This window comes from Durio zibethinus, chromosome 26 (assembly GCF_047325235.1).
Source record: "Durio zibethinus cultivar Kanyao isolate XHJ-2024 chromosome 26, ASM4732523v1, whole genome shotgun sequence".
In the NCBI taxonomy this organism is placed as follows: Eukaryota; Viridiplantae; Streptophyta; class Magnoliopsida; order Malvales; family Malvaceae; genus Durio; species Durio zibethinus.
The window spans coordinates 1,889,782-2,033,185 of NC_143187.1; the positions used below are offsets into that span (position 1 = coordinate 1,889,782).

General features: G+C 30.7%; 11 protein-coding genes, 1 long non-coding RNA gene and 4 pseudogenes across 24 annotated transcripts in view; 7 read left to right on the top strand and 9 right to left on the bottom strand.

Annotated features, from left to right (window-relative positions):
- LOC111274435 (topless-related protein 4-like) overlaps positions 1 to 8,755 on the top strand; it is an 11,189-nt gene extending 2,434 nt beyond the window's left edge. Inside the window, exons 5-25 of one of the 2 annotated variants that reach the window (XM_022859083.2) lie at positions 16 to 193; positions 303 to 453; positions 1,405 to 1,526; positions 1,826 to 1,988; positions 2,124 to 2,233; positions 2,331 to 2,400; positions 2,692 to 2,765; positions 3,586 to 3,681; positions 3,763 to 3,858; positions 4,239 to 4,366; positions 4,509 to 4,743; positions 4,821 to 4,997; positions 5,076 to 5,174; positions 5,362 to 5,505; positions 6,338 to 6,448; positions 6,535 to 6,714; positions 6,832 to 6,960; positions 7,042 to 7,137; positions 7,326 to 7,514; positions 7,925 to 8,091; positions 8,176 to 8,755. In XM_022859083.2, the coding sequence (XP_022714818.2) occupies positions 16 to 193; positions 303 to 453; positions 1,405 to 1,526; positions 1,826 to 1,988; positions 2,124 to 2,233; positions 2,331 to 2,400; positions 2,692 to 2,765; positions 3,586 to 3,681; positions 3,763 to 3,858; positions 4,239 to 4,366; positions 4,509 to 4,743; positions 4,821 to 4,997; positions 5,076 to 5,174; positions 5,362 to 5,505; positions 6,338 to 6,448; positions 6,535 to 6,714; positions 6,832 to 6,960; positions 7,042 to 7,137; positions 7,326 to 7,514; positions 7,925 to 8,091; positions 8,176 to 8,368 (2,908 nt within the window). In that variant the 3' untranslated portion in view covers positions 8,369 to 8,755. The remainder of the gene's footprint in view (positions 1 to 15; positions 194 to 302; positions 454 to 1,404; positions 1,527 to 1,825; positions 1,989 to 2,123; positions 2,234 to 2,330; positions 2,401 to 2,691; positions 2,766 to 3,585; positions 3,682 to 3,762; positions 3,859 to 4,238; positions 4,367 to 4,508; positions 4,744 to 4,820; positions 4,998 to 5,075; positions 5,175 to 5,361; positions 5,506 to 6,337; positions 6,449 to 6,534; positions 6,715 to 6,831; positions 6,961 to 7,041; positions 7,138 to 7,325; positions 7,515 to 7,924; positions 8,092 to 8,175) is intronic. The other variant, XM_022859084.2, reaches the window with a different exon arrangement.
- Positions 8,756 to 10,565: 1,810 nt separating this feature from the next.
- LOC111318527 (phosphatidylcholine:diacylglycerol cholinephosphotransferase 1-like) lies at positions 10,566 to 12,185 on the top strand. The gene is made up of 3 exons (XM_022921390.2): positions 10,566 to 11,341; positions 11,467 to 11,604; positions 11,736 to 12,185. The coding sequence occupies exons 1-3, from the start codon at positions 10,934 to 10,936 to the stop codon at positions 12,051 to 12,053; spliced, it is 864 nt and encodes a 287-aa protein (XP_022777125.2). The 5' UTR covers positions 10,566 to 10,933; the 3' UTR covers positions 12,054 to 12,185.
- Positions 12,186 to 13,476: 1,291 nt separating this feature from the next.
- LOC111318528 (uncharacterized) lies at positions 13,477 to 15,554 on the bottom strand. Of its 3 annotated transcripts, none has more exons than XR_016334408.1 (4): positions 15,022 to 15,554; positions 14,796 to 14,901; positions 14,101 to 14,449; positions 13,477 to 13,694 (listed from the first exon to the last, which is right to left on the bottom strand). It is a non-coding gene; the product is annotated as an uncharacterized LOC111318528 (long non-coding RNA). The 3 variants fall into 3 exon arrangements; XR_016334409.1 differs by lacking the exon at positions 15,022 to 15,554 and having other exon boundaries at positions 14,101 to 14,293; positions 14,375 to 14,449; positions 14,796 to 14,998; XR_002693658.2 differs by lacking the exon at positions 15,022 to 15,554 and having other exon boundaries at positions 14,796 to 15,005.
- LOC111275442 (palmitoyl-monogalactosyldiacylglycerol delta-7 desaturase, chloroplastic-like) lies at positions 15,212 to 17,568 on the top strand (annotated as a pseudogene). Its single transcript, XR_016334407.1, has 5 exons — positions 15,212 to 15,771; positions 15,849 to 15,990; positions 16,087 to 16,226; positions 16,994 to 17,136; positions 17,171 to 17,568. The product of XR_016334407.1 is annotated as a palmitoyl-monogalactosyldiacylglycerol delta-7 desaturase, chloroplastic-like (transcript).
- Positions 17,569 to 22,432: 4,864 nt separating this feature from the next.
- On the top strand, positions 22,433 to 24,436 carry LOC111318529 (pseudo histidine-containing phosphotransfer protein 6-like). Its single transcript, XM_022921391.2, has 5 exons — positions 22,433 to 22,619; positions 22,890 to 23,020; positions 23,260 to 23,403; positions 23,669 to 23,741; positions 23,876 to 24,436. Exons 1-5 carry the CDS (start codon positions 22,551 to 22,553, stop codon positions 23,927 to 23,929), a joined length of 471 nt encoding a protein of 156 aa, XP_022777126.1. The 5' UTR covers positions 22,433 to 22,550; the 3' UTR covers positions 23,930 to 24,436.
- A 32,771-nt stretch (positions 24,437 to 57,207) lies between these two features.
- Positions 57,208 to 61,612, top strand: LOC111318530 (putative disease resistance protein At1g12290 pseudogene; annotated as a pseudogene). The gene is made up of 3 exons (XR_016334247.1): positions 57,208 to 60,231; positions 60,447 to 60,510; positions 61,120 to 61,612. The product of XR_016334247.1 is annotated as a putative disease resistance protein At1g12290 pseudogene (transcript).
- Positions 61,613 to 67,646: 6,034 nt separating this feature from the next.
- LOC111318531 (protein LURP-one-related 12-like) lies at positions 67,647 to 69,145 on the top strand. The gene is made up of 2 exons (XM_022921393.2): positions 67,647 to 68,074; positions 68,630 to 69,145. The coding sequence occupies exons 1-2, from the start codon at positions 67,850 to 67,852 to the stop codon at positions 69,023 to 69,025; spliced, it is 621 nt and encodes a 206-aa protein (XP_022777128.2). The 5' UTR covers positions 67,647 to 67,849; the 3' UTR covers positions 69,026 to 69,145.
- A 3,594-nt stretch (positions 69,146 to 72,739) lies between these two features.
- LOC111274436 (uncharacterized) lies at positions 72,740 to 76,352 on the bottom strand. Its single transcript, XM_022859086.2, has 2 exons — positions 76,012 to 76,352; positions 72,740 to 73,916 (listed from the first exon to the last, which is right to left on the bottom strand). Exons 1-2 carry the CDS (start codon positions 76,072 to 76,074, stop codon positions 73,023 to 73,025), a joined length of 957 nt encoding a protein of 318 aa, XP_022714821.2. The 5' UTR covers positions 76,075 to 76,352; the 3' UTR covers positions 72,740 to 73,022.
- A 3,304-nt stretch (positions 76,353 to 79,656) lies between these two features.
- On the top strand, positions 79,657 to 83,440 carry LOC111318533 (G-type lectin S-receptor-like serine/threonine-protein kinase SD2-5 pseudogene; annotated as a pseudogene). Its single transcript, XR_016334344.1, has 2 exons — positions 79,657 to 79,917; positions 80,879 to 83,440. The product of XR_016334344.1 is annotated as a G-type lectin S-receptor-like serine/threonine-protein kinase SD2-5 pseudogene (transcript).
- A 2,802-nt stretch (positions 83,441 to 86,242) lies between these two features.
- LOC149511105 (uncharacterized) lies at positions 86,243 to 91,216 on the bottom strand. Of its 3 annotated transcripts, none has more exons than XM_022859087.2 (4): positions 91,078 to 91,216; positions 87,561 to 88,225; positions 86,905 to 87,077; positions 86,243 to 86,562 (listed from the first exon to the last, which is right to left on the bottom strand). In XM_022859087.2, the coding sequence occupies exons 2-4, from the start codon at positions 88,164 to 88,166 to the stop codon at positions 86,382 to 86,384; spliced, it is 960 nt and encodes a 319-aa protein (XP_022714822.2). In that variant the 5' UTR covers positions 88,167 to 88,225; positions 91,078 to 91,216; the 3' UTR covers positions 86,243 to 86,381. The 3 variants fall into 3 exon arrangements, with proteins under 3 accessions (XP_022714822.2, XP_089611726.1, XP_089611725.1); XM_089755600.1 differs by lacking the exon at positions 91,078 to 91,216 and adding an exon at positions 88,463 to 88,708; XM_089755599.1 differs by lacking the exon at positions 91,078 to 91,216 and having other exon boundaries at positions 87,561 to 88,354.
- On the bottom strand, positions 90,722 to 91,773 carry LOC111274437 (uncharacterized). The gene is made up of 2 exons (XM_089755601.1): positions 91,517 to 91,773; positions 90,722 to 91,227 (listed from the first exon to the last, which is right to left on the bottom strand). Exons 1-2 carry the CDS (start codon positions 91,770 to 91,772, stop codon positions 91,082 to 91,084), a joined length of 402 nt encoding a protein of 133 aa, XP_089611727.1. The 5' UTR covers position 91,773; the 3' UTR covers positions 90,722 to 91,081.
- A 3,585-nt stretch (positions 91,774 to 95,358) lies between these two features.
- LOC111275443 (EPIDERMAL PATTERNING FACTOR-like protein 8) lies at positions 95,359 to 96,045 on the bottom strand. The gene is made up of 2 exons (XM_089755810.1): positions 95,722 to 96,045; positions 95,359 to 95,621 (listed from the first exon to the last, which is right to left on the bottom strand). Exons 1-2 carry the CDS (start codon positions 95,796 to 95,798, stop codon positions 95,360 to 95,362), a joined length of 339 nt encoding a protein of 112 aa, XP_089611936.1. The 5' UTR covers positions 95,799 to 96,045; the 3' UTR covers position 95,359.
- Positions 96,046 to 98,021: 1,976 nt separating this feature from the next.
- LOC111318534 (26.5 kDa heat shock protein, mitochondrial-like) lies at positions 98,022 to 100,033 on the bottom strand (annotated as a pseudogene). The gene is made up of 2 exons (XR_016334197.1): positions 99,221 to 100,033; positions 98,022 to 99,128 (listed from the first exon to the last, which is right to left on the bottom strand). The product of XR_016334197.1 is annotated as a 26.5 kDa heat shock protein, mitochondrial-like (transcript).
- An 802-nt stretch (positions 100,034 to 100,835) lies between these two features.
- On the bottom strand, positions 100,836 to 105,802 carry LOC111274438 (uncharacterized). 3 transcript variants are annotated; one of them, XM_022859089.2, is made up of 6 exons: positions 105,471 to 105,802; positions 105,268 to 105,335; positions 102,939 to 103,195; positions 102,681 to 102,771; positions 101,382 to 101,490; positions 100,836 to 101,303 (listed from the first exon to the last, which is right to left on the bottom strand). In XM_022859089.2, exons 2-6 carry the CDS (start codon positions 105,270 to 105,272, stop codon positions 101,250 to 101,252), a joined length of 516 nt encoding a protein of 171 aa, XP_022714824.1. In that variant the 5' UTR covers positions 105,273 to 105,335; positions 105,471 to 105,802; the 3' UTR covers positions 100,836 to 101,249. The 3 variants fall into 3 exon arrangements, with proteins under 3 accessions (XP_022714824.1, XP_022714825.1, XP_089611605.1); XM_022859090.2 differs by having other exon boundaries at positions 100,957 to 101,303; positions 101,382 to 101,448; positions 105,471 to 105,798; XM_089755479.1 differs by having other exon boundaries at positions 100,957 to 101,303; positions 101,382 to 101,448; positions 102,939 to 103,200; positions 105,471 to 105,797.
- A 3,406-nt stretch (positions 105,803 to 109,208) lies between these two features.
- Positions 109,209 to 110,171, bottom strand: LOC111318535 (cytochrome P450 family protein). Its single transcript, XM_022921395.2, has 2 exons — positions 109,739 to 110,171; positions 109,209 to 109,659 (listed from the first exon to the last, which is right to left on the bottom strand). The coding sequence occupies exons 1-2, from the start codon at positions 109,875 to 109,877 to the stop codon at positions 109,418 to 109,420; spliced, it is 381 nt and encodes a 126-aa protein (XP_022777130.2). The 5' UTR covers positions 109,878 to 110,171; the 3' UTR covers positions 109,209 to 109,417.
- A 5,527-nt stretch (positions 110,172 to 115,698) lies between these two features.
- Positions 115,699 to 120,769, bottom strand: PLDALPHA2 (phospholipase D alpha 2). 2 transcript variants are annotated; one of them, XM_022859093.2, is made up of 4 exons: positions 120,539 to 120,769; positions 120,233 to 120,332; positions 116,817 to 118,716; positions 115,699 to 116,403 (listed from the first exon to the last, which is right to left on the bottom strand). In XM_022859093.2, the coding sequence occupies exons 2-4, from the start codon at positions 120,323 to 120,325 to the stop codon at positions 115,970 to 115,972; spliced, it is 2,427 nt and encodes an 808-aa protein (XP_022714828.2). In that variant the 5' UTR covers positions 120,326 to 120,332; positions 120,539 to 120,769; the 3' UTR covers positions 115,699 to 115,969. The 2 variants fall into 2 exon arrangements, with proteins under 2 accessions (XP_022714828.2, XP_022714829.2); XM_022859094.2 differs by having other exon boundaries at positions 120,535 to 120,769.
- Positions 120,770 to 143,404: the final 22,635 nt, after the last annotated feature.

The window sequence follows — 143,404 nt, forward strand, 5'->3', positions numbered from 1 at the left end:
TTTGTTAATTTGCAGTTTAAATTGGCAGCACCAACTTTGCAAGAATCCAAGGCCTAACCCTGACATAAAAACCCTTTTTGTAGACCATACTTGTGGTCCACCAAATGGAGCTTGTGCTCCTTCACCTGTAACCAATCCTTTAATGGGGTCCATCCCTAAAGTGAGCGGTTTTCCTCCAATAGGTGCTCATGGTGTAAGTCTATAAGTGACCAGAGTACTCTTTGTTGTTGGGTTTAAGGATGTTCTGTTTTCTGTCTATTGTCTTTTGTGGTTATTTATGCATCTGTTTACTTTTTATTCAGCCTTTTCAACCTGCACCAGCTCCAGCCCCAGCACCACTTACGGCAGCACCACTTACGGCATCTCTTGCAGGATGGATGGCTAATCCGTCTCCTGTGGCACATCAAGCAGTTTCAGCTGGCCCTATTGGTCTATCTGCATCTAGTAATGCAGGTAGTTATTATTAGCTGTTAATCAATTCTGATGGGTTATTAGTCCTATACCATGGCGATTTTATAAGTTTTAGACACATTTGTGTCTCTTTAAACTTGATAATCTTGTCACAATGATTACATTTCAAGAAAGAGAATGCATATAATATATGGAATTTCTTATTTTTACAAAAAAACTATTAATTAACCGACAATGAAGTTTGCAAGATGGTGATGCTTTATTAATAGTGGTGATACATACTTCTTTAAAAGTGTAAGGAGCATATATTGTTGGGATATCCAAAGCTAAATGCATTTGATGAAAGTAGATCTCCTGACTTGTGATGGAGAGACTATTTTCAAATTTTTCATCCTTTTGAGAATGTAATCCTTGATTTTGACTCTCATCCTCTTTCAAGATTGTCTATCCTACTAGATAACTGGTATTATCATTTAGAGAGCTTGACTCAAGTATTATTAAAATAAATTTAATAATAATTTTTAGAATTGCTAGCGTGCTCTTGACAGTTTTATATTGTGCTAGAGGGGTAGATTGGATGTAAAAACTAAAATTGTGCTAAAATTATTTCATAAGATGCTGGAGAAAATTTTTCTTTGTTTTGGGTGATTGATTCTTTATTAACTAGTTATTTGCTTTATTTTTTATTTTTATGTTGACTTTTACATGTAAAATTATGTTTTAAGACCATTTCATATGCATTTCTTTGTATATTTTCTATCTTTTGGTTTTAAGATTCTTTTAAATATTTTTTATGGTCATGTACATTTAACTTGGTTGTGCTTATTATTACAACTGTTTGATTAGAATTTTTCTTTTGCTCACCGGAATCTGCTTGATTCAGCTATTGGATTATTCCTTATCTTTTTTTTTTCTGCATTCTACTTTGTTATTTTCAAGTAGGTCTTATCATCTTTTCTTTTCCTTTCTGTTTGTATATATTGTATTTGGTAGCATCTACGGCAAAGCGCCCTAGGACTCCTCCAACTAACAACCTGGCAATGGACTATCAAACTGCAGATTCTGAGAATGTAGTAAAGAGACCAAGACCCTTTGGAATATCTGAAGAGGTACAGGTACTATATCTTCTCCCTTTCCTTCTCTCAAGTCTTATTAGGTTAAAAGTCTGAACGATGCATTTACTTGCTATCTTGAAATTATTTAATCCTTTTTATAGTAATTTTTATATTTTGCTCCCTACTTTTTTGCAATTTTGTCCTCTTATTGACCAAAAGATGCTTATGTTAAAACTTGATGTTGGATATTATTTAGAAATCCCTTATGTCTTTCATGTTTACTTTTGCTTTTCTCTTTCTTTCATCCTTTTATTTGGATTTAACTCATTTAGTTTTACCTGGCTTATTTTGCTTTGCAGATGAATAATCTAGCAGTGAATATTTTACCAGTCACATACCCTGCCCAGAGCTATGCCCACTCATTATCCGAAGATTTGCCAAAGAATGTCTTCTCAGATTTAAGTCAGGGTTCAACTGTTAAGAGTATGGATTTCCATCCAGTGCAGCAAACTTTGCTTCTCGGTTAGTACTTTCTTTTTTTTTTTTTTTCAAAAATTGGCTTTTTTGATTTTGGTTGCTCGTCATTTTCTGGTTGACTAAGGTTTTTTCAAAGAAATTTGACTTGTCTATTTTTATGTTTTTTCTCGTCGAATTTAGTTGGTACAAACATTGGTGATATTACAATCTGGGAGGTTGGGAGCCGAGAGAGGCTTGTTTCTAAAAAATTCAAGGTTTCGGATCTTGGTGCATGCTCAAGGATCTTGCAGGTAAGCTTCTTCTGTCAGAAAATTCTAGTTGTACTATATCCGCTAGGTTCTTAGGATTGATTTTGATACTGAGCTCTGTCCAATGTCTGCTTTCTAGGCATCCTTGGCTAGTGAATATACTGCTGCAGTGAATCGTGTTATCTGGAGTCCAGATGGTGCCCTTTTGGGTATGTTCCAGCGGATTTGGATGTTGACATCTACTATAATGGTTATTGTGTGCTATTCATACAATATATTGCTAAGTGCTTAAAGCAAGTATCTATTTAAGCTTCAAAATTACCTTTTAAAAAGTAGAGTACTTGCCGGGCTCCTCCTTGCCTCTCTGTTCTCTACCTCCCGCTGTGGTGGATGAAAAATTATTGAAGCTCTGTACACCAATTCCAATGGCTAATTTGGCTCTTAAATCAACAGTTTGGCATCTTCCAGTGATGGTAACTCATATTTTATTTTTGGTACAGGTGTTGCATATTCCAAGCATATTGTGCATATATATTCATATCATGGCAGTGATGATTTAAGGGATCATCTGGAGGTACGTGTAACATTCTTTGTGGATCAATCATATTTTTGGCACTTTTATGAATCATCCAATCTTTAAAATCTAAACCATCTTTGAAGGTCAATTATATCTTTCACATAAGTATAAATTATATATGTATGTTTCACATATATGCTATAGACATCCATCTATCAATAGGAGAAATAAGTTATCCATAAATTAATTATATGTGCCTTTTAATAAACAGCCACCAAGTAAATTAATGATAATTTTCCATAATTTGGCTGATCTTCAGTAAAATAAGTTCTACCCATGCAAAGTGCTATTTAAGCCTTCTAGCTTGGCCAACAGAAGCGGAGATAGTAGCAGCAGTGGGTTGATGTTGGGATTTATCTCTCTACTCTTAAGGAAAAAAAAAAAGGAAAAAGAAAAGTCATCCACACAATAACCATGTGCATCATTTCAGCCTCTGAATACCAAATGCATTAGTGATAATTTGGGCCAGGTACCCTTGTTAGACTAAAATTGCCTTGCTGTTCTAATCTTCTGTTAAAAGATGGATGGCCGGGTGTTACAACCATAACAATTGGATGGCACTACGGCAGTTCTGGGGGATAAACAGGTTGAGGTTAATTAAACATGGTGCTGTGAGATTGTTGCTGCAGAATTGCATTTATACCCAATAATAATTTTTGCAATGTCATTACAGGAAGCTATTATCGGGGGTTTAGATTCTTTTCTTTTTCCTTTCTAGGACTGCTCCCCCTGTTTCAAGAAGGTTAACTAGTGATTAAGTTTTTTTTCTTTTATTTTGTTGACAGCTGATTGCGTTTCTATTTATTTAATTCTCCAGATTGAGGCTCATATTGGTAATGTTAGTGATCTTGCTTTCTCTCAACCAAATAAACAGTTGTGTGTCATAACTTGTGGAGAGGACAAGACGATTAAGGTTTGCTTTGTTCAGAAATTTTCCATTCATTAGAAACAGTATGCCTCTTGATTACTATTTGAAGGCTCCAACATTGTGCAGGTATGGGATGCTGTTAATGGTAATAAGCAGTACACTTTTGAGGGTCATGAAGCCCCTGTTTATTCAGTGTGCCCACATCATAAGGAAGGCATTCAGGTATCAGTTTTTGTTCTTTTTCCTTGTTCAGCTTTTTTTATTTATTTATTTTTTGGGGGAGGGGTGTGATGAAGCTGGTTGTAGATATCAAAATCTCCTTAGTTTTACCAAAATGAAATGCATTCATTCTGTAGGCCTCCGCCTTAAGTGTTGATGATAACAAAATTATACCAAAAAAGATGGAATTAAAATCTTATTCTCACAGGTTCTGCAACTTTTACCCTTTCAAATTAAAACTTCAGAAATTCTCATATTTTTAATTTTTTTATGCAAATGAGAATACTTATGCCTACTGGGTCATTAGAATGTGTCTCTACTTATTTGCTTTTCTATTTTAGATATGCTTACTGATGACTGATGATTTCTTTTCCATCCACTAGTTCATATTTTCCACAGCTATTGACGGAAAAATAAAAGCTTGGTTGTATGATAACATGGGTTCAAGAGTTGATTACAATGCACCTGGTCATTCGTGCACAACAATGGCCTACAGTGCTGATGGGACCAGGTATGGTTTTCTTTTTTCTTTCTTTTCAGTGGCCTGAATATGGTTCCATTTGTTTTCTTACTATTCTGTAATTTGATTCTGTACATTTTCATCTTATATTATCTTATTCTATTTTGGTCTTATAGTTATATATTCATTGCAGGCTATTCTCATGTGGGACTAATAAAGAGGGTGAGTCACACATTGTTGAATGGATTGAAAGTGAGGGTGCTGTCAAACGGACATATCATGGTCTTGGAAAGCGGTCTGTGGGGGTTGTGCAGTTTGATACAACAAGAAATCGATTCTTGGCTGCAGGTGATGAGTTCCAAGTCAAATTTTGGGACATGGAACATGTTAACCTCTTGACAGCCACTAATGCTGACGGTGGATTGCCGGTAATGGGTCTCTTGTTAATGTAGTTATTTTCCTAAAGCATCTCCTTTAAGTTCGCAAGTATGACACATTTTTTCAGGCTTCTCCTTGCCTACGCTTTAATAAAGATGGAATTCTGCTTGCTGTCTCGACAAATGAAAATGGAATCAAAATACTTGCAAATGCTGATGGTGCTAGGCTTTTGCGCTCCATTGAAGCTCGTGCACTTGATCGTGTTCTTGATGCCTCTAGAGCTGCTTCTACGGCTGTGGCAAAGGTAAAATAACCTTTCTGACACTTTTCAGAGGCCCCATATCTGAGTAGAACATAATTGTGAATGCACCATTTCTTTCAGGGACCCATAATTGGCACATTCGGTGCTTCAAGCTCAACTACTGGAACAAGCATTGCTGTTGCAGATAGAAGTGCACCAATGACAGCAATTGTTGGATTGGTAAGCATTGATGCCTGTCATGGGAATACCATGATTCTTCTATGAAGAGATGTGCTTGGTTTTCATGTTAAGCTGTTCATATAGCAGAACAACTTTCACTGGGCAAATCTGGAACCTGTTGAATATATTTGAGTTCCTTGGTTGACTAAATCGCAATTCTTTCAATCTGTACTTGCTTTTCTTGCAGAATGGGGACAGCCGTACTTTGCCAGACGTGAAACCAAGAGTCACTGATGAGTTGGAGAAATCTAAGATGTGGAAGCTGACTGAAATAAATGAACCATCTCAGCTTCGTTCCTTGCGTCTTCCAGAGAGCTTGATGCCAATTAGGGTATGCATTGCTCTCTGACCAAGTCTCCTGTTATGTGATGTTAATGCACGCATCATTTCCACATTATTTTATGCATTGCTGCTTGAGGACATTTTGAAGTCCCATCTGGAATTAAATTTGGGATGGTTCTTCAATAATTTCTGTTTTATCATTTTCATTTTTATTTCTTTTTCTTTTTAGTTAATGACCTAAAGAGAAACCACTTGATTTGAGTCCTGAGGAAAAGCTTAATAACTGCATCTAGAATTTTTTTGGGGTGATTTAACTTTAGCTTTGTTAATGTCAACACAAAATTTATGGTTTTCTTTTTATTGGTAAAATTTGAAAAAACTTATGATCTGGTTTGCTCTTCAAATGAGGATATAAAGGTTTAAAATGTATAGTTTTTGTTATGCAGGCTTGTGGACATGCTGAATCATTGTTTTGTTTTTATTCAATGAGTCATGATTGACCATATGCTTGTTTAAGTATTTTGATCAAAATAATGCTATCAATATCCCAAAATATTAAATTTTCAAGTAAAGGAGTAGGATTTGTTTTTTAGGGGTGTGTGTATTTATTGATTTTTTTTTTTGGGGGGGGGGGGGGGGATGGGTTTAAAATCTTTTAAGATTGGGCTAAAGAATTGGCTTCTTTCATTGAGCTTCTATTTTCTTTTCTTCATCTTTATTCCGAAAGCTTTAGCCTTAGTGTTTCCCTACAAAGTTTAAAAACTTCTGCAACTAAATATGCTGATTTTTTTAAGAGAAAGGCTGGATATGAAGCATATGCTTAAGCTGTGAGTTGTTTCTTTTACCTCCTGCCCCTAACTATTTTTTCAATTTCAAAACAGGTTGTTAGAATGATATATACAAACTCAGGAGGTGCCATACTAGTATTGACAGACAACGCCGTACACAAATTGTGGAAATGGCAGAAGAATGAGCATAACCTTTCTGGAAAGGTATTTATACCTTGACCTTAAACACTGCGTTGTCTATCATCTAGTTACTTGTGGGCCACCTATTTACAATGCTTTGTTTCGTCTAGGCAACTAGTGCTTCACCACCACAGTTATGGCAACCTTCTAGTGGAATATTGATGACCAATGATATATGTGAGACAAACCAAGAAGATGCTGTTCCATGCTTTGCTCTCTCTAAGAATGATTCTTATGTCATGTCCGCATCAGGAGGGAAAATTTCCTTGTTTAACATGATGACATTCAAGGTAATTTAATTTCTTGGAGTCATTTATATATATATATATATATATTGCATTTGCTTGACATGTAGATGTAATTCATGCTGGTCACATTTTCCTTATATGAGCTTATTTCTTTGGCAGACAATGACAACATTCATGGCTCCACCACCTGCTGCAACTTTTCTTGCCTTCCATCCCCAGGACAACAACATTATTGCCATAGGCATGGATGACTCTTCAATTCAAATCTACAATGTCCGGGTTGATCAGGTACTTGTTTTATAAGTGTAGAATTTAATATTTTGAGTAAATAATAAAAGCACATTTGTAGACTTAAATTGCTTTGTGCAGGTCAAAAGCAAGTTGAGAGGTCATCAGAAGAGAGTTACTGGTCTTGCATTTTCAAATGTTTTAAACATTTTGGTGTCATCAGGAGCTGATGCACAGGTTTGTTATATTTGACTAGTAGAATTATTGAAATGTTAACAGATCTTTTACTATTTTCAGTATTGAGATGTGTTTGGAGGCAGAAATAGGCTATTCACAAATTGCTAATCTTTTCTTTTGTCATCTTTTTTTACTACTTATGAGAACTTGTAGAATTCTGGAATTTTAAGATCCTCTATTTTTTCCAGCTGTTTGTATGGAGCATGGATGGATGGGAAAAGCAGGCTAGCAAATTCTTGCAGATTCCTAGTAGTCATGTGCCAAACCCTCTTGGACAGACCCGAGTTCAGTTTCACCAAGACCAGACACATCTACTTGCTGTCCATGCAACACAGATAGCCATATATGAAGCTCCAAAACTAGAGTGCCTTAAACAGGTAGATACATCATGCTCTGATTTTTTAGGCTTGATGTTTGTAATACTTGCATTTTTTTTTTCTCTTATTAAAGGTGAATAAGGTCATTTTGAAGATCCTTTAGAGTGATATATAGTTTGACTAGCTAAGTTGGTTTTGCATACTCACAACAACTAAGTATATATATCTTTTAAATGTTAAAATGAAATGAAGTGTTATACAATTTGGTACCTGACCATCCCATGCTCCCTTTGATACCTCTCTCTTGTTAAATCACTTTTATCTCCTATTCTTGTCCTAATTATATCATGTCTGCCATTTGTTTGTCTCCTGAAACTACTAATTGCTCATGCTTCAGAAATAGCTAGTTTTAAGTTTTGTAATGACAAATTGTTATGTATTTATTTTGTGTATTTTGATTCTTGTGACAGTGGATTCCCCGAGAATCAAGTGGCTCGATCACAGATGCTGTGTATTCATGTGATAGCCAGTCAATCTATGTAAGCTTAGAAGATGGAAGCGTATGTATTCTCACTTCCACAACCCTCCAACTCAGGTGTCGGATTAATCCTGGTTCATATCTACCTTCAAATCCTAGGTATGCCTTGCCCTCACTAACGTCAGACATAACATTCTTTTTGTATATCTTTTTGCCTTTGTTGCTGACATTATTGTTTGGCAGTGGTAGGGTATATCCGGTAGTGGTCGCAGCACATCCATCTGAACCTAATCAGTTTGCACTTGGACTAAGTGATGGTGGAGTTCTTGTTATGGAGCCACCAGAAGACGGAAAGTGGGGTTCCTCGCCGACACTTGAAAATGGTGCTGCACCTACTATCTCGTCTACAGCTGGATCTGATCAACAGCCAAGGTAGCAACAGTTTTTCATGGTTATAACTGAAGACAGTGTGTCCCAATTTTATTTTAAGGGGGAGCAGTGGGTTTTAGGTTTCTAGCTTTAGAATACACAGGTATGTATGTCTTAGAGTGATAGGTCCATCATTAATTTTAGTGGGTTTTAGACTTGGGGTATTCCCTCCGTAAATGGCAACAAATAGGTACAGAAACGTTGAATATAATTAAAAAAAAAAGGTAAGGGAGGAAATTAGTGATTAGCACTGAGTTTTTGCCTCTAATATTTCCCAGAACAATTACTATAAGTATTCAGGGTTTCTACGTATTCTGGTATCATGTAACAGGGAATTATCTGATCTTTGTTTTTATTGTTATTAGAAACAAGTAAGTCAGGTTACAATCTGTCATCTATAATTTTTTCTTAAAAAATTTGTACGTGTTTAGAGATGATAGTCTAACTTGCTTTTGGTGAGTTTTGATTCAATTTTTTAGGGTTAAAATTTTTTTTAAGAAATTAAGTTTTGAGTCGGATTAAATAATTAAAAAAAAAAATCAGATCGAGTAAATTCAATTTGATTTGGTATATATGAAAGTTATTTTTAATTATTTATTTAATTTTATATTTATATATATAATTTTATATTTATATTAAAAATAATATTTTATTAATTTCAAATTAATTTGAATACGATTTATATAATATAATAAGATACAAGTATAAAAAACATCATCAAGTCGGATTCAGACTTAATCCACTGTCATCCTTGAGTTTGGCTCGAAGACGGACATGGTTATATTTTGTTAAGTTAGAATCACTGGGAAGGGGATTAGGTCGGGATTATGTCTTGATCGATGAATATCAGACTTATGGCCTGCAAGTTTTAAACATGGCCTACCTTGAACAACATGTAGAGCTAATGGTTAGAACTTTTTCTATTTTTTGGGCAAAACTTTGACTTTATTTAAAAGATTTTGTAGGCATTTTAGCCATTATCCCATCTCGAGTCCTACCACGTTATTTCTCTGCCAGCCAAAGCCACATGGCATCTCTAACTGGATTCTCTTTGCAGCGGACAATGACGAGTTATTATTAAAAAAAACCAAATTGATTACATATCATACCTAATAATCATTATTTACAATGATTCAAAAAAATAATTTTTTTACAAAAAAAAAGGAAAATATAATAGAAATGGAGAGTATGTGGAATTAGAATAATTAAGGGAACTTAATTAATATTTTAGTTTTTGATTTATTTTCTAAAAAATTAATAAGTTGAAGGAAAAGGGGTTAAAAATCCTAATATATAGCATTTTTTCTAGGATAATGATTAGATTTTTTTGTTTATCAATAATTTGTGTGCATTTATATTTTTTTAATAAAATTTTGTGGAACTATATTCAGAAGATTTAAGAATAAGCATGCTAAAGTTTTTTGGGTTGATTATTAATTTTGAAAACCAAAAAGTTTAAAGCAAAACAGTTTTTTTGGTTGGAATAAAATGTTTATTATTATTATTATTGTTGTTGTTGTTGTTATTTAAATTTCATAAAATTATATTATATTAATTAAAAGATAAATCACAAAAATTCGCTCATTTGTACATATAAAATATAATTAAATTGTGAATTCAAATTTTTACAAGATAAAATAAAAAAAATGAGTAAGAAAAACAAGCTTCCAACTAAGGAAAACAACCCTATGTCAGCTTAATTAATTGGCCACATCGTACATAATCTAGTGGAAGGTTGAGTATTATTTGGTGTAAACCAAAAAATCAAACCAAATTAACCTTTTGGTTTGAATTGGTTTGGTTTCAATACCAAACAAAACTAATATTTTGATTTTATTTTGGTTTCTTTAAATTTTGATACCAATCCAAATCAAAACAGAATTACCAGAAAATAATATAATGGTATTTATATTTATATAAATAATTTTATTATATTATTTTTATAAATTTTAATATATTAATATCTTTATCTAAAAACTAAACAAGTTTCTTTTAGTCTTTAAAATCTCATTCGGAAATAAAATATCTAAATATTTTATTCTTTTAATTGAAAATTATTTAAATTCTGAAGAAACTTTGAAGGAATGAAATAGTTATTAAATATATATTTTATAAAATTTAATTAATTAAAATATTTAAAATAATAGTAGTTAAAGTTAAAAAAATTGATAAAAGAATCAATTAATTATAACAGAAAGGGTAAATAAATAAAGCAGCAAAAGCAGTGCAAAAGTTTCAAGTTTCCATGTATTTCAACCGACCGTTAGATCCCTGTAAAACGCCTTTCATGTTTTTATGTGATTTGTTGGTTCTTCGTCGAAATCTGAGGCAAATACAATGAGAGAGGTAAAACAAAAATAAATTAATTAATGAAGAAACCCCACAGAAGCAATTAAATGAAACTTTTTTAGAATAAAAACAAAATTTAAATTTAATTTTCTGGTATCAATTTCTCACCAACAATTCTTTGGAAACCCCGCCATTGTTTTTTTCTGTCTTCTATGTATAATCATTGACAATCACATTCACGTTCTTCCCTTCATGTCTCCTTCTTTCATCACCATTAACAACCATGAACGCGGCCGCCGCCACCAGCGCCACGACGACGCTTCTTAGCTCTCCTTATAAACGTTCTAACAAGGCTAACGTCGGAAGCAACGACTTTAACGTCATGGTTGATAAGAATATAGGCGTTCATGGCAATGGTGGTTATTATAATGTTTTTAACGGTGGCGTTTATCATGGGAAAGCCTCGTTCTTGAAGTGGACTCTAGATGACGTTGTGTACGTGGCGAGATATCACCGGCTACCGTGTGTTTTCGCGGCCGGGTTGTTGTTTTTCATGTACGTGGAGTACTCGCTTCAGATGGTGCCGGATTCGTCGCCGCCATTTGATTTGGGGTTCGTCGTTACCCGCTCCTTCCATCGCGCTTTGGTTTCGTGGCCGGAACTTAATACGTTATTAGCTGCTCTTAATACGGTATTTGAATGCTTTTAAATTGTTCTCTAACAAGTTCAATTATAATGAATTTAAGACTTGATATTCTTTTTTGGGTTTTGTTATGTTTAATTTCTTTGGTTACATTATTACATGTTTGGGGTTAGGTGTTTGTTGGGATGCAGACGGTTTATATACTGTGGACGTGGCTAATGGAGGGTCGGCCAAGGGCCACAATTTCTGCTTTGTTCATGTTTACATGTCGTGGGATTCTTGGTTACTCCACGCAGCTCCCATTACCTGAGGTATAAATCTTTTTCTATAGTTTTCAGGAACAGGACAGTCTAAATCTTGTTGGGAAGTTTTGTTGGAAAGAAAAATGGGAAAGTTTCTCTTTTCCAAGGTTGATTTAATGTAATTTGTTCATCAATGGCAGGAATTTGTAGGATCAGGAGTGGATTTTCCGGTAGGGAATGTATCATTTTTCCTCTTCTTCTCAGGCCATGTTGCTGGATCAGTGATTGCATCGTTAGACATGAGGCGGATGCAGAGATGGGAATTGGCATGGTTATTTGACACTCTCAATGTGCTCCAAGCTGCGAGGTTGCTAGGTACAAGGGGTCACTACACCATTGATTTGGCTGTTGGTGTTGGTGCTGGAATTTTATTTGATTCCCTCGCTGGCAAGTATGAAGAGAGCAAGACAAAATCTGCACTTGTTTCTGGTACCATCAAAGAGCCTTTCTTAAGCTAAAAGAAGAAAATGGCATGCCAAAAATGCAGTTGTAAGTTTGAACATGGGTAGTCAATAGTCATTACTAGTCAATGAACTTTTTTAAAATGTTCAAATTTGAAGAACGCAATGAAAGTTTTTATATTTTGATCATTTAAATTGAATCATGTGCTAATTCAAATGGTGTCATTTTCCAAGAATCAGAAACTCTTCAACGAGATTTTCATGCCATAGCCTCTTCGCTTTCAGCTCAAGTTAGGCAGGGCTTCACCTAAGGTAAAAGTGGACTGAGTTCATGCGAAAAAGAATTCTTATCGTACCATCATATCCTTTCATCTCTAAATTATGCCATATAATGGTGCAGTCCAAATCCTTTTCACTGCCATTTAAACGAAGCATGATTGAAAAAGCATGATAACGAAACCAATGCATCCGCTCTGCTGCTAAGCAGTGTTGTTTGATGAACGTAAAAGCGGATGTCTTTCAGCACGTTTTAGATGATGATTTTTTTTTTTTCATCATAGATATGCAAACCTTTGTCTTTGTCGTTTTTTATTGGGTTAAATTTAGACAAAACTTGAAAGAGATATGATGAACTGACTTTTGAACATAAACTCTTCATTGAAAAGATAATAACCAAATTAACCTTGGAAAGAATTACGCAACTAGGCATGGAGGTTTGGCTTCTTTCTTTTATTTAAGAAAGTAGGCATTCGAACTTGCTTGGAAATTGAAGGAATCGTGCACTAAGCAACTGAATCAAATATCGGAGTTGTCGCCAAAGCGTTGCTTTTATATAAAGACAAAGGACACCGACTATGCCTTATTTGTAAGGGTTTATTGATTTGAGTATATCTGGTCTAGGACATCATTATTCCTTTTTTTTTTTTTTTTTTTTTTTTTTCTGCATTAATGAAGCTTATTGTCAAGCAAATTTAGATAGATTGTGCAGAGTTTCCAATCTACATTCTGATATTATGATACTGTAAACATAATATTTCAGAAACTGAAGGATTCTCATGGTTATGGTAGTTACATTAAACCTTCCCAACTCCAACCCCTACTTGAGCATCAAAAAGAAAGATCTAAGGATCCTTCCCACCAAGCACATCAAACTCATTTGAATCATGCATTATGATCGTACTGTACCTCATGCATATGAATATATGCAGCCTTGTATTTAAATTTCTTGAAAAGTCACAGGCAGGGCGAACTCCATATAGGACTGCATTTTGATACCAAGTAGTGATCCTGCAAATATTCTGCCATGGTGAATGCATTAGATGATATGAGATGCGTGCATGAGATGTGGCTGGTTGACACTAGTCCTCAAAATTGGAGTCAATTGGGCATGACCAGTCATCTATGTTAGCGAGAGGGTTATATAAGTGTGAGTTAGGATCCATGCATCCAAGAACTAGATCAAGACTGCAATAATCGCCCTGCACAAGTGTCGTATTTATAGAGTTCACACAAAATTAATGCTAGAACTTAGACACATATAAGATAATGAAATTTAGATATAGAATAAAGAACAAAACAGATAAAAAGTCTACTTGCTCCTTTGGACAAGTTACCGATCATAGCACATCACAACAATATTTGTGTCTGGAAAGATTGCTCTGTCACATGCAACTTCTTTACTCAACTCTTCAGCTAACCCTGCTACAGAAATACAAGATTAAGCATATTTACAGATCAGAGGTAATGACATTCTCTCCACAAATCTAATCTGAATCAATTCAACATTCCAAATAGTATTAACTTGGTTATAAAGGAAACACAGAAACGTTCACGTATTTTATGGTTTCGCAATGAGTTCACTAGTTTATGTCAAAATGAAAAATGAATGCTTCAACTTCCCTTTCAGGCACCCTCCCTACCCCATGCCGGCAGCATAGAAGAAAATTTTCTTGCATTAGATAGCTTGCCAAATTTTGTGTTACTTCCAAAATAATTACAGGTATGACAATCATGCTAGTGATACATAACAATGTGCTCACAGCACAAGAAAATTATCTTCAACCTACAGCTGGAAGACTCACAAAGCCAAAATTAGCATTTTTACCTGGTTAAATAATTCAATTAGTCTGTTTTGCCAAGCCAATTGGAACTTGAAAACTGTAGCCCGTAAGGACCATTCCAATCAACTCCATTAGTGAATGAAAAGATCAAGTTCACAGCAGCCAAAGGAAATTTTCAGTTCAGTAGCAGTAGCAGCAGACCACATACTCTTTAATATCTTCCATAGGGGTGTATACCTGTTGGATAGAATGAAGCTAAAGCACATATTCTTTAATTTCTTCCATAGGAGTTTTTGTAACGGTAGCAGCAGCACTCACTTTCCCACTAATCTTGACTAATCTTTTCTTCTTCGGAAAATTCCTTGGCAATGAGGCACCCATAAAAGCTACTAGCTGCATTGAAAAATACAAAATTGTTAGGCATAAAGTGTAGCTATTTTTACTCGACATTTTGAGAGAACTAAATTGGTTTGGTCTAGCACATAGATTTTACTGCAGATACAAATAGAATGGAGCAACTGCCAACTCAATTTTAACATCCCATTTTCTCCAAATCTATTAAAACGTGAAACACGATTTAAGCATTCAAAGATCCAATTTAAAAATAAAATAAAATAAAATCCCAGAAGCAGTGTACAAATTAAACAAAAAAAAAAAGCAAATAAAAACAATACGTCTCCAAAGGGACTTCCCACTTGCGTTTGAAACAGATGGGTTTGCAGTTTGAAGTTGTACGTACCTCTCACCGACCGCGCGGCCGAAATGGGTTGAGTTGGAGACGTAAAGATTGACGCAGTTGCCGCCGATGCCATTTCTCTCTCACTTTTGCTGCTGCTTTTAACCCCCTACAGAGAGAGAGAAAAAGAAAATATCTATCCATGTCAAGTTGATTATTTACAAAACTCGAGGGCTAAAACAAAAGCCTACGCCGACCCATTACACAGGTGGCAAGTTGATTATTTCACCTTATCTCTTCTGATCTACACAAGATCGCCTTGTTGGCTGATCTCTCTTGTCCTTTTCTTATGCCACTTTCTTTTTCTGTAATCCGTACTTACAATGAGTCAAAATCTTCAGACTTTGGTTTTAAGTGCAAACCGACCACAGATTTAATAAAACCTGAACCCCCCCCCCCAAACAGCCAATTTAAACCCAATGGTTTTAATCACGTTGCCATTGTCAATGCCAAGTCCTTATTTTTCAGCTCTTCGAAGTGCAACAACAATAAAAACCAGACCTTGCTCTTGCGAAGTCCTAAACTTTGGCCATCGAAACTCAGGATTAAATCAAATAAACAGAATGCGAAGTTCTTTGCATTCAAGTTTTATAAACTGAACTGAATAGGAGTTGCAGCAGTAGGGAAGTGTTGGCTTTGGCTAGTGGGGTGTCAATTGTAGCGAAAGAACCAGACCCGGAAGGGGAAACCTGGGGTATAATTTTGTTTTCTGATGTGGTGGTGCAGAGGAGGAGGAAGGTGTTTTGGGATAGGAAATGTAACACTTGGATATAGTCTCTGCCGGTGTTGTTTTAGCCATGCATTTGCTCAGCCTTTTTGCACCATTTTATTTCAATTGGCCTGCCTTTTGGATTGCTGTGGGACTCTATGTGATGACAGGACTTATGGGGATCACATTGTCTTTTCACAGGATAGAAGCTTCAAGGTTCCAAAGTGGCTTGAGTACTTCTTTGCTTATTGTGGAGTCCAGGCACTTCAGGTTGCTAATTTTCAAATTTTGAGGAATAATTTCATTGACATGGGAGTATCATTTGATTGTTGGTTTGGTGCTTGCAGGGGAATCCGATTGATTGGGTAAGCACACACAGGTACCACCACCAATTTTGTGATTCTGACAGAGACCCCCCATAGCCCCATTGAAGGGTTTTGGTTTAGCCACATGAGCTGGCTCTTTGATACCAACACTGTTATTGATAAGGTATATCGATCTCTCTTTCTCAAACATGCAATCACTCACATATATACAGAGTGATTTGATGTTTTTAGTGTTTTTGTATCAATGGGATATTTGCAGCACGGAGAACCAACCAATGATAGGGATTTAGAGAAGCAGCCCTTCTATAAGTTTCTTCAAAGCACCTATATTCTTCATCCAATTGCACTTGGAGTTTTGCTATATGCTCTGGGGGATTTCCCTTCCTTGTTTGGGGAATGGTAGGCGAGTTCTTCAATTTTCTATGTTTTGAGATTAGCCTATTTGCCTTGAATATTCCTTCTTAGGGTATAGTGTGTGAAGCTATTGCTATTCATGGAACTCTTAACAACGTAGTTTCTTGCATGAGTTTGTCACTTCATGCTGTACAATAGAATGGAAGTATGGAATTCGATTTTCTGTAATTTTTTGTTAAAGAGAGAGAGAGAGAGAGAGAGGAAAAAGCCTTTTAAGACTTTCACTTCCAATTCACTTCACAGCACTGAGCTAGAGAGCCCACTTTCATATGACAAGTGCTTTTTGTCATTAAGTAGACAAAAACAGAAGAAAGCCATGGAAGTTGTACTCTGCCCCAAAATGAAAAGGAAAAGTGAGAAAGCATGTTACATCTAGTTTGCGGACTAAATCACATAGCAAGTTGAGAGTCTTATCCACTTGCATCTTTAAGCAGGGCCAAGCCTATCTGTGCTAACTATGATAAACAAATTTGACAGTTTCTTAGCAAAAAAAGAACAGTAATCTAATTCTTTGACAAAAAAGAGGCTGAGATTGTCATTTCTGTTTCTCCAGGTAGGCAAATTTTGCAGTTGGGAACCCACTTCTGTTACATTTCATTAATTAGAATGAATGTCAAGCATCGTTGGGCTGGAGTAATTTCTATAGAATCTTATTTTCAAGTGAAAGTGTGAAACATGTATTGAATGAGCGAAATAAGCTCATCTAGTATAAGGAGTTTGCAAAGCTTAGGCATTAACGTGCTACGTTTCAGGGTCTGAGGACTGTATGGGTATACCATATCACTTGGTTGGTAAATTCAGCTTCCCATATCTGGGGGAAGCAAGCATGGAATACTGGTGATCTGTCCAGGAACAATTGGTACTATTAACTTGCCCTCACTAATATATACATATAGTTCTTGTCAATTGATATGTGATCAGGTGGGTAGCATTGAATACTCAGCTCGACATGGTCTGGAATGGTGGCAGGTGGATATGACTTGGTATGTGATCAAATTTCAAGTTATTGGACTGGCAACTGAGGTTAAGCTACATACTGAAGTTCATAAGCAAAGGATGGCTTTGAACAACTGAGGGTCTATATTGGAAAGTAGTCTGATCCACCTTAATTTAAAAGCGTTTGATGATGAGATACTCATTTAGGTGAATGGACGACTTTCTGTGTTGAAACCATCAGGTTTCAGAACTCTAGATGTAGCCGTACTTATGATGTAATTACGGTATAATTAAACTACGCAAAAATCAATCATCTTGATCTTTCTTATTGTTCAAACTGTGGTTTTCTTTGTAAAAAAAAAAATAAATAAATAAAATCATTTTTACCTGAGTTAAGGTTTAATGATCAACGGATTTTTAAGATCTTATACCTTGGCACTGCAACTTTTCGCTATGGTATGTATTGTTGATACCTGTGTAAGGCGTTGTTAATCAAATATCGATTATAGGATACTTACGATTAATTCTCAACCTTAAGAGTTCATAACAGAACAAAAAAATTTTAAACCAATCAACTCTTTTTTTTTCCTCTTTCATTAAAGCAATAAATATAGCAATTTCCAATGCACAAAAAATTAATATGGCTAAAATAATTTAAAAAATCCCTTAGTTTTGTCATTTTACTTAAGATAAATTTTTATATTTTTATTACATCTAAATAAACTTTTAATCTTCAAGTTTAATCCTTTACTTTTAATTTTTAATTTTTAATTTTTACTTAAATAAATTCTTAACATAAAATAAATCTTTTGTTTGAAATAAGAATTTTTTTAGTCATAAATCAAAAAATAAAGTTTTATTTAAATACAATAAACTATACGAGCCTATTTTATTTAAATAAAGTGGAATAGTTAAGATTTTTTAATATTTTAACTAATCAATTTAAAGCATGCGGGAAAGTTTGAGCCCAGTGAGCCCAGCAATGATTGGATTTTGGGTGTCAACTGTGTAATAAGAAATTTGAGCAGGCTGGCTTCGGCTTGGGCAGCTTCCCTAAAGCCATTTATGACTTAAAGTGTTGGGCTTAAAATTGAACTCTAATCCAAACCAAGTTACCCAATTTTGGGTCATGAGGCCCATACTTGCACCTTTGAAGAAGCAACTTGAGCCACCAAAGAGTGATGATTCAAACAAAATATTATTATTTGTATCAATAACATCCAGTTATATAGTATTTATTGAACACACATTTTCCCATCTACCAAGGCAAATCTCCAAATTTCTTGCATCTTGTGTACAAGACCAAAGAGCATGTAATGAAATGTTCAAAAAATATATATTTGAAAAAAAATTTTAAACTCTGCTCTTAAAAAAAAAAAATCATACATCAATCCTTAAATAAAATACGCGATGCAAATGTTTTTTAATGTTAATCTTGAATTTGATTTAACACAAAATTAAATACTTAAAAATTTAAAATTTAATTCAATTAATTTATATAATTATTCTTAAAAAATAACATATAACAAATTTAAATTTTAAATTTTAATACTTATAATTTTTTCTTTGAATCGTATGCCAACCTCTTATAGTTTTAAAAAATTTATGGCTTTGAGACAGTCTGAGATTCAGTAGAGTTGGACAAAGGAAAGAATTATATTTATCTCGAGCAATGAGATGAGGCTCAAATGACCTCATGGCTTTTCAAGAAGATTGAAAACTAAACCAATGGAATAATAAGAGACATGATTTTCAACTTTAGGGGTCTAAACTAAGGAGGACACCCTCCCCAACATTTGGAATTTCTAAGCAAATGAAGACAAAAACAATAATGATAATATGGTTTCTTGTCAATGCGTAAAGGGTAATGGCTATAGTAAATAAGCACGGGAGCTGAAACCATGATTATATTAATATGAAGCCTATGTTAAATTTTAAGTACTCTTTATCTTAAACATTGGTATAATCGCCTTCAAAAGTGCTCCTTTTAACAAAGGTTTTAGGGTTCATTATTCAATAATCTTGTTGTATCAATCCAAAGCATACTTTTTCTCTAGCTTTCCTCTCATTCAAAAAATACCTAAATATGCACATAAGCTTTAGTTAAATTAGTTTATATAATCATTTTAAAAAATAATTTCTAATAAATTTAAAATTTAAATTTCGAACACTTATAATTTTTTTTTCTTTATAAAAATGTGACATTCTTTGAAAAAATACCTAATTATGAATTTTACTTTTATTATTATTGTTATTTTTTATTTTTTATTAGAAAGGTCACAATTACTTTTAACAGGGAAACATAAAAGTTAAAAAATCATTAATCAATAAAAATACATGTGATATATATAGTAATAATTAATCTGACCAGACAGAAGCATAATAAGAGATGAAGGTTTTGCTTACGTCAACAGGAAGCATGTGGGGTATGTCGAGGTTTCTGTAAACAAATTACCATGCTTCTCCAATTAAAACTAAAATAATGCTTAAACCCATCCATCTACCTGATCCCCCTGAGTATTTTGTGCAGGCCACCCCGGTCCCTGCTGCTGCTGCTGCTTCATTCCTGATTTAGAATTTAAGAATTTCATAGAGCTGCTATAATTTACTCCATTCATCATCTCCAATGTTTATGTGTTTGCTTTTGTCCCAGAACTTCTCTAATTTACTTGACAAATTGACCCATTTTAATCCTTAAATTAGGCACTGGGGCACAAAAAAAATTATATGCCAATGTTACCAAATTTATTAAATGAATAAAAAAAATAAAGGATCAAAATCTATTTGGATGAATTATGAAATTGATTTTGATAAAATTAGGTATTGTAAAGATAAAATTAAAATCAATTATCAAAATATATGTTTAGATGTAAATATTGTGTGAGGGATAAAATTAAGTATGATAGTTAATTATTATAAATAAAAATTATTTTTTATTTTAATTTTATACTAAAATAATCGATCGCCTTATCTTTCCCTTATTGCCTCCAATTAAGAGGTAAAGGACTCAACTGTAAGATGCTAATCAAATGCAACGTAGGAAGCCTGTTATCTTTAATTAATCAAGCAACTCCTTTTGAAATGTAGGAATTGAAGTGCAAAACTTTAATAGCAAAAGCAAATTAATATAGAGCAATTGGTGAGCTATACTATACAAAGGTAACCCAAGTTTCTAATCTGACAAGATTATAGGATTATGTATAGTTGATGTTGGAAGGAAAGCAAATGTAATTATATGTTCTGATACACAAAACTAATCTATGGTTCAAGATTCAGAACTTGGCAAGAAAGAAGGGAATACAAGAACCAGGCTTTTTAACTAGAGAAAGTGTTAAAGCACCAAAAATCATACAGTGAAAGAAACTGAGATTGATGGTCCCATAATTGCCAAGTGAGTGAAGTGAAAGAATCACACGGTCACACCTATATTTTTGTGCTTTCATTAATGAGTCATACTCCAAGCATTTACTATTACCATACTCTTTGAAAAGCCTTATCATCATAACACTTCTTTACTTTTCAGCTCCATTTCATCATACATCAAAATTCAAAAACCAAAGCATTGCCCAGTTTGACACGTGTCCAATACATCACCAAGCTTCTTGTCACAGTTTAGCCTTGTTTACCGGGCGCTTCTTTTCTGTCTCCTCCCTCGCCATACTTCAATGCATGCTCACAGCTCAGCCGACTTTAAACCTCAACAATTTTCTCGAGAAAGAAAGCAGAAAAGAAAAGAAAGTCAGTGAAAAAAGCGAAGTAGAAAAAAAAAAAAAGAAAAAAGGGTCACCATGGGTCAGGGTGTGTGTTTGTTTTGGAAGCATCTGTGAAAAAGATAAGAGTAAATAAATTTATTTTATCGGTGAAAAGTTAGTGTTCATTTTTGTTTAGTTTTTGGCTATGACAGACAAGTTACCGGCTGCAGACAGTTGTCGGGTGGGAGTGAGGGAAGAAACGCCGCACTAGACTGGCAAAACAGACAGCACGCGAGGTGACTGGATACGGGGGAAAGCAGGTTAATTACCCACCTCTAAAAACCTTCCAGTTCAGTCCAGGGTGGTCTTCAAGTCTCAACTCACTTTCTTTACTGTCGAGTAATGGCCTGTAACATTAGTGTGCTGGTCCCGTTAATACCCCACACTCACCTCGATTTTGACCCATTTTGCACGCCATCTTCCCCCCCCCCCCCTACCTTTACTCACACTCTCTTCCTACATGTCAGCTTCACTCTCTTCCACTGCGCATTGCAATTGCAAATCCCTCACCAAAATCTAGTTTAATATCTTGAATAACTGATAATTAATTGTGATTGAAAATAATTTTTGTTGTAATTAAATTTTTTAATTATGAATTTTATCTTGTTTGTCTATGTCATTGTATTTGTAGTCAAATTCAATGATTGCAATCCAATATATACAATCAATTATATAGAAAAATGAATTCTTATACTCATTTTTTTTTTTCAAAAACAGCAAATCATATTCTCATATATTAGAAAACAATAATAAAGTATACTCGGACATTTTAAGGCTTAAGATGGTTTAATAGATGCCATTTATTTACAAGTTCTTGTCTTTTTTTTTTTTTAATTCTTTAAGATTGTTAAATTATAAGATGATGTCTTTTTAAAGTCAATTATTTCATTTAATAATGTTGGAAAATTATGTAGATATGAATTAGGGGAGTTAAAGATAAATTAGAAATTAAAAAAAAAGCTAATATTACTATTATGAATAGTATCTCCAATAAAAATGTTCTTGTTAGGCTCATTGACAAAACTTTATTTACAATTTTTTTTGTTATGTACATTGCATGTGAATTTTTTTAAATATAAGTACAGATATTAAGTATAAAACTGAAATTTACATATTAACAAAAATATACGTGCAATCAATTATAATTAATTGAATAAACTTGAGAAATGTGAACTACATTTTAAAAATTAAAAAAAAAAATCAAAAACTAGATTTAAATTTCATGTAAAACATAAACAAACCCAAAGAGCTATTTGATTCTTTTTTAACCTTATAAACTCTAATAATATTTCAAGATATAACCCATATAAATAAATAATAAAAACACACTAATTATTTAATATCAAATTCTTTTGTTTTACTAATATTTTACTGTTTTTGGGAGTCAGCTCTTACACTTTAAATACATGTGGAACCTGAGGCTTTTTAAGTGTGAATTCCCCGCTTGAAAGAGAAAGAACACAAAACCGTAAGCCCTGGAAAGAGTGAAACCCAACAAAAAAACAAAGTCATTAACTCATATAATAAGTCGTATAAAACCCCATTTTTTTGGGTCAAATTTTTGTCATTGTCTTCGTGCGGATTCAACAATCCACTAGCCAAGACGGGTCTACCTTTGTGGATGTTGGGGTTGGGTGCGGATCGGTTGCGAGCCGACATGAACCGTTTACTCGCATTTCTCTTCCACCAGGTAATTGTCATCACTCTTCTGACGCACACTTTAATTTCTCATTTGTTTTACTTTGTTTATTTTTTTCTTTTTTTCATAAATTTGAAAAGGGAAAGAGTGATAACAATTAACAGCAGGCTGTGTCCTGAACGGCAGCTCCATTTCTTCTTTGTTTGACAACATTTTGCCACCCCTAAATTTCCAGGCTATTTTCTTGTTGGTAGTTATTTGGATAGTTTGCCGTTTCTAGTATTAAAAAAACTGATGTATTTGGTTTGATTGATTGTTCAGGGGATATTAGACGAACAATTCTTGCAACTTCAACAGCTTCAAGATGAGAGCTCTCCAAACTTTGTATCAGAAGTTGTCAACATCTACTTCCATGAGTCGGAGAAGCTTTTGAGGAACCTGAGATCATTACTGTAATTTATTAAAATCTCCTTCAAATATATTTTATCTTTTGGTTTTAAGTAATTTGATTGATTCTCTAAATTAATGGGAATTATTTCCTTTTCCTTTCTCTTCCTTGGGAGAGTGCAATAATGCGGCTGATGTGTCTGTCCCAGACTCGGACTCTTTTTCTCTCTCTCATTTGAACTTTTGAAGTTATTTAATATATGGTTATTAGTATATAGTTAATGAATGGGAGGTGATGGGACAGGATGGATAGAGAGTTCTCGGACTACAAGAAAATGAGAATCCATTTGAATCAGTTGATGGGAAGCAGCTCTAGCATAGGTGCCAAAAGGGTCAGAAACGTGTGCGTTGCCTTTCGGGCCGCTTCTGAGCAGAACAACCGTGCTGGGTATGCATGCCCCTTTCTACCTCTACTTCTGTGCTTCCACGCCCCTCACCTCACTCTGGTTTTTTCAATGTAGTAGTACTATATATATATTTTTATACTACTAATTCTTTAAGATGATAATTCACACAAAAGTTTGAAGTTTACCTTTTTGCTTCACTGTTTCATTTTTAATCAGAAAAACAAGCCCATTACCCACATTAAGATATGCCTATATCTGCATATAGATAAGGGTTGCTAACCAGATGTTTTGGCATTTCAAATGCAGGTGCCTGAGAGCCTTGGAGGTCTTAGAACATGAGTACTGTTTCCTCAAGAACAAATTGCATGAACTTTTCCAGGTATATTTTCATTTGATTTTTCTGCATTTTTTGCTCTATAATGCCTTGTCCTTCATCATAAAAGAAAAAGCAGTGTATCAGTACTAAGTACTACTAACATTTGTCACCATCATTTTCTACGATAATGATTTCAGATAGAGCAGCAGAGAGTACTAGCAGCCGGAGTTAGATACCCAATGCAGAACTAAGGCCAAAAGACTTTTAATGCCATAACATGGGGTGGTGTTCTTGGGCAACTTTCTTGCTTCAGTATTTTGCTAAAAACCAAGCAAAGCCCTAAGCAGGACTTTGTACTATTTGTAGAGGAAAAATGGAAAAAAAGGGTTGTTGCCACTGCAACCTTCTCTAACGTGGAGTCACTCATTCTTTCTTTCTTTTTTTTTTTTTTTTTTTGTGTGTGTGCTGCTGATTGTAACTTTTGAATCCAAATGAATTGTAGTAGAAAGTTGGCAGCTGATATTCTGATTTCTGGTCTGAAAAATCTCTCAGCTTTAATGGCCAAATCAGTGCTTTTCTGTCGCTATTATACCGCTATGAATTGTTAAATGACGACATTATAACCAGCCCCAGCCGCAAGCATCATCAAAATCAGCTCTGAAGTCTGAACTTTCAATGTCTGACTGCCAACGCTCAATCAATCAAGGACATGATCGGTTTATTGAATATAAGGATACGTCATCCAAATTCAAATATTCCAAATTGAAAACAAGAAAAAGGAAAGTGAACTCAAGTGCTTATGTTGGATCAAAACTATTAGACTATTCTATCACTATGATTATAGGAAACAAGTGGTAGTCGATTACTCAATCTTTAATCCGATTGCCATCTCTAAATTTTAAGTTCGAGAGCTTAATTTATTCATTTAAATTACAAAAATTATTAAAATATTAAAACTATTTTATATTTATTTTTATATTTTGAATATATTTTAAAACTAATATCAAATAAAAACAATTCTTTATTAATAAAATAATATGACAAACCGAACCTCCTAAAAGCATCTGTTCAAGGCCCAGATTAAGGCAAAACCCACAAGCCTAACAGGTAACCAGGCCCCTTGATAGATTTAGATGGTAATGTAAATTTCTACCTCAATAATTGTTTCAAGTGTAGCTCTGTGACTACTGTTAGTGTTAACCCCTCTAACGTACCAAAAAGATGAAGTGAAATTTACAATACTTCTAGGCATGAGTTCTGGGAAGATTTGTTTTCGTTCATGCTCTGTTCTTAATTTCCTTTCAAATACTAAATCTTGAAGATTCATAGTTATATAATTATAATCTGCATGTCTTCTTATTCGTTGGGCAGAATCTGGTGTTTGCACAAGTTGGTAAGTTTGAATTTGATGATGGCTACGTGCATCTAAGCATCTTAGATGAACATTGAAGGATGTTAAGAGTGCTGCTGGAATGAGAGGATTAAGCCACTCAGAACACTTTCTAATTACTCAATGGTCCGTAATTTTCTGGTGTTATACGATCTTGAGGAGCAGAAAATGAAGAAGGAAAATGTATCAGATGACTGCTTGCTGCATTTGAGTGCTTGTCATGAGCGTTTATCATGTTTTTTCATGTTGCTTTAGAAATTGAACTGGACCATCTGATGATACATTTCATTAGATAATTCATACATCTTGAGGATGCCACCTGTAGAAAATAATCTCATGATCTACTGTACTAGTTAACAACAATGCCATTGTCACAACTTTTTCGCGCTCAAACTTTTCTTTCTTTCGTTTCAATGTGATGTTAACGTTGTCTGACAAATTGATTTATATTGCAATATCAGAATTTAATTGCTATTACAGCAATGACCACACAAATAAACTTTATGAAAGTGGCTTTTGTTGTGAATTCTTTGGATTTTTTTTCTCATTGAATGGGTTGACAACGACCTTTTCCCTTTTTCAAATGTTGAAAGGTTATTACTAACAGAAAAAAAAAAAAAAAAACTATATATCGTTTCATTTTTCATGTCACTTGGTCACTATTTCAGGTCCCAGCCCACTGCTATCTTTTTCCTTACGGCATTTGTTTGCTTTGAATGTGTCTTGTTTTGTTTCAACATTGGAATTTCTAATTATATTATATAGGCCCAGATAATTAAATTCTTGAAGGCGACTTTGACCACCTAGAGAGTCATGTGGAAATTTCTCCTTTAGATAGCATACTTTGCCACTTTGCCCATTATTTTATCAAATTTCCTTGGATTTTTTATATAATTATTTTTTTATAAAATTTATTTTTTAAGTACAAAAGAAACTATAATTTGAGAATTGAAAAGGAAGTCACAAGTGATAAAATTTGAATTCTAAACTTATAAATTATCATCAGATAATTATATAAATTAATCGAGTTAAATTTTATAATTTTTTTAACAAAATATTTGACTACAAGATTAGAAGTTTAGTTCTTTTTTATTAGTAAAACTTATGTCATTTATCTCAATATTTGAAATTACAACTTTTGATTGAAATCTTAAGATCATCTAACAACGGGATACTGTATAGTTATATATATTTTTAGTTGGGAAATGGCGAATTTGAGTTTTTTAAAATAGAGATCATGCATTAATCAATAAATTAAATTTTCAATAGTTATAATTATATTGTCTAGAATGCCTTTGCTTTCATGCATTTGCAACCTTACAACTAACTTTGAACTAGAATATAGTTAGGTGGCTCTGAGCCTTTGACTCCTCTTCAAAAATTCTTTTTTTTTTTTTTTTTTTTGTGAACAGCTCTTCAATAAATTCTTAATTTACTATTTTCGGTACATTCTTACAAATAAAAACAGTAATGATGGCATTGGGAGATAACAAACAAAAAAAAAAAAATGGAGGGCATTTTCACAATTAATTTTTACATCATTGGGAGTTCTTTTTCTTTTTTTCTTTAAATTTTGAAATGTATAAATTGTTGAGAAATTTTATGAATTTTTTTCAATTGATTTGGAATTATAAACTATTTTGTAACAATTTAGGCAAAAAGAAAGGAAATATAAAAAGCACAAAAAAGGGAAAATGAGAAAAAGAAATCCTATTTTTCCCTTTAATTTCTTTTTCAAGTAAACCCCTCTACCTATTTATATTTTTGTAACATTTTTTATTTATTTTAAACTACAAAACATTCTTAAAATATTTAGATGTAAAAAAAGAAAAGTAAATTAAAGGATGAAATAATAATATACTAAGTAATAATTACATATTTGTTGAGTTTAGGGTTTAATTCATAATATCAAAAAGTAAATAGCTTAAGAAGGAAATGAATTTTTAAAAGAGAGTTTAGAAATTTGATAAAATAGAAAAAGTATATTACAAAGATAAAAAAAATACATATATTTATCATATATTTATTATATTAATATGATATCAAGTCCCATTAGGAAAAATAGCATAATTTGTAAATGAATTTTGTTAACGATTATTTTAAGAATTTTTTTTTAAGATTACTATATATTAGATAATATATATTTTTAAAACAATTGAATTCATCAAATCAACTACAAATCTAACATTAAAGAATGTTCTTAAGATAATTGTTTGCAAAATTCTTTATAAATACATCTGATGTATAAAATACTTCATTTGTCTCATTTTCTTTATCCATATTTTCCCTTTGGGATATCCCAAAATTTATCCTATTTTATTTTTTATAATTTAAAATTATATTTTATGATTTTTTATTGTTTGACATTAAAAATCATAAAATTTTAATTTTTTAAAAAAATTTTAAAATTTAATATTAAATACATTAAAATAAATTTTTTTCTTAAACTTGGTGAAAATCAATACATGACAAACACTTTAAAACGAAGGAACTAATTAATTGTGTTTACTCTACACAATATCTAAAAATAAATATTATTAATTACAACATTTAAAATTGATAAAGAAGAAAATGATAAAAACTTTTATTATAATAACTTGTGTTTTACAATGAAACTCAAGACCTATTTTTACAAAAGTACAATGTTACAAAATAAGAAATACAATAAATAAAAATAATAATTAAATTAATTCCTACAATTAGTTAAATCAATATATACTATTATCTAAATCAATATCAAATTAATTTAGATTATTACTGGAATATTACTATAATAATATCATTGAAATCAATCTAAAATGTTATCAAAATATTACTAAAACACCATTGACACCTCTTTGCAAACTCAAAATGGTAATGTAGAGGCCAACTTGAGCTTGGAAAATTGGACAAAAAATTGACTAGGCAAATGTGTTTGTGAAGATATCTTCTTTGTTATTAGTACTGATAATAGGAACAAGTCGAAGAGTTTGAGCGAGCAAATGGTAAAGAATAAAGTGGCGGTCAATTTTAATATGTTTAGTACACTTATGAAAAATATCATTGTAAACTATTTGAATGATACTTTGATTATCACAAAATATAAAAGCACTATAGTGATGAGAAACATCTATATCCTGAAATAGCTATCATAACAATAGAAGTTCTGATATAGTATATATAAAAGCTCGATACTCACATTCAGTGCTAAAGTGGGACACCACAGTTTGTTTCTTATTTCGTCAAGAAATAAAAGAAGAACCAAGTGTTATAACATATAAATCTGGAGATCTATCGCTAGACATTGACTTTAAAAGTCGTCACCAATCTTTTTGTTTGGGTACGATTGGCCATATAAGGAATCTATCCTTTTAAGAAGCTCCTAAACTTGATTAAGGGTCCCTAAAAGAATATGTTCAGGTTTGCAAATCAGAACAGGGTTCGGGAGTTCAGTTACATGTGGGGAAGGTTATAGCACCCCCACAACGCCTAACGAAAGATGGTACCAGCTTAATTTCGTGTTATTCAATAAGCCTTAAAAATTTTATTAAGTAATTAATTATTAAAAATTATTCTTAATTAACTCCAATACTTTTAGCAAAAAATTAAGAAAATTTTTTCATCTCAAGAGTATACAAGAAAACTATTGTTTCTCTTATAAAGGCTCCGTCGTCAGATTATTTAACATTATTATTTTTTTAAAAGTAAAGCATAATGATTAATATATATTTTTTTCAAAAAAAACTCATGCTTTTATACAAGGAAAATTGATACTTTCAACTTTTCCTTAAAGATGTTTTTCTTGATAATTTTTATTTTTAAGGGAAATTGGTACTTCCAACTTTTCCTCAAAAATATTTTTTTTTGAAATTTTAATTTTAAGAAAAATTGATATTTTCAACTTTTCTTCAAAATGCTTTTGAAAATTTTTATTTTAGAAATTTTATTTTTAAGAAAAATTGATACTTTCAACTCTTCCTTTAAAATTTTTTTTTAAGTTTTATTTTCAAGAAAAATTGGTACTTCCAACTTTTCCTTAAAAAATGTTTTTTTTTTTTGAAAATTTTATTTTTAAGAAAAATTGATACTTTCAACTTTTCCTTAAAAATATATTTTTTTTGAAATGTTTTTCTTTATTCATTTATCCATTTTTACTCATTCAAAAAAAATTGACAAATAATGGGTAGAATGACAAATTGTTTCCTTTTTACTATTTTTGACTCGTTTCAAGGATCCGCGTGTCATACATTTGGCGAACTGACTTGGTCACTCAACCTGATCTTCTGTTCTAGTCTAGCTTCTCGTCATTTGAGCTCCCAGTTGAGCCATTTTCTTATGTAAAGCTGAGCTGTAGTGATTTTTTGAAGCCAAGCCACAAATTGTTTTAGGTATTTTTTTCCATTTTTTATCTCTTTTAGTTTTCTGACTTTGCTTCATTTCTTCTTTGAATTAGCATTGACAGTGTTGGGTACGACTGAATGGGTCTGGGTTGTAAAATGTCTTGTGTTAGGTTTGTTGTTGATAATTGAAGCCTATTGGGAATTGTGTTTTGCTTTTTGGAAATTGATTTAATTTGGGACTCTAATTGCTGAATGGTTGGTTAGGGAAATTAAAAATGGTTGAACAGTGATGGTGGAATTATTTTCTATATATGGCTTTGGGGTCTGATTGTTGGCAGTTGGGTGGTGTAGGTTTCGATCAAGATCGATTGCGGGGTTTTTTAGATTGTTTTAGTGCAAGTGGGAATGTGAGTGACTTTGGTTCTAGCAAGTTTGGCTGAAGGATTTTGAGGTGAAAACTAGGCTAGGGAAAAAGGGATGATTGTAAGTTTTATGGTTTTAGCAATGTATCTGTGAATGGTGATATTTTGTCTCCCACTTTGTTTCTGCCTATATGATCTTCCCTTCTTGTGTTTCCCTTTTTTCTGTGCTATTCTAGCATTTATTTATAGGGATTGATCAGATGAGTTTCTAATCAATCTCAATTTCTTATTATGATTGAGATTCAATCTTTGAATCCAATCCAAACTCTATTAGTCCAGTTTTATGCAAACTTAAACACCTTTTTCCATTTTTTTTATTTTTTTATTTTTTAATTATCAGAGTTGATCTTGTAGACCCTCAGACAAATTGGAGTATCTATAGTTGTCCCTTTTTATACACTTTTTATGAAACAAAAATTGTACAAAGACGTAGACAACCCAATCAATTTGACACTTTTATTTTTTGAAAAAAAATAACAAAGCTCCTCTAAACAGAGGCACAACAACTTTGAAAAATAAAATGCTCCTATAAACAGAAGCTCCACAACTTTGAAAAAAATAAATGCTCCTTTAAACAGAGGCTCCACAACTTTAAAAAATAAATTGCTCATCGACAATCATGTCCACAGGAGTCATAGATCATACTTGATAAAATTTGTAATGAAAACTCAAAGATTCACAATTTGAGTCCGAACAGATTTGCAAAAACCTTTTAGCTTCATAAGAACTCACTAAAATTTGATTATCAAAACTTCAGTTTCGCAAGAATTCAAACTTGCAAGATTTTAGGTAAGCAAGAATTCAAATTTGTAAGATTCGCATTTGCAAATTGCAAGACTCGTATATAACATTTCTCATTCAAATTTTGGAGATTCACATCCCAAACGTTTAAAGTTTTTCATTTGAATTTTGAAGGTTCACATTCAAAAAATCTTAGAGTTTCACATCTAAGTTTAAAGGTTCTTACTAAAAAATTTAGAGATTCGCATCCAAAAGTTGAGTTCAAAGTTTTCGTTTGAATTTTAGAAGTTCACATCTAAGAAATCTTAGAGTTTTGCATCTAAGTTCAAATGTTCTCACTCAAAAATTTAGAGATTCACCTCCAAAAGTTAAGTTCAAAGCTTTTCGTTTGAATTTTGAAGGTTCACATTCAAGAAATCTTAGAGTTTCACATCTAAGTTCAATGGTTCTCACTAAAAAATTTAGAGATTCACCTTCAAAAGTTGAGTTCAAAGCTTTTCGTTTGAATTTTGGAGATTCACATCTAAGAAATCTTAGAGTTTCACATCTAAGTTTAAATGTTCTCACTAAAAAATTTAGAGATTCGCATCCAAAATTTGAGTTCAAAGCTTTTCGTTTGAATTTTGGAGATTCACATCCAAGAAATCTTAGAGTTTCACATTCAAAGATTCTCATTTGAAATTTAAAGATTCTCATTTGAAATTCAAATATTATCATTTGAATTCGAAGATTCACATTCGATAAATTTTGGGTTTCACACCTCAAAGATTCTTATTTGACACTTAAAGATTCTCATTTAAGACTCAGAGATTCTTATTTAAAGATCTCTTACAGATTTTAATTTAAGACTAAAAGATTATCATTTGAAAATGTCTTAAAGATTTTCATTTAAAACTCAAAGATTATCATTTGAAAATGTCTTAAAGATTTTCATTTAAAACTCAAAGATTCTCATTTGAAAATTTAAGACTTCATCAAAATATTCAAAGTTTCTTTTCTAAATAGGCTTCAAACTTTTACCAAAGTTAAAATTTTGTATGTACTGAATGACATGATCAATGATGCAAATGCAACAATCTAGATTCTCACAATGCATGTCCAAACAAAGTTTTAATCCATCAAATTATGTACATGTACTGTTCAAACAACAATGCTAACATAATGCATGGAATACGGATGTTAATAATGTCATGAAATCTTAAATAATTGTGGTGATATGGTTCTCAAAACTCCACTATTTTATATTTTTTCATTGAGCTTCTCAGCACTTTAAAACGAGTTTCATCAACTGATTCTCATCATTTTCATCACTTGATCATCATTCACAGGTTTATTAGCATTAGCAATTTCAAAACAAGTTTTTATCTTTCATCGTTGGGTCACCACTCATAAGCTTCTTAGCATTAGCCATTTCATCAACTGATCCACATTCTTTTCCATCACTTAACTCATATGCTCATCAGCATTAGCCATTCCAGAATGAATTTCGTCCACTGATCGTCATCATTTGATTATATTATGTCGACCAATATATCACCATATTCATCTCTTGATCATATCATCTTTTTAGATCTTATTTAGCAATCTATCACCATGTTAACATTTAGCCATCCCATGTGTCATTTTTCAAGTTTCTGCCACCTCTTCATCATTTTTGCCTCCGATCATTCTGGATTTCTTTTCAAAAGAATGCAATAACCTTTTAAGCACATATTCATTCATTCATTATCATTTCAATTCTTGACAAACACAATGCAATCATACATTTCCTCAATTTATTCTAGGGATGTGAGACTAAAAGAGCACAAGGTGCACTAAGAGAAAAGCAATCAATGAAGAGTGAGTTTTGGTACAAAGGCAAATGGGGAAAAAAATAAGTTGGATGTATGTCATTGGGACAAATGAATATTCAGACAATTTTGAACATTAATTCAAGATTCATTTTTAAAAACTCATTCCATTGATTGTCGAAATCATTTTAAGCTCATCCAACTTTGCCCCAGCTTTGGAGGATTTTTAGATGCCTTGATCTTTCATATATTTGAATTGTTCATCCAATTTTTAACTCAGAGTTTATCTACCCAAATTACCCTTTAGAATTTTTAATTTGAATATTTTTTTTATCTTTTTTTTCATTTTCTCTTTTTTTTTCTTTTATTTTTTCATCCATTTTCCCTTTTTTTTTCTCTTACCTTTTTTCATCTTTTTTTATCCATTATTGATATCTTTCATATATTAATCTCTAGAGCAATATATCGTGACTCCATTATTCTATCATGAGCATACCTTCGCCCAACATATGATCATTCAATTCGAGTATTTACATTTAATCCAAATGCACTTTTAAAGGTTGTAATGTAGGCTATGGTGAGGGGTCATGAAAGAAATAGATAAAATATGCTCAAAACATGTGTTTAAAGGGTTTAAAACCAAATGATCATCACTTGATGCAGCTTGGCATTTTACCCTACTTTATATCATTTAACTACTTTTCCTTTTTTCATCTTATTCCTAATAAAAGAATTCTCATTGCTTTACCCTACTTTTTTGTGGCATTCATTTTTTCTCTTTTTTTTTTCTTTTTAATTTTTTTAGGACTTTTTGTGGTTTTTGGGCTCTTTTTTTTTCAAAAATTATCTCCTAGTGTGGAGGGTGATCATTGGGCAGGGTTCTTTTAGGAAAAAGAAATCATAATAGGCTCAAAGGGATAACGATAAATGTTTTTTTTGAATGGTAAAAGAAAGATGGTAATTTTTTATCTCAAATGTGAATACTTTCTTTGAACATCATCTATTGAACAAAAATAAGCTCATGAATCTTTATAAGATACTATATCTTTTCAAGTCATATTAATTTCATATCTGCTAGTAACTGGTTTTTTTTACTCAAATAATCTCTCTAAATCAATGTAAATGAGTTCTCAAAATTAAATCCTAAAATTATTGCTATCATTGTCTAAACATTCATCGTTTGGAATTCAAGAATAAGAACATAAAGTTATGAAAGGTGATAAAGCATGGAACAATAGTTGAATGAAAAAGAAAATATAATAAAATGCATTAACTTGCCTTTTATTGAAATGATAGCAAGTGAAATCATATTGCAAAAAAGAATTCCTAACATTAATATGAAAGAAATCTTAAAATGACAAGTAGCTTTCAACCAGTCTTGACATCTTTTTCTAAAATCATGCCCTTGTGCAATCAAGTGAAAGATTCTTATTGACATTTTACCTCCTGACTCGTCGAAGCTCATTAAACCTTTTTGGATCAAACTTTACACTTTATGTTTGAAAGTATGGCAGGTTCAATAGAATGACCTACGTTCCCATTGTGATAATCATACGTTGCACTAGCATCATACCACTTTGGATAGGGTGGCTTCAATGGTTCTAGAATAACTAGAGAAACCAAGTTGTTCTTAACAAGTTTTGAGAACAACTCAGTATAGGTCATAGGGATAGGGTCAATTTGTGCTCTTTCTTGGTTATCTCGAGATCTTCTTAAACTACTTGCTTTGTTGTTAGGTTTTAAAGCTAATGTAATGATATGACTAGAATCATATACAAGTACTTGAAAGGCTGATTGGTAAGTTGGTAAGTAAGCTGGTTCTGAATATGATTGGTAAGGATAAAGTGAGATATTGTTCATAGCAGGATAGTATGGGGCGTAACCTTGTAGTGGATAAGGTTGATATCCCCTGAACTATCTATCAAGGCTCACGGCTTGAGCTTCAATGTTTTTTTCTTTGGTACCTTTTTGGTTTCCCTTCATTTTAACTTACCATTTTTAATGGCATTCTCAATGATTTCACCTGAGATTACCATTTCGACAAAATTCTTCGTGGCATTTCCTATCATCTTTTTATAATAAAGAAATTTTAAAGTACTGACGAACAATACCATAGTTTTTTTTTTAGTTAACAGAGGTTGCATTTGAGAGGCTATGTCCCTTCATCTTTGGGCATATTCTTTGAATGATTCAATTACTTTCTTTTTCGTATTCTATAAAGAAAGATGATCATGGGCTAAGTCTATAATATATCGGTACTAATTAATAAAGGCATGGGTCATATAGCTCCAAGAATGAATGCGAGTCTTGTTTAATTGGACATACCACCTAGCAGCAGAGCCCGTGAGGTTGTCTTGAAACACATGCATTAATAACTTCTCATTATTTGACAGTATATGATAATGTGGGTCTTCGAACATTTTGTACCATCGTATTTTTCAAACTCTAACATTTTGAACTTAAGAGGAATAACAATAACCAGGACTAAACAGAGCTCAGCTGCATCCACTGAACCATAAAAACTAACTCCTTCCACTGCTCGAAGCCTTTCCTCTAACAGGTTCATTTTTTGTTCAATTTTTGAAGCTTTTAAAGTCTCATTCTCCTTAGGTCTCAATTTTTATTTATCTTTTAGATCATTCAAATTAGAGACTGGTATTGGTTCTACTATATTTTCAATAAGTATAGGATTTATGTAGCTTTGGTACTATGGTGGATTTGAAACTGATGGCATTCCAGGGTATGTGTACCCTATAGGATATATAAACTACTATGGTGGTGGACCTTATGTGGGTTAAGCTTGATGTGGCCCAAAACTAGAAGGGTACAATGGGTCATCCTCCTTTTGTGAGGGATGCTCTTATTGGCTGATAATTTTTTTACACTCTTTCCCTTATTTAACTTGTTCAAAACTTTCAAAATCTTATTCAACTCTCATTCTAGCTTCTCTTTAGCTTTCTCTATCCTCTCGAGACGATTGAAATTTTTTTGTTCATTTGTTTGGCTCAAGCTCTTGTATTGTATTGATGGGTGAGGTTGCTTGATGAAGCTATCTTTGAACTTTTAGTATCACAATTATAATTAGAAATGTCATGCTGTGTTTTATGTATGACATGTTGATGCACAAATGAAATGTACATTTTCATGGATGAAATCTAATATAAAAATGATACAGATGCACAATGTTACATATGACAATAAAAATGATGCATGATATGATAATGCAAATGCATAAAGTCAAACAATCAAAATGGTTAGATCAACACAACTTATTTTTTATTGTGTCCTAGTTTCAAGGTATATCTATCATTGGGTAGAAAGGACTCTATCTTAGGGTTAGACACTTCTAAGGTTCACTATATGTAGTTCAAGGCTAAAGTCTAAAGGTTCTCAAATTGTTCTTTAAATCATTATTCGTCACAAACTAATAAGGCACCCCAATCTTCACCCATTATAGGTTGCAAGCGAAAAATGTTCAATTTAAGTGAAAGTATTTCGCTAGCTACTACGGAGGCATTAAAACCTCACGAAGCATAGGTACTTTACTCCCTCATAAAGGGATGGAGTTCGGATATAGAACTCATGTCATGCACATGCATATGAATGACATAATTATCAAACAAATAAACAAAATGAATGCATAAAAATCTTTACAAAAAAAATTAATTTTATTAGGCTTTTGGATAACACAAATTTATTTGTAGGCTTGACTCTCGGCTTGTCCCTAGCGAAATTGTCAAACTGTCATAACATATAGATCTGGCGATCTATCACTAGACATTGACTTTAAAAGTCGCCACCAATATTTTTTATTTAAGTGCAATTGACCACCTAAAGAATTTATCCTTTTAAGGAGGTCCTAAGCTTGACTAAAGGTCCTTAAAAGAATAGGTTCGGGTTTGCAAACCAAAATAGGGTTCTAGAGTTCGGTTACATGTGGGAAAGGTTATAGCACCCCTACAACACCCATTAAAGATGGTACCAACTTAATTTCGTGTTATCCAATAAGCCTTAAAAATTTTATCAAGTAATTAATTATTAAAAATTATTCTTAATTAACTCCAATACTTTTAGCAAAAAATTAAGAAAATTTTCTCACCTCAAGAGTATACAAGAAAACTATTGTTTCTCTTGTAGAGGCTCCGTCATCGGATTATTTAACGTTATTTAAAAAAAAAGAGTAAAGCATAATGATTAATATAGATATTTAAAAAAAAAAAAACTCATGCTTTTATACAAAAAAAATTGATACTTTCAACTTTTCCTTAAAGATGTTTTTCTTGATAATTTTTATTTTTAAAGGAAATTAGTACTTCCAATTTTTCCTCAAAATGCTTTTGAAAATTTTGATTTTAAAAATTTTATTTTTAAGAAAAATTGGTACTTCCAACTTATCCTTAAGAAATTTCTTTTTTTAAAATTTTATTTTTAAAAAAAATTGATACTTTTAACTTTTCCTTAAAAATATATTTTTTTGAAATGTTTTTCTTTATTCATTTATCATTTTTTACTCATTTAAAAAAAATTGACAAATAATGGGCAAAATGACAAAAATGGACAAAGAATTCCCAAAACAATTCACCGTTTGGCTCCAAAAAATCATCGCGGCTCAACTTTACACAAGAAAATGACTCAATTTGGAGCTCAAATGGCATGAAGCTGGACTAGAATAGAAGATTGAGCTGAGTGACTAGGTCGGATCGCCCAATGTATGACATGCGAATCCTTGAAACAGGTTAAAAGGAACCCAATTTCCTTGGCTAAAATGACACTGTTTTATTGATCCTATAAAAGCCTACTCTTAAGCTTTTCTATTCATTTTACCGTTTCTTTCTCTCTCTCTACACTCAGTTTTCTCTCTTTCTCTTTCTAAGGATAGAAGAACCTAGGTCAAAAACTTCAAAGGTTTTCAGGTTTCGTCACCGACATCGTTGTGATCCATCATCGGTGTCGTCGTGATCAGTTATCGACGCTACCATACTCCGCCACCGTCCGACAATCGGTCAAGCCAAAATTCCCCTTATCGTTGCTTTTTACTTTCATTGTCATGAATATAGGCTTGTTTTTTCATAAATCGCTCCCTAAAGGCGTAGATCTGACGTCTAAGTTATGGTCTTTTCTTTCTTCTGTTTTGACCTCTCCCACCATCAGATTTTCACCAACTTTCAGTATGTGATTTCTTTTGTCAAGCTCTATGTCTTCACTGTTCATATCTTTAAGAGATCACACCGACCGTCGCCTGTTACCACCACCACCACCACTAAGGAGGTTTTGGGTTTTCCCTTTTTTCTCATCTTTTCTATTCTATTTTTTATCTCATTTAGTTTTCTGACTTTGCTTCATTTTTTCTTTGAATTAGCATTGACAGTGTTGGGTACGACTGAATGGGTCTAGGTTGTGGATCGTTTTGTTGGAAATTGTAAAATGTCTTGTGTTGGGTTTGTTGTTGATAATTGAGGCCTACTAGGAATTGTGTTTCACTTTCTGAAAATTAATTTAATTTGAGACTTTGATTGCTGAATGGTTGGTTAGGGAAATTAAAGGTGGTTAAACAATGATGGTGGAATTATTTTCTATATATGGCTTTGGGGTCGGATTGCTGGCAGTTGGGTGCTGTAGGTTTCAATCAAGATCGATTGTGGGGGTTTTTTGAGATTGTTTTAGTGTAGGTGAGAATGTGAGTGACTTTGGTTCTGGCAAGTTTGGTTGACGGATTTTGAGACGAAAACTAGGCTGGGGAAGAGGGATGATTGTATGCTTTATGGTTCTGGCAATGTATTTGTGAATGGTGGTATTTTGTCTCCCACTATGTTTCTACCTATCTGATCTTCCTTCCCTGTGTTCCCCTCCTTCTGTGATGTTCCTACGTTTATTTATAAGGATTGATCAGAGGAGTTTCTAATCAATCTCAATTCTTTTTTGTGATTGTGATTCAATTTTTGAATCCAATCCAAACTCTACTAGCCCAGTTTTATGCAAACTCAAACATCTTTTTTTATTTTTTTATTTTTTAATTATCAGAGTTGATCTTGTAGGCCCCCAGACAGATTGGGTGTCTATACCAAGAAATTAGCATCACAATAACAATGCAAATCCAAAATAAAATTAGAAAAAAAAAAATAAACCGTGGAACATAGTACCTTTACCATATCATAGGATTTGAATAACAATGGCAAAATGAGTAGAACACCAAGCAGACAAAAATTGATTAACCAAATGAATAGCATAGGCATTATCTGGACGAATAATTGTCCAAACTCAAAAAAAAAATTTTCAAAGAAAGAGGTTTTTTATTTATAAATCGAGAGATTTTTTCTTCTTTCAAACTCTCATTTAGTTTATGCTTATTTTGATCAAAGGACAAACCTTTCTTTTTTTTTTGTATTTTTATTTATTATATCTATTCTATTCATTGAATAAGTGATGATCCAATAATTCTTACACAAAGAATCTTTGGACTTAGTTTGAAGGTTTTATTGAATCATCGCAGTTTTGGTATGAATATGAAGTTTCAATTGATTCATAGGGTCTTAACAAGAGAATTCTTATTAAAAATAAAGAAAACAAGAATAAAGCCACATTCTATATAAATAACAAATCAAAGCAAAGAAAAAAAAAAGAAATAAGTAGGTAAATATAAGATTCAAGAGGCCTGATCAAAGTATACAAAACTTCTACCAAAGTTCGATACAAAGAAGGGTTTGAAAGTGGTGTATCATCAAAACGAGAAAACTTTAAATTTTGTTCAAGTGTGATGATGCAATCTAGCTATTAGTTAAACTTACTCAAGCAATAAGATCATAAGCATACTTTGTTTAAGATAAATGTAAGTTAGTAGAATCACTAGTGACTTCAAAGACCAAAAAATAACTCAAAGGATCAAGATCTTTTATCTCAAACCTAAAATGAAGAAAAGTCTTCAAATCTTAAATACCATTTGTATAATTAATAATCATGTCATTCACATAAAGTAAGAGAAGAGTACTACCCTTTTTAGTAGTTTGAGTAAAAAGAGCAAAATCATGATTACTAGATATAAAATCAAATTATACAATAGTGGTACTAAACTTCAAAAACCAAGCTCTATGGGGTTGCTTAAGACCATATAGAGCGCATCAAAGATGACAAACCATGTTGAAAGGTATAAATGAAATAGAAAAGTGCTTCATATAGGCTTTTTAAGTAAGATCACCATTTAAGAAGGTATTTTTAGCATTCATTTGATAGGTTGACCACTTTCTAGTTATAGCAATAACTAATAACGAATGAACAAATGTGAGACATACAATTGAGGCAAAAGTCTCTTTATACTCAATGCCATATTTTTTTCTAAATTCTCGAACAATAAGATGAGCTTTGTAACATTCCACTGACCCATCAATTGAGTCTTAATCTTGTAGACTCACTTACTATCAATCACTAATTTATTCAAAGGTCGTTCAACAATATCCCAAGTATGAGTTTTCTTAAGAACTTGAAGCTCTTCTGACATTGCTTACTAAGCTGTAGACATCGATTTTGTTCGGATCTACTATTAAAATTAATAATAATGATAATAATACTAATAAATATATATTTTTTAAAAAATAATTGTTAATTATTAAAAAAATAAGAAAAAGAAAAAATAAAAAGTAGGGTGGCTGGTGTACGGCGCTGCTGTCGCCCCCGATCAGCCACCTTACAGCCCACCTCCACTACCTACTCACCACCTTACAACCCACCTCCTGCCATTCCCTATAGCCACCCCTACAAACATCATCTGCTCCCCTTTGAAGCTCCTTAAAAGCCTCATAGATTCTTCCCCTTAAAACCTCTCTCTTAGACACACGAAGAGCTTACCCTTCATCACTGCCCAACCTCCATTTCAACAAGCTCAGTCCCCATACTAGCACCCTAATCCGAGCCTCAACCCTCACAAAACTCATACCCAAATAGAAACATAAAAATAGAAACAAAAAATAAAAACAAAAACAAACAGTCCTTCCCGTATGGAGGAATCTTAGTGTCGAGCTCCCTGCAAAAACAAAGAAAATAGGTCAATTTTAGTCTAAAAAAAAAGGCAAAAAACTTTAAGCCTCGATTTATAATGATCGGGGCTGTTTTTGGCGAAAAAAAAGCCAGATCTGAAAAGAGAGCGTTGAAGAGAGCTACTAGAATAATTTTTACATTTTTCAACGACTAAAAACCACCGACAGTGACCGTCAACAGTGACCTAAGTGGCTGTCGGCACGGTGGTCCGGTGACTGGATGGCTAGAGCCCTAAGCTCTCTTTTTTCATTTTTTTTTTTGAAACAAAAAAGAATGAACCAAAAAAGAAATCTTTAGTTATATATAGGAAAGCAAAACTCAAAACGACATTGTTTTAGCCAAGAAAGATTCGCGCGTGGACCCGAATTCGACTCGAGATCCGCACAAACCAACCTGTCAACCTGCTTCAGTCAATCTTGAACCTATCCAGACAAACCGCCAGTGAACCAATCGAATCAATCTGAACCATTGGACTGTTCGAACCACTGATTGAACCATAAAACCTGTCAGACCGATCCAGACCAGCGTTGATCGAACCGTTGACCGATTCGGTTCAAGTAAAAAACTTTTTTTTTAATTTTTTAATTTTATATATATTATTATTTTTGTTATTTTAAGTATTTTTTTATATTAATGCATGATAAATTCTTAAATTTGTTAGAATAAATATTTAATTATTTTAATAACAATAAAATTAAAAACAAGTAATAATTAAAAATATATATTAAAACTGCTCAAAATTATTATTATTATTATTATTATTTCTGCCTAGATATTGGAAGGAATAAAAAAAAATTTTAAAAAAATAATTTCGCCTAGATGTTGGAGAATTATTATTAATAAATTTTCATTAACAAAAAGATAAGAAGTTTTTAATTAATTTTAAAAAATCATTAAAATCGAAATTGCTTAAAAAATCTACTTAGATGTTGGAGACTTTTAGAGATGTTCGTATTTTCTTAAAAACGAAACCTTAAACACTAATTTTTAATTTTCAAAATCTTAGGTTTCTAAAAACCCTAAAATCTGAAATCCTAAACCTTCCATACCTTAAAACCAAACCCTAAAACCCTCAAAACTTAAATCCAAACCCTTAAAATTCGAATCTTCAAAATCTAAAAACCTTAATCTTTAAAACTTCTACTCAAGCCCTTACTCAAAACATCCTAAAAATCTTAAGGAACGTGTAAAAATTTCATTTGAAGTAATTTGTTCTCGAATGTCGCCTAGATGATGGGGTATTTAGGAAACTTTACTTCGTTAAGTCTTTTCGCACGATTTCTTAATTCGCATTAATAATAAGATTAATAAATAAAAAGTACAATAGTAAATTGAGATCTTAAATATAAACAGTCGTACCTAAGCTTTGCCTAGATGTTGGAGAGTCGGGATGATCTCATTATACTTAAGAATCCAACTTTAAAATTGTATCTCATCCTACATAACATTCGTCAGCATACATATGTTTGCATATTATCATTAGTAATTATTTGCATTATTCTGTCTTTAATTTTTGTTCACTATTTGATGATAAAATATTTTATAATAGAAAAGAATAATACTTTAAAAAAAAAAATTTGTGATATTATAAAATAAAATAAAAATAACATTCCGAAAAAAATAATTCTTGGTACTCTACCTAGATGTTAGAGAGTCACTAACAATTATTTTCTATAAAGATTGTTATTTCATTTTGAGGATTATTGTGTTAAATCTTAAGCGAAAAGAGTTATTTTAAATTCTGCCTAGATGTTGGAGAATTTTAAGATAATTCTTTAACTTAAAGATTTTCTCAATATTTCTAAATAAAAATTTTGGCAAAATTTTATTTTTCCAAATGAAGAGAATTAGTGTTAAATTTCTAATTAAAACCATTTTTATCCAACACAAAAAATAACACGTAATTAAATGGTACCAATTTATGGGCGTTATGGGGGTGCTAATTCTTCCCCACACGTAACCGACTCTCAGACCCAATCTGATTTTTCGTAGATCAAAATTTATCTTTTTGATAAACTTTAAACATGTTTTTATAGTTTTATTAAAAAGATAAACTTTTGGGTGACCAATCACACCCTAACAAAGATTGGCGGTGACTTCCTTCATTTATTTTGATTTTAAAACTCATTTACGTTTGGTGGTTTCAAAATCGTTATGACAGCTTAGGGACTCCACTGGGGACATTTGAAAGTCAGGCCAAAATTTCAATTATGCGCTATTAGCAATGGTTGGATTTAATTGATTTTATTTAATATTTAGTTTAATTCCCTTTGTTTTAATTTTTCAAAAAATATATATACAAGTTAATAAACAGAATAAATTGCATGTTAGTTGTTATTTTGATTTATTTAATTGGATTAATACATTGCTTTACACACACTTTACATATTCGCTTACATGCATGAGCTCTATACTCGGGCTCTACCCTTTTGGAGGAAGTGAAGTAGCTATGCTCTCATGAGGTGATAACCTCCACATTTGCTAGCGAAACACTTCCACTCAAATTTAACCATTTTCGTTTGTATCCTGTAATGGGTAAGGATCGAGGTTCCTTATTAGTCCAGTATGAATGTAAGTGAGAAACAATTTGGCAACCTTTAGATGAACAAATCTTCACTCAGCATACAGTGAACCTTAGGGGACCGACCTTCGATAGAGCATTGCCTTTTTGTAGAAATAAGAGAATAACATTTTCTTGAAGATTTTTTTTTTACATGTATTTCATTGCTTTGGTAGTTATCCAAAATTTACTTTTTCATAAAATATTTTAGAATAGAATGAATTATTTTTAGCATTAATCCAACAAGCAAAAAAAACGAAAAAAAATTTTTTCAAAAAAATTAAAGATTTTTTTTTTTAGAATTCTTTATTTATTGACTGAATAAAATTAATTTTCAAGTCCTAGTTCTTTTGTTTTTCATTTTCAAATTTTTTTTCTTCATATTTTATTTCATCTTTCGTATTTCATGCATCATGATGAAATAATACATGTATCCCATCCCACGCGCATCATGATAAGATAATATGAGCATTCCATCCCATCCACATCAATGGACAGTGCATGCATCCAATGTTATACACTTGTTGATAAATGATACGTGCCTACCATATACGTCTTAATAAGTGTGTGCACATTCCATCTCATTACATGTTTAAAGGTAGTGTCAGTTCATTAGGATGACATAACACAAGCATTGCATTTCATATAAAAATATAATGAGCACTTGATAGGTTCATGCATTCCATACAAGTATGCTGCATTAGTCATAGAAATACATCTCATTATTCACGTAAATATGTCATTACATTTCATGCATATAGATTCATGAATAATAGCATATGGAACATACATTGCATTTCATATCCCACATTCTTGCAACATAACATTGCATTTTTTGCATACACATTCATGGTTGACGAAAATTTTTATTTAGGTCTTTGTACATATAAAAATCCATTGTCATAAATATATATGCATTTCGTGACATTCTCATATTCATGTATTCATAAATATACTTTGTATGTCTTTATTTTTGTGATATTCATTCAATAAGGGCAATAGTTTAGAATTTTTTGTCTAAGTCCCGAAATAAAATGTCTGTCTTGGTAGAAATTAGAATGGTAAAAATGGGAGATCAATTGAAAGCAAGGATTAGTGCTTTGGAGTTGAATCAAGAGGAATTATGGCTTGAGCTTCAAGAGATGAAATGACAAATGGCTCAATTGATAGAAATGGTTAAAGGTGGTGATGGAGTTGAGTTTGTTCCTCTTCAAGGATCGTTGTCACTTTCGATTCCATCAAGTCAAGATCAATCGACTCCTTTTAGTTCTAGCACTCTTCTAGAGCATATTAAGGCATTGGATGATTTGAATAGTAATTGAAGTTTGGGTGAACTCAAGAGAGAAATGGGTGAACTAGCCACGCACATGACTGAGCTCAAGAGCTTGATTTCTAATAAAGAGTCACCTGATTTCAAACAACCATCATCAACTATCTCAAGTCCTAACCCGTTTCTAAATCCTCCTTATGACTACTTCCAACCTCCTTTCCAAGCATCTAGAATTAAGCTTCCAAGTGTCATGCAACCTCAAAATGTCACACTTGAATTCATGTCCCCCACCTCATATTTCACAATCGCTTGTTTAGCATGCTATCCAATCACCACTTTATCAACCTAATCTTCAACTTAGAGTTTCTCAATTCACCTCAAGACCAACTATACCAGCACCTTTTCAGCAAAGCAAACCAATCATAAGACAGAAAAACTCTAGTAACACCAAAGAAAAAGTTTATTTTGATCTAATACCCATGTTCTACACAGAGTTATACCCGTTGCTCATAGGGAACTACCTCATTGCCCCCATCCCTGTTGAACCTCGTAAATCACCTTTCCCCAAATGGTATGACCCAAATTCTCGATGTGAATATCATTTTGATATTGTGGGCCATTCTCTGAAAGACTGCACAGTTTTGAAACATAGGGTATAGGGATTGATGAAAGTCAAATATTTGAGTTTTGATGCCAAGATGAAGCTAGTTATTCATGAGAACCCTTCTTTGATCCATGCCAAGATAGTAGGCAGTGCTGCAGGTAATAGTAAGGTTGGCCAAGATGATGAATAAAAAGCTTTTTAAGCAAAGAGTTGTCCTCCCTAGTAATCATAGTCAACTATTTTTTAGGTGAGACAAAGGAAAGTGGGAACAGGTCTGGCACTTTTTGGCTCTAGCCCTAGAATGATTTATAATGTGTAAACTTGATACTTTTAGAATGAATGAAAACTTTTTTTAACCTAGATTTTCTATGAATTGATGCTTCTATCCACATTTAATAATTAGAGCTAGTGAAAAAGAGTGATGGTTGTAAATATACTTTCATCAAACTTTCGAAGAGAAATGAATGTCTTTAGATAACCCAGCCAGAATATAGGATGGAACCTCAGTTTCTTCTCTTTAATAATAAAATTTAACTTGTATATCATGTATCATTTGCTTGAATTCATTGCTTTTCATGCCAGTTAAGGACATGGAATGATAATTGTAAATATACTTTCGTCAAACCTGCGAAGTAATTTTTTTTATAATAGAATTCATGCCATGCATTTCTGACTTCTGGTAATTAATAAAAGGATCAAGGATAGCTATTCTAGGAAACGAGGTCAGTTGAGTCTGCACACTTATAGCACTCGAGTCAATACCAAAATCATGGAAAATAAAAATGTCAGTCGAATGGACAGAATAGAAAAAGCCCAATGAGAGATCAGTGAAACAATTACGAGAATACAACAAAACATGAACAGACAACTAGCAAAACTAAAACAGATGATAGTGGAATTGACAAAAAGAAAAAGAGTTGTTGAGACGCAAAGAACAAGGGAGAAAACAGTTATCGAGACATCATTATATCCATATGGGTTCACATATGTTCAAGATCTTCATGTGTCACAAGCACCTCCAACAACTCATCAACCTTATATTGGTTATTTTTCTAAATTACCATCAATTCAGACAAATGTCAATCCTGGGCATACTCCTCATGACTTCAATACTGTGCCTAATGTGGATGATCATAAAGAATTGAAAAAATTAAAAAGGGTGCCAGATTCATCAGAAGATATAGTGATAAAAGATAAGTATGATCTGTTGGAAGGGAGATTGAAAGCAATTGAAATCCATGATATGTACGAGAATGTTGGCATTAGTAAACTTAGTCTAGTACCTGATCTTGTTATTTCATCAAAATTCATAGTCTCAGGTTTTAAAAAGTACGATTGAATGAAATTTTCTTTAACACATTATCATGTACTATCGAAAGATGACATACTATACTCATGATGATAAATTATCGATTCATTACTTTCAAGATAGTCTCACTGAACCTGTAGCAAGATGGTATGCTCAGTTAGATCGAAGTAAGATTTACTCTTGAAATGAATTGGCTAGGGTCTTCCTAGCACAATACAAGCATGTTAAAGATATGGTGCTAGATAGGTTGTCCTTGCAGAATATGAAGAAAAGATCAACTGAAATATTCAAAGAATATGCACATAGATTGAGAGACATAGCAGCTCAAGTACAACCACCCTTGTCAGAGAAAAAAAGTACTATTCTGTTCGTCAATTCTTTGAACACTCCCTATTATGAAAGAATGATTAGGAATATCTCTAAAAACTTTTCGGACATGATAATTTCTGATGAAATTATAGAAAATACAATCAAGAGTGATAGGATTAAGTTAAAAGATACGACAGATATTGAAGAAAAAAATACATTAAAACATAATAAAAAAAGATACAAGCAGTCACAATGGAGGGACATCTACCTAATAGCTTTATCCCGTACGATCTTTATCCTGTTTATCAACCTCATCACCATGCCATAAGCCATATCTCTCAAAACTCATATATTTGCCAACCAAGCCAGCATTTGAGCTTTCCAATAAATTTCCATCCTCAAATGGTCATTCATGATCTTGTTCCTACATTTGAACCCACCACCCAACCAACAAAAAATCGAAAGAGACCAAAGAATGATTAAGAGAAATTACATATTCCTATTTCTCACATTTTGCCTTTGTTAATAAAAGGTCGATATCTCACTCCTGTGTCTCTGAAAACAACACCAAATCCATCAGTAAGGAGTTATAATCCTAATGACAAGTGTGATTACCATATGGGGGCAATTGACTACTCAACTGAAAAATACAGGTAATTGAAAGAAAAGGTTGAAGATCTTATCAAGAATGATATTCTGACTCCGGAGGTAATAGAACAATGAAAGTTGTTGACTCCATTCAATTGTCAAATGTGAGAAGTTGAGATGAAAATGGAGGTTTCGAGTTTTGAAAATCAGGATATGATGATTTTTTTTATTTTTTTTTACTATGTATATATGACATGTGCATTGTGTCTTTAGGAGTTATCTAACTTATTTTGGAAGAATTAAATGTTTTGGATCTTTTTCATAAAATTTTCTCTTTATACATTTGTTTGAATAAAAAGTCTCATATAAGTAACTTTCAAGATTTCAAAAAAAAAAAACAAAACAAAAAAAAAAGAAAAAGAAGTTTTATTTTGCAATAAAGACTGAAGGATTCTTAAGGGAAATGGTGATTACTATTAGGAAAAAGCTTATCAAATACTTCCATACCTTTTTAAATACTTTCATCACTTAAATCATTAGACTCATCAACCATAACCTTTCAGGAAATGTGAGTTTGAGTTCAGACCTTAAAGGGTCGATAATCTTTTCTTGGGCAAATAACAAAAGAGATTAATTTTAAAAGTTTGTTTTGAATTTCAAAAATTGAATACTCTTCCAAATTTTCAATTGATAATTCAATGTGTGTCAAAATTTTGCTATGACCATAAATACAAAAATGCTTGAGCCTTTTTCTTAAATAACCTTTGTTTCATGTCTTAAGGCACATTGAGAAAAAGAAAAAAGAATCCCTTTCTGCCTAAGATAATTTATTTCATACTTTTATACTTTTTCTCTTCCTTTCACTACGAAAATACCAAAAATATTTTAGAGCCTAAAGAGCCTTTTTGAACTATGCGATCAATCCTATACAACTTGATCGTCATTAGAACCTTGAGTAAAAAAGGATGGGGCATAAAAAAATAACAAAAAAAGTAAAAAAAAAAAAGGGAGAAAAAAATAAAAAGGATATATTCAATGATTTACTTTTTTAGCCAAGTGATCGTGTTTGAAATGATGAATGACCGTCTTTCTCTATCCTTCTTATACAGAAAAATTATCCATTTGCTACCCATTTGAGCCTACTAAATCTTTTCTAAAATAAACCATAGCCCAATATCATTTTCTACATTGGGGGGTAAAATTAGGATATATTCAAGATCAACTTCAAAAAAAATATTCGATAATTGAAATCATCTAACATGCCTTTTGGAGGTGAAAGTTTAAGGCAAACAAGTGAACAAGGCTTCAATTGGATTTTCAAGATTCAAGAAAGTGAACAGTCAAAGATAAAGTTAAGCATTTTTAAGGAAAAGAAACCTTAGAGACAAGAACCTGAAGCTTCAGTTAGAATAAAAAAAAAGTAAGAGAAAAAGAAGAGAAAATATGTACCTTGAAAATGAGAATTCAGGAAAAAAAAAGGGTGAATAAAGTTGTTGAAATTAAAGCCAAATGTTTAAAAAAAAAGGGCAAAAAAAGAAAGTAAGAGAATGCTCATCAGGATCCTTGGCCTAATTACCCTGAACAACATATTTTGAGCCTTTTTATCCATTCTTTCAAAACCCCTAACGTTGGCCTACATTATATACCTTGAAAAGTCTATTTTGATCAAATGTTGACACTTGGATTGAAAAGCAATATCCTTGAATTTGTATATACTTGTTGAATTCTTCATTGATAGAAAATATAGCTTTAAAGTGAAAACCCTAAAAGAGTAGTTTAGAGCTAAAGTTATTTTTAAGGCCTCAAAATAAATTTAAGAGTTTCAAGGTTCTATCTAAAATAAAAAAAAAATCTCGATGCAAAGCCTTTTGAAAGACTAATTAATACCCACTAAAGACCTTTCATTTTAACAAAAAAAAAAAATCAGCCATGTCCTCTTCCCAAATCTTGTTTAAAAAGTAATGGCTAGTTTTGACTTACATTAAAGTATCACGTTTTCAATAAAAAAAAGTGTTTTACAAAAAATTATCTTTTTACAAGAAAGACATTTGTATTTGCATCACTTGCATTGACATTTGTATAAGACATTTGCATTCACACCATAAGAAGAATTTACATTTGCATCATGGCATCTGCATCCTAAAAAAATGTATTTGTATAGGGCATTTACATGAAAAAGACATTATCATTTGCATTGTGAAAAAGTCAAATGTATCAACCATTTGCATTCTTACGTTGGCATTGACATTTGCATCGACATTTTCATTAGCATCATTTGATGAGAATAGACATTTGTATTATGTTTGCATTTATCAACTTTGTAAGTATTAAAAACAAAAAAAAAGAAAAAAAAAAGGCATGTTTTTAAAGTTTTAAAGTCTATGTTTAAGAGGAACCGTTCTTAATCAAGATTTCAAAGCCTCTGTTTAAGAGGAACCAATTTCAATCAAGATTTCAAAGCCTCTGTTTAGAGAGAACCTTCCTAAAAAAAAAACTTTAGAGTCTCAAAAATCTCTAATCAGGCGAAAGTCATGTTTTAAAATATTTTCAAATTTTTAAAGTTTTATTGCCTCTGATTATGAGAAGCATTCAAAGATTTTGAGATTTGTAAGACCTCCGGGCATAACTTTCAAAACCTTCGAGCATAATCTCTAAAGCTTTCGGGCACAACTTTCAAGATTTTTGGGTAAAAGATTTTTAAATTTTTAAAGTTTCATTACCTCTGATTATGAGGAACATTCAAAGATTTTGAGATTTGTAAGACCTTCAGGTATAATCTCTAATACTTTCAAGCACAACTTTCAAGACCTCCGGGCAAAAGATTCTCAAAATTTTTAAAAAGTTTTATTACCTTTAATTACGAGAAGTGTTCAAAGATTTTGAGATTTGTAAGACCTCCAGGCGTAATCTCTAAAGCCTTCGGGCATAACTTTCAAGATTTTCGAGCAAAAATTTTTTAAAATTTCAAAATTCACAAATCTCGGATTAGAAGAGCATTCAAATATGTGATTTCTAAGACCTCCGGGCATAATTTTGATTCGCAGTGTTACCCTGATGGATTCTTTATCTTTCGACTTGCGGTGTTATCCCAATCAATTCTGTAAGATCTCTGGGCATGGTTTCTAAGACTTTCGGGTATAATTTCGATTCGTGCTGTTATCTCGATCGATTTTTTATTTTTTAACTAGTGGTGTTATCCCAGTCGATTCTGTAAAACCTCCGAGCATAATTTCGATTCGCGATGTTATCCCGATCAATTTTTTATCTTTCGACTCGTGATGTTATCCCAATCGATTCTGTAAAATCTCCGGGCATGATTTCTAAGACCTCTGAACATAATTTTGATTCGCGATGTTATCCCGATCGATTCCTTATCTTTCGACTCGCAATGTTATCCTAGTCAATTCTGTAAGACCTCCAGGTAAAATTTCGATTCGTGGTATTATCCCGATCGATTCTTTATCTTTCAACTTACGGTGTTATCCCAGTCGATTTTGTAAGACTTCTAAGCATGATTTTTAAGACCTCCGAGCATAATTTTGATTCGCGATATTATCACAATGATTCCTTATCTTTTGACTTGCGATTTATCCCAATCGATTCTGTAAGACCTCAAGACATTATTTCTAAGACCTCCGGGCATAAATTTGATTCACGGTGTTATCCCGATCGATTCTTGATTTTTTAACTTACGGTGTTGTCTCAATTGATTCTGTAAGACCTTTGGGCATGATTTCTAAGACCTCCGAGCATAAATTCAATTCACGGTATTATCTCAATTGATTCTTTATTTTTCAACTTGCGATATTATCCCGGTCGATTCTGTAAGACCTCCGAGCATAATTTATAAGACCTCCGGGCATAAATTCGATTCATGGTGTTGTCTCGATCGATTCATTATTTTTAACTTGCGATGTTATCCTAGTCGATTTTGTAAGACTTTTGAGCATGATTCTTAAGACCTCCAGATATGGTTTTAAAGACCTCCGGGCATAAATTTGATTCACGATGTTATCTCGATTTTTTATTTTTTGATTTACGGTGTCATCCTAATCGTTTTGTATTTTTTAAAAAAAAATTCACAATTTGCTTCCGGACAAAATCATTGTCTTTTTCTTTGCCCTATTTCTAATTTTCAATAATGTGCAAAGAGAAACCGCTGTAGACATCGATTTTGTTCGAGTCTACTATTAAAATTAATAATAATAATAATACTAATAAATATATATTTTAAAAAAAATAATTATTAATTATTAAAAAAAAGGAGAAAATAGGAAAAAAAATAAAAAGTAGGGTGGCCGGTGTACGGCACTGCTGCTACCTCTGACCAGCCACTTACAGCCCACCTCCACTACCTACTCACCACCCTACAACCCACCTCCTACCACTCCCTATAGCCACCCCTATAATCATCATCTGCTCTCTTTTCAAGCTTTTCAAAAGCCTCATAGATTTTTTCCCTTAAAACCTCTCTCTCGGACACACAAAGAGCTTACCCTTCATCATTGCCTAACCCCCCTTTCAACAAGCTCAATCCCCATACTAGCACCCCAATCCGAGCCTCAACCCTCACCAAACCCATACTCAAACAGACACATAAAAACAGAAACAAAAAAAAGACAAACAGTCCTTCCCATAGTGAAAAAGCTCAACGTCGAGCTCTCTACAAAAACAAAGAAAATAGATCAATTTTAGTCTAAAAAAAAAAGCAAAAAATTTCAAGCTTCGATCTTTTGTTTCTAGCGAAAAGAATGCTAGATCTGGAAAGATGGCATTGAAGAGAGCTGCTAGAATAATTTTGTATTTTTTGGTGATCGAAAATTACCTGCAGCGACCACCGACGGTGACCCAGACGACTGCCGACGCGGTGGTTCGGCCACCGGACGGCTAGAGCCCTAAAGCTCTCTTTCTTCATTTTTTTTTTGAAACAGAAAAAAATGAACCAAAAAAAAAATCTTTAGTTATATATAGGAAAGCAAAACCAAAACGACGTCGTTTAGGGAAAGACCCAAAACGACGTCATTTAGGGAAAGACCCAAAACGACACTGTTTTACCCAAGGAGGATCAACGCGTGACTCGGATCCTACCCGAGATCCGTGCAAACTGACCCACCAACCCGCTTCAGCCAACCTTGAACCAGTCAAATCGATCTGAACCACTGGACTGCCTGAACCACTGATTGAATCGTCAAACTGATCAGCTCGATCTAGATAAGCGTTAATCAGACCGTTGATCGGTCCGGTTCAGGTAAAAAAAAATTTTTTTTAAATTTTTTAAATTTTTATATATTATTTTTTTTATTTTAAGTATTTTTTTTATATTGATGCATGATAAATTCTTAAATTTATTAGAATAAATATTTAATTATTTTAATAATAATAAAATTAAAAACAAGTAATAATTAAAAATATATATTAAAAATGCTCAAAAAATTATTATTATTATTTTTCTTTCCTAGATGTTGGAGGGAATAAAAAATATTTTTTAAAAGAAATAATTTCGCCTAAATATTGAAAAATTATTACTAATAAATTTTCAAAAAATATATATACAAAATTTTTAATTAATTTTCAAAAATCATTAAAATCGAACTTGCTTCGAAAATTCGCCTAAATGTTGGAGATTTTTAGAAATGTTCGTATTTTCTTAAAAACAAAACCTTAAACACTAATTTTTAATTTTCAACTAAAACCCCTAAAATCCGAAATCCTAAACCTTCCATACCTTAAAACCAAACCTTAAAACCCTCAAAACTTAAATCCAAACTCTTAAAATATGAATCCTCAAAATCTTGAAACCTTAATCTTTAAAACTTCTACTCAAGCCCTTACTCAAAATATCCTAAAAATCTTAAGGACACGTGTGAAAATCTCATTTGAAGTAATTTATTCCCGAATATCGCCTAGATGATGGGGTATTTAGAAAACTTTACTTCGTTAAGTCTTTTCGCACGATTTTTTAATTCACATTAATAATAAGATTAATAAATAGAAAGTACAATAGTAAATTGAGATCTTAAATATAAACAGTCATACCTAAGCTCTGCCTAGATGTTGGAGAGTCAGGGTGATCTCATTATACTTAAAAATCTAACTTTAAAATTACATCTCATCCTACATAATATTCATCGGCATACATACGTTTGCATGTTATCATTGGTAATTATTTGCATTATTCTGTCTTTAATTTTTGTTCACTATTTGATGATAAAATATTTTATAATAGAAAAGAATAATACTTTTTAAAAAAAAATTTTGTGATATTATAAAATAAAATAAAATAAACATTCAGAAAGAAATAATTCTTGGTACTTTACCTAGATGTTGGAGAGTCACTAATAATTATTTTTTATAAAGATTGTTATTTCATTTTGAGAATTATTGTGTTAAATCTTAAGCGAAAAGAGTTATTTTAAATTCAACCTAGATGTTAAAGAATTTTAAGATAATTCTTTAACTTAAAGATTTTTTCAATATTTCTAAATAAAAAATTTAGCAAAATTTTATTTTTCCAAATGAAGGGAATTAATGTTAAATTTTAAATTAAAATCATTTTTATCCAACACCAAAAATAGTGTGTAATTAAATGATACCAATTTATGGGCGTTGTGGGGGTGCTAATCTTTTCCCACACGTAACCGACTTTAGGATCCAACCTGATTTTTCGTAGATCAAAATTTATCTTTTTGACAAATTTTAAACCCGTTTTTATAGTTTTCTTAAAAAGATAAATTTTTTGGTGGTCAATCACACTCTAACAAAGATTGGTGGTAACTCTCCTCATTTATTTTGATTTTAAAACTCATTTACGTCTGACAATTTCAAAACTGTTACGACATTATCACATAAGATTAAAGATAACTTCACAAAAATTATGAGGTTCATGTAACGTGGCTAAAGCATAATAACAGTGAAAATCATGAAGCTGATTGTTAGGTTTTCTTACCCGAGTAGAACAATGAAATGGGGGCAGTATATATGGTAAGGGAACAACTGTATCAACAAGAGCCTCAGTCAAATCAAACATAGTAGGATTAAAAGAAGATAGATCATTGTTTGAGTCAAAAGTACCTATAATAATCTCATCATTTAAAGAAAAATAAAAAAATGAATATATAAAAATACATGGAGAAGAGCATATTGAATATAATAAGAACACAAATGTACTATTAATGTTCTTAAAAAACTATATGTCTTGAGATACGAAGACATTTAGGTATTAGATCATAACACCTGTAATCTTATATTTTGTACCATAACTTAAAAAACAACACAATCTAGCTCTAGGTTTAAGTTTAGTCATTTCATGAGTAAAAAGTAAAACAAAACAAGCACATCTAAAAACTTTGAGAAAATAGTAATCAAGTACCTCATTATATGACACTCATACTGAAACCATATGCCTAATACTATTGTGAGAGCACGATTAATAGTGTAAACAACAATAAGAATAGTTTTACCTAAAAAATATTCAGGAAAAGAAGAAGAAATGAGAATGGCATGAACTATGTCAAATATATAATGATTATTTCTTTCATCTCGATCATTTTGTTGTGAAGTATATGGGCAAGACTTACAGGGAAAAGTTTCACCATCCTTTAACAAGTTACAAACTCAATTTTTATATATTCAGTAACATTGTTAGACCTAAAGATTTTTATTTTTCTAGAAAATTGAGTTTGTATCATGTTATTGAATTTAAATTGATAAAAGTTCAATTCTTTGTTTAAATAAATATATCTAAGTATAATGAGAGAAATCGTCAATAAATATAACAAAGTAAAGTGAACCTCCTAAGGTTGGTATAGGAACTAGACCCCAACTATCAAAATAGATTAAATCAAAAGGGGCAGATGAGATAGAATCATTTTTATTAAATGGTAAAGCACTTTGCTTTCTAAGTTGATAAGATAAACAATCGAAAATATTATGAGAAATATTATCTAAGAAATCAATGAAAACAAATGACTTCATTCTAGAAATAGATGCATGCCCTAATGTAGAATGTCATAATCTAAAAAAATTGAAGAGTTGATTTTTCTAAATATAGCACCAGTAATCAAATGTTAAGAAAATTTCAAAGTCTTAAGCTCAAACAATATTCTAATCTTACGTCCTATCCCATTTTTTGACATGTTTAAGGATCTTACACAATACAATCATATTGCTATGAAAAATGTAAATCAAAACTAAGGTCACAAAGTTGGCCTGTAAAAAGTAAATTTAAGGCACTATTAAAAACAAGATAAATGTTAGATATACATAGTTTTGAGGTTTCAATATTAACATTATGGCTAGCTTTTAAGACAGATCCATTTGTTGTTTTAATGATTGGACCATTAGATTCAGGTCATTTGCTTTTAAATAAAAAAGGATCAGTAGTCATATGATTTTTACAGGCAATATTAAAGAACCAAACATTAATTGATGTGGCAGCATGCATGGCAAAAATATGAGATTGAGATAATACTTTATTGAATGAAATTTGAAAATCAATGGTAAAGATTGTAATGGTTTCAGAAGAAAACTTAAAAATATTTGGTTCAGTAGTTATTGCTACAATAATCTTGTCAATGTGTAGATCATGAATTAAACTAATGTTATGGTGATATTTAACTCTACATTTATGAATGGGATGATTAGTCCCCCCACATTGTGAACAAGACTTGTGAAAAGTAAAGCTAGTATTTTTCTAAAGAGTAGCAACAACAATAGTAGTAGTACTATGAGTTTGACTCATACTTAATCGAGTTTCCTTAGATATCAATTCCATAAGGGTATTATGCATAGTTGATAAAAGATATCGGCACAAAAGTGAAGACGTAGTATTCTCAAATTAATCTCAAAATGCTATTAGAAATTGAATAAGATGAATTTGATTTTGATAAATAATAAATTACTAGCATCACTTTCGTCCTTGAATTTTGGCTTAGAATTCTCAAGCATATCTTATAAATGTTACATTTTAGAATGAAAATCATCTATCAACTGACTTGGTTCTTAACAAAGGTGAGATAAAGTGGTTAAAATATGATATTGAGAAGCAAAGGTAGTAACATTGTATCAAGTCGCAAGAAAACCTCAAACATATTTAGCAAGTTCAAATCATCCAAACTATATATTAATAGAAGAAAAAGTAGTGTTAGTGAACCATATAAGAATTCGATGATTTTTACTTTCCCATTCCTCTAATCAATTTACAAATTTATCAATGGATTTTTTTTCTTTCCTTTATGGTACTTTGCATTCTTTAGTAACAAGTCATAATTTCATCCCTTTTAGATAACTATGATAGTCGTAGCCCATCAATTATAGTTATTTCTATCAAAGATAATTAAAATTAGTTGTACATTTTCTCATTGAATACTTGTCATTAAGCTTTTTATTGAAAAAAAATGAAATGGATACGTGAGAAATTATGAGTGTTGATATAAAATATGAATATTGAAGATAGAAAGAGAAACCAAAAAAATTGAAGTGTGAAAGTAAAAATGAAATTAGAAACAAAAATTAACTAAGGATGAGTATAAACAAATATTAATTATTTCAAGGTGATTCACTTTTAAAATAAAAAAATGAAATTATTTTGATACCATAATAAAGAAGAAAATGATGAAAACTTTTATTATAATAATTTATGTTTTACAATGAGGTTCAGAACCTATTTATACAAAGATAAAATATTATAAAATAAAAAATATAATAAATAAAAATAATGATTAAATTAATTTTAATAATAAAATAAATCAATAGTTAATATTTTTAAATTAATATCAAATTAATTTAAAATATTATTAAAATATTATCATTAAAATTAATCTAAAATATTACAAATATATCATTAACATGGAAATCAATTTAAAATATTATCAAAATATTATTAATATGTATGAACAAAAATGACAACCACAAGGTGGGCCAAAACCCGAAAGAGCGGAAAAGGAAAAAAGTAGGAGTCTCTAGTCTTTGTGGGATCCATAATTGTGCCCAGTTCACACGCATAACCATGGGTGGACGGTGGTGTGCAGGAACACGTCAAAAATCAAAATATATATATTAAAATAACTTTTTAAAATATTTTCAAAAATTAGAAAACAATAAAATTTAGTAGGAAGATATACGTACTCTCAGAAGTTCATCAAAGAGAAATTATATAATAATAAATTAACAATATTTCTCCAGTCTCAACATTATAGGATCCCTTCGAAACATGTGTAGCCAGAATTTGTTGGTAGTGCAAAAGGCGTTGACTCACTTTGGTCAAACTAACATCTTCCTCTTGACCACAAGAGCAACGATTCTTCTCAAAGCCAAAATCTCAGTGATTCTTTTTAATTTGTTTATCAATCAAAATTAAGATTAATTCTATCAAAAAATGGGTAATTTGTGCTCAATCACAATCTCAACAGAGGACACAGTCTCTCGTTGTTGGAATTGTATTACAGAACGTGCAAATTACACTTGTAAGCTTGAAAAAAATCTTAGAGCTCTAAGTGTTGCATTGGGGGAACTGAAAGCGCTCAGGGATGACGTGCATCGGAGGGTCGAATGTGCTGAACAACAACAAATGATCAAGCGGCTTAGCCAAGTTCAAATGTGGCTTTCAAGAGTGGAAACTGTGGTAATGGAAGCTGAGGAATTGATAAAGGATGGCTCCAAAGAAACTGGGAAATTATGTATGGCAGGCTACTTTTCCAAGAATTGCAGGTCTAGCTACAAGTTTGGTCGACGAGTGGCTACAAAACTTAAAGAAATTGTTGAGCTAAAGAAGAAAGGAGTTTTTGATAAGGTAGCTGAGAACGAACCCACGACTCCAGTACTTGTAAGACCGGCTGAACCCACAGTGGGCTTGGAATCAACATTGACTAAGGTTTGGACCTTACTCCAAGACAAATCAGTGGGAATGATTGGTCTGTATGGACTGGGAGGAGTTGGGAAGACGACACTCCTGACCCAGATTAACAACAAGTTGAGTACTGCAGGATTCGATTTTGATCTTGTAATCTGGGTAGTGGTGTCTAAAGATCATACGGTTGAAAATGTTCAAGAAAAGATTGGGAAAAGGATAGGCCTTTTAAATGAGTTGATGGCGAATAAAAGTTCTGATGAGAGAGCTGTAGATATCTTCAGAATTTTGAACAAGAAAAAATTTGTTGTGTTGTTGGATGATGTGTGGGAGCGGGTGCATTTAACCAAAATAGGGATCCCTTTGCCTAGCCAAGATAATGGTTCTAAAGTAGTTTTTACTACTCGTTTTTTAGAGATATGTAATGAAATGCAAGCTCAAAAAATCAAAGTGGATTGTTTGAGAGCAAATGAAGCTTGGAAACTGTTTCGAGAGAAAGTTGGAGAAGAAACCCTCAACAGCAATCCGGATATTCCAGAGTTGGCTAAAAAGTTGGCTGAGAAGTGCGGTGGACTGCCTCTGGCACTAATTACAATTGGCCGAGCCATGGCTAGCAAGAAGACACCCCAAGCATGGGAATACGCAGTTGAGGTGTTGAAGAAATCTGCCCATAAGTTGGCAAGAATGGAGCAAGAGGTGTATCCTCTTTTAAAATTCAGTTTTGATAGCTTGCATTGTGACACAATGAGAACTTGCCTCTTATACTGCTGTTTGTATCCTGAAGATGTTCTTATTTTGAAATCTGAGCTAATTGAGTATTGGTTCTGTGAGGGGCTTTTGGATGAATTTGACAATGTAAGTAGAGCTCGATTGCAAGGATACAGTATCATTGATTCTCTTGTTAATGCTTGCCTGTTAGAAGAAGAGGGTGAATACTATCTTAAGATGCATGATGTGATTCGTGACATGACTTTGTGGATAGCATGTGAATCTGAAGCAGCTGAAAAGAGTTTCTTTGTTCAAGCAGGGCTCCAATTAACTGATACACCAGATGCTGGGAAATGGGAAAATGTTAGAAGAATATCATTGATCGGAAATAAAATTAAATATCTCACAGAAACACCTACATGCCCTAATCTTCAAACGTTATTACTCAACTATAATGAGTTGGAGGTGATCAGCGATGGCTTCTTCAAATTCATGCCTAATCTTAGAGTTTTGAACTTGGCAGGTAACAGGGGTCTAAGTGAATTGCCTGAGGGAATTTCAGAATTGGTTTCACTGGAATGTCTTAATCTATCACGGACAGGTATAACAGAGTTGCCCATTAAGATGAAGTGTCTGGCAAAACTGAAATACTTGGACTTGAGGTACACGGACGTGCTTAGAAGAATTCCACGAAAACTGATATCTAGCTTTTCAAAACTGCAAATATTCAGAATGTTTCGATCTGGTACTGGTGCTCCTGTTGATCATGCAAATGAAATGGATCAAGACATTCACTTCAACAGTGATAATGACGACGCAATAGTGGAATTGGAGTGCTTACAACATTTGAAAAGGCCGAGTAATGGTTTTCATAATCCAAATGAAACAGATGAAGACAATCTCCTGAATGATGGCAATGAAGGTCTAGTACAAGAATTGGGGTGCCTGCAATATTTGAATATGCTGAGTATTCACATAAGAAGCGCTTTCGCTTTGGAAAGATTTTTGAGCTTCCGCAACTTAGAATGCTGCACTCAAGAACTATCTCTTTGTGTTTTTAAAGAGACAAAGCTGTTGAATGTTTTGTCTTTAGCAAATATGGAGCGCCTGGAGAGGCTCGATGTCAGTGAATGTGGAAGCATGGAAGAGATGAAGATGGTGAGCGAATTAGGGGAAGGAAGAATGATACAAACCTCACTGTTTCCCACACTCCGAGAGGTGACAATATTTGAGTGCGGCAACCTAAGGGACATGACATGGATTATTCTTGTTCCAAATCTAAGGATTCTTTGGGTTGTTAATTGCGCTAAAATGGAAGAAATAATGAGTGAGGAAAAGCTGAGTGAAGTCGCAAATGTGGTTATAAATCTGAAACCAAACCCATTTTCTAAGCTCCAAAACCTCGGTTTACAGTTTCTACCACAGCTTAAGAGTATATATTGGGATGCCTTACCCTTCCCATGTTTGACAGAAATTGTTGTAAGAGAATGCCCGAAGCTGGGGGAGCTCCCGGTCAACGCCGAAAGTGCTAAGGGAAATCAAATCTGCATTCAAGGAGAAAAGGAGTGGTGGGAAAGACTAGAATGGAAGGATAAAGCCACTCAAAATGCATATTTGCCTTTCTTTGAACCTCAGTGATGGTGAAATGAAGCTGAAGACATGATTAAAGGTGTGATATTTTGAAAAGTACTGTAAGACTTTCAATTACATTTTGTGGCAGTTTGTTTCATTTGTTTAAACTGTTATCTCTAACACATTGTTTCATTTTCATATGATTTATCAACATCTATTTCTATTCCCTACCATGTTATATCATTTTTTTGTATGGGGACATGTGTTTTGGATGAGATTTCTTTTATTTTAACATGAAATTTTCAACTGTAGGTCCAGCAAACAAAATGATGAAATGACGGAGATTGCAAAAGCATCAAATAGTCCAAATCACAAGGTATTATCCCTTTTCTCTTCTCTCATTTCTCTGGTATTCAGCTGCTCAAAACTGAAGAATCTCCCGCTTAACTCGGACTCTCTTTTAGAATGAAAAGACCCAAAACGTTTTCTCACCCTGTCTGTATAGAGTTATATGACAATGAGAGGCAGAAAAAAACCTAGGTAATAGATGCATCAAATTACAAACTATTATTACCGTTCTTTTTTTTTTTTTTTTTGTGCTTGTCTTAGACTTCTGGTATCATAATTGTTTTGACTTTTAATCTATCATGTAACCCGTTTCTTTATCAGCTTAAATGAAATTATAAGAAATTTTGTGGAAGAGTGTGGTCTACAGTTTTGCTTCTTTGACCTTTTAGGAAGTGGTTGAAACGTAACTTTACTAAGAAGATAATTGTGGTGTATGAAGCAAGGATTGGCAATTGGTTGAAAATAAAATAAATCGACTTCCAGATACGTCAAATATCCTATAGAAGAAAAGAAAAACAGAACATTGTGGTTTGAATTTCACTTAACTTGGCATGGCAGCTATGAATTTCCTTGCTTGGGATGACTTTTCTCCATTTCTCTCATAGCTATATAATCCACATGCTTTCTTTTCGGGCAGGTGAAAATGAAAATCTAACCAGTGACCAGAGTTTGGTGCTTGACAGCTTGCACAAGTCCTGCAAATCAGTTCGATTAGCCATTGGCGCACAGCATAAATGTGAAGAATATACATACAATATGGTGTTATTAAGATGCTAAGGATCAAGTATTGTCCCAAACACACAGTTCATTGGGGATGAGCCTGTGACCATGGCCCAGTGCAAACAAAACTTCACCTAAATATAGTCTCTCAAATGGGCTTTTTCATGAATTCTTGGAAAACATTCTCCTAATCCTAGCTTGACAAATGAAGTCTTTTTCATGAGTTAAGCCCCGGGTTCTTCAGCAACAAAAGTCTTAACACATGTCTAACCTGTCTGTCGGATTTGAGCCTCAATTTTAGTGCCAAATTCGTCTTATTTTCTTCACTTTTTTCAACACGTTAAACATTGTATTCATGATCTTTTTTCTATTTCCTATATACATGAAAGTATGAAACCATACTTTGTACTATAATGAAGTACTCCTATAATTTTCATCTTTAAATTAGTTTGAATGGCTGGGAAACTTGACTTTGTTTGAAATGTATCTAGAAATTTTTTATACCATTCAGAAAATGCACTAAAAATGTAAACTATAATGGAAAATCAAATGTACTTTTAAACACCAAAAAGGTATTACTATCGAAAAACTGTTCTCTAATATAGCACATCTAAAAAATCTTAAATACCAATAATCAAATTTGATAGTTCCTTTCAAAAATATTTTCATAAATCAAAGAAAGCCGTACACTTTTAAACTTTTATAGAAGGAATTCATTACTAAATTCATGAGAAAAAAAGGTATTTTAGAATACCTCTTTTTAATTGTGATCATCATCATTATTATCATTATCATTGGCAACAGCAGCGATGCCTACAGCCTTGAACCATCGACCTTTAGGTTATCACACAAGGTCGTAACCATAATGGCCGATTCCTGTTGGCAGCAAGATTGCACTACCTTACATTACTAATAAAAAAAATCGACAACAATTCATAGGCCTTTGGACTGGGTGGCTTTTGAGTCCAATTCCGAAGCCCAAATCCCACATGACAGTAGTTAAGGGTTTAATATTAAATGGGAACCAAAAAGTAATTTGCTCAAAAGAAATTAGAGTACTAGCTAGAAGTTGTTTTCAAAAGATAAAATACATAGCATTTCCTACCAAAAAATAAATGCATAGAATTTGTTTTATTTGGTACATTAAAAATTACTTCATAAAATAATTATATAATTTTTCACCATTTATTTTATATACTGAAATGATAAAATACATATCAGGTGATGTCTTGCCAGGAACATATATATAATAATGTGTTAGATTTTTATTTATCTCTTTTTTTTAGTTATATGAATTTCAGCTAAGAAATCGATTCCATTAGCAAGAAATGCCAAATTTGCTCCCCTTAAAGAAGAGGATTCTCAATTGCAATGATACATTATCAAAATTAACACTTACTAATTAATAAAAAATATTTAAAAATTATGAGATAATGAATTATAATTTTTATCTATTTATAATATTTTAAAATTTTTTACTAAGGTTGATGTTACATATTGTCAACGAATACAAACACAATTAAGGAATTTAACGAAAAAGATAAATTATAAAATAAAAAATATGATAAAAATTTTCTCTTATAATAGGTTTAAAATCGATTTTTATTGCTGATAATTCTAGTAAACGATTTGTAAATGTAATATAAATTTTTACGAAAACTTACGACATGCTTTAATCTTAAAATATAATACTCTCACATCACTTAAACTTTGTTGAACCAAAAAATAAAAAATAAAAAATATATATTACTAATAAAATTATAATAGTAATTTACTTTTCCTTTAAAATAGAGTGAGAAATGAATCTATATGTTTTAAAACTAACTTTTTTTCCCTTTTTAAATAATTTCGTCGACTGAATTGGTGTCTGATCTCATGACATCAATTTATCAAACACTTAATCTTTAATATTAGTATAAAAAATTTCTACCCAGTAGCGAGTGTGCATATATAAGATTAGCAGAGTTTAAAATTACCGTGAAACGATACAATAATGTAACCTAGATTAGTTTGTTCATATTGCCATATTGGAACCAATATTGTCACACATGTACATCGTTTTTGTGGTTCCCCCGGCTATAAATTAAATTTACATTTAAATTAATATATATATATATATCTTCACAAAAAGCCCCTATCATGAGAAGAAAAATTATGCGATTGAGTGTGTGGCTGTCTCCTTTCTTGCCCATTCTTTTTGACAACTCCCAAATGTTCCCTTTGGACCACAGACCATATATATAGTCACATAGAGAATTTGCCTGTGTGGGCAGTATGAATGATCAGCATGAGCACCACACATCAGTGTGCAATTCGGGGTTGGATTGTTTGATTCTGTGCCTGTAGTTGCCTATAATTTCAATATCTTAAATTTGAATTTAGTGTTTTATCCTATAGATCGTTGATTAAAAAGAAAAAAAAAAAACCTTTAAACCAATTAAGATTTTAAGGAAGGCCGGTTGCAGCCTTAGCTACAGTGACTTCTTACGCCGTAAAATCGATTAGATCATGGAAACTAGCCTTTCACTTGCACATGTTTTGCACACGTCTTATATATTTTACAACGTGCATGGGAAGAACTTTACGTACGGCGTTTTACATAAACTTTTGTGACTTTTTTTTTTTTTTTTCGTTGGCTGTAAAAAAATAGTGATGAATTTTCTGCATTTGATTATGGAATATGGGTATAACTGCTGGAAGCGTGTTAAATTAAGATAAAAATTTGAAGTTAATTGATAAAAATTAAAGTAAGTTTTTTGTGTTAATTAAATATTAACTCAGATGATATGTAAATTAATTAAATTATTAAAGATTACGTGTTCAAAATCGAGAATTTAATAGGAATTTGATCAGAATTTCTTACTGTCTGTGCAATTCTCAAAGACCCAAAATAAAGTTGGATTGTTGATAAACATAAAAGTTGAACAGACAGATGTTTGATGTATAAACTAATAGAGTAAAATTTTGGCAATCATAATTATAGCATCATCAATTGACTAAAATCTTAATTTTGAAGCAAAAAATATATTCATTATTCAATAATTTAAAAAAATAAAAATAACGAAAATGATTTTTTAAATAATTATTTATAAAATCAAAACTTAATTCAATTTATTTATATAATTATCATAAAAAATAAATTTAAATTTGAACATATATAGTTTTTTACCTTTTTTATAAAAAAAATCTCAAAAGGACGAGGCATTAAATTCTTGGTGGAAATCAATTCAATCCAGCAATTAGGGAGGATTGGACGATTCCTCCCAAGTCAATTATGTGGGAGATGGGCCAACCAACTAATTGCAAGATAAGATAGGAAGGATACGTAGTCTAAATCATTGATATTTGTATTTCTGTTTCATAGTTGCATTTAATACAAATTGAATTTCCTTTTTCCTTTTAATTATCAAACATTAAATCTTAGTATTTAAAACTTTAGATATAAACATGTTAAGAATTAAATTTTGTGAATCATAAATCTATAAAATGCATGAAACCATAATAATTGCAACAATCTAATATATTTCAAAGCAAGAAAAATATGGTAGAAACCCTTTCAATTAATTAATTATAGGCCACAAATTAGATTAGAAGATAGATTCGTATCATATATCAAGTCCTATTTGTGTGGTGTACGTAGCTCAACCAATTTCTAACCTCTACTTTTTTTTTTTTTTTTTTAGAAAAAGGTTGTAGTACTGATAATCGGCGGTGAGTCCACTATAATTTCTCGAATGACTTTTTTTTTTTTGTTTGATATCTGCTTTGTCGTTTATTTTTTCAGTTATTCGTTCTGCAAATGATTTTGAATTTTTACAAGATTTGACATATCATCTATGTTTTTGGCTTTCGTGGGAAATAGGACCCATGTCCCTCATGCATGGCCACCCTAATTATCTTGCCGGTTTCATATTAGTCGGGGATCTGAATAATGCTGGGCTGACTGGGGTTATCATTGACTTTGTAATTCAATGATTCAATGGTGAATCTAAAACAATTAATCCGGTTTGGAATTGTTTAAGTAACATTATTTTATATTTGTTAAATATTATATTTTTTATTTTATATTCAAGTATGTTTTTTTATTAGTTTGGATGTTTAATATTATATTCAAATTTAGATTTTTTTTTATTATTTTTGTTTATTGTTTTTATCAGTTACTCTTTTTAAGTTTATCACTTAATAAATTTTTATTTTTGTCTATATGTGATAGAATTTATTAAAGTAGTGTATTTCACACTATTGATATTAAAATTTTTATAATTTTGTACACAAATTAGATCGATTTTAAATTAAATGTTTAATTGATAAATATATTTACTCATAATATTTTTAATTTGCTATATATGGGAATCAGAAAACACATTTATTTATGAAGATTAATAAATTTATTAATCATAAATAGTAATAAAAAAATTATTAATTTTGTTTGTGGAATTTAAAATTGTACAAATCATCAATGTTGTATGGAATAATAATTGTATAAAAACAATAAAAACAAAAAATAAAACAAACAGATTATAAGAAGTGTGAGTTGGATAAAACTCAACTCACTTTTGAATTTACTTCTTCAAAATATATGGGGTTAATGATTGTCATGCTACCAACTAGTATCAAATGAAGTTAGTGGTGTTAGTTAAAAAATAAATAAAATTAAAGATATCATTGGGTATTACCAATGTCCTTTTCTCTATTGTTCCTTTCTGATTTGTGAGGTCTTCCTTCTTTCTATCACGTTCCATGAAAGCTTGACATATAATACAATGCTCTCATAAAACCAAAGCATTTCATTTTCAAATTTTTATATGAAATTACAAATATAGTATAAATTTTAATTATAATAAAATATTATAATTATATATAAAAATTACTAAATAATAAAATTATAATTATAATATTACTAGGCAAATTCAATATAAATTTGTAATAAACTTACATGCGATAAGATTTAAATTTAAAACTTTAAGATTGGTCACTTCCTTATCATTAAGCTAAAGGCTTATTGACATAACATTTTCAATTCTAAATTAAAAGCAAACCATTTTCAATATTAAATTAAAAGCCACATGGCTACCATAGAAAGGAAAAAAAAAACTATTAAAACATAATAAAATTATTTTTGTTTCTTTTTTAATGCTATTATCATAATTCTCAAACCATTTAATTTTATCTCTTGGTCAAAAACGAAAAAGCTATTTAATTTTATCCCATGTTTTTTTAATTTGTATTAAAATAAGAAAATATTAACCCTAACAACATCATTAAGGTGGTATTTAAAAAAAAAAATTTACTAACGAGTGACAATAAAATACTTTTTAAAATTATTAACATAATATTTATAGTAATATTCATTTTATTAAATAAAATAATAATTGAAAATTATTATGATAGTTTCAATGCGTTGAAAAAAAAATATTTTTCTAATATGATAACTTTAAAGTGTGCTCTCAAGACATGCTTTAGTAAAATTCAAAAAGGAAAATAGCAACTAATGCACCATTTCTCTTGAATTTAGTTAAAACAATATATTAAAAGAAAAAATTTATCCTAAAATAGTAATTTAATTATTTTTAACCAATGCTTATAAAGACTGTTAACCATATGCTTAAAATAAAATGCAACCAAAAAGTAAAAAAAAAAAAAAAAAAAAAGCTAATGCACTAAAAACATAAATCATTAGCAGGCCCACCGAAATATTAATTGTTTTGTAAATAAAAAAACCATTGCTCATAAGCCCAATAAACTCAGTTACTCCGTAAATAAAAATTGATTCGTACAGTTCCGATTCATTTAAAAAAATTGAAAATAAAAGAAAAGATATTAGATATTTAAATTTAAATTTAAAATTTAAATATGTTGTTAATAATTATAATAAAATAATTATTTTTTAATTTTTAAATTAAAATAATAAAAAATTTATAAATTTTATCACTTTATTTATAGCAATTTTTATAATATTATTATATCTAAATAAACCATTCACATTTAATTTGAATTTAAATAAATTTTTAATCTTTAATTTATATTTAAATAAATAATTAACTTTTAATTTATATTTAAATAAATTTCTAACATAAATAGTATTTTATTTGAAATAAAATTTTATTTTAATATAAATAAAAAAATTATTAAATATAGCAAATATATAAAATTTTATTTAAATATAAAATAATTCAAAAACCTTTCACTATTTTAACAATTTTTGTAATCAAAATTTAAATTCAAATAATTTCAAATATTAAAAAAAAACTTTAAATATGTTAAATAAATACCTGCCCCTTTAAAGCGATTGGATGAATTGGTCACATCACATTCCAAAGTCTGATTCTGACTTCCACGTTCTGAAAAAATCCATTTTTGTTAGGTTCCATTCTCAGATTTTAATAGAAAAACAATGGCTTAATTATTTTAATATTAGTAGTAATTAATGCAATCCGCATGTCCCAATTGGGCACCGAGTTCTGAACCGTGTCATCTTCTTCCAAAAACACTATAAATATTCCCTTCAACGGTTCCCGTTTCTCAACGTTTACTTTTCTTTTTCATTCCTCGCATTACACCTCTAAAAGGCCTTCAGTTTTTGTTCTTCTTTGCTCCAAATCAAAGGCTCCTGGAATCTAAAGAAGCATATAGACAAGGGGAACAATATGAAATCAGGTTTGGTTGTGGATGGGGATTATATTTACGACGAAGAGAAGCATCTCACTGTTCTCAAAACTTCTCTTTTCTTCGCTAATGATGGCTTCACTGTTTACGATTGTAAAGGTCAGTTAGTCTTCCGAGTCGACTCGTACGGCCCTGAACCTCGTGATAAAGGTGAAGTTGTTCTTATGGATGCTCATGGAAGGTGTCTACTCACTGTAAGAAAAAAGGTATATTCTTTCTTTTTTTTTTCGTTGAACGATTTGACTCGGTCTGTCGATTCCTGTTTAGTGACACGGAAAAGAATTGGATTTGTTTTACTGGGTTCTTTAATGATCTGATTTGGATAAATGGGTATAGGTTTGTTTTCCATAATGTTTAAGAAACTTTTGTAACTCGTTCATGGAGGTTTCTGACTTCTGAGTCAACTCGTCCAGATACTTTATTATATTTGGTTTTCATTTTTTCGATAATAAATGTACTAAATTGCCCATTTCAGTTAATGGGCTGAGATTTAGTTTTGATCTTATTCCAATTTTGTACTCGTTCCTCGTCCAAATATTAATTAAACCGAGTCAACTCGTTAGTGTTTGGATTTTCCCATTTATAGAAGGAAACACTATGTTATTTAGATTTGGTTTATTATATTTTGTTTAGTGTTTACTTGCCATTTTAATAAATAGTTACCAATCCATTTCTATTTCTTTAATTGGAAAACTATTTTATTTCCATATTAAGTTAACGTAGTGAGTTGATAAACTTTCTCTGATTTTGCCTAAAAACAGAGGCCGAGTTTACATCACCGGTGGGAAGGCTTTCTCGGCGAAAGATCGGAGGGTCAGAAACCAATCTTCAGTATTAAAAGATCATCAATAATCGGACGGTGTGGGATGATGGTTGAAGTGTTCAACAATCCAGGAGAGGAGTACCAGATCGAGGGAAGCTTCGGACAACGCAGCTGCACGATCTTCAATGCAGCCAAGGAATCAGTGGCTGAGATCAGACGCAAAGTTGATGCTTCCACCAACGTGGTACTTGGTAAGGACGTTTTCTTGCTTTCCTTAAAGCCTGGCTTTGATGGGGCCTTTGCTATGGGATTGGTGCTTGTTCTTGATCAGATCAACGGTGATGATTATGTTGAAAATGATGAGGCTGAGATGATCCCTACCACAGAAGATTAGTTAGTTATGATATTTTCCAATTTTCCTGGTATTGGCCTTGGATTTGTTTTTGTTTTTTCAAGGTTTGGAAAAAATGCTTGTATATGATTAAAAAAACAATAAGAATTGCATTTTAAAGATTTAGAACTTTCCGTTCGAGAAGACCAAAAAATCTTTTCCTTTTTTTTATTGTTATTTTCATATAATTGACATTATTAAAAAATCAGTAAGAAAAAAAGGAAATTAAAAATTTGTTTCGCTTAATTATTAAAATTAAATGTTTATACGAAAAAATTGGGTGAACTTGAATATCTCGAATGTCATGTGATAACAAAATTAATTAATTTGACTATTTAGGTTGGGTTATTCTACGAAAGTGATATATTTTGTTAAAATTTTAATAATAATTGAGGAAATAAATAAATTTGAAATATTTTAACAAAATATTTAGACAAAATTTAAATTTTAAATCTTGCAAATAAAAATGAAATACTAAAAAAATTAAATTATATTTGAATTTTAGAACATTGAGTAAAATTGAAATAAATTTCTTTGTGTTCGTTTTTGGGTCATTGGTTATGGCCACAGAAAATGTGAAAGAGGATTAGATTTCCTACCCCATTTGCACTGAAAAATACAAATTAGTCAGTGTCTCGATCTCGATACATAAGGGCGACATTTCATTTCAAAATCCGTCGCAAAAGGGTCGTCGCTGGTGCAACCTTCCACCAAATGCATCACTCACCATTCCAATTCCAATTCCAGTGTCCAGCTCGTACACTGAAAAGGATCCCTCAACCATTTTTCTATATATCCTGCCGTCAGCAGCATCATTGCAGCCATACATGATTGATATTTTAAAGTGGAATTTATTTTAAGAAAAAAATTTGTAATAGTTTGGGATTATATTTTATGTATATATATATATATATATATATTACTAACTTTTTTAATCCGTATAATGCGTGAGATTTTGTATTAAAATTTTCGTAATTTTAAATTTATTTTTTAATTATTGTTTTAATATATAATCATATATTTATAAATGTTAAGTTACAATTAAATGATAATTTATATATAATATATTATAAATGATATGATTAATCTAAAAGAAGTCTAAACTTTTATAAATTTTTGAAGAATTATAAAAATCATTCTTTTCATAAAAAAATATTTTTTTCAATTCATTTGCTAAATACTAAAAATTTTGTTACTATTTTTTTTCTTGTTTGCTAAAAATTTAAGAATCAATATTTAAATAATTAAGATTAATAATTATTTTTATGATAATGTTGATATATATATATATATATGATAATTGTTTTTACTAAAAATTTTGCTACCGTTTTTTTTTTTTGTTTGATATATATATATATTTGATTGAAAAACAAATCATAATTATTAATTTAGTCATAACCATTTACTTTTGATTAGATTTTATTTTTTACATACTTCAAATAATTATTACACAAATATATTGGGCTAACAATTATTTTTATATATGTCAACAAAATAAAATTATTTTTTAGATAAAAAGAAAACAATGATTCTTTATGTTATGCTTAAAAACTTTTTTTTGAATTTTTTTTTAATCATTTTTAACATAATTGATAGTATTTTTTATGGGTTAGATATGCTGGTGATCATTATTCTTCTTATACTATTAATTGTAAAGAATATAAGTTTATATATTTAAGTTCAAAATTTTATCTTGTCAAACTTTTATGAGGAAAAAAAAAATATTGATTGTGAGAAAAAATCATAAATATATATTTAATAATTATTTAATTTAAAAAAATCTAAAATTTTAAAATTTTAGTTTATCCAATTTAATTTTAAATTAAGATAAAAGAAATTAGTATAATTTTAAATTTAGATATATGTGTAATTTTGAATTGAGATAAAATATTTTTCTTTTTTATTTTAAATTATAAAAAATTAAAGACAAAATTTGGTAAGTAACAGTGATTCAATCACAAATTTGTTTATTTAAATTTATATGAATATGAATTTAGACGATATATAATTTTTTATGATTTTTAAGATTTAGAAATTTAATCTTTAAAAACTATTTGAATTAGATAAGAGTGAAATATAAGAAGATATATTTTATTATATTTAAATTAAGATAAAATTTATATATTTGGAAAGATTTTGATAAATGCAAATTTTGAAACTTTACAATTTTTAAAAATTAAATAATTGATTTAATGAAGTTATTTAAAAATATTTTACGTGTCAATAATATAGATTGTTTACCTAAACATCAACGTAAGTAAATCTTATCAATATTTTATATATGTTATAATATAATATTATATATGATTAGTGAATAAGAAACATTACATTATTAATATTTAAAATTTAGAAAGTACTCTTGAAATTAAATAATAATAATAATATCAAAATTTATTCGAAAAAAATACTAGAACGGGAAAAAAAATGACATATATATATATATATATATATATACTTGTAATGAGTAATTGCATGGTGCTAAGCGACCAAATGGGAAGATATTGGTTCTTTCTCTTGGAACATAAAAAAAAAAAATAATAAAGAGAATATGAATCTTTTTTCTGGGGATGAAAAGGCTCAAGGATGCATCTCTTTTTTAATTAATTAATCATGATCTCGACCGAGGGTCAGTAGCATTTTAATATAATAACGATTAAACAACAGTAATTGCGTCATTGACCTTCCACTTTCACCATTTTCATTGACCGTGATGAAAAGAAAAAAGATTTAAAAAGTACGTAGATGTCGGTACCAACCGTGGAGTAATCGCATAATTTCGGTCAAAGTTAAGCTGTTAATTATATATCAGCAATTTTTGGAAAGTAACTCAAGTTTTAAATTTCAGATTTGCATATTTAAATTTAGTTTGACTCAATTTTTGGATACATTGTTAGTGATCGAAAATTATTATTTTTTATTTTTATAATAAAAAATAGGATAATAGAATCAAAAGAAAATATTGCAAGACTTCACTAACTATGAAAATAAAATTATATAAAGTGTTTTTGCATATTTCCCTCTCATTTGGGGATCCATTTTTTTTTTTTTTCAAATAAACTTGGAGGATACGATAGGCTAGAAATGGATATGCATTTATATAAAATGGAGAACCAATCTGAGAGAGAAACCGCCGAAGTGGCCGCATGAGTTGAAGAACATCAGGTCTTAAGATGCAGGGCAGGCTGATGGTGGGAAGGAATGGGAAAATACAGCCTCCGAGTGTGAACTTGAAACCTGAACAATATCCTTTAAACCCAACCTGTAAAGTGCACTAAAAACGTTCTTTGCTGCAGGCAATAAAACATCCCAAATATGGAAGACGCTCTGGATAAAGGGGTTATCAAGGTCGTCTTTGAACTCAAAAGAATTATGTAAAAAGATCCTTAGAACAATAGTGCTACTGACTCTTCAGAAAGATCTAGATGGGCTTAGCAGAAATAAAGCTAGAGGGGTACTTGTGTTTATATAAATCTACATGCTTTGAGCGGGACGGTCCAAAAGCTGAATGTTAAACAAGTGCAGAAGATTAAACTCCACACACCAGGAATGATGAAATTATTCCCACCATTCATCACAGAGTTGGAGACAGACGATGTCACCTTCTTGCCACTGCCCTTCTTTCCGTCAAAATTTCTCCATTCTTCATATTAATAATACTAAAATCTGCAAACCAAACATAGGCAAATGGCCTAAACAACAATACCAAAGCATATACGATGCAGTTAATCTATGCCACATAGCATGTTATTTTCAATTTGAAACTTGAGCCAATAACCATAAGTGATGAGTTCCAGGTGCCTACAATCTAAGTTCAGCAAAACATAACATAAGCTGAAATTTTCAAAACCTACTTACAGGGATACAGGTTGATTTCCCTACATACAATCAAATCTAGCAACAACAACATAAATGTTACAGTCATCCATGGAATCATAGAGGTTACACGGGCAATACAAAAAAAGACAGTACAACAGGATAGCTAGGATATCAGATGGTACATTTAGCAGCTTACAGGAGCAGATCCCGGAGGTTTAACCTTACCATTTTCAATCACCTCCGCATCTACTGCCTTGCCTTTCTCCTCTAACTGAAAACTCCACTTGCCAGCAACCTCCTGTACACCTTTTTTCTCTTTGGCCTCTCCCTCGGACTCAGGGATTGCTCCATTTGGATTCTCTTTCCCTACTCCCCCATTAGTTTTGGGGTTTTCTAATTTTTCCTGGCATGTACCATTCTCTTTCTCTGCCTGAGCTTGCGGCACCTTTTCAATAGGGACTTCCTCTTCTTTTTCAGTTTGAGTTCCATCAGTACAACTAGCTTCTGCAGGTTTCTCTTGAACTTCCATTGGAGTTGGTGTTTCTTCAGCACCAGCAGCCTCTTCTTTTTTGTCATCCTCTGCAGTTTCTGGTATCTTAACATCTTTTCCAGCTTCTTTCCCAGCTTCCTCCATCTTGGCATCAGAATGCCCAGTCTGGTCAGCTGCTTCTGTTTTACATCCATTGTCAACCTGATTGAAAGTACCTTTTTCATTTTTACCTTCTGCATTTTTCTTCTCTGTGGCTTGTGCATCTTCCTTTTCACTTTCTTTTTCACCCTCAGATTTTTCAGGAACAGGCTTTGTTCCCTTGTCTTCCTTCTTTGCACTCAATGATTTTCTGCCTCGCTTCTTCAGGGGTTCCTTTTCTGGTGTTGGAGTAGCCTTGGCCTTTTCACTGATCCTCGCTGATCTTCTAGGGGTCTCACCTGTACCCCAATCAAACTCTGTTATTGGAGGATTACCAGGGTTTGATTTTAGATACTGCTCCAACTGTTTTCGGTTATTAATCTCCTCCCCAGTTGGTGAAACGAACATGATCTCAGTCTTCCTCGGTGAACCAACTTTCTTGGGGAAAAACTGTAACAATGAACAGACAAGACAAGTTATACAAGTAGCACTATAGCCATCAAATCAAATAAGATAAGAAGCACAATAACATGAATCAATATTGATTGGATATCAACAAAATTGCAACTAAAACAACAATGGGCTCTAAAGTATTAGGAAAAAAATAATTGTAGGGAAAGAGCCCTTTTCTTGATTAGACCATAAATTTACATTGAACGGTAACTTTTAGAGCTGAAACAACAAGTGAAGGGCCACTGCTTGTTTATCATTCTGTAAATTTTTCTTAAAGCTCAAAACTTAGGTTTTGAAAGAACAAACTAAAACTCGGAATCAAAGGATGCTGACACAGATCAAAAGATGATCATATAGAGGATCTCCATACTTCATTGAACTCCAAGGGCTCCCTTCCTAACATATTGATTTTTCCTCATGTGGCTACATTATTATCTGTTTCACTACTATGGAAAATCTCCTAAGCAAGATGGACCAAGAAATGAATCAGCACTAGACATAATTATTTCCATTTAAAACCATGATTAGCAGTCAAAGCCTTTAAAAATTAAAATCAGCCATTGGCGCAAGTAAAGAAGATTATAGCAGTGGCCACTAGGCTGACTCCAATTTCAGTAAATTCGACTACATGATGGCTCAGATGATAGACATATGATAAAAAGTAACCCATGAATTGGCTAATAGAACACATTCTTCACTAATCAATGAATTTTCATTTTCATGGACCATTAATACATGAAACACACATCAGTTCATAGACAACATAACCAGCTACTTAAAATCCCAGTTACAACCACATTGCACTTTGTACAAAAATGACTAAAATTGCAATTCATAAACAAAGCTGTTTCAAGACCTCTATCCCATGAACAAGAAAATTCATCCCATCTCGATGATAACTCATAGTCATCTCAGGTATTCAACTACAATAAAAGAACTTAGTACATGCTTCCCACTGAGAAGGAACAAGAGAGGAAGTTTTGATAGATTGATGATTCCTTCATCAAAAGCCAAAACCTAACCCTCAAAAACATGATGAAAAACCTTTTCTTGCTTATGAATACATTTAATGGCCACCAAACCATACCATATCTTGACTCAGAGAACAGATTTTGCATAAGCACAGTATAACCAAATAACCACTGTCAGCTCCATTTGAAACAAGACTCTTATACTACAAATTATAAAAGATAGATACTTAAGAATCGACATAGAAAAGTTTTAAACATTTTTCCCTAGAGGCATTAGGTGCAACCAACAACATCCCACTATAACTGAGAAGAAACAACATAACCAGCTCTGCATTGATGGCTAAAACCCCCAGTTAAATATCTATAAATCATACTCCAGACATCAGAACTTCATTTATTTGCGCTGTTAATTCTCGTAAAAGTCTTATCCCACAACATCCATATCAATTTGACAATTTCTTAATAATAGTTTAACATCAATTTGTTTCAAATTTTAGAGCTTTATCCACTATTACATAACTACTTTGATAGAGTTTTCTCAACCACTACTCAAAATGAAAGTGTTAGGTTTAAAGTACAACAAAAAAGAATGCAGCAGAATTCTGCTGGAAACCAGCACAATTGCCACTGGAACTTTCATGAAGCTCATAAATCATGATATAATGCAAAATAGAACTCCCCCTTTCTTCAAAGAGAAAATACTTTGGGAAAAACAAGCCAAGCAAAATTTTCTTCTCCTGGTTCTGTTTTGGATTTTATGCACCATGTCATAACTAAATTAAACCTAAACATGGTTGAAAAGATTAAAACTTCCACAAAGGGAGCACAAAGCCCTAACTTCAACTATTACCAACAACACAAAGGTAGAACCTTCAAAAGTAACCCTAATGATGAAAATTACCACCATAAACAAACAAACTTACAGCACAATACCTATAAAACATAAAATAATCAGTAAATTCCCAAATTAACACAAAAAATGACCCAAAATTTCCAAGACAGACAAAAAATATATAAGATACTAAAGCAAGATGCAAAATTCAAAGGGGCAAGCCAATTAATACATAATCACAGAACTAAATTAATAAAAATTAAAACTTCAAAGGAAAAAAAAAAGGTACCATTTTCTTCCAAGAAGCAGGTGCTGGAAGCTCAACAGAAACAACATCCTCCTTACTCTCCATTGTTTCACCTGCAAAACAACAAAATTTTCTCTTAAAAAAAAAAACAAAAATAAAAAAACCAACAACCCCTTCTCTCTAAAAGGGTTTGCTTTGTTTTAATTTTCTGTTCTCTCTCTTTTTCTGAAATTTGTGTGTTTTGTGTGGTAAGAAGATACTCAAAAACCGTTGAGATTTTGGGATTATGTTAGGTTTTTTTTTTTTATTCAAAATCCAAAAAGGTATTGATAAAGTTACAGCACAAGGTACAGAGAATTTAGTGGAAGTTTAAAATAGTATCCAATGAGAAGGCGCCTCTTGGTCTTTTAAAGCGAATTTTGCCTCGTTTCTAGTCGTTTCGATTCTCCGTTGTTTGGCTTTTGTTTGAAAAAAAAAAAAACCGTCTGATTAGAGATTGACACGTGTCTTTTCTCGAAGTTGGATTCTGGGTTTCAAAATATCCAAAGAGTGCTGTTCGGTCCTCGTGCACTAGATTTGTCAATTTGATCCACGCGGTAGTGGAGAGTGGATTGCACGCTAACGTTGAGAAATATTTTACTTTATTAGTGAAAAGAAAAGAATGTATCACAGTTTTTTTTTTTTGTAATTTATCATTTTTTTATTTAGTAATGATAGTTTTTTTAATAATTTATTTAATAGTAATTCCATAATTTTATTTATTATGTCATCATTTTTATAAGAAAAAGAGAAAATCATTAAAGAAGACCTAAGGAAAGGTGTTGTAGTTGCACGCGTTAAAATGAAAGTGAGGAAAAGATAGCATACAAAGAGGAGGGTGCCCCAGACTTCAAAGACGTGAAAACTTGAGCATAACGTTTTATATTTAACTGAATTGGAATGTGAATTTGGGGTCCGAACTCCGACCGTAACGGTTTTTTATTCCGTGCGCACGTTTACATTTGCCGCTTCCGTTTAAATTGAAAGTGAACTTAACATTGCGATGCACTTTAAATTAATTTTCAAAAAAAAAAGAGGAAAGAATAATAAAAGTAAAATTGAAAATAAAGAAGGATTTAAATGCGTTGTTACATTTGGGAATATAAATTTGAATTTAGTCTAATGTATAAAATTGTGAGATGAAATGCATAAACTATTTATAAATTAATTAAAATTTAATATATATTTCAAATATATAAAAAATAAATATTTATTAATTTTAAAATTCAAATCTCTTCTATTACATTCAATTCATGTTGCCAAATGGATGATTTTAGATGAATAAAATTGAAGTACTCTTTCGAGACTCTCCTCTCCAGTCTCCATGACTAGTGTCCAGTCCATAAATCAAAATACTAAGCATATGCTTGGCCTGCAGAAAAATGGTTTTGGGCCTTGAAGCACAATGAGCAAACCATTCTTAGGATTTACATTTTTATTACTAAATGTTTTCTACGTTCCTTTATGAGTGTTATGAAAATATTATATATATATATATATATATATGTTTTAAAAGAAGAAAATATATATTTTTTTAAGAAGTTGAATTTTTTTTTGGAAAAATGTGTTTTATAAAAAAAAATTAAAATAATATATATCTTTAACTTTATATTTATTAGTGTTATTATAAAGGAAATTACGTAAATTTATCAATTAAATTGATGTCACTTAATTTGTGATACCAATTTCAATAAAATATATTATAATAAAATATAAATATAATCTGTGTATTATATTTGTTTTTTTTTTTACTATTTATATGTATTATATAATCTATGTGTATTATATCAATGTCTACGTAAATTTTATTTTTAAAATTTCTCTTTAAAAAAAAAAACTTGCACAGATGCCCCATTCTTCAACCCATCCTATATATAAACCGGCGATAATTTTCTATCATTTTCGATTTGAATTTTAAAATTTCTTATAACCATTATAATTTTGACCTAAGAAACTTTAAATAATGGGAAAAAGATCTTCGACTTCATCAATGTCCAACTCTTGAAAAATATTATTTAACAGCAAGATTGTTAATTTATCTAGATAGCATACGCTTCAACATGTGCCCCTTTGATCTTTTTCGCGAGATTATTATGTGATATCAAATTGAACTCTTATTTATTTTTTGTTATTTGTTCTTTGCCTTTTATTTTATATATATATTTATTTAAAATTTATTAACTTTTACAAGAAAAAAATTACAAAATAAATAGTACAATAATACTAACAAGATAATTCTATTTGTAGTCTCCAATCTTTTATTTTTATTTTATTTTAATTCTTAACGGGGATGGATTTATATATGAAATTGTGAGGGTAGTTATCCTCACTGAAATACTAAAATTCTTTCGATTTATTATAAAAAAATCTCATAAATTTTAGAAATTTCCAATTTTACCTCTATTAAATTTTTTTATTATATTAGCCCCCCATTGAATTAAGGATCATATTTGCCTCCATAGTGACAAGTAATTTCATTATAATATACATTAATTTTGAAGAAAAACAAATAAAGAACTTTTAGAGTTTATATAAATAACCTATAAAGTGATAATTAATTAGAATAAAAAATAAAAAAACGATCTTTAATTAACCTAAAATTATGTCTTTATTCTTGTTTTTATTATATATAAAAAAATATTATTTTCATCATATATGAGAAAATAAGTATTTATTATTCTTCACATTATAATGAATTAAAAATGAAAGTAAATAATAAAATTGGAAATTTTGATTTTTATTCTTTCACATATAATATCCATATTTAAAAATTTAATAAGTAAAATTTTATTAAATAAATATATATACATATTTATATACGTGCATGTGTCAAAAAATAATTTATCTATAATAGTGTTTAGGTTATATTCATCAATAACCATGTAATTAATTTTAGCTGTGCAAATATTGCATTTATGGCATAAAAAATTGTATTTTAAAGAAAAATTTGTTATAAATGTTAATTTGCTTTTCAAAGAAAAGTTTTATAAGTTGAGTTAAAATACTTGCCCCATTGATCAAAAATCATGGATCCGTCCATAAATTTTAATATTCTAAATATTTCATTTGAATAGTTAATCCTTTAAAGTGGTCATTTTCATTTTGGAGTCGTTACATTATTCTGTTAATAATTAAAAAAATATTCATATGAAAAATCAAGAAAATATCTATATGATCACAACATGATCATTATGTCAATTTTAAGGAAAAATTAAATAAAATCATGATCAACATAAAATTATTTTAAACAACGATTACAGATTTAAATAAAACCCTTCAAAAGTTAAAGTAGGATTAAAAAAAAAATTTACATAGCAAATGTGAAATTTACCCTCAAGAAAATTCACAAGAATAATTTCTAGAAACGAAAATTTCTGAGCCATTGACTTTGTGTTGATATGTTATTGTTTTTCTCGTACGCCCACCTTTATTCCACAGCAACAAATAATACTACGTCTACATCAGTGCTTTTCTTCATAATAAGTCAAATTTGGGTAGCAATTTTGACTAGTATTTATTTAATGATAAAAATTAAGTTAAAATTTATAATAAAATAATTATTTTAAAAAATATATAACCTCATTGCCACTTGTCCTTACCTACCGACTCATTCTTCCTATTTCTCCTCCACAAGTTCCATAGGGAAACAGGAAAGATGTCTAGTATTCATTTTCCATAGTAGATTTTAGTTTTATTTTCCAACTTACTTCAAGGTTATGCCTTTATAAGTCAAGAAAACCAAAGGTAAGGTCCCAACTTACCTATACCACTATACCAGCTGTTTCTTGGACTGAACCAAAAAAACGAGGTTGCTAATGTGTCTATTACCTGTTCTGGTCATCTTTCTTTTGCCTCTTCATCAGCCATCAAAGACTACTAGAAAGCTCTTATGAATTTCTAACCCCGCTTGTAAGTTGTAATAACTTAGAATGCTCTTTCATTTCCTTTTATTTCCGGAATGCTAGTGCTCTTTTGTTTTTGCTTTTAGCTTTACTTGTATCATAAGAGTGTTTGTACATCCGTCTTTCGTTTTTTCTTTTGCCATTAGCGTTTTCTACTGAATTGAATTGTCACACATCAACCTTGCGATTTGACTTTTTTTTTTTATTTATACAGTTGAGCTTATTTTCTCTTCAAATTTTCTTGTATCTGTTTTCAGAATTGTAGATGTAAAAGGTTCCTGCCGTTACCAGTGGGTGAGGACAGTAAATCAACCTGATTCTATCATGTTTTGATCTAATTTAATTATTTAAGATTGAATTTTTTAAAAAATTTTATTTTAAGTTGAGTCATATCGAATTGATTTTATTTTTTTGAATGATAAATTCATATTAAAATCGAATTTATATGAAACTCGACTTGATTCGATCTAAGTGTATTTATCAAAATATCTTTAATATTTATCTTATTTTATATATTATATTTAAATTATAATTATTAATTTATGCTTGTTTGATATTTGAATTTTAATTGATTAAATTTTATATATTTCATAATCATTTATTATGAGAACTTTTGAGTTTTAACGTACTAAAGTTTTTCACCTAAAACTTTAAAGCAAAGATGGATCAAATATCGAATAAAATTATTGAAGTTTCGGGTCACGGAAAAAATAAAAATCCAACCCGCTCCGCAACATTGCCAACAGACAGAGAGCAAACCCATTTTCCCACACTTCCATTTTGTGGGATATATAACCTAAAACGCAAAGATTTTTTTTTTCTTAATCTTTGTGTACTGATTTTCTTGCTTCTATGTTTTAACTAGTATTTTTAATTTAGCTTGAGTCTTCAATTTTTGATAATCTTTGCACAATAATTTGGATAGTAGCTAGCAAACTTGGTGCTGAGCAGCTTGTATTTATTTACAGGAATTATGTGTTTGTTCAAAGTCAGAACCTTCTGTTTTTATCTACTTGTAGCCTTCAACATCTGTATTGCTGTCGATCAACATGTTGGTTCAATATATCCAGGATTCCAAGCATCTCAGATGCAATGGGTAGAACAAGATGGCAGGTTCCTCTTGTCCAAAAGTAAATTATTTGGTTTTGGCTTCTTTACTGCCCTGGATGCTCGAAAGTTTGTCTTGGTTATCATTCATCGTCAAACCGGCCAAGTTGTTTGGACTGCTAATAGAGGAGGCTTGGTTGACAATTCTGATAAGTTTGTGTTTGACAAAAGTGGAAATGTTTATCTGGAAAGTGGAGATAAGGTTGCTTGGGCCACAAACACAACCGGAGAAAGGGCCAAATCCCTGGAATTGCTGGACTCAGGTAACTTGGTACTTCATGGGGAGAATGGAAGGGCTCTTTGGCAGAGTTTTAGTTATCCCACTGATACCGTTTTATCTGGCCAAGAGTTTGTTGAAGGAATGACGCTTAAAAGTTATCCCAGAATGGATAAGAGTGATTATCTTGAATTTAAGTCTGGGGATTTGGTCTTGTACACAGGGTTCCAGACTCCACAAACTTATTGGTCCTTGCTAGACGAAATCCGGAAAACCAGTAAAAATTTCACCGGCAAGGTTTATTCTGCCCGTTTAGTATCCAACTCATGGAACTTTTATGATCACAACAAAGTCTTGCTATGGAAGTTAAACTTCTCTGAAAATTCTGATGTGAATGTCACATGGGCTGCCAAATTAGGATCAGATGGAGCAATTGCCTTCTATAATCTTCATCAGGGAAGTAGAACAATTGCTGAGGCAACAAAGATACCACAAAATCCCTGCAACATTCCAGAGGCTTGTCCCCCATTAAATGTGTGCTATTTTGACACTGTGTGTCAATGCCCCAAACTTCTTGTTGCCCAAAACGACTGCAGACCACCAATAATCTCCAACTGCTATTCAGCAGATCTACTCTATGTTGGTCAGAAGCTTGATTATTCTGTGCTTCAGTTTGTCAAACCCCATATGAACTCTGGTATAGATGCTTGCAAGAAAGCTTGCCTTGGAAACTGCTCTTGTTCTGCACTGTTCTTTGAAAACGGTACCGGGAATTGCTTTTTGTTTGACAAAATAGGAAGTCTGAAGCGTGCTGAGGTGGGTTCTAGTGGTTTCCTTTCGTATGTGAAGGTCTCAAGGAATGAAACTGGTTTGCAAAATCATGCTAAAGAAGGAAGCAAAAATGAAACTAGGCACGTTATATTTGTTGTGATAATAGCGGTTGCAACGATTCTGGCTATTGCTGCTCTACTTTATGTGGGATTCTATTACTACCGCAAACAGAAGAGATTGCTGGAATGTGCTCAAGAAAACTTGGAGGAGGATAATTTCCTGGACGGTTTTTCAGGGATGCCTGTTCGTTATACTTATGGTGAACTTTCTAAGGCAACTGAAAACTTCTCTAAAAAGGTTGGCCAAGGAGGATTTGGCTCAGTCTACCAAGGTGTGATGCCAGATGGCACCCAATTGGCTGTTAAAAAATTGGAGGGTGTAGGACAAGGAAAGAAGGAGTTCAAAGCTGAAGTCAGAATTATTGGAAGTATCCATCATGTGCACCTGGTCAAGCTAAAAGGCTTCTGCTCCGAGGGTGTTCACAGGCTTCTTGTTTATGAGTTCATGGGCAAAAGATCTCTAGATAAATGGATATTCAAGAACAATGAAGAAAGTAACATTTTGGATTGGAATACAAGATTCAACATTGCACTGGGTACAGCAAAGGGATTGGCTTATCTCCATGAGGAATGTGAATTGAAGATTGTGCACTGTGACATAAAACCTGAAAATGTTCTTCTTGATGATAATTTTAATGCCAAAATATCAGATTTTGGCTTGGCTAAGCTTTTGAGCCGTGAAGAAAGCCTGGTACATACAACACTAAGAGGTACAAGGGGATATCTTGCACCAGAATGGATTACCAACAATCCTATATCAGAGAAGAGTGATATATACAGCTATGGTATGGTGTTGCTTGAGATCATCGGGGGTAGGAAGAGTTATGATCCTGGGGAAATTCCTGAGAAAGCTCATTTACCTTCTTTTGCCTTCAAGATGTTGGAAGAAGGAAATCTGAAAGAAATTATAGATCCTAAGCTAGATATTAATGAAAATGATGAAAGGTTTGTCAGTGCTGTAAAAGTTGCACTATGGTGCATACAAGCAGAAATGCGTTTAAGACCACCAATGAGTAAAGTAGTTCGGATGCTTGAAGGTCTCTGTGATGTAACTCAGCCCCCAATCTCTTCACTTCCAGGTGCTTGGGCTTACTCAGGTTTTTTTCAAGTGGAGCCTCTCCTTTTCTCTGAGCCATTTGCTCACGAGTCCCAGAGTTGCTCAAAATGATTTAACCCCAATTAGTTCATTCCCGGACTTGGGTGCTCAGCTCAAGTATGATTAGAAAATCTTAAATCAGGCTCTGGCCTTGTGGCTTGTTTGTATATGGAAAATTGCTAGTACTAATACAAATGTTATGGAACTTTTGTCGTTGCAATGTTTTCTTTCTCTTTTGATCGAGAGAGAGAGAGAGAGAGAGAGAGAGAGAGAGAGAGAGAGAGAGCATCGTTGCAGTAGATATTCCTTTAGGACTAATAATTTTCTGACTGTGATATCCCAACGAACTCTTGTAATAACTGTCCTTTCAACCTTGTTAATTTCAAAACTTGTTCTTTTCTTGCGAATGTTAAGCCAAGAAAAATAGCATTTTTTGGGTACACCAAAGTTTAGGGAAATGGAAGTCTTTTTTATTTTAGGATCAACACATTTAGTAAGTATGAAAGAAAATTTATATTGGATTTATAAATCATCTATTAAAAAAATTATTAACAACGAAATTCAAACTTAGATTTTACAAATAAAATATTTGAATTTTACCAATTCAGACAATGACGAAAAAACATCTTTTATCTTAACAAGTTACATTTTGAAAGAAGATTACTAATAATGAAATTCAAACTTTAAGTCTTACAAGTCAAATATTTAAATCTTACTATTTCAGGCGATCCCATTGACAAATAAACAGCATTTTTTGTCTTAGAAAGTTACTTTCAGGCCTTTCTTCTGGAAGCCCTCTGCAAACTTGGACTGACCCAATATTCAACAACATGTTTTTTTGAGAAAGAAAGAGATAAGCACAAATTGAACAAGAAAAGGTTGATAATTTTCAATGGTAAAGACTATTTCCACGGTCATTAGCAATTTGATACCCTAGGCCAGTTTGGTCATGGTGGACAGATTTTTCTCCTTTGATGGCAATGTTTCACATTCAAGTGGGAGTGAAAATAGTTGACAAATAAACCATCTACCCCTTTTTCCATCACTTATTTGCATTCTAGTGGGAATACGTTTCTCCAAGCATGCAAGAGCAATAGTTCTTTCATTTGGTCTAATCTGAACCCAACAACATACTAAAAAAAAAAATAATCTAAAATTGCTGATAAATATATGTTTTGCAAGATATTGTGATCTCTCTGTTAACCTAAACAATGGCCATTTATACTAAAGGGTCCTAACTTTTTTCTTGTTTAGGTTAAGCTGTTCTTTTTTTTTCCCCTAGCACAGTTGAACTGTTCTTTGTTAAAGAAAACAAACATCTAATTTCCCATGTAGAGATAAGGCATGATGGCCAGTCCCAATAAAGGAGCCAATCTTGTAAGCTGAAAAGCCAATTGCACAACAGATAAAAAGTAGTGTGAAATGCTAAGATAAAATGGGTCCAAAATTTAGATGATTCCAAGCATTGCAACAACCACCATGAGGCATTGTTTACAATGATGACATATTTCCTCTGTTACTTCATACCGAATAATAACTACAGACAATACCAAGGGAATCAAAGAAATATGGATATATTAATATATGTTATCAGCTGATCACTACTATCTATGAAAGAAAAGGATAGCTGATGATCCATGTAAAGGGCAAGAGATAAGAGAATAGTACTACAAGCCACAAGCAAGAATATTTCAAAAGAGTTTTAATAGGAGCCCACTTACCTGACCTCCCTTAATTTTTTTCTCCTAGATATTACGTGGGATGATGATGTTGATCAAGTTGCTATAAACATTTAGCAAGTACAATTATTAGAAAGCCATCTCAGAAGATATATATTAGAGTCATCAATTTATCAAGCATGTGATATGTTATAGTTTGGCTGAATGACTTGACAGATTATGTATCCTAAAGTAGGTGGTATTGCCCAATCCATGGTCTTTCTGTCGCTTGCTTTGTTTTTTTTTTTTTACAAAAGATATCATAGCTTAGGGATAGGGAAAGAGATGTGAGAAGAACAAACCCAAATACCAAAATTCATGCGTTAAGCTAAACCTTTTACTATTAAACTAATAAGAACGGTATGTTTTAACCTTCATTTATCAGAAGGCGGATCCAGGAAAAAACAAGTATACGATTCAAGATATGTACTGTTTTTATTGCTACAATGGGTTCAAAAAATCTCTTAACCAAGTAGATGTTCGATATTAAAGAGAATTTATGAGATTACTTACTACATAAATCTAGAAAGATTACTCATGAAAATATGTTAGATCTCATAATTTTAACACGACATGGTGATAGAAAAAAAAGCATAAAGAAAATATATGATAAGAGCATGATTTGAAATTTTAGCAAGAATCATGTATGGATTTGTCGAAATAAAAAAAATTGTATTTTATCTTTGGTGTGATGATATGAATTGTAATAAAAATTTGATATAAAATAAACATAATTTAAATACATAAATAACTAGATTTATCATCGGTTTGAGCTACAATTTAGAAATCGATTACTAAGACTATGATCTATTCATAGTGAAATAAAATGGACAGAAAACTAATAAAGATACTTTTGCACAAAATATTTGTCATTCAAATCAAGCATTACACCTTTCCCGTATTTTTGGTTTGGAGGACATCACCATCTCATTTACACAATTTTTTCTTGTTTTGCACTTTTTCTCCCTTCTCTTTTTCCTTTCTCATTTTTTTTTTCAAATAAATTGTAGCAATTAAAAGGAGTTTGGATTTGAAATTAGATAACCAAAACCACCCGAGCCACCCTAAACCTCCATCAGGAGTTACATTAGTTGATCATCTTCCTTGTCCCAATTAAACATTTACATTGGCTGATAATCTTCCTTTTCTCAATTAAACATGCCCTTTTCAACATTCAAGTCCAACTTATAGGAAAATAAGGAAAAAGACATAGAAAAAAAAGATCATTTCTTGTGCCTCATGGGGAATACTCAACAAGCTCATAGCCTTATATTTCCAGAAAATGTAATCTTCCAAACATTCACTAATTCAAACGTTTACTTTTATTATATTTGTAGGCAGAATTGTTCTAGCAAGATACAGTCAGGAAAAGAACAGAAGATATTCTCATCTACTGCGTTCTCTAGCTAACCTAATAAGCCAAAGCATTTGTAAGTACATAAGTTAGGAAGCTGCAGTTATGGAAGGGTGTTGAGGAGGTAGAAGGAAGAAATGTGGAGGAGGTATATAGCTGTTCTCATTTTCTTGTCCACTCTCTTCATGCTCTTCTTCGTCTTCTTCTTCTTCTTCCTCTTCTACTTCTTCAGCATCCCAAAGAAATTTTGCATATGAAGCCAGAACAAAACTGTAGACAAAATTGAAATTCACATATTGAGTTTCAGCTGTATATAAGTGATTATGAGTTCTAACAATGGAAATAGAGCTGCTAAAGATTCAAAAAGTTCTTTGTTTCCAAAAACTCGTTTGATTCTATAAAAAGGGAAAATTAAGGGATTAACAAACTCTATTCAAGGAATCCACCAAGAGCTGTAAATGTAGTAAAATTTCAGGCAACATAAAGAAAAAATGATTGCTTGATACAGAAGAAAACTATATGCAACAAACATAGCTGTATGAGATGTGAAAGGAACATCCCCTTCGCATATGAAACGAACCAAGTCTGATAAGTTGGTGCTTGGTATTTTACCAGTCATCTGGGGCAGTCTTAACAGCTTGATCAAAGTAATTTTTGGCTCCCTGAGCATCTTTTTTGTTTTGCCAAATTAGATCAGCGTAGAGAGACAAAACATTTCCATCATTTGGGTTTGCCAGAATTGCTCTGCCGCAGTACTCCTCTGCTCTGGCAAAATCTCCTCTAATCTGTGAACAAATAGAAGATGAATCAGTGAATGTTCCAACTAAATCAAAGAAGAAAACAAATTGATCAGACCATTCCTCTTCACATTAGTTTTCCATGCCTACTAGGAACTAGGAAAATCTATGCAAAATATAGTGAAACTAAAATCTCAACTCAGATAGTGGAAATAAATCTGTTGGTAGAATACTAGACTCTTAGTTTTAGTGATCATGTTCGATTCGGACAATCTCAAATACCAAAAAAAAAAAAAGTTTCCTATTGTGAGGAAGCAAACAGTAATAGTTACTTAATTACATTAGGTTCAATTGAGTGGCAAACTTAAACATTGTGAAGCAGTAGATTTTTCAGTGCCTCAGCAAAGAGAAAATATCATCCCTTTCCCTCCCTCCCTCCTACACTTCTATACCAACATGGAATAACAAAAATAATACAATAATTCTCTGAATAGCAAACTAACTATATTGTCTTAAGAATTTATCTCTTACCTCTTTCAAAAACTTGGCATAATTTGCAAGCAAAAGCGGATTGTCAGGATTTGCTTCAATCATCTTCTGATAGTAAACATCAGTGCTATCACTCCCATGATTATTACTCTCAAAGAACCCTGAGCCAACACCATCATCTCCACCGCCTGATCCTCCTCTTCCTCCACCAGCACCACCACAGATTTTACCACTATCATTTCCTGCTCCACCACCCATAACTGGTGTCTGCATCACAGTACTATCTTCACCATCCGTGATTGTTTCTCCCAACCCAGAACTTGACAGCAGTCTTCGGATTGAACAAGAGTTGGGTTCTGACTCTTTTTCTTGATCTCTTTCTTGCTTTGCTTGTTTGTCAAGATAGTGCGGTGTTGATATTATGGCTTTGCCCTTCTTTTTTCTTGGTTCTGGTGTATCATTTTGGATACCGATATCAGCTAAGGTTTGTGTTAGTTTCTGCTTATGGTCATCTACGGAAGATGGGGAGTAAAAGGACACTGATTTGGTTCTATGGAGAATTGGAAAGTCTGGCTCAGGTGATGAACAGTCATTTAAATATGGTAACCATGAGTTTAAGATTGGTGTTGATGAGCCTCTCAGCAGCATTTTCTATGTTCTTTTCAATCACAAATCGAACTAACTAGAGAAGGAAAATTGCTTCTTTCCTGCGGCAGAAAGAGATTTTTTAGTTAGTAACAGATTGAAAGATATTTATTTTATTTTTTCTTTTTTTGTAAGCAATTGTAGACAGGTTGGTCAGAGGAGACAGAAGCTCCCCTACTAAGAAGAGCAAAGAGGCAAGTGGGAGTTATTAAAGAAGAGCAAAAAAGTTGTAAATGATAGAATCAGACCCGTTGGATAAGCACGAGTTCTTAAGCCATAAACGACAAAGATCACAACACCTTATTAAGTTTCGGATGTGTTGGATTCAACATGTAAGCCCAGATAGAGTTTGTACTTCACACTTAGGAGCTTTGGCCCTCTAAGGCAGTGACACGTTGAGTCGTATGATGACACAGTCAGGCAATGATTGCAGTTTGCAGTTAATAGCAGTGGACGGTCCTAGTTCTGGATTCATTTTGGCAGCGTAGTCAGCATCACATTGATTGTTATCTTAGGTTGCCTTCATTTTCCTCCAAACCAGAGTTGACGCGTGCTTTGCTTTTGAGAGATAACGAAACAGAGACTGCCCACCATTTTTAACTTGTTTTAAGGGAATCGCTACCCATTGTCGTAAACTATTGCAGTCAGATGCAAGATTAACAAGGGGAAAAAGAAGAGATAGGTACTGTTTGATTTATGTCAAATCCGCCTTTACGCAACCTTCCAATTTATACATCAATGTTGCCATGTTAGAGTTAGACAAGCAATGCATTGGTCTAGCTATAGATAGTGATATCCCCATTCCTCACTGCCAACCTTCATTTTTATGTTGAATTCAATTTTTCATAATAGACAATTGAAGATTAAAGTATACACTTTTCTTTCATCTTGTATCTGTTTATTTCCAAACTTTTAATTGTAGAATTTGATGACTAGAAAAATATCTAAGCATCTCTTGGTCTACAAGCTCCTTGCTCTTTAAATCGCAAGTCGAATGGCTGAAAATTCAAGCCTGCTTCGACGTTCAGCTAGTCATTTTTTTTTTCTGACTTTAGTTTTCAATCAGCTGAAGCATCTGAATTGGCAACTAAATTTTGCAAAACCTAATTGATCTCATTCTCTATTTTTTAGGAAAAAATTAGACAAATTCAAGCAGTCTTGCCTTATTGAACCACCAAATGGAAGGCAGAGGTCTCAACCATATATGGTTTTTAATTTTTTGCTTTTCAAAGTGTGACCGAAGCAAAAGTTATTATTTTTACTAAGGCTGCATATCTTCCGTTACTACTGGACCAACTAATAATAATCAACTCCAACACCCTCCCCCCCCCCCCCCCAAAAAAAAAAAAAAAAAAGACTGATTGAACATGAAACAAACATCAATTCTCTGAAATCGACTACAACCCATCTCCCAATTATTGAATCTAATTAATCATATGAATTTCTCGTACAATGTACAAAAAAGTTGCATACGTAAAATTTTCCTAGTGAAAAGGCCATAGCTTGTTCGACCTGACTAGAGCTGCATTAAAAAGTAATGTTAAAATGTAGCCTTTTGAAAACTATTGCTAGAGTTGATGCTATTTGCAGTAACTAAGAGTTTCTTTTGTTTATTCAAAATTTTATGCCTATCAACTTATCATTATATATATATATATTGCAAACTCGCAGTTAGCCCAGCTTTAGCCTTCTTCTAACTCCAGAAGTTGGGCCATGCTGGTGCTCAAAATTATCAACAACATATTAGCAGCCATACTGCCATGTTAAGCAAGAAGAACAATAAATTATGGTATTAAGAAACTGGGTCAGATATATGCAGCATTCTCCTACTATACTTGTCTAATGACTAATGAGCATTAATCAATACTGATACCTGTCATTACAACAGACATTTAACCTTTATACACTATCATCTCCTGAGAGCCCCAAGGCGAATATACAAAACTTTTCCCAAATTTAAACTGAAGATGGATAGTCTTACTTCTACACAATGGGATTCCCATCTACCCTATCATAAAAGCCTCAAATGTCAAAGTTCACGACCTTGATTGTCAGAAATTTATCAAGCTAACATAGACAGAGTGTGAATTTAATTATACATGTACAATTTCTCGAGGATTATACATCATCAAAATCGAAGATCACTACAAAAACATAGATTATTCCTCTTTGTTATAATAAAGAAACCCTCAACCTTGTCATGAAATGCCCTTATGTCATAATTCATGATCTGGTAGGCCAATTATCCAACAACTAGAAGAAACAAAATCTCAATCATATTATGATCTATACCATGAACTTAAGGGAAGAATAAGTGATAAAAACGCAATTCATCATTCAGTAATGGCAGTAACAAAAGAATATCAAATTAATGCCATTTGAAAGAATGCCAAGAATTACAAGTTTACGCATTTAAGCACGTAACAGGTTACTCTTATGATATCTAATTAGGTATAGATAAAAAAAGAGTAACTTGGGATCAAGTTTTGCAAGCTATCGACTAGAAAACACTCAGGTCAACAAAAAAATAAAAAATAAAAACATTTTTCTATCTCTCATTGACAAATCACTGAGTGCATGTTGATTCACAAAAAACAGTTTACATATCTGTTAGTCGACAACTAGAATGGACCATAAAAATGTAGCAAGCTATACTTACACTCTCCTTTAACTATTTTAATGCCACTGTTTGGCATCTCACCTTTATCTTCTTCTTAGACGGTCAAAGAAATGACTTTGAAATTCATTCACAAAGATGTTACACGAAAATGTTTCAGTAACATAACAAAAGCAATTGGAAATGAAAGAAAACAAAGTAAATGTTCATGACCAATATTTGAATTTTTTTCATGTATTTCTAGTACGACTCTATCTAAGTCTCACATATAATATATATACAGAATCAAATTCTTACTAGGTTATCTTCTAAATCGAGATCCTTTGTTTGGTCTGTCAGAATTCCTCCCATCCCCTGCAGAGGCCCAGAAGAACAGAGACATCCAGAAAAGAACAGCAAAGAAGATCTGAACACGATCTTGAAAACTAGACAACTTACCTGTGAGCCCTGTTCCACGAAAAAGATCATAAGACACAAGAACAGGCTGCCTTTAAAGCAATTACAAATGAAATTTTGACTTCAAATGCAATAAGCAAACAAGAAAGAGTCCAATTGAACTAGTAATATGCAAAGGAAAATTATGGGAAATTTTAAAACCGAATTTAAGGAAAAAAAAAAAAGACAAACTCAGTAACAAAAATCCAAAGCCTAAACTTTACAGAACTAATCATAAAAACAAATTAATCCAAGTCAAAACGCATATATAATTACCAAAAAATAAAAAGATAGTGGATACCTGGGGGCTGAGGAGGGTCGGAGTCAGGCGGAGAAGGTGGATCGGGGCCGGCCGAGAGACAATGTGGGAGGCGCGTATTAGAATGGGAACAAATGCGTACGGGGAGTGAGGGACGGTGGACATGAAACTTAGGGCAAACAATCAACGGTTGAAGTGGATCTGAATTGAAACATTTGGATTTTGAACAAGTTGAAAATTTGTGGTGGTGTAAAGAAGACGAAGCAGAAAAAATGGTGGCCATTTCCATGTCTGGCATCTATTCCACCAAAATTATAGAAACCGAGAAATGTAAATTACTTTTTATGGTGATGGGCTTAGATTAAGCTGCCCATTTGTTTTTGGGCCCCATAATTAATATTTTTTCTATTTTGAAATTGGGCCTACATTTTTCAAAACGAAACCCTTTTTGATGACTAATTATTTTTATTTTTTTTGGTGATTAAAGAATAGTTACTTAATGACCAAAGTTAATAAGTACCGAAACATATAATCATTTAACAAGAGTTGTAGCTCAATCGGTATTTGTTAGCTTTCATAACTTGTTAAACTGTTTTTTTTTTTTTGGATAAAAATAGTTACTGTTGATTTGAAATTTTGAAGGCAAAGTCGAATTTTTAGAAGTCATTGATTTGCATGCCATGGTAGTAATTTCTCATACACCCAAAATTCTAATTAATTATTAAATTAATGATCAAATCTTATATAAATATATAAAAGTTAAAATTTTTAATAAAAAAAAATATAATGTGAATGATTTATAATATTAACATGTGAACAATTTTTATTAATCGCTACATGTCCTATATTAATTATATTTATTCATATTTATTTATTTATCTTTAAAATTATACAAATTGATTTGACTTCATAAAAATTTTAAAATATTTTAATGCATTAATTATATTTTTTAAAATTTTTCAATTGACTTATTTTTTATTTCCAATAAAATATCTTCAGTAATAAATCAAAACTAAAACAATGATACATTATAATAAAAAATTTCTTAACAATTCATAGAATTAATAAATAGTATAATTACGGTCATTAAAAGCATTGAATATTTAATGATTGCGATTTTAGTATTTAATTAAAAAATAATTTATATATTTATTAATTTAAATGAATATATAAAGCATATAATGTCAAAAATTCAAACCTAAAATAGAAGTCTAATTAGTTGGAAACATATTTTTATATTTCTTTCTATAAAAGTATTAATTACAATTGGTATAATTTATTATCTTACAAAATTTTTTTAAAATATTGTGTAAATTTTTCAAAATAAAAGATATATTACATAAAAATTTAATAATCCATTATAATTTTTTGCATAAATTACTCTCAATTTATAAAAATCTCTCGAATTCTTATTATAAATAGAGAATTTTGTATGCTAGGAGTACTAGGAGGTTAGTCTTTAAAAGCCTCCAAATGTATTGATTTCATTATGATCAAAAAAATTTTGATCACCAAATTACATATCTTTTTATGTTGATAAACATTTTTCTTTGTCATGTTTGTGGATTGATTTTATTTCTTTTTTATTCACTTTTTTATGCATGTTCATACTCCATTTATCTATTAATTTTTAATATTAGCTTTTTTTTTTTTTACTTTTGAATGAGATAATTTTATACATTTTATCTCTTTTTAGTTTTTAGTTGTTAGAGATTTTATCTAATTTTTTTTCATTACTAATTGTTGGGGAATACCACAGCTCTGATACCATTTGTTGGGCTAAAAGCCTCAAATCCAATCACACTAGCGGAAGCGAAATCAAACAATAAATCAAACAGACAAGAGACAATAATTTAACGTGGTTCGATCCAACTGACCTACATCCACGGATGAGAAACAAGATCCACTAGTTGTAGAGAATTACAAACATACATCAAATCATCAACCTCACTCAACAATCAATACTCATAAGACACTCTCAATCTCCTCTAGTCTTATGGAGTATTCTCAACCTAAACAAACACAAACTCAAACCCTTGTGCACCATTTCAACATAACCAAACACATACTCATATGCTCTCATACACCATACCTATGTGGACCCTCTCAATCTCTTCTAGTCTACTCACAAACAAACATACACGCCCATAAGACGTAGAGCCCCAATACTCCTATGAGGTGTCTATCCCACAAAACCCTACAACTCTCTTACATCTTTTTCTCATACCTAACCCTGTAGAGACTTCACCTATTTATAACCATACAAACCTGCCCATTAAGAATCCCTCTCCTCTTAGAATTCTTCTTATGTAAGTCAAACTTGCCTATTAAGAATCCCTTTCCTTTTAGAATTCTTCTCTTACAAGTCAAACTTACCTATTAAAAATCTTCTTTCTCTTGAAATTCTTCTTTTGCTAGTCTTCTTGTCCATCAAGCAATATTTGACAAATCTCTAACAAATCTCTTATGAGATTTGAGTCAATATTCCCAACACTAATAATAGATGTAAACAAGTTAAAATTTTTTAGTTAAATTTGGAGTTTATTAGAATTTGGCACAAGCTTTTACTCTCTTATTTACTTTTCATTTATAGTTTTATTCATGTTTAATATATAATATATGGTTCCAATTCTATTTGTTAAAGAATGCAAATTTAATTTGTACTACTTTGACCTTTGTGAATACAATGAAAGGATGAACACCATCTATCTAAAAGTTTGCTATTCTTATTGCGAGTTCTAGATGTCTTGCACCAAAGCAAGGGGAAACACCGAGCAAAAGTTTATATGAAAAATTGATTTTAAGTGAAATAAATTTCTATCATTTGGAGTCAAACATTATTTAATTTTATATAAATATCACTATTAAATAAGATACAATGCAAAGCCTTTTTCTTTATATTATGTAAGTACATATTGTTCTATAATATTTTTATTTTTTCATTATTTTACATTGAAATTTTTTATTTTTTATATAAAATTTATTAATTATATTATATATAATTGAGTTATATATATATATATATATAATTGCTATCCGTGCATCACACAGGCTTAAAATTAGTTAATACCTGAGCCATGAAATTTAATCCCATTTTCCATGTTGTTCCTGCCAACTGAAGGGGTTTATGGCTCAAGCAAAAGTAAAATCTATTTTTATTTAAAAGAAAGTGACCTTTCGGGGATAGAAGAGATTGTAAGTTAAAGGTGATTGCAGAAGTTAGTTTAATTAAATTTCGTATTTTAAATTTTATTTGGTTGATCTATGTGAATTCCTAGGCATGTATTAAAAAAATGACTATACATGTTCACTTAATCCTCACTGGCCTAGGTTAGGTCTTAACCTGTTTAACTTGCCTAAAAAAGCAAGATTTTACCAAACACATGTTTTACCGGTAGGATAATATATATCAAGCTACTCATGGCAGACAAGACAGATAGTGGAGGTTCCTGTTTGTCTTGTTCCTGCTGCAATGCCAGTGTCACTATTATCTATGAAGAAACATCGAGAATCGACAGAGGTACAAATAATTGTTTTCAGTAACTAGCATCTGATCAAGGAAAGCTTCATGTATCCATCTTTATAGTTGAGTTGAAAGGCAGAGATGATCAGTCGTTTCATGCGACAGATTTGCATGGAATTGGATAATTGGAACACGCTAGGAATCTGAAAATGAATAGAGGGACTGCAAACATCTAGATTTTCCATATATACAGTAGGAAACTGAAAATTGCCATACCATCTTCTCAAATGGCTAGCAATAAGAAGATTAACCTGGTATCTATAGTAGTAGTACTGTTTATACATATAAATAGCAGGGTTTAATATATTTATAACTTGGAAGAGCTGGATGCTGAAAGAAATGGTGTGTTGTGGGTCATATGATCAAGGTTGAAAGAGCTTATCCCCACATTTGCATTTCCATGAGAGGAGATAATAGCTTTCATCTTCATCACCATGATATGTTGCTCTGAAATTCTTCCATTGGTGGGAAACAATGACTAGAGTAGCCATGCAAGGCCTGCAACTCAAGCACTTGTTCACACAACCAGGAGGCTTTGACCCCAACACCATATTACTTTGCTGCGACGAGCTCTCACTGTGACCTGGGTTTAGTGCCCCAACTACAAAAGAGATAACAATAATACTCAAACCCTGAAACCGAAGAAAGAACCCAAAGGAAAAATATATAATTGCTGAAACAGAATCTCAATAGTTTTAGGATTTAATTACCTGCTGATGGAAGCAGAAATGAAATATAGAAAACGAAAGCCACGGTGACTGCAACTTTAAGGTCATTGGAGTAGATTCTTGATGGAGCCATCACTATTTGGAGAACTTTGGTGTGATAATATACTGGTTGCTTAATTGTAACGTGACAAAGTTGGTTGTTGTGAGGACAGGGATATATATGTTGAGACAGAGGGAGAAAGAGTGGAGATGTTTTGAAGAGGATGTGGGACTGGGTGATTGATACAGGGAGTAGAATTGACGAGCTTTCCCATGAATTTATATACTGTGTTTGAAACAATTTGAAGGGCTGTTGCCTGTAGAAAAGGAGACATGTCTGCGGTGCAAATGGTTTGTTCACCAATTAAAAGCGTTTCTTTGTTGAAAAAAGCAAAAAAAAAATGGTTTTGTTGGTCTTTTTGGGAAACTGGTTCACTTGACTTTAAACACTTGAACGACTTACAGATCATTTTTGACCATCCATTATCTCACCCTGTCACCTAACTGGCAACAGAAGAAGGTAAAAGAATCCCAAAAAAAAGTGTGAAGATTAATAAACACAAAATTTTGTTATTTTATGGAATTATATTACTCGATAATGGTAGCTGGCTGGACCGAAACTTAATTTAACTGGATCATGTAATCAGTTTTAATAGATGATATTTAGTAGATTTAAAGTTTAATTTTCAATATTTACAATTCTTTCGCATATCTTCAAGTTGCGGTTTTTTTTATTAAAAAAAATAATAATAATGGTAGCCGGCTTAATTCAACCAAAATTTCAGGGTTTCATTGTTCAATTCTGTACCAAATTACACAGTTTCTCACCTCATTTTCATATGCTACTTTTTTATTTTCAATTTAAAAATTGCAGAGTAATAAGTAATGGCAGATGAGAGTAATTGTATTATCGTGCACAGACAGCAAAATGTTCCATACACACCCGTAACACTTTTTTTCCCTGTGAAAGCAACCCAACGGGAAGCTGCTTTAATCTGGGAAATTGCCTTTAATATACTGTTAGAGTGATATAGCAATATCGAAGTTTCTCAGGTCCTCAGAAATCTCCTGTTTGTACTAGAAATCAGCATTGACCTAATCGCCTTTTGAAAACTGTGCTTCATCTCTGAAGCTTTTCAAGTACTACTCATTTTTTTTCACCTTTCCTTTTCTCTCAGGTAAATGGTACCCCACATTCGTATATTAAAAACTTAAGTATTGTACTCGTAGAATGTAAAAAAAAAAGTACTACACTAGTACTAGCATGTATAATCAAAATGTACACCCGAAATGAAATAAAATGAAGACAAGACGGATGATCCTTTTCTTCCCTCATATGATCAGTTTCCTGATTGCAAAAAAAAATTAAGTAAAATCAGCTTTACAACATGTATTTGGGGAATTGGCATATGTTGTTAAAACCATGCAGTGAGTATCTCTAGGGGGGACTGAGAAGCAGACTGAATTTTCAAGCTACGCCAACCTTTGCAGGCATGGTTAACAGCAAGGAAAAAAAATACATGTGTGGCCTGTAGGTACAAAGGGCTATATATATGTTAGCTAGGTTACCCTTATCAGGTTCAGTGTCCTGGTTTCAGAAGGAAAATCGAACTGCTTCCTGGAAGCAGCACAATTACTTCCTTGATCAAAATTCTTATTTCGTTTTTCTATTATAATATATGGACGGACTTAGCACATTGTTTGGTTTTAGGTTTGTTCTTAATTTTGATAAATATGAAAACTCAACATGGGTTTTCATCTTCTTAGCAAGAACTGACCCTTCTTATCTCATAACCATTAAATCTGACCTTAATTCGCATGAATTTAAATCTAATTTAGCATTGCGGTTGAAATAGGTTCTACGTTTTCAGTCTAAAATTTTGGTTTTCAAATTTAAACCAAAAAACTTCGCACCATATATTTTTTAAGTAAAAAAAAAATGTTTAAGGTCGAAAATCATTATATTATTTCTATATTTTTAATATTTTATTTTTTCTCTCTTGCTTGCATTGCTCTATTAGTGGATATTTTAATTTAATAAAAAATAATTAATTTAAAATTTATTAAAATTATAAATGTCATTTATTATATATGTTTTTGGATTTTATTCTTTTCAATATAATCTAAATAACTTTATTATTATAGATGACATTCCAATGACATTCCAATTTTAATAAATTTACTTATTCTTAATCAATTGCGTGATTTTACTTTCCTTCAAAAAATTAAATAAGTACAAAAAATAACTAATAAAAATAAAAACCATTAAATGTAATATAAATTTGAATACATGATGAATGTGATCAATAATGTTTCCTGCAAGATATTCTCATATAGTCGACATATATAGTACTTACTGGTTGAGTTGTGTTTTGCCATTATTCTCCAACGGCCAAGGCCCAGAATAAAATCAAGCCCATGAAACCTGCAATCTAAGAGAAGTCTACGTGACTTCACGGCATAAACGTCACATGGCCAAACAAGGTCTGACCCACGGATCAGACAAAGACAAACGAATTGACCAGCTGGATCGCCGTACAGCTACTAGCGAACAGCCAGTAAGGCCAACAAGTTCCTTCTTACACACCAGAAAGAAACAAATGTTCTTATCTGCTGAGGACGATCAGTTCAACTACTTACCATTGAGAGATACAGTAGTAACTTCATTTTCAATTTTCTTTGCATGAGGTTAGCTGCTATGATAATTGATCGAAACTGGGATTCAAGTTTTATCTGTCGTTCTTTTTTACATTGAACGAAAGAAGTACTGACTTTTAATATTTGTGTTCTATTCTAAGATTATATCTTTTTTCTTTGAGAGAAAAGTTGAAATTTTAAATTTTTACTTGCTGTCCCTTTTTATACTATGTATAATGTAATTTCCTTTTTCAACACTTTCAAACTTTTTATTTCTCATTTTCAATTCACACAAACTCATTCATCATGACACACAACACAAGAAAACACCATCAGAAACAGTAACTGTACAATCAAGTTCATACATGAACCCGTCATTGGATTTGAACTTCCTTCACATCCCTTTCGGGTTGTTCGGTTCTTGGAATGATAATAGAAAGCACACCATCCTTCAACTCAGCCTTAATTTCATCAACTTTTGCATCATCAGGCAGCACAAGGCTTGTGTTATAGTATCCATAGCTCCTGACAGACCAGTGCTAATCGTCCGATCCTTCTTCTTCTTCCTCCTTATGCTCTCCCTTTATGGTTAGAACCCCATCATCAATGGTGATCTTAACATCCTCTTTGGTCAGCCCTGGCACGTCGTACCGCAATTTGTAGCAGTCATCTTGCTCTTTTACTCTCCTCATCAGCTGCGAAGGTGTCAAGTTCAGGTTGTCGAACAACCTGTTTATGTTTTCAGTAGCTTGCAAGAGTGCATTCCCAAGGCCCGATGGGAAGAATTCTAAGAAAAGGAAAAAGAATCCGTTGATTTATTCTTAATTTGTAATTAAAAAGAACAAGGAAAGGAAATCAAGGACTAAAGAGATGATATACCATAAACTTCAGGAGCATAGTCATGTTGTTTATTCCTCCAATTCCATAGACTCCTCTTGTTTTTCCTCCTTGGGAAAAGCCTGAATTTTTTTTCACCTCCAGAAACAGATACTTCTTTGCCTTTTTTTTTATCATCAGAGACCTTTCCGCTAGCTGTTGCCATAAACCTCTTCAAAATCTCACCATTCCAACGTTGCGTTTGCACCCCATCAACACTCCTCTATCCTAGGTTATGACCCAAAAAAGATGATGATGAAGGAGAAGAAACCCTTTGTTGCAAATTTCTCAAAGCCAAACGAACCAGTGCCATTGTCGTGAAGAGTTAATGATATGTTATGTTCCCAAGTGTTGGAAATTAAGTTCAGACTGAGACAGTGGTGGCACTTTTGTTTGTTTCTGTTTACGTTTATGTTTGTTGTTGTTGCCATCGAAGTGTCAGGAGGAAATTTAAGGCAGTGTTGGCTTGTTGGGTTTTGGATTTTGGACGATTGGCGGAGTCTTCTGCGAGCTTCTAGGAGCCGGTGGAGACACATCGAAAAAGTCACACCCATATCAGCGTATTGAGAGACAGTTGTCGAAAGATAGTTCTTGGACCTTCTCAAACATTACAAATTATTACTATTGAGGAGTGACCTGGAGGGAATGGAATCTGAAGCTGATGCTGTGTCTTTTTCTCACTTTACAAGGGATCTTTTATTTTCATATGACCCTAAGAATTCATATCGTCGTACAAAATATTATATTTATATTATAAATTATATAAAAAATATATATTTTAATTTATATCAATATAAAAATATAATATATATTTTTAAATTTATTTATGATTTTTTTAAAATTTAAATTATATTATTTTTATATTTTTATTCATATCATTTCGTATTATATTATCTTATTATATTTCAAATTATTAAGATTATTTTCATCTTTTTCTTTATCTTGGGCAAGTAATATATGTTGATTTTTAATCTCTATTTATTTTAAAATTGGAAAATAAAAAATAAAGTTCCAATTTCATTAGAATCAATTTTTTCATATAAAAAATTAACTAAATGCCTAAAATAACTAAAAATTCCTTAAACTTTATCATTTTATCTAAATAACTCTAAATTTTAAATTTACATCCAAATAAATCTTTAACATAAATCAATCTTTGATTTAAAATAAAAATTTATCTAAATACAAATTAAAAAATTTAAATTTAAATGAACACAATAAAAATATAATTTTTTTTAAAAAATAAAATAATTAAAAGTTTTTTTTTAGTCTAAAACTTTCATATTAAGACTCATTCTAAAAGTAAAATTAGATAAAAAGCATAATCCTCTCTACAATTTCTCCCTACGATCCTTTGGGTATTAATAAGAAACCATCACATATCAATGCCGAATTCCCTAGCAAGTACCTTCTATTTCTTGCATATAATCCCGCCCAGACTCTAGCAACATATCCCGTTTCCCAAAGGCAGATTTGTAGGCATATAGAGGGGGAAAACCTCCCTGTTATTTCATCTTAATTGCACAACTAATGGAAACCAGAGTAATTGGTCCTTGCTCGCTATCATAATTATATCAAAATGAGAAACAGTCTCAGAAAGGTAAGATCCTATGGGACATACTAAACATGTTGGACATTTCATCATCACACTTATTCTGTCAGTACATGTTAAAATTAATGAAAGCAACCTGATACTTTCCAATGGGATTGTATGGTTACTGATAACCTATGCAAGAAAATTTGCAAAAAAAATTGCTGCCTTAAACACCTGAGGCAGCCAGTAATTTTTTGGATTAGCTCCAATCCAATACAATGGCATGTCCCAAAGGCCCCTTGAGTTGAGGGAGAAAAATGACAAAATAGAAAATAGGAAGCCACAGGCAGACAGGCAAGACCCTGAAATTGTTACAGTTGACACACAAGCCAGACTACGCTCTAATGCCTTTTCCCTATTGGAGCAATTAAAATGTTACAACAATAAGATCAATATTAATATCTAACCATCTTTCAAAAGAACTTGTTATACTGTTGATCAATCATATAATCCTTCCTCCTCCCAGACGTCCACAAGAAAATCTATCATTTCCTGTCAAATTTCATGACAACACAAATCGGGTAAGCAGGCAGTTTATGATTCTATGAGCATGCTGGCACTGGGACTTACAGCAAGAGGAATAGGCTGAGGGAACGGCTTGTTGCTTCCAAGTAAACTTTCGTAAGTTGCATTCCAACTGCAAAGCCAGAATTGTTTAACCAGGCACAAACAATGAGTGCTGACAAGATAAAGGAAAAAGTTCATAAATGATCAAGGGGTTATGTCCCAGAAATGGTTTACCTCAGCACACCCAAAATTCCATTTCGAAGTTTACTACCTAAAATACAGGTTCTATTTGCTAAAATCAGGATACTTGATACAACTCTCAAGGTACCCGAAAAATTATGCAAGTACTAAGCATTATTGCAGGTATCACTCGTGTTTGTGAACATACAAACATTAACCTTTTCCCTTTTGCTTCTTTTTAATCTTAAAATCTTATGAGCTACTGCAATGAATGCTGGGAAACCAAATGTCAACATAGCCATAGAAGAAAGATGTGACTTAACAGAGAAAGCCAATGTCAACAGGTGGAATGAAAGACCAAAGAAGTCATAGACAGTAACCTTAAAAATGAACCTTACTCTACTGAGCCAATACAGGATATGGTAGTTAATAAAGCACAGTGGAAAGATATGATTCTTTTTAATCTTCAAATCTTACGAGCTACAGCAATGAATGCTGGGAAACTAAATATCAATATTCGCAAAGAAGAAAGATGTGACTTAATGGAGAAAGTCAATGTCAATGGGTGAAGTGAAAGACCAAAGAAGTCATAGATAGTAACCATAAAAACGAACCTTACTTTTACATAGCTAATAGAGGATATGATAGTAAAGCACTGTGAAAAGATATGATTCATACAGTCAATAGCACATAGGAAAGGTTATTGTCATTATTGTATTTATTCTTTAAACAAATTTTAAAGTTTAGTAGCACAAATCAACCTTTCCATGTTAAAGCCTGCCAAAAAGTAGGAACAATTAAATCTGCTCCCTTCCCCACAAGATTCGAAGCTGAAAATTGAATTTGTAGAAATAAGGATTTATTCTCTTAAAAGAAATGAAAAATGATGATAAAACAAAGGTCACCACTTGAACTTAGCTAAGTGGAAATTGATTCATGTCTTGTAATTCCAAACAAAATGCTCGCTTAGAGGCATTCTAGAATGTAAACAATATATATAAAAAAATAAAAATAAAAAATTTTAACACCCAATATATTTTTTTTTCTAAACTGCAACTACACAAATCTGGACAAAGATCATTTTCCAAGTGGATGAGAGTTCATAGGAAGAATAGTACTTGAGATCTTAAAGTCATGAGAATAATAGAAACACTAATTAAATATATTCTGAGAAGAACTCACTTTAGTTTGGGTTCTTGAACCCGTTGCGGCTGATTTTCAGATTTCTTTTTTCCTACCCAGCGCTGCCTAGTCTGATTCCAGAGAAGAAGGCCTGCAACCAAGAGCAGTTATAAGATGGTTCAAATACAGTCTCATTTTGTTTTAGTGCCAGAGGGGGTCCAAACAGGACTATCCAAATAGGAAGGTAATCCTAATGAAGTTTAAGTGTTCATAGAGCTGTCTAATCCAACCAAAGTAGTTTAAGAAATGAGAACTTGCCATGATTTACAAATTCCGAGTGGGCATTAGCATTTGCAGCACTGCCATGGAGATCAAGTGTCTGGTTGCTTGTACTGATTGATGAGATGCTTCCCTGTGACAGCATTGCACTGTTATCCATATCACAAGTGCTAGTGGTCCAGAAATCTTCTGATATATTGTTTTTCCTCACTCTCTGTTCTTGAACTTTTAATCCTTTTGATGATTCATTCACCGAGTGATTGAAAGTGGGCCTCTTATAGCATCCTAGAAAACCACTGCTCTGTTACAAATCACACATGATCGTATAAATGATTAGTACCAGCCACCAAAAACTATTAAAGCTGGGCTTAATACCCTGATTATAAGTTCATCAGGAAGATACAAATGATAATTACATAAATTCAGAAGGCCACAAGAAAGTTATGTAAAGTATAATAAACAGCACAAGAAGACGTCAGTTTCAAAATAACATAACTTGCTAAGAGGGCATAGGAAACAAGCCACCACCCAAAATAGCCAAAAGTACATAGTACAATAACAACAACAAAGCCTTTTCCCACAGCATCCAGTAAGCTAAATTTCGCCATTGTATTCTATTCGGGACCATATCCTAAGTAAAATCATTCACAGCAAAGTACTTTCCGATAATTTCCTCCCATGTCTTCTTTGGTTTCTGTCTCCCCTTTTTTAGTACAAGCATTCTCCATTAAATCACAGAATCTAACAAAAAGCATTGACAAGCCTTTTTCTCACATGTCCAAACCAGTTTAAACATATGTCTCATTTTATCTTCAATTGGCACTAGCAACCCCATTTCTTAACTGCAGCCATCTTCTAGTCCTAACTGTTTGCATATCCATATGTCCATTTGGAGTATCCTCATTTCAGACACACTAATTTTTTGTTTACTTTGATACTTAAAAACCCAACATTAGCTATCATAAAGCAACACTGGTTTTCAAGCTGTCCTCTAGAAATTTCACTTGAGCTTAAGAGGTACTTTGCCCACACAACTTCTAAAGCGCTTCTCCATTTTAGCCACTTTACTTGTGGCTCCTGTGAGTAACATTTCCATCAGTGCCACCTCATTCTACATGATTGAGCAAAACTACAGAATCTGTTCAATTTGCAATAGGATTTGTTCTCCATTTTTTATTGTTGCTCCATTAACATTCCTTCTTTTCTGAACTCACATTCCATGTACTCTATCTCAGACCTACTTAATCGAAAACCTTTTGTTCTAATGTTTGCCTATAGAACTCAAGCATGTGCTAATTTTAGTCTCATCCAGCAGAGCCATATTACCAACAAAAAGCATACATCAAGATACAGTACTTCTGATATACCTATTAGGTTCATCTATTACAGCCTATTACTAAGCAGAACTATTCATAAAAATGCAACATTCTTAAACTTGAACCCAAGCTTCAACTTGTTGGAATAAAGCTAATTCTGTATAAAACCTACAGAAAGGCCCCTCTAAAGAAGTAAGCTTCCCTTCAAGGGACTGTTCTGGCAATTTTATCTGAAAACTCAACCAATCAAATCTATGACTGAAACCATGCATTGACCTTGAACAATAACGCCCAGCATTGTGGCTGGAATACTAAGAAAAATATCCCTCAATAATGGGCTCAACACATATAACAAATTAGAAAATGAAACATTGGTAGGCCATATATTATCAATCTTAATAAAAATCAACGATGATAACTTAATACAAAAAGTTATCTATTACAGCAGAACCCCTAGACAACATCAGAAAAATCCACAATTACTAACACTAATAAGCAGCACATAAAACTCCATGACTATATCAAACATACCAAAACCAGTAACTCGTAATCATGATTATTTGGAAGGTGAGAAAACTTAAATCCATCAAAACCTAAATCAACTTTTGGTTTTCCTTTCCCAAACACAACCATAGTGGTTGCAAAGACACTAGATACGACACAAATTAACAATCAACATAGTAAATCCTACAAAATCATATTATTAAAGAACCAAGCTGAGCATGCCAATTCCTTAAGAATAAAAAAAGAGGCAGGATGAAAACAAATATTCAAATTGGGTTTCAGTTCTTTTCACGTAAATGTTCACAAGTGAATGTTAAACTCAAGACTTAAAATGTGGAATATACAATTCTTTTCCTCTATTGTCCAGGCAACTTATAAAAATAAGTGTTCCATTTACTCAAAACCCACATTAAACCAACCAAAGAGGATTGCAATATACAAATATATCCAACCAGCAAAATAAAAATAAATAAATAATTCAAACTTGACAATGAAAAGCCCCATGAAATAACAAAATCGTAAGAGAAAAAAAAACCCAGAAAACTTACCCCATATATACAAAACAAGAACGACCAGAAGCTAAAACAGATCTGCAAATCAATGGGAATCTGATTTCCTGAAATGAAAGATCAAGATAACCCTCGATGAACCAAAAAACAGTGATGGAATTTACGAGAATGAAACAAAAATCCAATACAGACATAGCAACAAAAATCGATTAATTATTCTGGGAAAAAGAAAACAAATTTACCTATCAAATTGGGTTTCCTTTGTTTTATTTGGTGTCTATACCTTTCCCTTCCCTGAAATCAAATCTTGAAAATTGCCCCTTCCCCGATTATGTCTTTCAGACGTGGTTTTGGCCTTTTGGAGTCTTTTATTTTCTCTTTTTATTTTAAATTTTTTCCTCTTCTTCTCAATCTTCTTTTTTAGTAATTTTAGCTAATTGAAGGAAGAAGAAAAAAAGACGAAAAGAAAAAAGAAAAAGTTGAGAAAAATGCTATAGATTAGAGAGTTCTTAGCTTCATCTTCCCTGAGGTGTTCCTTCTTGGTTATCCAGCACCAACTTTGTGTCCAATAAGTGAATAAATAGAATATAAATATGTGTATTTTTATTTTGGTGGCTCTTTTTAAAATTAAAAAGATTAAAATGGACTGTATTTCTTTTTTTTTTTATTTACATAATTTTTAAAAATATATTTACAATTAAATCAAATTACTGCCTTTTAAGAATTATTAATACCAACTCTTGACTTGCACGGAGACAAAAATATATATATTATTATTTTTTATTTAAAATTGTTAAGGATTGAATTATGTCGTTAGAACTAACATTACCTTTGATTGGATTCATTCCGCCGCTATTTCAATATTTCATGGAATAACCATTCAATTCGTATTCCCTTTGGATCCGGAATAGCCATTCCAGTGATTGGATTAGTCTCTTCTAGTTCAGGAATAAGATCATTGTTATTACTTTTTAAAATTTTGACAAATACACAAGCATCAAGAGAGAGACAGACATTGGAATATATTTTCCACACCAATCCGGTGCCCAAACATCAACGAAAACTGCAACCAACCATCAATGTAGTAGCCTTCTTGGAGCACTGATAACCACATTTGACCGTTGTTTGCATGAACAAGATATTCTATCAAGCAAATCTGACCATGGCAGTGGTCTTCTCATGGCGACGATAGTCGATTGTTAGCAAAAGGCCGGATTGTCACAATGTTGGTCAAATCTGGTTGTTGGAGAGGGGTTTATCTGTAGCTGATAATCAAGTTTGGGGAGAGGAAAAACATAAGAAAAGGGAAAAAAAAAAAAACTTCATAAAATGAAAGATTATAAAAATTAAATAAATTTATTGATCAATAAATAAAAATTATATTTATCTTTATTCAAAAATAAAATTACATTTATTTAAAAATATTAATTTTTTATTATAAAAGAAAATGGTGCTTTTTTTATTTATTCTTTATGTATTCTATTTTTAATTTTAATCATCGAAATAATATTCCTATACCGTTCAATTTCAACAACCAAATTATAAAACAGTTATTCTTTTTCTATTATTTTCCAACAAGATAACTATCTTTCACTCTTCCAACAAAATAACCATTTTATTACTTTTCTATTTATTTTATGAACTAAACTTAAAAATAAAAATTTAACATTTTATCAACACATCGCATGATTGTTAGTAAATAAAATTTTATTTTACTTGATGAAATCTTCAACTTCAACTTGTTTATCATTTTTTTAACCAAATATAAATTAATTTCAAACTTTTAAATGCATAAAAATCAATTGTACTAAATAAAAATACCAGCAAAATCATAATCAGATATTTAAAAATACACCTATTGCGATTTTAACTAACATTAAATAAAGGCAGATGAAATGCACCCAACATTTTTGTAGAGGCATTATTTCAAGAAAGAGTTTCTAAAGAAGGAGAATAAAGAATTTTCAACATTTGCATGCTTGCATATACCCAAATCCAAAATTCAAAGCATGTAATATTCTCAGAACAATCACCCAAGTTTCGAGGTAAAGTTTTAAGACCAAAGTAGGTGATCAAGTCAACATAAACTATATTACAGTTATTAAAAACTAGAAAAACAATATATATATATATATATTTGCTCATATTAAATTCCAAACATGCAACATATATGCATATAAAGAAGTGGAATGCATAATAGACACCGACTTGCAATATAATATTTGCATAAAAAAAAGGGTGAAGTAGCTAATGGCTAATACTAATGATTTATGGTTGGTTATCAATTTAAAGTTGACACTTATATAAATAACGTATTTGTTCATATTATATAAGTTTTTTTTTTTTTAATAAATGAGAACCTAATTTAATGATAAAAATTATAAGTATTAAGATTTAATTTTAAAATTAATAAATATTATTTATTAAAAATAATTATATAAATCAATTGAATTTAATAATTTTTATTTCATATAAATTTGTAATTAGTTAAGTGAATTTGTCAATACTAGAGATGATAATGGGTCGGGACAAGATGAATTTTTGTTCATCCCTAATTTAACTCGACTTTATATTCATAAAATTTGAATCTGACCAAACTCAATTTTTTTTTTTTTTTCATATTCGAATCCAATCCGATCCAATATTATATAAATCATATTCGACTCGATCCAACATAAAATTAATAAAATATTTTTTTAATATAAATATAAAATTATATATATAATTAAATAATTAATTAAAAATAACTTATATATATATTGAACCCCAATCTATTTTTTTTTTAATATTATCCAACTCGACTCAATCTTAAATTTGATATAAAAAATTAATCTTATGAATCAATTTGAATTAAAATTTATCAAGACGAATTAAGTTGTTAACTTTAAGCAATACAAATAGAAAAGGGTTAAGATCCAATTGTTTAGCTATTAAATAGATGACCATAATTCATAAAAATAATAAATTCATGACCATAATGTTTGAATGGAGCCAGGCCAACCACTTGTCCACCATTAAATTAATTTTCCCATCTTAAATAATTAATTTTGATAAAATTAAGAATTTTATGAGGAAAACTTTTTACAATAATTTTTTTCCAGTCCATTGAAAATATATGTTAACTATAAATTATTGTATTCAATATAAAATATTACTATAAATAATATCTTAATAATTAATTTTAAAGAATGTCTTTATACTATTAGTTGGCAAAACTCTAAAGTCAATAATCAATAAAAGACCCAAAAAAATAGAAAATTAAAAGGAAATGGTAGTATGGACCAGTTGGTCAAATTAGTTGGGCTTATTTGATTTCTTCTATGATACAACTATCAATAATTGAAAGAAATTGAAGAATTTCCTCCCTGGCTCAAGCCTCCAGGCAGGCGAAATGGCAGTCAACCTTTGCCAAATTACCAAAAATTATAGTACCATACTAAATACAAGTAGATGTTTAATGTGGTCCATTTTTTTTTTTTTTTTGCTTGGTCCACAACCTCCTAAGTAAAACACCCATCATGTGATTGTTGATAAAATCAATAAAATCTTGTGGGTTGAAATGAGTCGTCTAAGTAACTTAGGTACCCCACAAGATTTGTTATGCCAATTTGTAATTGAATTGTTCATCAGTAATTTCATTAAATATCAAATTTTATATTAATAATTTAAATATTTTTAAAAATATTACTTTCATATCATATATCATATTTAAAATTATCTTAATAAAAATAATCTAATTGTTAATGGAATTGAGAAGAAGATTTCTTTGAGATCTTAAGCCGTCACCGCACCCATATATTAAAATCACAAAATTTTTTGACCGTAACCAGCTGCAGCATAAAGTTTGACGATTTTTTCATTTCAGCCAAATTGAATTAAAAGCGAATATGACCATGTTATTGGACCCCTTCCCAGAAATTTCTGATTTCAATCGCAAATTTTCTTGTCAAGAACATAGCAATGTAATAATGAAGAAAAGCTAAAATCAGAAGGCTGAAATTTACAACCTTTGCCTAAAATTCTCACTAAAGACCCATAATTTGGACAAATTTTTATTATTTACAATTTAAACAAAGGGGTAAAAGAAAAACAAAAGCCCACAATTTCAGTGTCTGCAAAAGGTAAAAGGAAAAGTGAGTGAAAAAACAAAGATAAGAGGGAATCAAGCTTGGACTTGACAGCGCAGTAATCAATATGAACACTCCGTTCTATGAACACGGTCCCTGAGAATTCCATTGTACAAAGCAACCCTATTTGCCGGCATTTCATTTCTGCAAAATCTATCAACTTTTGTTGATGTTCCTGCTGTTACTGTTGCCGCAATTAACTTCTTCTGTTGCTCTTTTCTATACTCTTCTCCATTGCCGCTTGTTTCCTTCACATTCTCAGCAAACTTCACTTTCTTCTTCTTTTTATCCCTTTTCTTTCCCTCTACAAAAATAAACAAAAAAATTCAACCAAAAAAATCATAATTTATGAAGAAAAAAAAAAGAACCCCATCGGTTCATACCTGAAGACAAGCAAGAACGAAGGGTTTGTTTAGGAGGAGGCAAAGCTTTTTGCCTGGAAAAAGTAAGGAAAATCAAAGTGCTGGAAACAACCATGGCTGTAGCTAAGACCAAACCCTGTGAACATATTCCAGACGTCATAGTAGCAGGACCTGACAGGAAACTGTAAAGACACAACCGAAGAAAGATGGGAGTTAAAACTAGCCTGTTGTCTTTGTACAAATAGGTACAAAAGAGGGGTAGGAAATAATAGGGGTACGTAGGTGTGAATATATAGATTAAAATATAGATTAAAATAAAATTAAAAAAAAAAAAGTTGAAATTGAAAGAAAGAAAGAAAGAAAGAAAGAAATAGGCGTGAGAATCTGGAGTTCTCTGGTTTGGTTTGGGATTCGGTATTTTGTAAAATCAGTGCACCACACGGACAAGGCAAAGTGAAAGGAAAGGAAAGGAAAGGAAAGGAAAGATAGGAGGAAGGAACATTTGGAAGAGGTCATGGGTCAACAGGCTTTATGGACTTCTAGAACAAGTTAAGGGTCAAAAGTTTTTTATTTTTTTCTTTAACAAAAAAATATTGCGAATGTGTATTAGGTGTGGAAAGTAGTGAAGATTTGTGGGTGTGGATCCATTGTTGGACACGGGACAGAAATTCGGAGGTCTAGGTTTAAGCCTATATCATTCCGATGTTTTTGTTTTATTTTATTTACCAAGGAATGTGTTAAGTTTTGAATACAAATCTATTGAATATTATTTTTAAAGATAATTGAATAAATTAGATTAAATTTTGAATTTAATAAATTTTTATTTAACTTTTTTTTTTATACTTTGAATTGGGTTGGGATTTTCTCTATATAATTATGATTTGTATATTGTGTATGCATTAAGCATTTAAAAAGAAAAAATTAAGATTATTCTTAGGTTTTACTAATTACAAGTAATTATTTTCTTTGGATCAAATATGATTACTTTATAATTTTTTATTAATTTAACTCCCACAATTTGTGAAAGACAAATTTGATTTCACATTCACGTTCATATTCACATTCTTATGGATGATATATAAAATATCCTAGAAAGGATAGTATTATAGAATTGACTTCTACTCCTAAATTGTATATATATAGTTATACTATTTAGGTTTTACTTTGTTCTTTTTTGTTTACTTTGATTTTTGGGTTGACAAATTTGATCCCAAATTAAAATCAAAGAAAAATTTATATATATATATATACGACCCCAAATTCACATGTTTTTGAAATTAATCATTCAAAATTTAACTCTCGAAGTGCACATTTCTTTATATTGATCTTATGTATTTATTATTCCTCACAAAAATCAAACCTTGATTTGACAATAAAAAATGAAACTTTTTTTTACTCACAAAATGGGTTGGTTATATCTATTATGCTTTGATGATACTGATTTTATCAGAGACTCACAGTTTTAGCTACTAGGCTTACCCTTATCCATAAAGCTTGCTTTTTTTTTATTTTTTATGTACTATCATTAATTAAAATTTTTTTTCTACACAAGTCATGGTACAATCTTATCAATATGAATCAAATGTAACAATTGAGTAAGAATGAAAAAAATTTGGATTGAATTGAATTTGATTTAATTTTTTAGATAACGTATAAAATTATAAATTTTTTAAAATTTAATATGAATTTGATTCATATTTTTATATGATTTAATTTGAATTGAATTTTATTGATTCAACTTAATTCATTAATTTTTATTTTTTATTTTAATATATTATTTTAATATGATTTTTAATATATTTAAATAATTTTAGATGTGAAATAATTATTTTATTTTATAAAATTTAGAATATATATAAATTAATAAAAGTATACAAATTGGTTCTGTTTATTTTTTTTCAATTCAAAATTTAATACGAATATAATATATATATTTAATATTCGAATTTAATTTGAATCAAATAAAAAAAATTAATTTAAACTAAAACCACATTACAATATTGAATTAATTTTTTTATTTTTGTCACCCTTATAATTGAGCGTTTTAAGCCTAATAAACAATTTATATATGCATACAAATTTTTAAAACGAAATTGTTATTAGGATATAGAGAAAGGTGAATATAAAATTAAGTATATTTTAAGTGATTAAAAATTTTTATTTTATAAGCTTTACTTTAAAGTCATCAAAAACATATATATATATATATTATGACCATGATTGCTAAAGTTTTTAAATCAATCAATAACTCAATGTTAGGGATAAGCATTTCATTCTCAAATTAAAAAAAGAAATTACATTAATGAAATTACATGAACCAACCAACATTGAACATTGTAGAGAATGGGAAAGGGTAAAGCGTATTATTTTTTTTATAACTCACCGGTCACCAAACTTGCCAAAAAAAAAATTATAGCTGTAGTGGATAAAATCTCATATCGAGAAAAGTCAAAGATGTTACACGTGTACGGATAGAAGATGGCCACCGCCAAATAACATTTGAGCACCACGTGTCCAACATCAATCATGTGAAATCCGGACGCTTACATACATGATTTTGACACTGTACACGTGTCCGGCTGTAGAAACCTTCCTTTCTTTGGAATCCAACAATCTTTGTCCTTTAACTTATTTGCAGTCAATTTTAAGGTATGTCAATGATTTTAAATAAGATATAATGATAAATATAAAAATAATATAATTTAAAATTTTATTAAAAAATAAATAAAATAAATAAAAATAAAAAATATATTTCATATTTGATTTTTACACTAATTGTAATTTAAAAATTTATATATATTTCATATAAAATAAATACAGTATCAATATTTTTATATTTTTAAATTTTTTTATCAATTTTAATAGTTAAAATTGCAATAATTTTAAGTTTTAAAGCTCTAAGATACATTCTTCAATAAATTATTTTCATTTATGTAATTCGCCTGATGATATTTTTATGAAATTGAAATTTGTTTGGGTCATGTGTTCCAAGTTTGTGCAAATAATCCAATTTCAATTTGGTTTTTGTTTTCATGCAAAAAACGTGAACAATCAAAAGCTACTAAAGTTGTCCTTTCATGATGTAGCTGTGATTTTGCCAAATGGCTAATAGACACTTATCATTATTAAAATGATTTTCAAGTTCTTTAAGTTTATGACTCAAAATTTTCTGTTTGTGAACAAAAAATGTTTCAGGAGATAATCATTTTCAAGTAATTTTCGATTGGTCCCTGTTTTATTAAGGATATGAAAATGGCTAGTACAAAATATTCTCTTCCATAATATTTTTAGGGATGAGAAAAAATTTTTAAAAAAATCTATTTTAAATTATAATATTTAAATTTTTTTTATTTGATTCGATTTAAATTTTAAATTTTTAAATTTTAATTTGATTCTATTCAAATTTAAAATTGACAAATGAAAAAATAAAAAATATAAATTCAACCAAATTATATATATTTTTATTATATCTATATATTTTAAATTTTAACAAAATAAAATAATTATTTTATATCTAAATCTATTAAAATGAATTTAAAATAATATAAAAATAATAATAACAATTGATTTCTAAAATCAATAAACCAAATAAAACAAGTGAAATTCGATTCGAATCAATTTGATTTTTAAGAGAAATCGATTTGAACTTAAATCAAATTTAAAAAATTTATAATATTAAATATTAATCGAATTAATCAAAAAATTCGATCAAAATAATTATCACCCTTAAATAAACTATTGTATTTTTGAAAACATTAATATTTATTTATGCAATTTTAAGATAAAACAGCTTTCATGATTTTTACCAATAAAATTAAACGATTGTCACATTTTTTTTATGAGCATTTAATACCAATCTAACACTGGTAGAATTTAAAAACTTCAAAACAAAAATTTTTATTTATATCAACTTCTTTATATTGTCATTACTTTTTCCAACGAAATTTGATTTTATTGTTGAATTCATGGACAGGTGGGAAGTGATCCATCCAAATCAGAAGGCCCATGCCAACCCATGAAACTGACAAAATCTTACATTTGATTTCAACAACACTAAATTCTGAAGAACAACTTGAGTTAGTTGATTAGATTGATAACTCATCATGATGGGGAAAAAAAATTTTCAAATGAAAAGGGAAAGAACAAAAATTTTTGTTTCAGTAGACCAAGGATTACAACAGTAAATTCAACAATCCCTGTAAAATATTAGTTTCTAATTGTTATGAATGATTTCAGAAGGCCTAGATATTTTATCTCGTGAGCATCACAAGAATTATATATATTTGTCACCTTGGGAAAGTTATGGATGAAATCAGAGAATTAGTCACTCAATCATATCTACACCTTTATTTAAAGTAACCTACCATAGAAATGACAAATTTACCCTTTCAATTTTTGGTTAATAGCTTGACATGTGTCAAAAAGATGATAATACCCTCCCACATATTGACAAAAATACCCTTATTTTGAATGTAAATTACGATAACTTCTCATTTCTTAAATGGCAAATTACTATAATATCCTTTTATTCTTAAATGATAAAAATCACTTTTATAAATATAAAATTATTATAATATCATTATGTCATAGTTACAAAGATATATCTCATATCGTATTAAGCTAAAATTATTATAATATTTCTTTAACTATAATTATGAAAATTATCTATTATCATGATTGATCAAAATTATTATAATATATTTTTATTATAATTACAAAAATACTATTCTATTATAATTGATCAAAATAATTATAATATTTTTTATTATAATTATAAAAATATCCTTATAATTAGTTCATTACAAGTAGACGTATGTCATTTTATTTGAAACTTATAACTATATAATGAAAATAAACCCATTTGAAAATGACAAATGCCCTTCCAATTATTTGCTTATTGCTCGACACATGTAAAAATTTAATATGATGCCCTTGTTTTCCGAATCAACCAAAATTTCATTGGAAATAATTATAATATCCTTTTAATTGCTTGATAATTAAATGCACGTATTTAAATTTATTGTAATATCTCTCTTATAATTAATTAAAATTACTATAATATCTTTTTTATTATAATTATTGAAATACTTCAATATCATAGATGATCAAAATTATTATAATATCGTTCAATTTATTATTGATCAAAATTATTATAATACCCTTTTTAACATAATAAAATTATTAATTTTTTCTTTAAAAAATTTAAGTTGAATGGGTGATAATATTAGTAAGCTTGATTTCATGTATAAATGAGTTTGAATTTGATAATAAATAAATATTATATCAATAAATTAGATTGTCATGTATATATTATTAGATTTGAATTTAATCTATATAATTTTTAAAAATAATCTCTCTTATTTAAAATAAAAGCCAACATCCATCTAATTATAATTGAGTTACACAATTAGAGTATCAATTTTTTTTTAAATTTTTATAAAAGATTATATTTTCTAAAAATAAAAAACCCACAAAATACTAAAAAATAAATTTTAATTTATTATTAAATTAAAAAAATTATTATTTCATCAAAATAAAAAAAGTTTACAACCCCCGCGTGACCGGGTAATTTTTCTAGTTTCAATTGAAAATAACAGAACCAGAAGATTTGAGAGGGAAACACATAAGAATGCTCAGAGTTATCCAGTCAAACGGAAATTGCACGGACAGGATGAACCATCCCAATCTCAAACTAGAATTCTTTCTTTTTTTTTTTTTGTTATTATAATGAAAGGTTCAATGCCATGTTTTGCAACGGCAGCAGAAAACCAGTTACTTGTTTCCTAATGCAGGAGTAAGCTACAAAATAAACAGCATGTTTATTTGGACTCTCAATATGATAATCATCTTTGCTTGACTACCAGCCACCTAGTTGAGCTCCATTACCATAAACTTTCAGCAGATAATGAAAAGTCTAACACAAGAATCACCGATGAGAAATTCAAACAAACTGCTATAGAACTGCTTCTTCGCACACACAGTAGAAAACAACTGATACTAATAATTAACAATAACCACAGAAAACATACAAGGATCAGGTAAACACAGGCTATAAGTTTTATGCCAGTCAGAATCAGAATCACACCATAGCATCGCAGTTATTTAGATTCAGATATGAACACCCTGACAGAGAAATAATAGCAACGCTGCTGCTCAACAGGTTACAACACAATCACAAAACAAGATTTATTGCTAGTACCACAGAACTAGATGAGGTAAGAAGGTATTATCACTTGAGAACGAGGAATATCCCTACGTAGTGAGGATAGGTGGGAGATAATCAGATTTGGCACCAAGAACACGAGCCTTTGTGTCAGGGAAGAACTCAAAGCCTGGCAGTTCAGTGACTGTTCCATCACTAGAAACGCCAATGGGATAGTGGAGCAGGTGTCCAGGCAAGTCTCGTTCAAGTGACTCACTTGAATACAGATCCCAATATTTGTCAGCAACCTGGTTCACCTTCCTGACACACTCCTCACTCTCTGGAGAGAGGAAGGAGTCATGAAGCATGCCAAGGTGCTCATACCACAATGCCAAACGGAATCCATGGACCTGACCTCGGGCTGGTTGCCTAACTGATAAATGATATGGTTGATAGGCTCCCATGGCTATCTCAGTGTCTCTAGCGCCATCCATTGATCGTTGGTTGATGTTAGCTGATCCAATTATTATGTATTCATCATCAACTGCAGAAAACAAAGAAAAGTTAAATGCAGGAAATAAAGAGTAACATAATAAAGAATGAAAGGAGCTTAGTGCTCAAATGAGATTCAAATGAAAAAGCCTTTTTTCTTCATTATTTTCTGCATGGTTATGTTCTATAAGTTACATGATCATAGCTCCTTATGCCAACCTAATTCAAAGGAAATTTTTGTCATGAATAAAACTGTAAGGGATATATTCAGCGAAGGCTTGTATAATTTCATAAAAAAGTTTCAACTTTCAGTTTCTTTCTCCCACTAGTGGTTTTAACAGTTAAGGACCTCCTACCACATCATCTAGTACCAGAAATATAAATTCCCCCCAAAATCAAAACTAAAATTTAATAAACAGTAATACGTGAGGTGTGTGCATTGCGTTTAAGGTTTTCATCACCTACCAATCATCATTTTGGCATGAACATATATCATGAAACGACGTGCCTCCTGGGCTCTGGCATAATCTGTATCAGGCTCCGGTTTTTCAGAAGGTTCATATTCTCCACTCTTCTTCACCTCCCGGTTCCCAAGGCAGAAGAATGTTAAATAGTTTCGAGGATCGTCATCACTACCCTTTGCTCTGAGAGCCTGAATGACATCTCTATACATCATGTCCAATGTCCTTCTCTGCCAATCTAATATTGCCTGAACTGATGCACTCTCCGGGATTCCTTCTGGCCACATAGGGACGACAACATAAACTGTAAACCTCTCTCCTGCCTCAATCTTGCTAACAATCTTAAGTGAAAGCTCTTTTGGAATCAGATGCAAAGCATTAATATCCTCAGGCTTAATGCCATCGGGACTCCATCCAAAGCAGCTTCCAAGGAAATACTGATTTTCAATATAGATATAATTCTTTGCTCGTCGGATAGCATTAATATAGGCATCCTGAATACTTCGGTCAATGATATTATCCTTTCCGCTGACAAGCCCAGCCCTGGCAGCATCCTCTGGTGTCTCAGGGAAACCAAAAGCAGCCCCACCATCAATTGATCTAAATAACTGCACATTCCAAGTCTCATGGTCATCAGGGAATGTAACTGGAGATGGAGGAATGATGATATCTTCAAGTTCCCTCAGCTGAACAAGCACATCTTTACCACCTTGTCGTCTCCATCTTTGCTCAAAATTGAACAAGACATCCCAAGCAATTGGCCCTTCAAGTCGAGAGTGGATATCATGCCAAGGTTCCCTCGGGCCACCTTTGCTGATTGAAGCACCAGTAAAGTTTGGCTGATGGAAATCATCATGATGAGCTGTGTCCAAGGTCCTGAAAAGGGAATGGAAAGGTGTGTCATATCTCCCATCACAAAGATCAATACCTCCAACAAAGCTCACAATTCTTCTTCTCTCTGTATCTCCATTAGGCATCGCAGCATCCACCACAAAAATCTTCTGGTGGTGAGTGAACATGGTAGATATTTGTAAATCCTGGACAAAACTTCCACCATCATCTGGATTACGAGGGCATAAGACACAGTTTACATCAGTTTCCTTGAAGAAATTTTCAGTTTCCTCATCATGGGTGGCCATTAGCCCATCCTTCTTCAGCAAACCAACAGATGTTCTGTCATCCCAAACAAGCATATTAACCCTGACACCTTCACTTGCTTTCTTTTTAAGCAGTTCACCAATAGTGATGTCTCCCCCTGGCTTTGGCCTTCTTGAGTCTCTCACCAAAGGGATCTCAGTATAAACAGACCAACCAGTAATGTAGATCAAGTGTTTAGCATTGGTGATAGCATCAAAAATATCTTCCCAACATCTATGTGGCTCATAATACTTGCCTCCAGCAAGGGGAATTTTAGGAACAAATCCATCTGGGATATGAGCATCCTGGTATAAAGAAACTTTACATCCTTGTCTCTGTGGATAAAATGTATATGGAACTCCAGGAAATTTCTGACTTATGATACCGCGATCCCAGTTGCGGTCCCTTGTCACATCAAAATATTGAAGCTTCACATGGATTTTAGCACCACTTTCTAAGGGATTCTTGTGTTCATCCAGGATTTCAACCCACCTATCCACTTCTTCTCCTGTTAAGAGATCTTCAACAGGTACATAAGCTCTTCCAATCAGAGTGGCTCCAATTGGATTGTCATCCTTGACAGTGAATATTACATTGGAAGCTGTATGGGCACAGTAAATGTGAAAAGACTCGTACCACCTAGGGTTGGAAACTTCCTTTTCTAATATTCTAGTTCTGCCAACTCTAGCCTTTTCAAGATCGATAGTTGCATAAATCTTGGAAACTCCTTTTCCAAAACCAATCGTCTCTTCAACATTTGCCATAAGCTGCAAGAATAATTTCATCCATAAGATAATTAAAGAATAGAAAACAGGTGATATGTGTTAACAATTCAAAGAATGAGAAGGCAAGTTAGAACAGAAAAAGTCATCATTAAGACACCCTCTTAAAGTCAGGAATGCAAAAATTCAGCTTCGAAACCTTACATTGTGAAACAGGCTTATATTGCAGAACAAGGAAAAGTAAACAAGACATGGACCTAACATAAAGAGTTGCCAAAAGAAAAAGAGAAAATCTATTTCTACAGGAAGAATGAACAAAAGACAATTCTAATAAAAAGATAAAAAAATCTTCCTATAATCTTCAAGAAATATAGTCAACTATATGCTTATCTAAGGCGAATAACAATAATGGTATAGAAAATCATATTCAAATAATACAAAATAGTAAAAAATATTGCCAGCATCAATTCAGGTATAAGAGAACAATGTTAATGACACAGGTAAAATGGGTTATTCATCATGCTGATTCCCACTCCAAAAAAGACGGGGAAGTTAAGTAAGGTCTTAATATTCCAAGTCTTTAAGTGTACTGATCAGTGTCTAATTACTACCAGCTCAGAGGTCAAAAGCTATCCATGACATGTTTGCTTCAAAGGCCAAAGTACCAAAAATAGGTACCAAATGCATTTTCAAAGACAAATATTCACTTATCTCATAAGCCCTCACATATGTCTTCCAAGAAACATGTCAGATATATTTCAAAATCAAGAAAATGAATTTATATAATTTGATCACAAGAGTATCCCATTAGTATGCATACACACGCATAGACAAGCAAACATATATACAATTCCACCCGCACCTTCCTTTGCCACTTGCACTAACAACGGTTCTGCAAATATAGATGCTAAATGCATACATGTTCCCCCATATAACTATCAAGACCTCATGGATATCCTAGTACAACAATCCAACAAAAAAAAAAAAAAACAAAGATATTTCTGCATCCTTGGTTCCTGAAAAACTAAATAGTCTTGGAAAGCAATGCTTGCTACAAGAATCTAAAAGCATTTTCATTCTATAGAATCACCCAAATTGTCTCCTATATTTTAAAAGGTCTGTTGTGTCACTGTTCAACAGTGAAACCATCTGCAAACGCACTCATTTTTACTACGATTAGTCTTCAATGCTGGAATTACTGAATGGAATATTTTCAGAGCATGCGCTAGGCCCCACTCATAGGTCCCACAATACAACGTCTAAATCTCATCTAATACTCCCTCTTCTGAAAATAATTCAGAATTCAGATTATCCAAAAGGAAAAGGAAAAAAAAACTCTACTATGTTTTCAAGATCTTATCTTTTGTAACTAAAAAAAAATGCCCCACTACTGATTTCTATGTTTAATTCCAAAAAACCCACAAAATGGATTGCAATTAAAAAACCAAAAGAAATCATTAGTCAACCAAAAATGCCAAAATATAAGTACCTAAAACAATAATATCAGAAAAGAAGTCGAAAAAAAAAAAAATCCTGATCTATCATTAAAAACAAATTATACCTTGCGGAAGAAGTGACCACCTCCACCGCTATGAAGCTGATTAGCTTCATAGATCGTAGCATGTAAAGTCCCGTGAAGCAATATCTGCGCCATTTCTCACCTAAAAGACAAAGAAAAAAAGAAAATTCAGGCAACCCAATCAAGATATTACATATCCACCTTATCAATACTCGAAAAAGAAGGAAAAAAAAATTAAGATCACTCCAAAAAACAGTGGAAACAGATATGATCAATTTAAGAAAATGAAGACTTGAAAAACAGAGTGATCAATTGTGAAACGAAACAGGTAGCTTCAAAAATACCAACTTTGATCTGAAAAGATCTTGTTCAGAGAATTTGATGCAGCACAGTGTAAAGATTTCTCCTTTTCTTTTCTGTGGGATCTGAGCTGATGTTTACCGGGTTTGCATTTATATATGGGTGGAACTTGGATGGAATGTGAAGGATAGAGAAAAGGAAAAAAATAATAATAAAAGGAAGAAGGAAAGAGAGAGAGATCCGAAAAAACTGATCGTAAAGGGCTTAGCGGTGGAGGACACGAAATAGCAGACAATGAAATAGATTTTTATTACATTTTATTTTAATATTTGTAATTTATATAAATGGGTTTGATGTTTCCTAGAATTTCACTATGGCAATGAATAAGAAGAAGAATTTTGCTATTGTGTCCTTTTTGATATTGATGGGACATGTATTTTGGCTAAACACCAAGATATGTAAGGACAAAAACAAAGAAAAAAGCATATCGCATTAAGCATGTTTGATTGATGATGGCTATGAAATGTTTGAGCTTGAAGTGCATGAATGAAGCTATGAAAGGGGTTTAGATATTTGTTTTTTAACTAAAAATAATGGTACATTATGTGATCCAAATAAATTGTTAATTATATTGAATTCAAGATTTTATTCAATCATTTTGTCAGTCATTTTTAAAAAATAATAATATTCAATAATTTTAAATTTTAAATTTTAATATCTATAATTTTTTTATTTTTAAATTGTATTTTTTTTGTAAAAAAATATTAAAAATTTTGATAATATGAAGAATGATATCTTCTATAAAAATAAAAAACCCCTTACCAATGATTATTTCTACAATTTTTTTTTTTTTTACATATTGCGTCGTGTGATGTATATACTTGCAACCAAACATGTTGAGTCATGGAAACCTTTTAATGACTTGAATCAAACTCAGATTTTGATGCCAACAAGTTTATTTTGAAGTTTGTTGGAAACTTGGAAAATCATAGGACATGAAAAATTGTTGCAAATGTCTTCAAAGAAACGTTCTAATGGTTAAAAATTGAAACTCCATTTTAAAGTTTTCAAGTTGAGATCATAAAATGGGTAAAGCAAATTTATGTGATGAAAGAGGATTGCCTCTTGGTGTATGAACAAAGAAAATGTCGAAAATATCTAATTTACATAATCACAAGGCAGAAATGGTATTTTTAAAAGTTGAGGGGGGTAAAATAGAAAATTGCGAAGGCAATGGGATTTTTCTAACAAAATGTTGAAATATTTCGGAGATGAATCATTATTAATTTGACGCGCACGATTTTCAAGGCGAAATCCAGAACACACGCATTTGCATTTTGTTCTATTTTTTTTTATAATTTACAATTTTATTATCTCACTAGAGGGCAAAATTAGAATCAGTTAAACAGCTATAACTAGGTCCGGTAATTAAATTGTGTAAAATAATAATAATTTATATGTTTATGTAATATTTTATATGAAAATAAAATATTATAATTTAATAAAATTATAAAATATATATTTTTTATTTTATTAAATTTATTTATTATTTTAATTAAAATTTTAAATTATATTATTTTTATATAATATTATCGTATCATATTTTCGTGACCTACACGAATCCTAACTTTATGCCACATTTTTCCTGCAGTTGAGCTCATGATTAACGGCGGTTGAAGCTCAAGCCATGTGCTATTTCCAATTTCACGCTAGTATTTTAATAGCATAAGCGCCGGCGGATTTTGACAAGCACTGAGGAATACTTTACACCTGTGCAACAATAATTAACTAAAAGACAAGTGAATAAAAAAATAAAGAGAGATCGACCGATCTTTAAATCTATAGGTATATAATTGAAATTCTCGTTTGAAGGTTACAAATTAAAAAAAAAAAATTATTTGAATCATTTTTTTCGATCTTTGTATTTATAAAGGTAAGGAGTTAGTAGATTAAAATTATAAAATCAAATGAAAAATAGGAAATAGAAAGAAGAGTCAGATTAAGAAAAAGTCAAATTAAACAATTAATTTTATATTCAAATGAGATTTATTTTTAATATAATTCATAAAAATTAAATTTTTGCATAAAATTGATTAGGTAATATTAATCAAATAGTTAATTCGATTAAAATTTCTCCTCTAAATATATCAATGCATTCGTTGACTTGAATAATATTTTGATTGGTTATTAATGAAATTACTAACGACAAGTACCTATTGAATTAAATATCACGAGACATATTAATAAATTCACATATTTTTTTCAGTAAATATAATTTTTAAAATTTATTAAGAATAAAAATAAAAGTATTTTATTTTAAAAATAATTTTTAATGACCTCATATTGGGGAAAAAAATCTATGTTGTTGAAATATGGATGTCTCATTAAAATTAAAAAATTTTCTATTTATTGTTTGGCAAAAAAATTACTGAAAATATTTAAGGGAAGGATTTTTTTTAAGAATAAGGGAAGAATTATTATACTTATTATATTTTAAAAGATATGAGAATTAAATACTAGAAATGAGATCAATATAAAATTCCTTTAAGATGATTGGAAATAACCATATATTCATTTTATCAAGTTTTTTCCTTTTTTTTTTTATAAAAAAATTTAAGGGTAAATAAATTATTCAGTCTCTTAAGTCAAGATGATTGCAAGTCATGCATTTGAGATAATTCAAACAAATGATCATCGGTAAAATTCGAATTTAAGATTTTTTTTATCGAAAATGATGAATTTTAATCGATTAAACCAATTATTTGTTGATTATTTTATCAATTTAACCTATGTAATTTTTTTTTATCTAGCAATAAATATGGATTCTTCTTTCACAGATAAAAGAAGGTAGAACGGTTGGAAGTGAGTCGAATTTCCGGAAAACCATTCAAAAGAATCAAAACTTTTTTTTTTTAATTTACATATATTTAATTTACATAAATAAAGATGATTTTGGAGTCGAAGACAATTAAAAGTAATTAGTATCACATCGATGGGCGTACCATTTATGTTTTGATATCAGTACATAGTAGTTAATAAAAATTTTTAGTTGTAATTAAATATTTAAATTTATTATTTTTTATTAATAAGTGATAATGTGAAGTTTATAATATTTTATTAAAAATTTTATACTTATATTTTATAACTAAAAAAAAATGTAACTTTTGGAGAAATATTTTATGACGATGAATTATTGAAAAATAAATGACAAATACATGATAAAATATTTTATGATGATATACGGTCTAATTGAATGTTTTAAACCAATGATAGATAAATTTGAAAAAATATTGGCAATCTTGATTTTCAAGATATAGACTTATTTTTCTATTCTAAAATTGTATCCAAAAAAATTTTATTAATAAAATTAAAGGAAAAGAGTAATTTTATTTTTATATAATTATCAAAATTATTAATATTTTTAGTAAATATTTATTATTATAACTGTATCAAGCAAGTATAGGAATCCAGTATGTTACTTTTTTAAGTTTTGGGATAAAAATGTATTCTTCTTAAAATTTAGATATTGTGAAAGTAAATTACTCTTAAAAAAAAATTATTTTGATTCAAATTAATTATAAAATTAATTTTGATTTAATGATAAAGAAAATGTAGGACTTACACTAATATTCTTAAATGGACCTTACTCCATATATAATAAAATTGTTTATGTTAATCATTGTGCATTTTCTCTAGCATATTATTCCAACTCTTTATTTTACCTTCAAACTTTAAAACGCAAGGTTAGTCCAATATGATCTCAACAATTAGTGTCATAACGACTAGGTTGTAAAACCTATCCATTAAACACAAAAGATTATGAGTTATCATCAAATTTTTTTATCTAAATGTGATTGATCACATATGTGAATCTATCATTTTTAAGGTTATGTCAGATAAAAATTAAATATCTCTAAAAAGAATAGATTTTGATCTACATCATCAAAATTAAGATTCGAGAATCGGTTATATGTAAAAAATATATTAACACCCCTTTACGTCTAAAATTTGTACCAAATTAATTATGTGTTTCTTTACTTAAGCTTTATCAAAGATGATTTCATCATGTAACTAAACCAATTTCAATCTTTTTATTTATTTACAAAACATGGGGATGTAGAAATTCTATAAAATATCAAGCAATCATGCAATCATGTAATAACTATTAAATTATATCATACAAATATCATCATGTAAATATATTATAAAATTATATCATGCAATCATATCATAAAAATCATTAATATAATTATACATAATTATGCAATAATAATTATATAAATATATATAATGTCGTGCAAATATATTATAATATAAAATGCCATTCAACAATATAAAATGCCACGCAAATATATAATCATGAAATCAAATATAATTACACAAATATATTAGTAATATAATCATGCAATTATGCACACAATAAATATAAAAACATGCAATTAGATACTATTCAAAATTAATATAATATCATATCATGTAATAATAATAATGAATAAATAACCATGCAAATATAGATATTATTAACCATGCAATCACACAAATAAATGAATTAATAATAATGCAAATAGAGATGCAATTAAATATATAATCACACAATTAACAATGTAAAACATGTAATTAAATATCTAATCATGTAATTAACAACGTAAAATATGCAAAGAAATGTATAATCATGCAATTAACAATATAAATTATGTAATTAAATATATAATCGTGCAATTAACACTATAAACCATGCAAATAAATATGTAATTAAATATATAATCATGCAATCAAACAAATAAATAAATTAATAATCATACAATTAGACATGCAATTAAATATATAATCATACAAATAAACATGTAATTAAATATATAATAATAATAATCATGCAATCACACAAATAAATAAATTGATAATCATGTAAATAAATTAATAATCATGCAAACATGTTAATAGTCATGCAAATATATTAATAAATCACACAAATATATTAATCATGTAAACAAAATATTAGGTGAATAGATTATCATGCAAATATAATATTAATCATGCAAATATAATATTAGTCATACAAATCCATGCAAAAATAAATACCAAGTAATAAATATAAAAATAAAAGTAAGCAATTAAATATTATAAAAATTATGCAAAAATTACAAAAAAATGAAAGCAAATATTATCTCAATGGATCATAGGTTTCAACAATTTTTCACCTTTCAAAATTTGATGCTTCCTATTGTAAATTTTAACTTTCCTCCCAAAAACTAAAATTGGATTTTCTTGCAAATTTTTTGTTTGATTGCTTTTTCTTGTTGATTCAAAACTTTACCCAAAAATTTTCTCTTTTTAATAACCTCTGTTTGTTCTTGAAATCAGTTGTTATGAGGCCTCTCATTTTGATTTTAAATTCAAGGTCCTTATATAGGGATTGAATTCCTTTCAATTTGGAAGAAATTAATTTAATCGAATCTAATATTTCTCTTCAAACTTTATTTTTTGTGCAATCTTCCCTTTTTCAATAGATTAAGCCCCAAGTCTTTCCAAAATTATTTAACCATTAAACTTGAAATCTGAGATATCCAAGAGTTGAATTAAATCCAAGATTTTTCATGCAAAATCCCACATTTTTTATTTTTTTATTTTTTACTCCTTTTTTGATTTTTTTTACTAATTGACTTTGACTTTATTGATTGAAAAAAACAAAAGTTAAACTAGAAAATTAAAATACAAATAAAATTTAAGGCTTAATCTTTATGTTCAAAATTCACTTTTTCGATTAAACCCAAATACACAATCAAAATAAATATAAAAAATCGAAACCCAATGAATTTCAAAAAATCCCTGGACAAAATAGGGTGTTTATAGTTACCATTCTTTGTGCATTTTTTGTGAAATAGAAATTGTTTAAAGATGAAAGTCATCCATTTTGTGTGGATTAAGAAAAATAGAAAAAGAAAATTGCAAAGGCTCCTCCTTAGAGGTTTGAAACTTTTTTTTTTTTTGAAAAAAGCTTTCCCACAACTAAGGCTTTGAAATTTTTGAAAAATAAAATGCTCATCAACAACTGAGGTTTAGGAACTTTTGAAAATAAAATGCTCCCTTACAACTAAGGCTTTGGAACTTTTGAAAAATAAAATGATCCCCCATAACTGAGGCCTTGAAATTTTGAAAAATAAAATGTTCCCCAACAACTGAGGTTTTGAAACTTTTGAAAATAAAATGCTCCTTTATAATTGAGGCTTTGAAACTTTGAAAAATAAAATGCTCCCCTATAATTAAGGCTTTGAAACTTTTGAAAATAAAATGCTCTTCCACAACTAAGGCTTTGGAACTTTTAAAAAATAAAATACTCCCCTACAACTGAGGCATTGAAACTTTTCAAAAATAAAATGCTCCCCCATAACTATGGTTTTAAAACTTTGAAAATGAAATGCTCCCTCACAATTGAGGCTTTGAAACTTTGAAAAAGTAAAATGCTCTTCCACAGTCGAGGTTTTGAAACTTTTGGAAAATAAAATGAAATCATTCTTACCTTAAAAAAAGCTCCTCCCTAATAGAGGTGTTGAAACTTTAAAAAATCTTACCGTAAATTAAGTTTCTGCATTTCATTTGAATCATCATTGATTGCCTTCTAATTTTTTTTTGAAAATTATTTTCTCATATACTTTTTCCTTTATGCTTACCAAACATATGCAATGAATGCATGCAATGAATAAAAAGATTTTTCACAATTCTCAAATTCAATTTCAAGATTCAAACTTTAATTTTTCTTCCTTTCAAATATGCATAGTGCATGGGATGAATATAATGAACACAATGTATGCATACAATGAATGCATGAGCCAAAGCTTTTTCAAAATTTTATCCTAATTTCACAACTTAAACTTTGATCCTTCTTTTCCAAACATGAAGTGCATGAGTGCAATAAATGCAATGATATATGCAACATGTAATGAATACAGTGAATAAAATGCATGAATGCAAAATTCTTACCCAATTTTGAGCTTTAAACTTTCTTTTCTTTTTCAAATATACATGATGAATGCTGTGAATGAGTGCAATATTCTCAATATGATGCATTTATGTAATGTACGTGGAGAATGCAATGTATGCTATACAATTCATTTATCATTTCAATTGTGGTAAATCAAAGGGTTCTTAAAACTCTTGATTTATCTTCTCACTTTTTTTAACTCTTCAATATTTTTGATTTTCAACAAGAGTTATCCTGCATCATCAAGTAGTCTCATCTATTATATAATCTAAATCCAAAGTTTACTTTTTTCAATGGGATCTTAAGACTCTTCTTCATGTCTTCTTTTCAACTTCTTATCATTTTTTTTTAACTTCTTTGGAATTGACCAGTAAATGTACCAACTGATTTATGATCTAAAACTCTTCTTCATTAGCTTCACCATTTGATATTAACATTTGGAATTTTTTTTATTTGTAAGCCATAAGGATCAACATCATTTTAAACTTCATTCATTTTTCACATATGCCTCAATCACTTCCAACTTTTTTTGAAATAATGTAAGGATCTTTCATAATAGTCATTTATTCATTCATCATTATTTCAATTCAATGCCAAATGTAATCCATTATATTTCTTTAATTCATCATGAGAAGAATAAATGGTGAAAAATAAAAAAAATCAAAGAAAGAGTATTCATTATAAGAACAAGTCTAGTAAAGAATAAATAGGCAAAGAAATCATTTCATGATGAATCATCAAGAAAAATGTTGAGAAGGGTATGCAACATCTAAGATAATGAATATTTAAACAATTCTAGATAAATTAATTTTGAATTCTTTTCCAAAAGCTTATTTCATTGATATTATTGATTTTTCATCAATTCAAACAGTATCCCTATTTCTTAGAAAACCTCATCAAGGCTATTTTTTAAAGTTTCCTTTTTATTACCTAAACCGTCCTTTCAAATTTTCAGTTTAAGTTTTTTTTTTTTTTTTTGCTTATTTTTTTGCACATCTCTTTCACATCTTTTCCTTCTTATTTTCTCTTTTCCCTTAATTCATCAGTGATATTTCGATCAAACTTTTCAATATTTTCATTACAAGTTTGTTTTACTTCAATTCATGATTCTTTACTTTGGACATTCACATTCAATCAAAATAAACTTTTCAATATTCTCATTACAAGTTTGTTTTAGTTCAATTCATGATTCTTTACTTTGGACATTCATATTCAATCAAAATAAACTTTTAAATGATGTAACGTAAGTTAGAGTGAGGGGGTTAACAAAAAATAGATAAAGTAGGCTCAAAATTAATTCTAAGGGTTATAAACTTAAGGATCATTTATTATTATATGGAATAGCTTGGTTTTTTACCCCATTCTTCATCAATTCTCTTTTTTTTTTCTTTTTTTCTTCACTTTTTTTTATTTGCACTTTTCATCATTTTTTAGGAAAGATCTGAACACCAAAGAGGTTTTTTTTTTTTCTTTTGTTCTCAAAGTCATTATGGACTTTTACTTTTTTTTTTCTTTGTTTTTCTTTTGTGATCAAGCCTTTTTCAAACTTTACCCCTAGTATGGAGGGTAATCTTTAGTTAGGGTTTTGTTCAAAAAAAATGTAATGGGCTCAAATACGATAACAAATGGATAGTTTTACTCCTTATGTGAAGGATAGAAGAAAGATGATTATTTTTCATTTCAAATATAAATACTTTAAATGAAAAACATTTATTGACTAAGGGTAAACTTGTAATTGAACCATCACAAAAAAAAAAAAACACACTACATCACTTCTGTCTATGAATGAGTAAAATCCTATGTAAGTTTCATTTTATGAAACCTATCCTTTTTTACTTCAATGATCTTAACAAATTAAGAGCCTCAACTTATCAATTCCATCAAGATTAATGATGTTAGCTTTTTAGGTGAGATGGTGATCCAAGAGGGGGAGTGAATTAAATTTTTTCAAATTATTTTCAAACAATAATTTCAATATAGTTGAATAAAAATTAAAACAATAAGCACTTTTAATGAAAATATAATGCAAACAATAACAATTAATGAACTAAAATCAAATATAAACAACAATAAATTGTAAGAAGATAGGGATAGAGAAATCAAACACAATGATTTATAGAGGTTCGGTTCTTCTCCATAAAGCAGCTACGTTCTCTCTTCTTAGTTATCCACACCAAGGTTTCAATATACTATTCTTGAATTGAAAATACAACTTATCTTTTTCTTTCTAAGGCTTAAGATAAAAATCTCTACCTTTTATAGTATTTTACCCAATCTCACTACAAAGCTCTCAAGATGATACCTTACCTCTTGTTCTCTTTCACCATTGCATATCAAAGGTAATTTTGCAAATAATAGAACAACCTCTCTAAGGCTAAGTGTTTGCTAAGTTTAAGTATAACAAAATGATGAATGAACAACAAATAAAAATTGGATACAATAAATACAAAGATATGGACTTTGAAGCTCCAAAAACTCTTGATTTTTTTTAGAAAAAGAAAATATAGCTTGTTGGTTCTTGCTCTCTTGATTCATCAATCCTCTTGGTGTGTTGGAGTGCCTAATTTATAGAGAAATTAAAAAAGTAGCCATTGGGGAAGCTTGAGAAGTGAAAGTAGCCGTTAAATGCATGAAAAAAATAGCCGTTGGTGTGATTCTGCCTAGACCCGATCAATTTTTTCCTTGAGGGGATCAATTGGTTCAAGTTTTATGCCATTTCATGCTTAGAAAACAACACCTGATCGATCTCTTCCATGAAGGGATCGATCCTATCAATGGCTGGGTGGTTGTATCATGTTTTGTACTCTACTCACTAATTTGATAATATCTTGAGTTATATAAATCCAAATCACAAACTGTTTAAGATTTAGAAAATAGACTTAAAGAGATTTTTATCCATATAAAATTCATCACCTAATTCATTGAGTATGAATTATAGTGAATTTTCAAAATTACCCATTGTGCAGTTTTTTTGACAACTGCAGAGTGTCTAGTAAAAATTCAAAAGCTTTTCTTAGAAAATTTGGATTTTGATTTTGTTTAATCCATTAAAAAGTAGACTCAAAGAGCTTTCCAATCATATAAAATTCAAATATTAAAACTTTGTGAATTAATACAGAAAAATAAAATAAGTTCAATGTTGGAAAACTTTATTTTTGTAAAACAGCTTTCTTAAGTTAATCTTTTTCTCAAAATCAATATTATCAAATTTGTATTAAGTATAAAATAAATAAATTCACTTTAAAAACAATAATTGGACTTTCATTTAAGCTCAAATAAATAATCTTTAAAGATAGATTTGGTTTGAGAAATATGAACTAAGAAAGGTATATTTAAACTTTGAAAATCATATGATTTATTTAGTACCAAAATATAAAACTTAAGAACATGTACTAAATAAACCTTTTTCAAAATTTTGATCAAGTTTATTTATCTTTATTGTTTTTTCATTTCAAAATAAGGATCAATTCAAGGCTAACAATCTCTCCTTTTTTGATATAACAAAACTTAAAGATAAATTTGCTTGATGAAAAACTTTCTTTGAAACATTTAAGATTTTGAAAGACATTTTGGAAAACTCTCCCTTAAACAATGCATGGCAAAACTCCCCCTTAATTTATGCATCTTAATTCAACACAATTCACCAAACATATGTTAGAGCATATATATCGAACAAGCACAGTCAAACATATGCATGTCAAGCATAAGCAAATTTGTCCATATGATATTTCTCCCTTTTTTTGTCATAGCAAAAAGGCATGAGCAAATTAATGAGTAAATAAACACAAAGAGGCATCATTAACAAATATATTCATAAAACATTTCTCCTCCTTTTTGTTTATGCTTTTTGCACCAAATATTTAAGCTCCTATATCAATTGCAATAAGAAGAAATATATTTAAACTCTCTCTCTTTTTTTGTCATTTCAAAAGAAAGAGAGATCAATTCAAGGCATGGGATAAAATGCTTGATACTAATAATATCAAGAGTATTTTGAATACATGTAATCAAGTGTAATATGCACAATAAAGTTCACATACATGTATCCAAGCACAAAAGCATAAGTGTATCCAAATTTAGCATTTTAGCACAAGTCATCAAATGTATTACATGAAATTTATGAGCAAAAGATAATGAATGATATGCAATTTACTCATAAATCATGCTATCATAAGATGTGCTTAGAACCTAAAAGATCAATAGCAATTAACCATAAATTCAAATACATGCATACAAGCTTATACCAATTGTTATGGATACCAATTGTTAAAGATATATTGTGATAAAGTATACCAATTGTTATCACAAAATAAATCAAACAAAATTGTATTCTAAAATTTTTTCTCCTTTTCAAAATAAGAATTAATCAATTTAAGGCACACACAATTTTGTATGAAAGGTATAAGCTATATCAAGGATAGGCACATAAATAAGCATTTATGAAAGTTAAAAAAAAAATTCTTTAGAGTTTTGATACCAATTGTTACTAATTGTTAGCAATTTTATTCAACAACTTTCGTAGAGCACACATACTTCAAGCATATGAAAAATTCATTCAATACATGCATAAATGATAATAGTAATCTTTCATAAGCTATCATATCTAAACAAGAACCTAAAAGCTCATATGGATTTAATAAAGCATGAATACTGATGAGTAATAAGGTTCAATTATCATCATATCATAACAAAGATTATTCAAGCAATTTTCAAACATGATGAACACATATGCTATAGTAAAGAAATAATAAAAGTATAATTATTCAAATATATTTCAAATTATTTCAATGCATAGCAATGAACTTAATCTAAACATATGCAAGTATCTAAATATATATTTCAATCAAAATCATACAAGTATATGCAAAAACATTTCAAATCACATATAGCAATATACCAATAAAGATACAAATATTTAGACATAATGTGGTATATGCTATTTCAATGGACTCAATCAATGAACATGTATAAAGAAATCAATCACTTTAACTCATATCCAAGTTCAAAGATTCATGCATTGACCAAATATTCATGCATTAAAACTATCAATCTCATCAAAGCAATTAAGAACTAGGCATGAATATCAATGAAGGTGAGTTAATCAATTCAAGCTTAATATATATATATATATATATATATATTAGAACAATATCTACCAAGTGGCTTGGTGATTAATTTGTGCTATGTGTTCATATATTCAACCACAAAATCATATATTTGCACACATTAAAGCAAGCATGTATATGTATTCAAACTCATACATCATATCATAAAGTTGATACATTTACCTCCATCCATGTCAAGTTTTGTTGTTGTGCTCATTTGACTTTGAATTCTTCAATCCATTTCATTTAAGCAAAACTAGGCTTGATTGATGAAGATGATATCTTTACTTACTATACTTAAAATTTCAAAAATGTAAGCTCATTCATGCTCGTTTCAAGTTTTCCTAACATATACTTAAAAAAATTTCTTGACAAAGGATTTTCATTAGAAGCACTAAGAAAATCAATTGATAAAAATTATATCAATTGTTAGAAAAAAAATTCCATATTATAAGTCATAATAGGCGAAAGAAAATTTATTCACTAAGCTCAAGTTGTCAATTGCAAGAGAGATATATACTTAAGCTAGAGGCCATATATAAATTTAAACATTAAATAGAACAAGAATGGCACTAAAGCAAAAGTTCTCATGTAATGTGCAAAAATAAAAAAAAAAATTTGGATCATTTATGAACACAAAATAGACATATTCAATATTCATGTATGTTCAAGAAATCACCAAAGAATATGTCAAAATAACTTTTAGGCCATATAAAAACTAAACTCAAAGAAGACATATTTATCATAAAAAAAATATTCAAGAAAATTTTAGCACAAAAGCATAAATATGTCTACACAAATTATAGGTCATAATTAGCAATGACTTAAGCTAAAAATAAGCATCATAAGAAATTCGTTTACTTAAGTCATGTTACAATCATGTCAAGTCAAGAAGAAAAAAAAACACATTTATCATATATACACACATTTGACAAGAATAATAGATAAACCAATAACACATCATTTACAAGCAAGTAGTTCATCATATGCAAAATCACAAATCAAGAGATATATCAATTGAGCACAAGATCCAAAATATTTCACAAAATTAATAAAATATTTAAGCATAAAAATAAACATATTTCACAAAATATCTTTCACAATCAAGAGATAAACAATTCAAACATTTTAAACTACAAGCATTAAAGTCAAATTGAATCAATCATCATATGAGTACATATATTGACCAAAGACATAGATGAACAAGAATCAATATATATCTTTTCTGCACATAAAGTTCATCAATTCATCAACACAAGAGAAAAAATAAATCTTGAATTAATAAAGATAAAGAATTAAATCATATTTCAAGATTATTTCATAAGAAGTCAAGAGATGAACAATCAAACGTCAATATGTATGATTTAAGCACAAGATGATCATCAATTTTTAAAATCACAAATCAAGAGTTAAAACAATTTAGAATATAACAATCAAGTTTTTTTTAAAAAAAATTTCACATTATCCAAGCATTAAGAACAAATTGAGTAATTTTAATCAACATGGTCATATAGACATATTCAATAATCACAAATCAATATGTATAAAAATCACAAAATTATTTTCATTATGCTAAAATCATTTAAGCAAAAATATTTATGCAAAATAAATGCATGTTTAATTCAAGCTCATATTTTCTCAAGTAAAATCGGTATATTCAATATAGATTAATAAAGCATATATCAATATCCATTAAGCATTCTATGTCCAACTAAATTTTACATAATCAATCAAGCATTCAAATTTCATCAAGAATAGGTAACCAAATTCAAATTTTCTTCAAATAAAAGTTTAGAGGTTACCAATCTCTATTGTGTGTCTGGAGTATTCATTCTTCAATATCACATTATTAGTTTCTTGCTCTAGTACACCTACAAGAGATAATGGTATCCAAATTACTTTGGATCCTTGAAAGTTAGTCATCAAGTCTCTTGCTCTTTTTGAAACCCATACTTGTCTAATTTTAAATGGGACCTTTCTTCTAATAGGACAAGTATGTATAGTATGATCATGAAAATTACAAAATTATATTTAATCATTTTATTACTTAATGAACTCTTTAAAAGCTTTTGTTTTTCATTCATCAATTCATCAAATTTCTTTTTCAAATTAAATTTTTTTTTTCTAAAAATTCATTTCTACTTTGAGAAGTTTTTAAATCTATTTTCAACTTTTCATTTTCTTTTTCTAAAATATTTTTTGCATTCATCAAAAGATCATTTTCAACTTTTAATTTTGAAATCATTTTCTTATGTTTTAAATGCATATTTTTAAACTCAATTACTAAATCATTGTAAGTATCTTGTAACTCATCAAAAGTATAAGAGTTTGAATCACAAGAGTTAGAGGTTACCTTTGATTTTTTAATAGCCATGAGACATGATGGATGTTGGTTGAAAATTTATCTTTCATATAGCTCACCCAACTTTCTCCATATCTCATTTGAGGTTGAGCATTTTGAGATCAAGTTGAAGTTGTAATCATCTAAAGCTCCATAGAGAATGCACTTGGCTTTTGCATCATCTATTATTTGCTTCATATATTTTGTATCTTTGGAAGGAGTATTAAGCTATTTTCCTATCACATTCCATGCTATAAAATCTTGAGCCATAATGAACATCCTCATTTTTTTTTTCATTCATAAAATTTAAATTTATCAAATATAAGAGCTTTGAGGACTTTCTTACCATCTTAGAATCAAAATTGAGCCATAGGATCTTTACTCAAGGTGGTTAAACCTAAAAAAAAAGATCAAAGCTTTGATACCAATTGTTAGTTTTTTAGGTAAAATGGTGATCCAAAAAGGAGGGTGAATTGGATTTCTCCAAATTCTTCCTAAATAATGATTTCAATATAGTTGAATGAAAATTAAAACAATAAGCACTTTTGATGAAAATATAGTGCAAACATTAATAATTAATGAATTAAAATCAAATATAAACAATAATAAATTATAAGAAGATAGGGATAGAGAAATCAAACATAATAATTTATAGATGTTCGATCATTTTCCATAAGATACCTACATCCTTTCTTTTTGGTTATCCACCCAAGGCTTCAATCCATTATTCTTGAATTGAAAATACAATCTATCTTTTTCTTTCTAAGGCTTAAGATAGAAACATTTATCCTTTGTAGTATTCTACTCAATTTCACTACAAAGCTCTCAAGAGGATACCTCACTTCTTATTCTCTTTCACTCTTGTATATTAAAGGTAATTTTATAAATAATAGAACAACCTCTCTAAGGCTAAGTGTTTGCTAAGTTCAAGTACAAAAAAAATGATGAATGGGCAATAAATAAAAATTGGATACAATAAATACAAAGATATAGACTTTGAAGCTCTAAAAACTCTTAATTTTTTTTAGAGAATGAAAATATAGCTTGTTGGCTCTTGCTCTCTTGATTCATCAATTCTCTTGGTGTGTTGGAGTGCCCAATTTATAGAAAAATTGAAGAAGTAGCTGTTGGGGAAGCTTGGGAAGTGAAAGTACCGTTGAATGCATGAAAAAAATAGTCGTTTGTGTGATTCCGCCTAGACCCAATCGATCCCTTCCTTGAGGAGATTGATTGGTTCATGTTTTATGTCATTTCATGCTTAAAAAATGACCCGATAATCCCTTCCATGAGGGGATCGATCCTGTCACTGACTGGGTGGTTGTCTCCTGTTTTGTACTCTACTCACTAATTTGATCATATCTTAAGTTATATAAATCCAAATCACAAACCGTTTAATATTTAAAAACTAGACTTAAAAGGATTTCTATTCATATAAACTTCATCACCTAATTCATTGAGTAAGAATTATAGTGAATTTTCAAAGTTACCTATTGGGTAATTTTTTTGACAATTACAGAGTGTTTTTTTTTTTTTTTAATTTGAATTTTGATTTTGTTTGATCCATTATAAAGTAGACTCAAAGAGCTTTCCAACCATATAAAATTCAAATATTAAAACTTTGTGAATTAATATAGAAAAATAAAATAAATTCAATGTTAGAAAACTTTGTTATTGTAAAACAGCTTTTTTAAGTTAATCTTTTTCTCAAAACCAATATTATCAAATTGGTATTAAGTCCAAAATAAATAAATTCACTTTAAAAATAACAATTGGACATTCATTTAAGTTCAAATAAATAATCTTTAAAAATAGATTTGGTTTGAAAAATATGAAACCAAGAAAGGTTAGTTTAAACTTTGAAAATCATATTATTTATTTAGTACCAAAATATAAAACTTAAGAACATGTACTAAATAAATCTTTTTCAAAATTTTGATCAAGTTTATTTATCTTAATGTTTTATCATTTCAAAATAAGGATCAATTCAAGGCTAACAAATGATGTTTTCAAAATTGAATCCTGAATTATTATCATAATTATCTGAATATTCATTATTTAGAACATGGGAGTGGGTGAAATATGAAAGGCATGTATATAAAAGAAATAGAACAAACGAAGAACTATAAGGAAAATGCATCTGTCACTTTATTAAAATGATGAAAGATAAATAAAAGACTAACATAAAAGACTTGAATGTTTCAAAATTGCATTATTTTTTAAAGTTTTTAAGGTGATAGACATTTATAAAATTTTTTTTAAAATTATACTCCAATGTGATTGAGCAAAAGGTTTTTGATGACACATGTCCATACTTTTTGATTAAAATTCACTAGTTTACTTTTGACCAAACTTTGCATTTTATACTTCAATGCTATATAATTTTTTGTAGAATGACCAGCAATTCTAAGATGGTAGTCACAAATAGTATTAGTATCATACCACTTGGAGTAGGAAGGCTTAATAGGTTTTGAATAAATTAATATAACCAAATAGTTCTCAATGAGTTAAAAGAGTAGCTTAGTGTATGTCATAGAAATTAGATTTATAAGAGCTTTTTTTCTTTTTACTGGATTTTTAGGTTGAGCAACTAGTCTAGAGTTGGGTGACTGTATGACTGGTTGATGAGCATAAAAACTTAAAGAGACATTATTGATGGTTGGGTAGTAAGGTTGGTACATCAAATAAAGAGATTATAAGGTGAAGCTTCCAACCTATTGCCTTTCATGAATTACGCTTGAGCATCTCTTTTTTTTTTTTTTTTAACATAGTCTCTTTTTCTGTATTACCACCTTTAAACTTTTCATTCTTGATGGTATTTTCGATGATCTCTTTAGAAATTAGCATATCATTGAAATTTTTAGTCTCATTTTCAATCATTATTTTATAACAAAGAGCCTTGAGAATATTGACAAACAAGATTGTGATTTTTTTTTATGAGTTGTGGTTGAACTTAGGCAGCAATATTTCTCCATCTCTGGGTACATTTTTTAAAATTTTTAGTATCCTTATTTTGCATACTTTGTAGAGATATACGATATGATATCAGATCTATAATGTGTTTGTATTATGCAATGAAAGCCTTTGTAAATTCTCTCCATCTATGAATATGAGATCTATCCAATTACATATACCACTTAACAGCTAAACTAGTAAGATTGTCTTGAAAAATATGAATAAGTAACTTTTTACTTGCGATAATACATTGTAACATATGTGATAGGGCATTTGGTTCAATTAAGTTTTTTGAACTCAGACACTTTAAACTTTGGTGGAATCACGACATCAGGAACCAAGCATAATTTATTAGCATCCATGGACTTATAAAAATCTATCCCCTTGATAGCTCTAGACCTTTCTTTAATGATATCCATTTTTTTTTGTATCAGAGCTTTTTTTAGTTTCAACAAGGCCAATATTTAGCTTTTCTTACTTTTTGAGATGATCAAGATTTGAAACTTATATAGAATTAAACATTTTGATGTCAAGAGCAGGGGTAATGAGAGTAGGAGCAATAGTTATTGGCATGTCAATCTACACATAGGGATAGTTTACAGTGAATGACATTTGGTGTTGAGTCTCTTAAGATGTATATGCTGAATATGGGCTAAAACCAAAGAGGATATAATGGATCAATCTTATTTTGTATCACCACCTATTCCATCAATTTCTTTCCTTTGTTCATGTTCTTTAGCAACTTAATAATAGTTTCTAACTGCCCATTTAATTCTTCTTATGTTTTTTCTAGCTTTTGAAGGTGAATAGTGTTTTTTCATCCATGATCCTTGCTTGATATCTAGTGTTGTAGTGCTTTAAATTATTTAAAGATTGAACTATCATTGAATCTTGATTTTTCATAATTTTTAAGAATTAAGATGACTTATTATCGTGCACTTTAGAGAGATATTTATGTATAAATGCATAGATACATGAATGCAATAAAAAAGATTTACCACATAACAATTGTTAACAAAAAAAATCTTTGTTCAATTAAAAGTTATTTCTAACCAAATCTAATATTACATTTAAAAAAAAGTCTAAAGCTAATTATGGAAAGAAATCTATAATTTGTCAATATTGACCTTGCACTTCATTAAAGAAAGCTAGCAGCTCTTGGTCATGTGTTCCACTAGTGTTACCTTTGTCTTCCATTCTTCAATTTTTTCTCCTGTGTCATTGGCTTTATAGGTAGCTATAGTGATTTGGTCAAATAGGCATTCTAATCGATTATGCTTTCTTACATATGCTTCGTTGGCTTGTTTATATTTTTTATTCACAACACCCATTTGTGTTTCAATTTTGACCATTACCCCATTGAGCATTTGGATGTGCTTTTGTGCTTTTATGAATGCTTTGTCTTTTTCTTGCATTTTTGTTTGCAATTGTCTATTTTCTTTCAAAAGTTAGGCTAACTCATGATTGATAAATGATCGTGTGATGTTGAGAGTAAAAAAAAGATTCTTCCATTCATCCATTTTTTATCTAAATGCTTGAACCTTTTTATCCATTTTTCCCTCAACTTTCTTTTTAGCCTATTGTTTTCAAACTTCAATTCATCTTTTTCAACATAGAGCTTTCTTTTAGTGGTTTTCACTACCAATAAAAGATTAAGATGTGGTGATTTCATTAGGCCATTTAGAGTTATTTCTTCAGAGACTTTAATGTCTTTACTTCACCTAATGTGTCACACAAAGTACTTAGGGGGTAACCTTATTTAAGTGTCTTTTCTTTTTTTCTCATTGAGGTAAATTCCAAGCTTACAGAGCTTTGGCTATCTTTATGGAGGCATCAATTTCAATATATGAGAATTCTATTTTACTAAGTCCAAAAGTAGTTGAGATAAACTGTTTATAGCCATATTGTTTTTACAACATGATGGAAGAATCACCCATTACACCCCAAAGGTTTAAGAGAGAAACTCAAAGCTTATCTTCACTATTATACAACATTGGTCTATAAGACATCCAAAGAGCTCTCCATATCATATATTAACTAGTGTGCTTGCCTAGAAGTAAGATTCATGCTTCTTTGGACTTTTATATAGGTAATTCATTTTCACAAAATTTTTTGATGGGAATGCTTGTAGTGAAATAGGGCTTGTGAACTTGACCACTATTATTTTTTATATGACTTTTCATCCAAATAGTAAATAATTAAGCACATTTAGTAAAATGACCCTCTTTATTCCAATGATAATGATTTAAAGATCTAATGGTCTTAGCTAAATTTGCAAGAATAGAGTTGATTTAGTAACCAAGTTGATTAAAGAAATTCACCACTACAACATCAATATAAACCCATTACTTTCGGATATACCATCATCCCATATAAAGCCAATGCCATCAAATCAATTCTTCTTTCAGTATCAAAATATTTGTATATAAAGTCACGAATAATAAACCAAGGAATACCAACATTTTCACTTTTTTCTTTTACCCAATTATCAATAGTTTGGACATTTACGGCCATTATTTTAGCAAGCTTTTTATGGTAACCAGTCTTTTTATTTTTTCAATACACCTTGTCAGGATTAAGGAGATCCAAGTGAAGGAGAGTTGAATATTATTCAATAGTTGGCACCATGCCAACCTCATTGAACACAAAACAGTGATATGAAGGGTCCCAAAACTAAACTATGGCCCTAATAAGCTGATTATCAGTAGGGACTGAAAATGAGTAATGCAAGGTCCTTAAACTTCTTTTGGAAAGTCTCTTTGGTGGTGATACTCTTTTGGTTCCAAATATTAACTAAATCGCTAAGATTATTTTGTTTGAGGTTGAGATGGATTTTGGTAAGCAGAGTAGTTATATAATTGACTGGCAAACAATCACCTTATTTTAGCTAAGCTTTCTCAGACTACATTCTCAGGCTTAGGAAACTTTGATAGGCTTTTCATGAATGTAATGTAAATCTAATGATGCATGCATACAAAATAAAGAATCCAAAAATGTTAGTTAACATATACAAGGAATAACAGAATATATACAATGAATAATATAAAAGGTTAGTATGCAAAAATATATATATATATATATATAAGGAATAACATAAATTTACAAGAATAATAATTGTCTCATCATGTATCCTATTTAGGTCTTTTCTAATAAAGGGAGGGTAGGGCTCTAACCTAGATTTGAATTCATAGGGTTGATGTATATGTTGGGTTCAAAAACTTGACAATCTAAAAGCTCCCAAATTGTTCCCTATATCATTGTTCATTATAGACTAATAGGGCACTCTAATCCTTGCCCACCATTATAAGCTCAAAAGAAAAATGTTCAATTTGAGTGAGAGTTTTTACTAGCTCACATGGAGGTTATCACCTCACAAAAGTATAGGTACTTGCTCCCTCATAATAAATGATAAAGCATGGGTATAAAGCTTATGCATGAATGCAAATATGGTGTGTGTAAAGAGACATATCAAATAATCAAATAAATTAATGCACATAAAAAAATTAAAGTCTACAAAACAAGAAAATAATAACAAATAAGTTAGTAATATAAAAATCATAAATAATTACATAATAAAACCAGCAAAGTAAGGTTTAAGATAACACATGACTTGGTTGATTCTCTAATGTCTCCAGTGGAGTCATCAAACTATCATAACGTCTAAGTTGGTAAACATACCCATTAGACACAAAAAATTACGGTCGTCATTAATTTTTTTTACCTAGGTGTGATTGGTCACATATGTAAATATCTCCTTTTTAAGGTTATCCTAGGTATAAACTAAGGATTTCTAAAAAAAATAGGTTCTGGTCTATATCATCGAACTAAGGTTCAAGAGTCGGTATGTGCAGGGAAGGTATTAGCATCCCTTTATTTCCAAAATCGGTACCAAATTAATTATGTGTTACCTTACCTAAGCCTAAGCCTTATCAAAGATGATTTTATCATGCAACTAAATCAATTCCATTCTTTTTAATTATTTACAAAATATGGTGATACAAAAATTCTATAAAATATCAAGTAATTATGCAATCATGCAATAAATATTAAATCATACAATGCAAAAATTATCATACAAATATATTATAAAATTATATCATGCAATCATATCATAAAAATCATTCATGTAATTATATATAATTATGCAATAATAATAATCATATAAATATATATATAATGTCATGCAAATATATTATAACATAAAATGCCATGCAACAATATAAAATACCATGCAAATATATAATCATGAAATCAAATATAATCACACAAATATATTAGTAATATAATCATGCAGTTATGCACACAATAAATATAAAAACATGCAATTAAATATCATTCAAATTTAATATAATATCATATCATGTAATAATTGTAAAATCATGCAATAATAATAATGAATAAATAACCATGCGATAGATTTATTATTAATCATGCAATCACACAAATAAATAAATTAATAATCATGCAAATAGACATACAATTAAATATATAATTGCACAATTAACAATGTAAAACATGTAATTAATATCTAATAATGCAATTAAAAATATAAATCATGCAAATAAATATATAATAATGCAATTAACAATATAAACCATGCAAATAAATATGCAATTAAATATACAATCATGCAATCACACAAATAAATAAATTAATAATCATGCAATTAAAAATGCAATTAAATATATAATAATACAAATAATAATATAAATCATGCAAATAAACATGCAATTAAATATATAATAATAATCATGTAATCACACAAATAAATAAATTGATAATCATGCAAATAAATTAATAATCATGCAAACATGTTAATAGTCATGCAAATATATTAATAAATCACACAAATATATTAATCATGTAAATAAAATATTAGGCAAATAAATTATCATGCAAATATAATATTAGTCATGCAAATTCATGCAAAAATAAATACTATGTAATAAATATAAAAATAAAAGTAAGCGATTAAATATTATAAAAGTTATGCAAAAATCAGAAAAAAAAAAGAAAGCAAGCATTATTTCAATGGATCATAGTTTTCAACAATTTCTCACCTTTAAAAAACTGATGTTTCTTATTATAAATCTTAACATTCCTTCAAAAAATTTCAATTGGGTCTATTTGCAAACTTTTATTTGATTGCTTCTTCCTTGTTGGTTCAAAATTTTACTAAAATTTTCTCTTTTTTCAATAATTTCTGTTTGATTTTAAAATCAATTGCTGTAAGGCCCCCTTTTTATGTTAAATTCAAGGTCCTTATATAAGAATTGAATTATTTTCTGTTTAGAATAAATTAATTCAATCAAATTTAAGATTTCTCTTCAGATTTTATTTTTTGTGCAATCTTTCATTTTTCAATAAATTGAGCCTCAAATCTATCTAAAATTATTAAACTATTAAAGTTGAAATCTAAGATAAAATCCAATAAATGAATTGAATTCAAGATTTTTCATGCAAAATCTCATATTTTTCTTTTTTTTTATTTTTTACTCTTTTTTTATTTTTTTTACCAATTGATTTTCACTCATTTG

Coding starts and splice junctions, on each gene's coding strand:
- LOC111275443 (XM_089755810.1), bottom strand. CDS start 95,798: ATGGCTCCATCAAGAATCTACTCCAATGACCTTAAAGTTGCAGTCACC. Junction 95,622..95,721: donor GTTTTCTATATTTCATTTCT/GCTTCCATCAGC, acceptor TCAGGGTTTGAG/TATTATTGTTATCTCTTTTG.
- LOC111274438 (XM_022859089.2), bottom strand. Junction 102,772..102,938: donor CTCGGAATTTGTAAATCATG/GCAAGTTCTCAT, acceptor TCTTGGTTGCAG/GCCTTCTTCTCTGGAATCAG. Junction 101,491..102,680: donor GTTCAAGAACCCAAACTAAA/GTGAGTTCTTCT, acceptor TTATCTTGTCAG/CACTCATTGTTTGTGCCTGG.
- LOC111274437 (XM_089755601.1), bottom strand. CDS start 91,772: ATGCCAGACATGGAAATGGCCACCATTTTTTCTGCTTCGTCTTCTTTA. Junction 91,228..91,516: donor CGACCCTCCTCAGCCCCCAG/GTATCCACTATC, acceptor TTCGTGGAACAG/GGCTCACAGGTAAGTTGTCT.
- LOC111318529 (XM_022921391.2), top strand. CDS start 22,551: ATGTTGGGGTTGGGTGCGGATCGGTTGCGAGCCGACATGAACCGTTTA. Junction 23,404..23,668: donor GAGCAGAACAACCGTGCTGG/GTATGCATGCCC, acceptor TTTCAAATGCAG/GTGCCTGAGAGCCTTGGAGG. Junction 23,742..23,875: donor AATTGCATGAACTTTTCCAG/GTATATTTTCAT, acceptor TAATGATTTCAG/ATAGAGCAGCAGAGAGTACT.
- LOC111318535 (XM_022921395.2), bottom strand. CDS start 109,877: ATGACGTCTGGAATATGTTCACAGGGTTTGGTCTTAGCTACAGCCATG. Junction 109,660..109,738: donor TCGTTCTTGCTTGTCTTCAG/GTATGAACCGAT, acceptor TTATTTTTGTAG/AGGGAAAGAAAAGGGATAAA.
- LOC149511105 (XM_022859087.2), bottom strand. CDS start 88,166: ATGCTGCTGAGAGGCTCATCAACACCAATCTTAAACTCATGGTTACCA. Junction 87,078..87,560: donor ATGCCAAGTTTTTGAAAGAG/GTAAGAGATAAA, acceptor ATTTGTTCACAG/ATTAGAGGAGATTTTGCCAG. Junction 86,563..86,904: donor AAGACTGCCCCAGATGACTG/GTAAAATACCAA, acceptor TTTTGTCTACAG/TTTTGTTCTGGCTTCATATG.
- PLDALPHA2 (XM_022859093.2), bottom strand. CDS start 120,325: ATGGCGCAGATATTGCTTCACGGGACTTTACATGCTACGATCTATGAA. Junction 118,717..120,232: donor GTGGTCACTTCTTCCGCAAG/GTATAATTTGTT, acceptor TTATTCTTGCAG/CTTATGGCAAATGTTGAAGA. Junction 116,404..116,816: donor TCATGCCAAAATGATGATTG/GTAGGTGATGAA, acceptor TGTTTTCTGCAG/TTGATGATGAATACATAATA.
- LOC111318531 (XM_022921393.2), top strand. CDS start 67,850: ATGAAATCAGGTTTGGTTGTGGATGGGGATTATATTTACGACGAAGAG. Junction 68,075..68,629: donor TACTCACTGTAAGAAAAAAG/GTATATTCTTTC, acceptor GCCTAAAAACAG/AGGCCGAGTTTACATCACCG.
- LOC111318527 (XM_022921390.2), top strand. CDS start 10,934: ATGAACGCGGCCGCCGCCACCAGCGCCACGACGACGCTTCTTAGCTCT. Junction 11,342..11,466: donor TATTAGCTGCTCTTAATACG/GTATTTGAATGC, acceptor GTTTGGGGTTAG/GTGTTTGTTGGGATGCAGAC. Junction 11,605..11,735: donor CGCAGCTCCCATTACCTGAG/GTATAAATCTTT, acceptor CATCAATGGCAG/GAATTTGTAGGATCAGGAGT.
- LOC111274436 (XM_022859086.2), bottom strand. CDS start 76,074: ATGGAGAGTAAGGAGGATGTTGTTTCTGTTGAGCTTCCAGCACCTGCT. Junction 73,917..76,011: donor CTGCTTCTTGGAAGAAAATG/GTACCTTTTTTT, acceptor TCATTGTTACAG/TTTTTCCCCAAGAAAGTTGG.